This window comes from Scomber scombrus, chromosome 6, assembly GCF_963691925.1.
Source record: "Scomber scombrus chromosome 6, fScoSco1.1, whole genome shotgun sequence".
NCBI classification, from domain to species: Eukaryota; Metazoa; Chordata; class Actinopteri; order Scombriformes; family Scombridae; genus Scomber; species Scomber scombrus.
In genome coordinates this window covers 17776076-17920254 of record NC_084975.1, presented here as the reverse complement: position 1 = coordinate 17920254, position 144179 = coordinate 17776076, and the positions used below count along the sequence as shown (strand labels likewise).

The 144179-nt window shown below is 38.6% G+C and overlaps 6 protein-coding genes across 7 annotated transcripts; 3 read left to right on the top strand and 3 right to left on the bottom strand.

Moving 5' to 3' along the window:
• Nucleotides 1–14260: 14260 nt before the first annotated feature.
• si:dkeyp-59c12.1 (Ras-related and estrogen-regulated growth inhibitor-like protein) lies at nucleotides 14261–16459 on the bottom strand. Its single transcript, XM_062421226.1, has 4 exons — nucleotides 16360–16459; nucleotides 16226–16279; nucleotides 16068–16144; nucleotides 14261–15520 (listed from the first exon to the last, which is right to left on the bottom strand). Exons 1-4 carry the CDS (start codon nucleotides 16406–16408, stop codon nucleotides 15095–15097), a joined length of 606 nt encoding a protein of 201 aa, XP_062277210.1. The 5' UTR covers nucleotides 16409–16459; the 3' UTR covers nucleotides 14261–15094.
• Nucleotides 16460–34592: 18133 nt separating this feature from the next.
• Nucleotides 34593–69273, top strand: slco3a1a (solute carrier organic anion transporter family member 3A1a). Its single transcript, XM_062420522.1, has 10 exons — nucleotides 34593–35158; nucleotides 40671–41127; nucleotides 62168–62266; nucleotides 62356–62628; nucleotides 63415–63579; nucleotides 63670–63868; nucleotides 65351–65519; nucleotides 66111–66283; nucleotides 66417–66481; nucleotides 67335–69273. The coding sequence occupies exons 1-10, from the start codon at nucleotides 35000–35002 to the stop codon at nucleotides 67685–67687; spliced, it is 2112 nt and encodes a 703-aa protein (XP_062276506.1). The 5' UTR covers nucleotides 34593–34999; the 3' UTR covers nucleotides 67688–69273.
• A 5334-nt stretch (nucleotides 69274–74607) lies between these two features.
• st8sia2 (ST8 alpha-N-acetyl-neuraminide alpha-2,8-sialyltransferase 2) lies at nucleotides 74608–83386 on the top strand. Its single transcript, XM_062421501.1, has 6 exons — nucleotides 74608–74705; nucleotides 76314–76370; nucleotides 77198–77341; nucleotides 77425–77682; nucleotides 80254–80547; nucleotides 83095–83386. The coding sequence occupies exons 1-6, from the start codon at nucleotides 74608–74610 to the stop codon at nucleotides 83384–83386; spliced, it is 1143 nt and encodes a 380-aa protein (XP_062277485.1).
• A 2431-nt stretch (nucleotides 83387–85817) lies between these two features.
• Nucleotides 85818–92129, bottom strand: fam174b (family with sequence similarity 174 member B). The gene is made up of 3 exons (XM_062421385.1): nucleotides 90553–92129; nucleotides 89560–89691; nucleotides 85818–88674 (listed from the first exon to the last, which is right to left on the bottom strand). The coding sequence occupies exons 1-3, from the start codon at nucleotides 90828–90830 to the stop codon at nucleotides 88671–88673; spliced, it is 414 nt and encodes a 137-aa protein (XP_062277369.1). The 5' UTR covers nucleotides 90831–92129; the 3' UTR covers nucleotides 85818–88670.
• Nucleotides 92130–95929: 3800 nt separating this feature from the next.
• Nucleotides 95930–121062, top strand: chd2 (chromodomain helicase DNA binding protein 2). Of its 2 annotated transcripts, XM_062421613.1 has the most exons (42): nucleotides 95930–96270; nucleotides 97646–97704; nucleotides 97829–97897; nucleotides 100478–100532; nucleotides 102024–104012; nucleotides 107446–107683; nucleotides 108233–108319; nucleotides 108525–108586; nucleotides 109087–109203; nucleotides 109537–109719; nucleotides 109909–110048; nucleotides 110162–110387; nucleotides 110477–110577; nucleotides 110669–110710; nucleotides 110825–111003; nucleotides 111120–111244; nucleotides 111350–111566; nucleotides 111670–111759; nucleotides 111855–112045; nucleotides 112157–112345; nucleotides 112457–112619; nucleotides 112796–112948; nucleotides 113715–113786; nucleotides 114126–114275; nucleotides 114372–114520; nucleotides 114603–114699; nucleotides 114783–114875; nucleotides 115021–115191; nucleotides 115364–115533; nucleotides 115630–115671; nucleotides 115803–115942; nucleotides 116024–116162; nucleotides 116284–116434; nucleotides 116749–116871; nucleotides 116977–117096; nucleotides 117510–117650; nucleotides 117787–117903; nucleotides 118033–118211; nucleotides 118302–118401; nucleotides 118487–118679; nucleotides 118789–119026; nucleotides 119109–121062. In XM_062421613.1, exons 5-42 carry the CDS (start codon nucleotides 103951–103953, stop codon nucleotides 119389–119391), a joined length of 5433 nt encoding a protein of 1810 aa, XP_062277597.1. In that variant the 5' UTR covers nucleotides 95930–96270; nucleotides 97646–97704; nucleotides 97829–97897; nucleotides 100478–100532; nucleotides 102024–103950; the 3' UTR covers nucleotides 119392–121062. The 2 variants fall into 2 exon arrangements, with proteins under 2 accessions (XP_062277597.1, XP_062277598.1); XM_062421614.1 differs by lacking the exon at nucleotides 109087–109203 and having other exon boundaries at nucleotides 95931–96270.
• Nucleotides 121063–124704: 3642 nt separating this feature from the next.
• rgma (repulsive guidance molecule BMP co-receptor a) lies at nucleotides 124705–135329 on the bottom strand. Its single transcript, XM_062421035.1, has 4 exons — nucleotides 135316–135329; nucleotides 130833–130948; nucleotides 127760–128277; nucleotides 124705–125432 (listed from the first exon to the last, which is right to left on the bottom strand). Exons 1-4 carry the CDS (start codon nucleotides 135327–135329, stop codon nucleotides 124731–124733), a joined length of 1350 nt encoding a protein of 449 aa, XP_062277019.1. The 3' UTR covers nucleotides 124705–124730.
• Between the last annotated feature and the right edge of the window lie 8850 nt (nucleotides 135330–144179).

Genomic DNA, 144179 nt, shown 5'->3' with positions numbered 1-144179 from the left:
CTGGGATACTGATGAATAAATAGGTCACAGACATTTTATCACATTATCAACCCTGTACAGTATACCTAACAGCCATCACAGGGTCACAGTTCTCACATCTCATGTAGTATTTGTCTGACTCACCTTATTAATAGACTCATCTTATTAACAGCTTCACGGCTTCCAAGCTACAGAGCTGAACATCTGCGTAGTTGGTAGGGTTGAGCATTAGAATATGATCTTTAGAAATTCCTGGAATAGTTGTAGACCGAGGCGGACAAAAGTTCCCAACTCCTGGACTGTGGGCCAGTACAGAGAACATTTGTTACCAGGCCACAAGTAAAATATGATTCAGATAAATTTAGAGAGTATTGTAAAGCTTATGTGTGGTAATCACCTTGCACTTGACAAGGCCTTTCTTCCCTCACCAGTCTCTGTCACACTCCCAACAGCAGGGTACTGACTCTTAACAGAAGTAAGTCATCAGTATGAGAGGTAATCACTCCATCATCACATACTTCACAAGTTGACATACGCTGTATTAATTTATAACTGCAGTTAACTCACACCAGTAAAAAGCAAATACACTGAAAATGTGTGTGTTAGGAACAACTAATGAAGGGGTGCTCCTGGTAGATGTGTGTGATTGAGCAATTAACTAAAATTAGTGAACTTCTGTAAGGCAGTTTTTCATTGGTTAACCACTCTTGACTAAAGTTGTAATCCTAAATATTTAAATCCTTGTTGATTTGACATCATTTGTCTGTGGTTACTAGTGGGTGTCATGTATTGTTATGTATCAGTGATAAGTGTGTATATGAATGTGATGTCTTCACTGGAACTACAGTTAGAGTTTCGTTCATGGGGAAAGAGCAGGTGTCGGGATCATCAAAGTGGTCTCTGCTGGTTCACTGGTTAAGCTAGTGCTCTGGAAAAATGTCCTTTTTTTCAGCAGGTGTTGGTGTGTCTTCAAAAGGTTCTGCCTTCAGGTCTTTGGATCATAAAAGATGGCTGAACATTACTATGTGGTGTCACAACTTCTAACCTAACTGTCCCTCCCTCCTGTGGTTTAGGCAGGTCTCTCGCTCCATGGTCAAAATAGTGTTTTTGTTTCAACTGTGTCTTTTTCATTTGTTCTTGCACTTTCCTGTACATCTGTGGCTTTAAAAGCGGAGCAGTTGCAGGCAGTTTTGTTTTCAGTTGTCATCGAAAGTTGAGCAGGAAACAGTTTCACTTCAACCAAAGATGCATTTCTGTACTCAAGAAGAACAAGATACAGATCTCCTCAGCTCTCTTGCGCCTCCTTAATCAGGTTTTTTGAATGAAGATTTTGGAACATTGTGACACCTGCATTGTTTACACATTTTCTTTTGTTTCTTTTATTAATTGCTTTCTTGTTTGAAGTCTTCTTCTTCCCCGCCTTTGGCAGGAATGTGTATCACCTGCATTCATGTTGTCATGTTTGTGCATCCTTTTGGGGATTCACTTGTAAAAAACTGCTCCATATTGTCAATAGAGGTTAAAAAATAAATTAAAAAATAAAAACTCGACAGGGTGCCTCTAATAAAAAGGAAGTCCAGCTTGTCTTTGTCCTAATGATAAGGGTGTCAGATCCCCTGTGGGTAATTTTGGGGTGGGTTAACAAACAGTCTATTTTATTGTTGTACTTTTCACACAGGTTTGCCTTGCAATGCTCAGCCATTTTCAGTTGAATTACTGCTTGTAGCTACAAGAGCTCTTGTTTCATGTAGTGTCAGGATACACTGAGTGTTCAATCTTAAAACGAAGGGTTGTGTTTGACTTTCAAGTTTTGTTGAAGTTCAAGCAAATGACCAAGAAATTTGAACACTTCAGCTTGCAGTGCGGTGCTTCTTCAATGCATTTCAGCTACAGAGCTGTTCAACAGTGCATCCGTTTAAGTACAATTCACTGAGCCGTCAGAGAGCAGTGAAATCCATGGGAGATAACGATTCTTGCTAATGGGTTTAATAGGACATTTCCTCATTATATGCACAAACTAATGTACAGTTAAGTTTTAGCTCATGTTAGGTGACTAAAATCACTTTACGATAAGGTAACATAGTTATATGGTGTGATTAAATATTAAAAATGTCAACAAGATGTAAACCCAGACTGGCTCTGTCAAAGGAAATGTTTTTTATTCCTCTACCTCCACTCATTTACATGCAAATCCACTTTATTAAATGTAGTTGTAAAGTGCCGACACAAACCTTGCATATAAATGTAAACATTTATATTCCTGAAGTGCAGCATCCATGTTTGAATGCAGAACTCATTTTTTCCCCTATACTTACATCCCACTTGTGTATCGCTCTCAGCTTGTTCTTGTGGTGTGCAGTAATCAGTATTCTTCACCATATGTGGCACCTTGGCTCTGAACCTACTGACACTGGGGAAAAGAGTCACAACAGATTGATAAATTGGATGTGCTTTAATATGAGCCCAAAACTGAAATGTGAGAAATCAAACAAAACCTCTGGTGCCACAATCCCTCTCCACACAGACCACACCACCAACAGAAACGCAACTTAATTTCCTGATATTTAGATTAGCGAAATAATGAAGGTTTTTTTTTTCATTAAGTCTGTTGTGGTGATATTTGAGCATTTCATATTGGTTGTCAGGTAGACACACAGACAAAGAGGAGGACAGACTGAGTGCCCTCATTAAGTAGAAATGAAGTCACTTGGGATGTTTTCTTGGACACAGCTGCCCTCCGGTGGTTATTCTTAGAAATTCAATGTATGTTAGCAGTCATTCAAATTGAGTGTTTCATAACAATTCATGAAACATACTGACCTGATGAAGAAATCTGATTAAGAAATGTTACAGTATATTTAATACAGTACTTCTTACATTACAAGTTGTTGTAACAAAAGTTTTTGTTTGTTGTGTGGCTGGATTGAATCTGTCAATGTTCATGTGCTCAGTGTTTATGTACACTACTTGTTTTTAATAGACGTTTCAATACACCAACATGACATACCAGAAAATGTGTTCATAAAGTTTCACCTCGATCTACAATCTAAGGAATAAATATCCAGTGAATCATAACAGACAGACAGTACAAAACTGATACATACAAATAATATAGTAGATAATTGTGAGTTTACAACATGAGAGATATTGTATTCAAATCCCTGATAGAAAAATGTAACTTTCACATATTTTTACTTATTTCCTGCTGTTCTTATTGCTCATAAAATTATTGAAATGACCCGAAGAGCTTTTTGCACTTTTAACCCATTTGGAAAGTCATGTGGATTGAATCTTGACAATGTGCATCCATATAAATGTGAACAAAATGAGCATTATGTACGAATACTGTGGTTGCCAAAATCTGTTGCGTAACACTGAATTTGTTTTGGCTATGTCATGTCCCATCTCATTTAGCCATCATCAGATGTTTTAGCTAATGATGTAAAGTGATGATGGGAGGTCAAAATGATGGCAGACCTGCTTTTAATTTTCCTGTCCAGCAGTTCAGTGCGATCCTTGTGTTTTCCAAAATGTTTCCAGGGAACCAGGGAACCGGGGAACGAGTCTGGGCTCCTGGCTTCCAGCCCGATTCCAGAAGACTTTGGACTCTGGACAGCACTTTGTGCAGTGAAGCTTACGATCAGATGGATGTCAGTTAGTTCAAATAACTACACAAACACGAGTTACAGTGTTTTACGGATGCTTAAGCACAATTTTTGAAACTGTTAATTTGGTCATAACACTAAACACAATTCCCACAACGACACACACAGATAGCAAGAACACCTCAGATTGTTTGCAAAATGAAACACTTCATTCAAAACTATAAAATAATTTATAGAAACCCAATCTTACACACCATATTGTGCACACATGGTTCAACTGGTTAAATTCATTTTGAACCAGTTACTGCTATGTTCAATCTAAAACACTTTTAACATTTCTGCTTATCTAAGTCTAGTCTGGCCTTGATTTTTTTTTCCAGAGATATTGTTAAAAGTACATGAATATATTGACTAAACACAACACACAAGAGCTGTACTGCAATCTGATGTGTAAAATCAGTTAATACATCCATGCATTTCAAAAAGTTTGCACTGAAAATCCGATCAGGACACATTCTAAAATTTAAATAGAATAGAGTATACAAACACAAAACAATTGTTGAGGCAAAAAAAAAGTATGGATTCACAGTTTTTCTCGATTGCAAAGACACATTTCTTGAAATTATGCTCCATTTCCCAAAATCCTAAACACAAATGCATAACTGCACTCCCATCTGCACAAACTTCAAACTTTCATGTCAAAACCAATCTCTTCACTCAAAACCATATAATCTTACATCTAAACCAAACTTTGCCTACAGACATCACACAAAATCCATCAAATGCACAAACACACCACAAAACAGCCATTACACACTGGTGAGATCAATAAAAATAACACTACTGTCAAAACCTGTTACTGTAATGAATAATGGCGCTTGTGATTTTTCCCCAGAACAACTTCTTTACATGGTGCAGCAACTCAATATAAAGACACAAAATGTTCTCAAAAAAAGAAGTGACATCATCACTTACACACTATAACTAGGCCTAAAGATCCCAATGTGATAAAATTGGTTTAGATTACAAGGTTTTGAGTGAAGAGTTTGGTTTTGACATGAAAGTTTGAAGTTTGTGAAGATGAGTGTGCAGTTATGAAATGGAGCATAATTTCAACACAACTGAGAAAAACTGTAATATGGACCTTTTATAAAGACCTTTGTAAAACACCACACAATCACAATTAACGTTACAATAAGATACCAGAAGATACGCTCAGTCACTTTCTTGTGAAAATTAGACAAGACGATATCTGTCTGTTCAGTGTGAAGCTAGAGTCGGTGGCTGGTTAGCTAAGCTGGCTGTAGCTTCATATACAGTACCATACACACACTGTTGAACTGTTCCTTTAATGAATGTGCATTAAATTGCATTGTAAATAGCATTGCTTTCTTTTGTTCTCAACATAGAACACAATGCAATTCCTTATTCAATTGATAAAGCCACCATGTATATTAACTTAAAGCATTACATTTGCTATCAATTACAATAACAGGTTAAAGCATTTCATTCCGGTTTCAGAGCTGACTGCAGTACGAATCATGATGAAGGATGAATTCCTCATTTCTCCTCACACAAAGGTGACAGCTGCTCCCTAAATCTTTTGACATTGTTGATTGCATTGTGCTCATTTGCTTAGATAATTGGTTTTGGCCCGCTGATGCGCTGAATGTGATTAAATCTGCTGAGAAATTCAATGGTGAAGGGCGATACCTTAACTACACATTCAACCCCCAGTGCAGTGTAAACATGGTGTTCTCCTAGGCTAGGACCTCGGTTTGGTCACGTATCAACTCGTGTATCAAGTGTGACAATGACTTTGTGTTTAGTGCACAGCAAGAATGTACTAGGCTCGAATTATAACTCGTTTTTCTCCACATGGAGTTTGGCATATTCTTCTGTAACCTGTCATTGTTTGGGCTTCCTCCAGGTGCTTAAGTTTCCTCCCACAACCCAGAAACATGCACCATATCAAGCAATATGTTGTGATAGCATTGTAAGCCAGTGATCTGTCTAAGGTGTCTCTCTGCCTTTGACACAACAACAGAAAATGATCAGTACTGTGCAGATGCCAGTAATTTAGCTCCAGAAGGCTAAAGGATTGTTTGTCAAAGAGCTTGATGTACAAAACATCCTTCAAATGAACACACGTGAAAGCTTTATCAGCTAAAGCTTGTCCTTCATTCATCACTATTAAATATGACTACACATCACCTTGCTGTTACAGGAGCTCAACATAATATCTGACCCACCACTGGATGTCTTGCTGCGTGACCCTGGATGCAGCTCTCAGAGAAATTCTTTGGAAATGCAATCAATAGCATTCTTCACATTCAGTACACATTCCCTGCAACTCCCCTTTTCGCAGCATAATTCAGAGGATGAATATCAGACAAAAGGGCCTGTTACACAACAGTGGACCCCTGCAGAAAGGTCAGCCTGGCAGACAGCCAAAGCTGTTAAGATGTATATGCATACTGAGAGGACACGTTATGCACATGCTGTGTGAAGTATGTTGTGTGTGAAGTGGATATTTTCTAAGACAGGTTGAGTCAAGACCTTGATTAATGGTAAATTCAGCTCCAGATCTTGTAAGATGTCGACATTTCTGAGTCCATAGGCAAATAATCAGCTAATTGTATCTCAGATTCAACTGAACAATTAAAAAGAGACGTTTTGATCATTTGTATTGATAATGAATTGCAGATGGATCTTGAGCTTCCAGTGTCACTAAAAATTCAGATAAAATGTTAAATTTTTAACATGATATGAAGAGATATCATTGATAGATATCATTTTGTAAGATACAAGCTGACCTTACAAAACTCAGAGAAAGACAAAATGTGAATATCAATTAATATGAGGGTAATATCCGCTAATGATTGCATCATCAGTCAAAGTCAAAAGTCGGCTTTATTGTCAATTTCTTCACATGTCAAGGCATACAAAGGAATCGAGAAAACGTTTCTCACTATCCCACTGTGAAACAGATAAAGTGCACAGGCACAACAGATAAGACAGATATTTCCTAACACTAAAGAGTAAACATTGAAGTGCACAACAGATAAGACATTTACTAATAATATAAAAAGAAAAAGAAAAAATAGAATAGATAGACAGTAAGATAAAATAAGATTTTGGAGTCTGCTTTTGTATATGTAGGAAGTAGCAGCATAAGTTTCTGTATAGTTAAGTTGTGGTAGTGCAAAAAGGCAGTAATGGCAGTGCAAAAAAGGCAGTAATAGCAGCAAAAAGTTCTGTAAGATGTATAGAACTGATCAGAAATGTGGCATTGTTTTTCATGTTCACTGTTAGAGCAGTTTGTGTTGCCTTTGTCAGAGTTTAAAAATGTTTGAATCAATATTTGATGACAGTAATTGTTTGCTTATGTTGCCAAATCACTGTCAATCTAATCTAGTCAAACTACACCTACACAGTCCTGATGAAGCAGATTAGCTTCCATGGTAAAATACTAATTTAAGATGTTTTTAGAGGTGCAACGAATAGTCGATTAATTCATTAGCCAAATCAACAGAAATTTATTCAGCAACTATTTTGATAATCGAATAATCATTTGTCGTTTCCAAAAGAAATTGTGCTTTTATACATAAATAACATTTATAGGTTTTAGCCTCTGAAATGTGCTTATTTAATGCTCTTCTTTTTCATAGGTGATACTAAATTTAATGAACTGTGAACCGATATAACAGATATGTTGACTATTTACTGACATTTTATATGAAAAAATAATTGATTAATCAAAAAAATGATCGGCATATTAATTGATAATGAAAAAAATCATTAGTTGCAGCCTTATATCTTTATTCCAACTTTAATTGTTTCCAAAAATATTAATCATAAATCATAAATATTGAAGTCATAAATATTGAATGATATACAGACATACGTCTGGGGCTTTAAAGTTTCACCAATGTTATTGTCATCAATCATAAGATGGTATTTAGTGTTGAACAGGTGGAACTGGATAAATCTCGTTAATGTGAGTTTCAGTGATGAATTGCTGTTTTCAACCATAACAATGACTAAGTACATTTTTGTGATGCCACAATAAAAAACTAAAATATAATATTATATAGTAATATTATTATTATTTCAGATTGGAGAGGTAAAGTAACGGTGTCAATTATCTTTCATGTGATCCTCTGTATAAAACCACATCTAACGTGCTGTGGCAGTTATGGGGGGCGCACCCAGTCAACTTCCCATCACCCATGGTGTGATGAGTCACTCATCCTCATGTCTGATTTAATCTGCTGGCTCACGTGCGAAAAATCTGTCTCACTTCCCCTCCACGTGAACCGCTCATGTGGAGTGAAATGTTTTCCCAATCCAATCACCAATTTTATATTAGATCAAAACATTATCAGCTCTGCCCTCAAGACACAACTAGGTTCAATCAGGTTATTAAAAGCTCAAATGAGCACAAATTATCTCCTCATCTGCAGGATCATATTGGTTATGATACATTTAAATGCTGAACCCAAAAATAGCTTATTTCACAATGTAATTGTCTTTAGTTGGAATAATATTGTACATTTTAATTCTACTCAATCATCATATTAGTTGGAAAACCTTTTTATTAAACTCATTATGAACTAGATGGGCACTAAAAGCAACATGTAAAGCCACTCTTAGTGACATTTTGAAATCAGTCAGATGGAAAAACTACACATGCAAGAAAAATGTGGCATGAGTATGCAAAAGGCATTTATGTTCAACAGGTTTTTTGGCTTCCATGTACTATAGGTATTATGCAAAAGCACAAAAAAGCTCCAGTGAGATAAGCTATTAAATCCTAACGTGAAAAAGAACCAAGTGATACTGAACTTTGAACTTTCACTACTTCCACTGCTGGCGGGTGAATCATGGTTACTATGTGCACACACCGGGACATTATGTGGAAAGCTGTTGAGCTGTGGAGCACTGCGGGGGGTCTTTAATTCTTTGCAGGGGAGCTTTGGAAAGGCAAAAGGGCATACGCAAAGGATAGCTGGCATTTTTGAACAGTTAACACATTTCTTATTAAATCTGTTCAACGAAAAGGTTCATTGAGCACTGCAGTTTGTTTTGTTTGTTTTTTTATACAGTGCACACATTCCAGACCCCCCGTGTAAATCCTTTATTAGGAAACTGAAAGTCATTGTCAGGTTGAAAAAACCTTTAATGCCACAAGGTAAGCGTTGAGGTGTGAGCTTGGCTCAGTTGTAGTAGGTGCCATTAAGTTTTTGCTGTTTGCTGTATGACAAAATACTGAGTTTCCTTTTTCTACAACAGTGAGTGGAAAATAAGAGTGTAGCTGAGCTCTGTGAGGCCACTCTCATGCACAGCTGTGAGCTAAATGCTAAAATCATCTCACAATGAAATTTTAGTATGCTGATGTTTAGCTGGTATAATGTTCACAATGTAAACCATCTTTACTTTAACCTGCATGCTCATATTGGCTCATTAGCACTCAACCAAAAGTGCAGCTGAGGCTGATAGGTTTGTCATTATTTTGGCAGGTATTTGCTCATAAACCAAAGTATTGAACAAATTAATATTTTAATTATGGGATCACTAAGTGATTACAGTTAATCCTGAGTGGGATATGAATGAGTGTATTAAATTTCATTACAATCCATCCAGTTGTTGTTGAGACATTAACCTTAAAACCACAAAAGTGAACATCATGGTGACATTGAATGTCTGTACTAAATGTGTACCAGTAAATCAAGTGGATCAATCAATCAATCAATCAATCAATCAATCAATCAATCAATCAATCAATCAATCAATCAATCAATCAATCTATCTATCTATCTATCTATCTATCTATCTATCTATCTATCTATCTATCTATCTATCTATCTATCTATCTATCTATCTATCTATCTATCTATCTATCTTTATTTGTATAGCGCCAAATCACAACAAAGTCATCTCAAGGCACTTTACACATAGAGCAGGTTCTAAACCGTACTCTTCAGGTTTCAGTAGTGACACTGGATGAAAAGTCACTAGTCATTATGATTCATTCACAGATTGGACCAAAGTAGTGGACTGAACAACACTGATATCCCTAGAGTCATGCTGCTAAAAATGATTATGCCATTGACTATTTCCATAAAACCTGTAGGTAACATTGGCAGTAATTACAAAACCAAGCAATAAACCAAGCTAATCTGCGGTAACTGATTAGTCTGTTAACTTTGGCCTCTAAAACCTGCCATCATATTTACTGAACACAGAGAGAGACCACTATGCTATAGGGTGAGAGACCTATATCAGAAATAGCCATGGGCAGGTAAAGCTAAAGCTAAATTTACAGGTGTATTTTTTTAAAAACCATCAGTTTGTCTTTCCACATATATACAAAAGGAGCTAAATCAAATGATCAAATCAAGTCCTGCTAAAAAAGAAATTGGCTAAGTGTAACACTGTAGCATTACTGCTATATTAGCTTCTGACTCCAGTGGAAATTGCACTATTTTGAGGCTACCTTTAAATCATATCATATCCCATTCAACCAATTACATTGTTAAGTCATTTATTATAGCTGTATCTAGATACAAAGCAATAGTACAATCAGTTGATGAACACACGTAACACTGATTTTATTTGACCCCCATGAACTATCATTCATTAAAATACTGTTTACTTTAGCATACATTTTTAGCATGCACTGTGTCGTGACCATATGGCTGCTGTTTTATTGGAAAATTAAGAAGGACAGATGAACTGGAGTGCCACAATGCAAATGTCCAGACTTTCTTTAAATGGTCTTAGCAATTTTCCATGTACGTCTAACACTATCATACAGAATAGTTTATGTGCAGCACAGCAGTTTGAGTTTGATAAACTCACTGTTAGTTTCACCTGCTCTGTTTTATATCTGTATTTACAAGGTTTCTCTCAGACCTCTCGCTGACCTCCTAACCCATATATCCTGCATAAGCTGCTTACCCAGTAATGAAATAAGATGCTGCTTGTATTTAATAAGGTAACAGAAAATTGCATTGTGTTACTGCATTGATCAGTTATGTCTCTTGAAAACGTGCAGCCAGGCAGACAAGAGACAGCACTCATTGGAGGACTAAAAGCTGACCTGAAGCTATTGCTGCAGTACCTTCTCTGCAGACCTTCTTCTTTATGAGATATATATGTGTTGGACTGTAATGGCTATTTCTGTTGCTAGGAATTCATTTTCACATGTTTTTATTTATATTCAGATGTCTCTCAAGTTAAGTCAGTTGCTCAATCGGAGACTCCAGAAACATTTTCATGCTGTTTATATGACAGAAACACATGGAGATTGGTTGCACAGTTTACTTTCATGTAGGTTTAGTGTCATTGAAGCCACAACAGAGACACCCTGATTACCTACAGGCAGAGCTGGCACTTAAATCTCCACAACAAAATAACCAGCTGCCTTTTGATGATGCCATTATAGAAGCTCCGCTCAGAAACTTAAGAAAACATTTCCAGACTGTGTTAAAACAAATGGACTAATTAAAATGCCCAAACTATCAATGAAGACTGCTGGTGATCTCACAGATATATCTGGATTTGTTTTAAGGCCTCTTCTTTTTTCACTTTTCCATGTGTGTTGTGCTTTCTTGTCTACATACCTCACTCCTCTACAGAGAGAGCTGTGAGTTTGACTCGGAGCCCTCAGACAGGGTCCAGTGGTTAAGTTACTATTTGACAAAGTCTGAAATGTCAAGAGTCACAACTTTTGAGCGATAATGCCATACACACAGCATGGAACAGGAACAGCATCACAGTGACTGCCACATATTTTACTAAGTGAATGATTAATGATACCACATACAAAGTAGCTGGCAGGTCACAAGTATTTAAAAATCAGTCAAAACTTGACCTACTTTGTCCAGCAGTGATCACCAAAGATGAGAGTTGAAGGTGTAAAAACAATTTCCTGTAGTGACAAAATGCTATTTTTGTTGCAGCATGCTGATGCCAGGTTCAAACTCTGGTGTGACAATGGCACAGGGTAACCAGAGCAATGTAATGATATGAGGACTGGTTTCATGCTCTGGAGTTGCAAATATTGTTTCTGACCAAAGTGTCTATTTTTTTCTAACGAATAATAGAGGACAGTGTGCTGTGACATGAGGTGGTTTCAGGAACAAAAAACTAAAATAGTAGAGTTCAATCCAGTGATCTGGACAGCCTCTAAATTCTGACCCAATAAAGCATCCTCAGTCTGTTATAACAGGGTGTTTGTAATTGAACTGGGTTAAGCTTAGGGTTAGGCAACTGTGCTCTTATTTGCTTTTGCAGAGATATCTACTCTACAGAGATATCTACTCTACATCAAGTATAGAATGCTACTTACCGCACTCCTCTTTTTTCTTTTGTTTGCAATTACATTCAGCTCTCAAGGCCAGTCCTCCTCCATCACATCCACTTCATAAGACTGGACATTCCATGAGAGGCACAAGTGGCCTAGTTTCCAGAATCTGTTGTGTGGCATTAGACGCTTTATGGAGAGTCAATTTCCCAGATCTGGACTATTTGATGAACATTTGATTTGGCATAAAGTCTGTTCTAACAATTAATAGCCTCCACAAACCCTGATCACCAGCAAATCCATAATAATGTTATTCATAGTGTATTTAACTCCCAGAAAGCTTAGTATAATGAAAATGACCACTGATTCAACTTGCACTTTGTGTTCCTCTAAGGCGACAAGGATTTATCTACATATGTTTTTGGATTGTCTTCCAGTAGCCAGATTTTGGGGAATGACTGCATCGTCTTTCCAGGATTTTTGAGAATACTGTTCCCTACTCGCCCTTTGTATTTTTGTTATAGGATTTATCTAGCTTGAACTTTACACTGCCCAAAAAAAAAGCCCATCCAGCTGGGCTGACAGCAGTGAAAAACACTGGTGGCTTCCCGCTGGAAACCTCCCCGTACTCTTTCTCTTCATGAATTGAAGCATGAATTTGAACATATTTATATATAGAGCATATCTGGAGCTCTCAACTGCCCATACACATGGGGCCAAAAATCAATGACAGAACTGTGGAGTTCAATTTATGAAAAAAACCGAAAACACACACTCAACAATACACTCATGTCGGGATGGGTGGCCTGGATCCTGGGTGGGTGGGTGGGAGGGGAGCCGTGACAGGGAGGGTCTTGTTTCACTTTCTTTATTATTCTCATGTTGTTTACCCTTATCTTCTTTTCGGTGTCTGTTTTTTTTTTTTTGATGCTATATTGCTGTTTCTGATCATTAATATCAAAATCAATAAAAATTTGATTGCAAAACAAAAGTATAGAAAGCCAAATATCATTGCATTTAGTCTTCATTTCCTCATAGTCGTCATTTTCCTCATTCAGTGGATTGAAAAGCGGAAATTATGCTCCTCTTCTGAGGAATTAAGGGGAAAAAAAGTTTTTATCTCAAGATGAGAGATCTGGTTTGCATGTCTGAAGTACATGCATATATTTTTCTGTTGTAATGTTGTTTCTGTACTGTAAGCATCACTGTGGAAATACAATGACAGATAGTTTCAGCTCCAGTCAAGCTGAAGGCAGTTCTTGCAGGTGAAGCATCTTTGTCTGGCTGCTGTTTAGTCGGGCTACTGTTGTGAGGCGACCCCGAGGGGTCAGACACTGTGACAAGGACCTGCAGGGGCCAGACTGCCCCAGTCTTACTTTGTTAACCTGTGACTTGTTCCTGTCAGATTCCTCATACACAAGAACAGAAAAGGCGGGCCTGGCACCAGCTTACCTGCCATTTGGCCTCCCAAGCTGCAGCCTTAATGGACACAATGGACATCTTCCTGACACCAAACCAAAAAGGGTAGAGGAATGACATTTCTCTCCCTTAATGTTGGGGGTCAGGCCAAGTTTACTGGAGCATGCCATCAGCAAATTAGAGGATTTCTTTCATGGGAAATGGTCTCCTAGTTGCAGACTGGAATTCACAGAAAAGAGGATGTTTTAGTGTTGTTAAATATCTAAGGACACTCACAGAAAAGTGACAGTATTTGCATTCCAGCTCATGTTTTACAGGCAACATCTACTTTGTATACATTTATCATGTATGTATTTTAATTCTTTGAGCTTACTTTGTATATATAAATGAAATACACTAAATCTCATTCTGATTGCTGAGCAAATGTTCAGATATTAAAAAATAAATAAATAAATAAAAATGTAATAGCGTATTTAACGTGATAAAGAATGGAGTTTTTATTATTATTTTCTACCTGGTCTCTGATCTTGGACTAAACATCCAAAAAAAAGTTAAATCCAGCATGGGCTATTGTTAATCATCAGAGTTTAAATTAGGAAAGACAGGCTGAGGATGCAGATCCACTGGAAGTTTTCTGGCTGAGCCTCAGCAGGAGGATTTTCTCCCTGCTTGTGTCCACCAGAGACACAAAAACCATCACTCAGTCTAAAAATACTTCCACTAATAAGGAAGCTACTTGACCACTACACAAAATGTTTTTTAAGAGATATTACAAGGTCTTATGGCGTTAAGACTTTATTATGAGGTCTGAACATTGCAGTTTGAGATTAATATGTGATGTTAATGTGACCACTGATGTACAGCAGAATGATAATTAGTCAGGAGCCTTAATGATCTGAAACTCTCCCTTTTACGTGACTCCGTATGAAGGAGTCAGGAGCAAGAATCACATCAAACATTTTACCTTTACAATCAACACAACTAAAAAGCACTGATTTATACACATTTGATACTATATTTGAATCCTTGTCAACACACAAAAAAATATTTGGACAAAAACAGTGCATGACACATAATCAATAGATCAAACAAAAGTTCATAAATATAGACAGTAACAAGTTTACTCTCTGACAGGTCCCTTTACAGTGTTTAGACTTGAATAAATACAAATATGAATGTTTGACTTTCAAGGCATATTTGTCTTTTATTTTTAATTCAATTCAATAAAATCAGTCACAGGTTAATTATAATCAATGGCAGCAGGATTGAGCAGGATAATGTTGAATGAACTTTTGCCCATATTTCAATAATGTACCTTGTGGTTTGAAGAGCTTTTTTTCCAGTCTTGACACTTTATTATCTTTGGCGTATGCATCATACATAAAGGCACATTTCATTTGTGCCTAGCATGTCTTTCAATCCGAGGCCACAGCTGGTAAAACAGCAACTCATTTAACATGTCAAATGTCTGTAAAACGACTATTTAATGTGTTTTCATGAGTCAAAGGTAGCTTGCTTGAAGTGCAGCTATCATCTTGACACATCTGTAACCTCTTTGACACTGTTCTGTCGTTGTGTCTACTGAAGCTTAATGGCTTTAGATCTTCTCTGAAGTCTTTTCCACACTTTTTTCTGAAAAGCAGCTCCCATCTCTGCAGTGTCAGTGCCTCTGCAGTGGGAACGACTTCATATCTTTGGCACCACGACATGTGACTTCAGTAGAATACACATCTCTTATGTAGATTCAAAGTTAACTCCTTCCTCTTTTGTCATTGTCTTTCTAAAAAGAGTCTGTCCTTTTTCTGGCAAATACTGCAGACATGCTTTTCACTATCCCCTTGAACCCCAGAGGCCTCTTCGTGGTCACCTTAGCATCCTTCATCCTGCCCACCAGCCCGTGAAACACCATGAGCCCGCTGTGGTAGTTCTCGGCTGCTGACACCTCGTAGAAGTGACAGTCCGTGTTGAGAGCAAGGAGGCGGCCCTCCTCGCTCAGCACTGTCCGCCTGTGGTGCAAGTCCCTCTTGTTACCCACAATCACTATGGGTGCTTTGTCTGCGTTCAGGAAGTCTCTGGTGGACTTGATTATCTGAATAAGCCTGCTGACGGTGTTGAAACTGGCCCTGTCACAGATGCTGTAGACGAGAACGTAGCCGTCGGCCCACTGGACCTTCTTCTCCAAGTGTGACGTCTCCACAGACGAATCCTGCAAAATTAAACATTTCGGTTTATCTGCGGCAACAGTCAGAAGTGGAAAGTAACTATATGTACATTTACTCAAGTATCCATTTTATGGACACTTATTTTTACGACATTACATTAATGTAATAAATGTTATTAGTTAGTTTGCAGATTCAAGATTTTATATTCACAACTGTGATCATCTTCTACAATATGATACATAATTACAAATCAAAGTAAGCAGCAGTACAGTAAGTAGTTTAAAAAAACACTGCTACTTTTAACTGTGTTTTAAGTATCAATCATTTAAAAAGTATATATATATATATTAAAATGTAGGCCACATAAACACATGAACATAACATAATAAAATAGTATGAAAGGCACCATTCTGCATAATTTTACTGTTGATATTTTTAGTACATTTTGCTGATAATACATCTTAAACTTAGCTTATATAAAGTTGTGTGGTGCAGAATGTCAGACAGTATTTTTCAGTATGTCAGCAGAAGAAGAAAACTGCAGTATCAAGTCACTGTTAGTAACTGTCAGATAGTTATTCATGTCCTTACCTCAGAACAAGGTGAATCCCAAATATTAACAGTGATTTCCCTCCCATCTACCATAAAACTGTGACTGAAGATGGACTCTGCAAGACAAAAAAGTCATGAAAGTTGGATGAAGTTATAAAAAAGGCTGCTTTAAATCGAAGTGAAACAGGCACACTTACCAATATCTCCATACTCTCCAATGAATCTGCGAGTTAAGAGGCGCACAGTAAGCGCTGAAAAATAGAAAAGCAATTTTTAAAACACAGTGTGAAACACACATATATGACTGAATGTCTGCTTTATAGAGTTTTACCTGATTTTCCGACACTCTCTGTCCCCATTACAACAATGTTGGCATCCATTTTCAGTGAAACAGCTGTGTCGAGGCTCTCAGCTCCATGTGAGGCGGAGGAGGCTGCTGCTGTGGCGGCTGCCGGCTGAGAGGCGCCTGTTAAAGGGCAGCCCGGAGTGAGGGCGGGGTTAACAAATCATCCACGGAAACAACAACAACATCAGAAGCAGCAGCAATAACTTAATGAAGTCTTCCTCACGTGCTGTGGTGCAAACATCTGTAGGTTTGTGGCAGCCAAAAATAGAAAAAAACAACCCCCACCACCTTATAAAGTCAAACTTATTGTTTTTAATGTCATATGACATCATCATGGTATTATATAAATTATTATAAAGGACTAGCTTTCTCAGATTATTTTTTTCCTTCATACAGGGACTCGAAATGTGTTTTTTCACTCTTTTGTGTAATTATTGCTGTTGGCCAGGACAGTTTAGTATTGTATATTGTATATTGTATATTGTACGTTGTATATTGCATATTATATATTGTATATTGTGGAGAAATTGTAATCTTCATTATAGAGTCATAATCAAGAAGTTTGTTGCATTGGTAGAAATAATAAAAATGGGGACGTTGTACGTGTATTTACTGTTGTAAAGCAATATCATCATCACCAAACATTATTTACATAGCACGGTGGCAGTCGGTGAATTAAAATATTTGTCAGTCAAATTGGAAGTGTCAGCAGGTCTCGTTTGTGTTTTAAAGGGCCACTTCACTATTTTACACATGAGGATCCGTTCACTCAACATTTATAGGTAGCACTACTCATGCTTTATAAAGAAATAGGCATACGTCATCGGGGATGATCTTAGCTTTTGTTTTCTAACAGAAAGCCTGCTTTACAAAGTGAATAATGGGAATTGTAGGATTGAATGTTTTCGGACTATGACCTTTACTATGGTCTAGAAGTCAGAATGCCTCTAGTGCATTTCAGTCTTTCACAGGTATTGCAACTTCATGGAAGTGCAGCACTAAGTCTGTGGAGTCCCCTTTTAACTGGTGTTGAGGATACGTCTTTTGTTCACATCCCAGATTTATTCTGTTTAAAGAATTAAATGAGTATTGCACATAGTCTTTTCTATCAACGTCATATCCATGTCTTACATTGAGTGAAGCCTTTTCTTCTTGCTGCTGTGATGTTAATATCAGCCACAAGGGGGGAGTAGATTTCAGTAAATGTTTCCCACACTTTGTTTTGCTTCCTTGAGCCAGAAAAGGCAGATAAGATAGACTGACACCGATTGGCTAAATAAAAATCGTCTGTCAAATAATTGGCTGTTTGTAGGGCCAAACATTAACACCGCCTCTCAATGTGTGTGTGTGTGTGTGTGTGTGTGTGTGTGTGTGTGTGTGTGTGTGTGTGTGTGTGTGTGTGTGTGTGTGTGTGTGTGTGTGTGTGTGTGTGTGAAATTTATCTTTATCTTACCCAGCTCTATTTACTCCTTGGTGGGCTACAATTTCCTGCTTAATCTGATTTTTCCCAGTAACCTTGTTTCTTGTTTGCATGTAAGCATGCTGTAGTGCTGGAAAAGGCTAATGATACTGTGTATGAATCACACAAGAAGATCCAATCATTTAACCAGGTGTGACACAATTTGATTAAAACATGTTTTTTAAATGTACTTTTGATTTCTTGTTTTTGTCAAAGTCTTGTTGTAGTAAGATCAGCAACTGCACCACTTTTTTAAGCTGCAACAGTGAAACCAGATCACAGAACCCCCCCATATCATCTCTGATATAACTTCCTCTCTTATCTCTTGTAAATAAGATTATTTTGAGGCTGAGAGCTCTAAGAAGATATACAAATATGTTAGCTGTTTCTATCGTACATATGATGGTATTGCGTGCATAAATATTGCACATGGAATATTACATTTTAGGCAAAACTCAGCTCCCACTTATACTTCCTTTTAAAATTCATCCTCAGAGGTATTGTTTGAGAACAATGCAAACATCACAATGTTTAGCGCACCACAGGATAAATATGTTCATTACTTATTTAACATGTATATATGTTAGAAATGCCTGTGTTTGCAGTAATTGTGGCCTTTATGCTTGTTTAGTTAATGAATTAACGGTAATCCACATGGAAAATTGTGATTTCTTTATAACAGTGAAACCAATGTAACGTAAAAAGTGCTTCACGTGGTCTTTAAATGTCTCTATTTATCATTATGAGAGGTGTTGCATTGACTCATTAAAGATAGGAGATTAATAAGACTATAATGTATGGGAATACATTCATGAGAAGCATGAACCAATGGGTTATATAAACAAATGCATCATAAATAATATCATGTTCATGTTCATGCCGTTTTAACTGTAACTGTACACAACCCCAAAATTAAAACCTCATTAATTATTGTCTGTTCACAAATTAGAGTGTAAATGTTTTTTAGCAAGTCCTGACTCTTTAATTTGAATGAACCACTTCAAATTCAGACTTTCCCAGGCTTTCAGTCCATGACCTTCATCATCATGACACTTGTGTGTTAAATTCATCACCGATACCAGAGGCACATTCATTTTCCTGGCCAGAGAAGGTGCCCAATTCATGGACGAAAAAAGGAAAAACCTGCATTTTAAAAAACTGAAGAAACATATCAAATGCAGATTCTTCTGTGTGCCAGGGCTCACTGAATGGTTTGGTGAGTATGAAAATGATGTGATAAAAATGCAAAGGCCTTTAAAATCACCAGATCGCAGAAGATTTTGGACCAGCTTGTAAAACAACACTCTCCACCACCATCTCCATAAAATCAAATGATATAATATAAAGTTTAATCTTCAAAATATTCAGAGATGTCTGTGATTGTCTCTGATGCAGTATGTGCTTTTGTTATGTCTATCTATGTTTGTTTTTCTTTCTACCTGCTGTACTCAGGTCTTGCTTGCAAAATAGATCTTGATGTCAGTGAGATTACCTGATTAAATAAAGGTTGTCTAAATAACTGAGGGAATATCTTGTGTATAAATGGTGTTCCAGACTTGGCAAAGAGCACTAAAGCTGTTCTGGAGGCTTATGGTGGCCTGACGCCATACTAAGACACTTTGTATTGTGTTTTTCCTTTTTTTGTCACCAATCTGTATATGACAGTGGTGAGAAATACTTTGTCTGTTCCAAGGCAAAAAATTAAGGAGGAAATAATAAAGTAACAAATCAATATGCCACCAAACAGGGAAACTAATTCATTTAGGTTTTCTTACAGTGTTTCCAGAAGGAAAAGACACGTCATATATTTTCAATCAAACTGTGAATGCTTTGTGTCCCAACTGCTGCTTTTCTCTGCTATGAATTTTCTTTAAGTAAAAAGTTCAAACAAGTGTGATGAAGGTGCTCTTTGGTAAGAAACAGAAGTTCAAAACAGAAGAACGCCCCTGAAGCTCTCTTCTGGCAAAAACTTTAGAAGCATTTATTCAAATAGCTATTTCATGGTGAAATTCTTGAAAACTTAGACAATATGTTTCATGTTGAAAGCTGGGTTAAAGCATTCTTCAGGGTGTTGCCTTCAGCACACCGTTTCACCTTTTGTAGATACAGCATGACTGTAAACACCTGAACAGAAGCCAACAAACTCATAGGTGAAATATGCAAAGTATGACCACTAGATGGCTCTACAAAATATATAGATGGAAGAAAAGGATAATAGTACAGACAATAAGAACAAACAATAACAAATAATTAACAATATATACCCAATTATATCAGCATAATCATCTACATACATCAGAACAACTACAAAAAAGGACTGAAATAAATGTATTCATTTAGTCCTGCATATGTGTATTCATACTATATTTATTGCATACTGTGGCCTGCATTTGGTTTTATAAAAAATGTCCTCTCTGCAACAATAATTTCAGTATGATCACCACCCTGAATGTTCCTTTTGATGGTTTTTAGGCCTTCAACCATAAAGCTGCCTGGATTACTGTTATGCACATTTTAAAAGTGATGAGCCATAGGATAATCCACATTTTCTGATAACATACTAATGTCCATATTGTTATTGTTTTTTGTGTTGTTTTGTTTCTTTTTCTTTGAACCAAGACACCTATTTCCCCAAACAACCAAACCTTTCATGTTCCATAATTCATTCCTTCAGGGTTTTTTTTTTAAAGAGACATATATTTGGGGGTTTACTCATTTCAAAAGCAGAAGGTAACACTAAATGTATCAAGGTTAATACCAAACATATTTATTACTACATTAGAATCAAAAATTTCCAGAAGAAATTAGAGGAATAAAGACATGAAGCTATCCAACATTAAGTGGTACTGTCGTTATATATTTCCTCTACAAGGTCTTTTCATCCAAAGCTGTTTCACAAGAAGCTGCTTCCACTGTGTGTACTTATGCAAATAAATCTTCTTATGGACTTAACTTACACTCACTTATGTGTGCGATAATTCCACTTTTCCCTGTTTCAGGGGTGGGATAAGAAAACTATCCTCTCGATAAAAGACGTTGGATGGCAGGCCTTATTTAAATTTACACTCGATTTGCAATTCCATTTGAAATGTGCCACTTTAAATAGAGGGATAAAAACTGAACCAAGTGAAACAGTTTGCATGATGCTCGGCTTGTCAGAGATATGTACACATTAAATTTAAATTCATGTCCAGCTCATTTAAAAACTATTATGCAACATAAGTGTGGGGTTAAAAGATGTTGGCAAGGAAGGCTTATCCACATTCCACATGTTCAAAGTCTACAATGCTACAGACTGTGAGACGTTTTATACCTGTGAAATATTTTTCACCTCATTGAGAGGTTAGGCATAGCTGAAGTCCTCCTTATACACTGTATTGTACATCATAGTTTCCTGTCTACAGTATGATGAATTAATTTGAATGTGGCTGCATGTATTTACGCTTGTATTTACAGACATGCATCTGTGCAGTTTCTTGTCTTCACAAATGATTATTTCCTCCCTACAAGTCCCTGTTCATAGACACTAGTCCACACATATGTAAGATAAGGAGGTATACTCCATGAGAACTGTTTGTTGAACAGCTTCTGAAATCTTGAAACCCACTTCATGTCATGATTGACCAGCTGTGGTGGAGGTGAGAAAATAACCAGGGCTTTCATTTCTCTCTTTAGGTCTCTTTTATCGTTTATTAAACAATGAATTCTGGCACTTTTCATGAATACAACTGAATGCAACACAATCAATGCCTTGCAGGAGAGACAGTCTGAAAATGTGCACCGGGGCACAAAATTAGCACCAGCCACGAGCCAAATGATGATAAAATATGCAAGTGGCTGGCTCACCAGAAGAAAAAGAAAACAATGGTAATATATTCAATGAAAATGTAAACATTCACTAGACATTTGGCTGATGGACAAAAAAGTAGATTTTTTACACCCTGATGTGCACTCTTATATTAAAATAATATCTCATGTTCTCTCTCTGTATGACAACTGGCTGACAACAGCTACAGTCTTTTTATCTTTTCAACATGTTTAAACATGGTTGGACAAAAAACACAGAGCAAAGTAGTTGCCAGCATAACCTGGCTCTTAATGCTCAGTGCTTAATACTATTAAAGCAGTATTCATTTTTGCAGCTTCAGGGTAGCAGAACAAGCTTTAAACACAACACTGATGTATTAAAACCTTTTAAGATGATATATATAGTTGCCTAAATAAACATTCAGCAGACGCAGACCAGCATTAGCATTAATGTAGAGTTATGTTGAGAATGTAGATATTATATTCACTTGCTCTGTTTTGGTCACAACCGACTCCTGATAAAAATGTTCTGGCTCTTCAGCTTCTTAATGCTCCACTATGTTTACCATCAAGCTGCTTAGTTTGTCTCTCTGTCATTTGGTGCTGGACAGGTAGTTTTCAGTTGGTTATCGTAGTTTTTTTGTGCTTAAAACTGCAGCCTGCTGCAGCCAAATATGATCTCAATAAGAGCAGTGAGCGGAATAAAAACAGTATTGTTGCAGACCATAAAGCTAAAATAAAGATGCTGGGTCAGGTGATAATTCCCGGTTGGTTTATCACTCGTTTTGCATTATACACATTGATAATAACATAAATATTGACCAGTGTTGCTTTAAAGATGTGCAGTATTAGAACAGCAATACTAGACTGAAAGAACATTTTAGCCTGCCTTTTTTACAGTGAGCTTTGAAGTGAGATTGTTTATGTCACCAAAAGATGCAGAGGAGATTAGGTATCTATACTTAGAGAGATCAAGCATTTCACACCGAAGCAAAAAGATCATTTTCTTCATGACTGCTGATATCAGTTGGTTGCAGCTGATAAAACTGAAGGCATCCATCATCAGCAGCCACTTATCCACCGAAGCTCTCATTAGACAGCTGTGATACAGGACTGGAGAGGAGGGAAGACTAGGCCATTAGCATGTCATTTCCTAGACAGGAAGGAAGCTTTCAGACTAGCTCCATCAGAATTACCGGATGAGGAAAACAGATCAGTGTGCACCACCTTTTATATACAGAGACTGAAATAATTTCTTTTAAATCCAGCATGAATAAGGAGGAAATAATAAAATAATAAAAATAGTCCTAAATATTACTAACTTTTAGTACTTTACTAAGTTTCCTTGTTAAGTTATTAAACAACTATAACCCTTTTTCTGCCTTCTGATTATAAATATAACACTTTTGAGTTGTTGTTAAATTTTGTCCCCTATATCATACTGTATGAAAATTAGATTTATCAGCACACACAGTACTGACACTTTGCCATCGTCCTCCATGAGAAAAACATCTTTTCCAAGCTGCCGTCCCACTGCGGCTGATTCTTTAAGTGACCATATGTTCACATGTTGCTTTTAGTTTGGTTGCATTTGATGTGAAGAGCGATTGTGTGCTTACTGAGAAAAGTGCTGCCTGAATATTTCATGGTATAAATATGGTAAGTGGTTTTGGTCCCTGAAGGCTTTTTCAGAATTTCCCATAATGTCCTCTCCATCGCTCCCATGTTTCCTCTCCGTCTTTGCCCCCAAGCAGGTTGGAGAGTCACAGACTTTTCCTCACCTAAGCTACTTTTATTATAAATATAGAGAGAAAAGTGTGACATTCACTATTTAAACAGTGTTGTGTCTAAAAGCATGAAAGATTATAACGCTGATCATTTTTTGGGGGAAACGAGAAGTGGATCTTTTGCATCTTGGAGTTGATCATCTTCTTCTGGATCCAGACAGGAAACAAATGGATGCCTTAAACATTTCAGAGACAATTAATTTTTTTTATATCTTCAAATTTTGTTTGGATTTAAAACATCAGCAGTACAAACTGAGGGGACATTTAAGGAGCAACAACATCAGGGAAAATATCTTTTTAATTTTACTTTAGAAAAAACTACTAGACAATATTAATCAGTGTATCGGTATGAATATTTTCTCTTGCACACGCAGCAGTGGCTTCCTGTTTGTTTGCATACATTTGCTGTATGTAAATGGATTCCAGAAAGACTGAGGCAACAATACAAGTTCAAACATGTCAAACAAGACTGATATCATAAAGACAATTTCACTATTGTTGCCTCTGTTTTGAGCCAGAATTGCAAAAAAATATTATTAATAATTTCTAGTGAAGTCTGCCTAAAGTGCTTAAAATAAAATAAAAAACTGTGGTACTTAACTAATGAGATCTTCAGGTGATTATTAGAAAAAATGTTGCAAAGACAACATCAAAAGGCAGAAGTTTGTCATAAAATTATGAGAATGAGCTACACTGAGACTATGAATACCACTGAAGCCAGAAAAAGTCACATGAATATCTTGTGCTGCGCTGAGCAAAATTTGCAAGTGAATTATCTCTTCAGTTGCATGAAATCATCTTAACTCTGGACAGCCTCCAGTGACAGAGAGCCTTTTGGATGTGGTGCCCAATTAGTCAGCTTTTCAACGTGAATTATCAGCCCACCACATGCCAAACACTGACAATCAAAATGTCAGCGACTAAAATATCTTTCTTGCAAAAGAGAACTATGAAATCTGCTTAGTGAAAGGATGAAGCTTTCAAAACTGCTTTGCTGTTACAATGGACTATTTCACGCTTTAAGCGCACACTGCAGAGGTAGTGCTGGTTTGAGGCAGGCAAATCCCAACATGTGCATAACCCCACCCAGCGAAAACAAAGGTTTGCTTTAACTTCCCCTTTGAGTCCAGAGTGGCGACCTTTGATTTGTGAGTCTATCCTGCAAAGTTGCTAGTTGTAGCTGAGCAACAGCAAGAAGGCTTTAATTAGAGGGATTATATGCTTGTGGTAAATCATATTTCAAAAAAGGTCACATGACAAAACGTATACTTCTTGCAGTAAAAGCTATTTACCCTTCTTAAACTGCTGGTGGGGAGAGCTTTGTTTTCTTTGTTTCTGCTGCAGTTGTTTTGTACCATTTCATTCAAGAATGGGAAACTTTAAACAGAAAAGAAAACTTATGGAGATGTCCTCTAATCAGTTGCATCATGTTGCATCAGTATGTACAGTATAACCAGAAAAAGGACAGAAAAAAGTGTCACATGCAAATGTGTTGATTCTACACACAGCCAAATGTACAGTAGGTGCCACTCAAATGAGATATTATGATGAATGCAAACAGAATATTACTTTTTACATTAATTAAAGGATAGCGGTTGTGATGTGTTATTATGACAAGTCTTTGGTTTTTGACAGGAATCAAAGCTCTGATTGATACATTTACCAGGCCATTATAACATCTTGTATGAGCTTATTGCAGCTGTATTGGTATCAGCATATGTTGGAGGATAGGTAACAAAATAGTGCAGTACAAACATTCCTGTGCAATGTTTGTAGTGTCTTGATGAAGGTCTGAGGAGCAAAACATACACGACATGAGTGAATTCATTTCAAGTAATAGTTGTTAAGTAACATTGTGGATAATTTCTTTGTTCTTTTACAGTATTATTATTATTATTAGTAGTAGTAGTAGTAGTATTAGTATTAGTATTAGTATTGTTACCAATAGTTTATCCACTGGGAAGCACTAAAAAAGTTTATTTTTCTACTGTAATATTTGTTATTTGACTCTTTTTTTTTTTAAACTCTCAAATATCAAAAGTATAGTAACACCAACCCATAACAAGGCAACTGCCAGTTAACAAAAGTAGAGCTAGTAAAAACATAGCATTACTTTCTTTCAACAATATTAAAAACATGCTGACAGTGCACAAAGGTCTCCAAAGGGCAGATTAAATGAGTTTGGGCTCCATTGCAGCACACTGTAGTGAGAAGTGATCCAAAGGGATGTGTCTGATTCTTAAGATTAAATAAGGTTCATTCTTAAACTTCTTAAAATTAAATACACACTCAGTAATAATGCTTGTGGCGTGCTGTTTAACTACCTCTGAACTTTCGTGTTCAGATCTGGCTGCTAAACATGAGTCAACAAAATCCCAGTGCGGTCACTTCAGGTTCTACATATCAACGACATCACAACACCTCGACTTTCTCGCTTTGGGAACAAGACCATAATGTTTGCATATTGTTTTGACAGAGAATGGAGCATGGTTAGAAAAAAACAAACTGTGACTAGTCGAAGTTTGAATGAAACGTCCTTTCAATGGGTCCCTTAGGCTAGCCATTCTCTCTTGCTATTGTTTCCATCTCACCCAACTTGAAACCCAAAACTTTTTATGTGCGTTTTTTTTTCTCCCATGCTCTACTGGTCCACTGTGTTTCTTTGCTATCTCTTTGTGTAAGCCATCCAACTCGTCTGTCTGGTTTCAGCAGCCTTTTTTGCATTTCTTTCTCTGCATGAATGCAATCAAGTTACACCTCAAACTTTCTTTGCCATTCCCATGAAGCAATTAATATGGTCTCATGGAAATGTCAACAAATATGCTCTTGTACTTTTGAGGATGCCACCTAATCTGAGTGGAGTAACTTTTCCATGAAGCTTAGGTTTTTGCAACATCACATGATCCAGGAAAGATCTTTTGGATCAAAGCTGAGTGAACAACAGGCTCTTCATCTCCATGAGGCGTCTGGAAATAAGCAAACATTTCCCATGGCTTGATTTACCCTAGGGAGGAAAGTAGACCATGTTGCTTTATACGTGCTATGTTTGAAACCCTCTCCCCAGCAGCGCAGACAATATCGCTCTATTTTAAAACAGCACGCTGCCCTCTCTATTGATATTGGAGTAAAAATAGACAGCCACAGCATGAAATGGTTTAAAATGTAGAACAGACAGCAGCACTCTATATTTAGATGGGACACAATCACAAAAAGTGCCTTGTGACATTTTATAAACTCCCCAATCAAGCTGCAAATGCCATTTGACTGTCCTTACAATAATACAGTATTTATGTGCCCCGAAGATCTCTGCTGATGTCCGAGAAGAATACTGAGTTTGTCGGTTCTGGTCAGTCTATGTTACTGAAAGCAAATGGAGTATGACATTAGATATTGGTAGGCAAATGTGCACTGTTTGATTCTGACCCTTCAATTACTCTTTCTCTTGTCAGTGTTGTAGGAAATGAGGACTGAAAACTCTGATGTCTTACTGAGAGAATGATCAGTAATTGTTTAAAAGTCTGTAAAGTGCAACAATATGATCCAGTTGAAAGTAAATCAAACAAAACCCACAAAACACAGATGGCTCTTAATTACATGGCTCCATTCCAGTAGATGATAGCTTAACACTGTGTCTTTGTTGTTTTGCTTGGCACATTATGAAACCGGCAAAACCAACTGCTTAACTCACACTGTTATGAATGCGGACGAGTTACCTGAGGGAGACTTGACACTGCATGAAATATGTCGGGGGCTTTCCACTGACAATTTCTTGCAGTATATGTTGTGAGTTTTAGTGAGTACCGTCTTCTGCAGAGGCTGCTCCCTCAAGGTGAAATTCCAGCTGAGCAGTGCTGCATAGCTGGGTGATGGTGGAGCACCTAAAGCCAGACTGGCTAAACATGCAGTGGGACTTGTTGAAAACTGGTTTCAGTCAGAAACTGTTCAACATTGAGCCTTTTATTTGTGTTTTTGGCTAAACAAAAACAAGGGGTAAACTCGGTCAGTATAGTTATAAATGTTGTTTTCAGGTTACTGAACCATGACTGCAGCACTGAAGATATGAAACATTTAGTTAGGAAAAGGACAAGGTAAATTCCAGGATTAAAGGAACTGTTTGACAGTGTGGGATATGCATTTTCTCGCTTTGTTAGCGAGAGTTAGATGAGTAGGTTTGTACAAATACCTTCATATTTTTGTACATTAATATTTTTTCTTTATGTTAATACCTTAAAGTGCAATGCCAGATAAGTGCATGCTAGATGCCGGCTATAAATGACTCCCATTCAAGAAGCTTCAACTTCTATCTAGAAATACTCAGTCAGTATTTTCTTCAAACAATCATTGTGGGCTTTATTGCTAAATTAAGGCCCTCTAAAAAAGTTTATAAAAATTATTAAATGAATCATCTCATTAATAAGATTTGAAGACAGTAATTTTGATGTCTGTGGGTGTTGATTGCCAGCTGTGGTTGACAGTTGGCTCACCTGGACTATTGTTGCAATATTTGGGTAAGTGTAATGTTATTATGTGATGATGTTGTTGCATTAGCACAATTTAGCTAAAGTAGCAAATGTTAGCCCAAGTGTGCACAGCTTGGTGTTCCCAGTAAGCTAGCACTCCCTTCAGTTCCAGGTAACAAAGCGTGTTTCCAGAGTATGAAAGGCAACATCCTGCTCTCCTTATTTGGAAGCTGAGATTCCGGGCTTCTAACCTGCTCCAATGCAAACCAATGGATAATGTCACACCGCGCTATGTCAATCTTGATATGCAGTATGTGGCAGTGGTTCAACGTTTTTCACTTCTAGGACCCCTAAACTGACACAAATTAGACCACAGATGCCAATTTGAAAAGATTTTGTCCCAGGGTCCCCCATCTGATCAGATTTTTGCTTTTAGATGTTTTATTACTACAGAAACTGTATGAAACCCATTACCAAAATAGTCATGATTCCCCTTTTTTTTCTGGGGAGTCCCTGGATCCCTCTTAAAGCGATGGTTCAGCGTAATTTCGACCTAGCGTCATATGCACCATTACGTCTATCTGACCACCACCATCAAACTTCTTCAGTAGTACAAATAGGGTCTTTACTCATAAATCGATGCATTGGAAAGTTTGTAAGTACACCAGGAGTTTATTAAAAGAAAACACTTACCTGATGGCTTTTACTCTGCTGCTACTCCTAAAGCTGTAAACATCGTCGAAATCACTGAAATCCCGTGTGGTCGCGCGAGATCCCCGCACAGCACATCTAGAGATCTGTGCGGGGATCAGTGATCACGCAAGATTTCAACGATGTTTACAGCTTTAGCAGTAGTTTGATAACAATCCAGGCATTATTAGTGAGGTAATTTACGAGATACACTGGTGGGTCCGTTAGCACCTGTACTAAGCCATTCGGCTGATGGCTCTAACTCCACCAGTTTGCGACAAAATGAAAAAAAAAAAAAGCGAAGCGGGTGGTTAGATAGACGTCATGGTGCATATAAAAATTACGCCGAACCATCGCTTTAAGGTCTCCGGGCCAACTTTGAAAACCACTGATCCATTGTGAAGAGCTGAAGCCAGGAGGCAGTTAGATTAGCACAAATACCAGAAGCAAGGGGGGAAACAGCTTGTATGACTCTATCCAAACTTCAACAATACAGCTACTAGCATGTGTAGAGGTAACCAAAAATCTATAAATTATTTGTTTAATCCGTACACAAATTGTGTGTGAAAAAAGTGTGAAAACGACATGTTGAAGTTTTTCCTGGCAACTTCAAAGTGACAACAAAACTCCAGGAAGTCATTGTGCCTACTCCTGCCAAGAAAAATGTGTTTATGCTTTTGCTGTGATTAAACAAGCCTATTGTAACGTGTACATGTATAGCTGTAACGCTAAGAGTAGCATTGCTATAATAGCTATATGTTTATGTTAATACAAACACGGATGCATTCAGCTCCTCGTCATCTTGAAGGAACCTGGTTCCTATAAAATTCATAAGACTTAAAGTAAGTGGATTACAATGATTACACCAGAACCAGAATGAACACCAGGCAGTAACTTCATGAAGTAGCAGTTACCCAGAATGACCTTTTGTATTTTTTATAGTAAGTCACACATCTTATTTTTAATTAGGGTCTGTTGGTAAGTTCTCAATACAAGTAGAAAGTCCCTCTGCACAGTGCCTACTGCCCACATCCTCCCGGACCTGTTTCCATGACAACCACTGTGGCGTAAGACCAGGGCTGAAGATTTTTGGATGGATGCTGAGATCTTATGACAGATTAAATGAATACTGTGAAATGACTGCACAAGTCTACAGTATGAGGCCAGTCTTTTCTGCAGAGGCATCCTCAGTGACTGAATCAGCACTGCAGAGAGCCCCAGATGTTTTCCATGTTTGAATTTGTGTTTGATGTTTCAGTGGCGGCACACAGAGACAAAAACCAAGCCTGACAGCTTCAGGTAACAGACAGACAGGGAGAGACTTTAGGTGAAAGCCCCATGCGGGACCAAAAAGGCAGTGAACCATGAAAAAGCAGTTTTTGAACTGCAACAGTGTAAGAAAAATCCTGTTCATAAAAGAAAAGCCACACAGAAAAGATTAGATTTGTCTGAATCTCCACAGTTTCAATATGTTTTGTTCTATTGCTACAAACTTAACAAATATGTGAAAAATACTCGACATATACAGGACCCCAACATGTTAAACACTAATAAGTAAATTCATGTTAGTGAGGGCTTGGAGGTGACTGAAACTCTGTCAGGAAAACCTACCTGAAATTTGATTTGAATGCAATAAATCAAGTTCTTTCATTAATATCATATATCAATATATTGAAAGACTGGACATTTGTGTGATTTTCAGGGCTTTACGCTCACTGAAAGTACATGTTCTAGTTTATATTGTGTACAAGGTTACATCCTCACAGATGTTCCCTTGTATATTTTTGTGAAAGTGATGTTTTGGCATCAGATCTATGCTAATACAGGTGGAATCAGAGGTCTGTATGATGCCAATATACAGAATTTTCTGATCTAATGGTATTTGAACACAAACACAAACAACTTCCACTGATATACTCCATGATGGGTTTTCTACATGTGAAAAAGAAAGAAAAGTAAAATTAGATGTAAATGTGGAAGGCAAATGCATAGAGGGTATGATGAATATGTACAAAAAGTAATGTTTTTAAGTTTAACTTTTCTTTGGTTTGGTAAACATTGTAAAATAACAGGTAATGCAGCCATTTCTTTCTCAAAAGTTAAAACAGGAATAGTTACTGTACTGCTTTGAATTGTTTGTACTACTCCTCTGACTTCTCCCATTTCCCAGCATCTCCCAGCAGACAGGCAGGGCTTCTTTTCCACAGTCCACCCTTTTCCAAATCCTATAAATAGCAGCTGTTTCAGAGGGCAGAACAATACTCCGCAGGCTTTCCTATTCATACATTCCTGGCACCGGTCTGGGACGTCTCCCCGCCCATTACTACCTGACTCATGTCCCTGCACATTCACTGTATATAAACAGTGCTCCACACACACTTATGATCACACACACACACACACAAACACAGTAGCAAACAGTTTGACAGACACACACTTTTCTGCGTCATTTTTTAATCCTACTATTTTTAACTCAGAGACTGATCTGAATCAGACAGAGCTCAGAGCATTTTATCCCAATGGGAAGTTAATTTCCATGAGTGTTTTTTTCCATTAAATATGAGTTCATGGCACAAACACACATGTAGCAAACAATAGCTTTTATATTTATCTTAACACATTCAGAACATGATCTGAACAGCTGCAGTCATTAGTGACAGACAGTTATCAGACAGAAACAGACCATTTTAAAAAAAGACATCTGTCCCCTTTTCTCTGCTGCACTTATATTGTGACAGAGACAGAAAGTGAGAAAAATGAATTATTATAAAAAATATAAATAAATGTTCCTAAGTGGTCACTCGCAGTATTGCAGTGGAAAATCCCCCTGTGGCCTGATAAGCATTTCCCCATAGACCACCATAGAAAAAGGTCAGTAAAACTGTTGACCAGACCCCTCAAACTGCACACAGGTTCAATTATGACTCTTGCTACTTGCGTCATATATAAATCCAAGTAAAGCTCCTCAGGCCTCAAAACTCCTTTAAATGAAAGTCTGGGAAAGAAAAATCATAGTTTGGTTGAACGTGACTTTACTTAAGTCCACACAACCTGTGATGAAGGCTCAGATGTAGACACTGCTTCATTTTAAAGGGTTACAATCCAAAAAGGTTGGGACGCAGTGAGTTAAAATCAGTACACAAATCATTACTAAACACACACACAAGTATCTGTTGCAGCTGTGTAAGTTACAGGATCTGTAAACCACAAATCTTTGGTTGGTTTCAGACAATGATTTTGAAAGTAACATGTGGCCCAAACAGCTCTTCTTTATATTTACATTTCTCATAATGCTGTCCATTTAGGTTTCAATATTTACATACTTTTCTTAGTTTTTGCACTTCGGCACTGAGTGGGATTTCAACACTGTCACACACAGTTTGTTTGATACCAAACATGTCAGCTTGACAGTCTACAGTTTGATTTTCCCAGCAGGCTGAACCAACAGCACAACATGCAGAAGTGTAGGAAGACTTTTTGTGTGGGAGTGGGCGAGAGTGAGGGAGCGTCAACGATTGATGATTATTTTGCATGGGACAGCCGCCAAAACGCAGTCACAGACACACAGTCGTCATGCATTCATCATTTATGGTTTTCATTGTGAATCAGTTCATCTTTTGAACTCTGCCTCTGTTTTAGGGAAGTGCGACAGATTCAGTTTCAGGTTGTCTGGGTTTACTATAAAGGAGGATGAGTGTGTCAAATGGACCAATGGCATGTTGATTTTTATTCAAAACATGGTCACAAGTTCAAAGGTTAAATCCATGATTGACTCTATTGACACAAAAGTTTATTCTATCCTTTGTTTATAAGAATTAAAAACGTACGTTAGTAATGTATTCTGATGGTTTTTTGGTTCCCACCAACAACTGATATAAAAGAGAGAAAAGAGGCAAATTATCACATTGGAGGAGCTGAAAAAAGAGAAATGTTCAGTGTTTTTGGATGAAACATTACTTTTTAACAATCAATTAGCAGTCGTTGTTTATTTTTTCTGTTGATCGACTAATTGATTATTGAATTGCTTGTTTAAACTCTGATAACATTAATAGCATACAAACCACTCGCTTGACCTTGAGGTCTTTTGACCAGTGTGTAAATATTGTGCTCTGTTCAAAATCATATTTCACAGTCCACTGGTTACCAGCTCATCTGGTTGACCTTTACTCGGCTTATTGCTGCTGCTGCTGCTACAAAACTATGCAAACTACTGTAACACAAACAGCTGCGCAGCAAACCCTCACAGCCTTTACACATTTGTTTATTATCCTGTTTAGTTCGTTCCACCCCATCATCATCAAATTATGTGGTTACGTTGCATCATAGGTATTTCAATACCTCCTCCCAGACATGCTGACAACATAATCCAGTAATAAATGTTGGAAAATACTATGGAAACATCACAGCTCATAACGTTATCCTTACTTGAGCATTGTTAAACAGGAAGAGCTGCATCTATTTTGATAACAGATTAATGCCAAAACAAATTGTGACACATTTTTTCTTGCTGTATATTCAAAGTAAATGTAATAACTATAGGTTTTGGACTTTTGGTTAGACTAAAAAATGGTAGACCAATTGATTATTAATTGATAATGAAAATACTAATAAGTGGAAGCTTTAGTTAAAGTACTCTTTAACTGTATTTCAGGAAGTGTTAGAAGTTAACTGAACCATCATGTGTATGGATGACTGAGAAAATAATCAGCAGAATGATTAATCAATCTACTGAAGCAAAAAATCAATCAATCGTTCATATACACTTGGATGTCTGAGCATCACTATGAAGAAGGATGTGTGTGCAGTTTGACACTACAAGGCTGTTTTCACAGTCATCTGCTGAAAGTGGAAAATTTCTCTGAGCTCATTGGAAAAGCTTTTAAGGGGCGAGGCTATGAGTATGACATCACAACTAGCCAATCCTGTTAGAATATTCAATTTACACAAGTGTAAGTCACAAACAGATATATTAATACATGTCTGGAGAGGATCTTGGTTTACTGGTTCTGGCTTTAAAAATGTGAATATATTTCTGGTTCTGTTTTGTTTTGGGGTTTTTTTGTCACATATGACAGTAAAATTTATATTTCTGAGGTTGGTACTAATGTTTGGACAAAATAAGACATTTTTAAACATCATCATGGGCTATTGGAACATGTGATGAGCATTATTCTGTATTTGCTGACATTTTATGAACCAAAAGTTTAAACCTGAAGGGTCGAATTTTTACATGAACACACAGTGCTGATTAAGTGCAACACCACCAGATGAATCTCTCTGTATTTCACAGTACAGAGTTTTTAATCTGGTGTCAGGTTTAACATTCCCATGCTGGCCAGATGAATCCATATTGCTCATGTTTCATGGACAGAGCTGTGACCAACTTCCGGTTAGCTCTCTGTTAACTTGAATGGGGATAAATACTTGAAATACTGTGGGTCTTCTAGACTTTACAAATGTTATCAGAATGAATGGATCAAATTCTGATAGTGACACAAATCATTTTGTTGGGGTTGTGTAGCGTTCAAAGCAATTTATCCACCATTTTGCTGCTGCAACAGAGTAGACTGTGGCGGAGCCTATGATTTAAGCGTGTCAATGTTTTTGTTATTAATCTCACTGCCAGAAGGGGGAGACAAGAATCATGCACTCCAGCTTTAAACGATTAATTCATTTGATTAATATAATTTGAATTATTTGATTATGAAAATAATCTTAAAAGCCCTTAATAGACAATCCATGTACATTTATAGTGGGAAAATTATAGATCAGAAAATATTAGCAAGTCACCCCCCGAGAGAGAGAGAGAGAGATAGAGAGAGAGCCCCACAGCCCCACAGCCCCACAGGACTGCTGTAGTGATTTTTGGAAGTTGAGCAGACTGGCTGAGATGCTGCACAGCGCCTCTAGGGCCAGAGGAGCAGAGCAGAGAGAGGTGGGAGAGCAGCGCCAGAGAGCAGTCATTGTGCGTGAGGGACCATGACAGTCCGGATCAGCAAGAGTTAGGAGAGAAGATGAAGCCTGTGAGCGAAGTATTCACCTTCAGCCTCAACCCTCAAACCAACCCGCGACGGAAACATGCAATTTGACGCAGATTTGCTCGCCCGTGCTTCACTCGTGCCTTTCCAAACACCTTCAGGGAGTTCACACGTTTCTGCGCGTCGACGAGGAGCCAATGTTTAAGTGCAGACGACCCGGCAGTGGCTCCGCGGAGTTTGGATGTGTGTGTTTCGTAGCGTGTCAGATGTTAGAAGCCAAAAAATAATTGAATCGGGAAAAACAGCGACAAGGACCACCGCGGATGTAGTTTTCAGTGGGAAAGCTAAACGCTGTACCTGCCGGTGACTTCCTGCGGTCTTCCTCCTGTGTGTTTCGGAGCTTTTTTTCTTCTTCTCGCGGCGCCGTAGTTCAAGTGAGAGAGGATGCAGGTGAAGAAGACACGGGGCTCGGACCGGAGCAGCGGGGACATGCTGGAAGGAGACGGCCTCCGTAAAAACTCCTCATGCTTCTCAAATATAAAGGTGTTCTTGATAGCAGAATGCGCCCTCATGTTGGCACAGGGCACCGTCGGAGCTTACCTGGTGAGTGTAACGCAACCAGAGTCCATGCATGTGGGCTCACACAACCTGCACAACACCCAGATACTGTAGGTCATATTCACACTTGTGTTAACCGGTTCTTGGCTTTACATGTGGGGGTTTCGGCTGCTCTGCACGCCTTGGAATAAACAACGTGTAGCAGAGCAAACACATGAGATAGAAACCGGTCTTCTGTACCGTCACCTGCAGGACAGATTTCATGCTGCTAAACTGCTCCTTCTGTCAGTATTTACCAGTAGTTTAATAAATATCCTGCCGCACGTTTGCCATATGTCTAATTTATTTCACAATTACAAGACAGATTGAGCCCATTTTCAATCAATCATGCATCTGTTTGACCTTAAAGCTCAAGTTTGAATAGTGGTGGCACCAATAATAACACTCTTAAAATGTTTAGGGAGGCAGCAGTTGACTGTTTTTACCCAAAATGTCATTCAAGGTCAAGGTATCCCTTCCAAACCCTTCCCTCCTATTTCCTATTTCCCGTTTGACTCATTCTTTCACTTTTACTATGACTGCTGCTGATAAATCAGATGAGAGATGGTTAAGATTCTCAACATGTCTTCTCTACTGATAAAATCCACAAACGTACATTTTAATGAAGCTGTTGCAGTGAAAACACAGATAAAAAAGACTGAAAGCATGTAGGGACTTTTCTTAAGATTTTGAGGAACAAAACTGCCTGAAGTGCTCCAAAATATTCCTCAAAAGCATCCCAGAGGAGCTCCAGAGCCCGGGGGCAACCGCTGTGAACTTGTAGTTTCAACATTAGCAATGTTTATTCTCCGGGAATCACATTGTTTCTTCTAAGCTCAGTTGCAATTAATAGACTAAACTCAAAATGCCTTGGCCATATTTGGAGTGGAACATGTTATCTTCTCTGTTAGCGGACCTGCTGAGCATCAAGCATCCTGCAGTTTAGAGCAGTCAGTCACTGTATGATGATGATTTCCTATCATAAAGACCTTCTTCCTCTTTATTATTTATTTAGGGTATAAAAAAGCCATTATTGCAATTGTTCTGCTTTTCTTTTAAATGGCACATTAGTTTTGAACACCTGTTCAAACACAGTCAGTCAGTTTGAATAATAAACCTGGAGCTTCAGGTGATGTTCGGGATCATTTGCTTCGACAAACACATGAAGCTCTTTGTTCTCTTGTTCGTCAACACAGCAGAGGTAATTTACTGGAAGCTTAATTTACATTGCCAGGACATCAGGTACCTCCTTCCATGAAAATCTGGTGAACTGGTGTCGACCTACATGAGCCACTGTGGTGTCTCTGATTGGATGATGGGACTTAAGAGTGCTTGCTGGAAGTGGAGGGACAAAACTCAACTATCATGGCTCTCTTTCCTTTCTGTGAGCTGATTACAGTCCAAGACACTTAGCAACATGCTGGGCGTCCTGATTTAGCTGCGTGAACACGTCAAATACCACAGGAGTACACATTTTAGTTTATCATTGTTTCCTGTTTTAGTTTTCTTCCCCTTTGTTCTCATGAATTTATTTTGCCGTTTTTAAAGTCTTTGTATCTCCTTTTATGGTCGCTTGAGTGAATTAATGGCCTCTTTTTGATTTACATTTCTAATGTACATGTTAAGTCAATTAACTATTCTGTTCAGCAATTGTTGAAATGCTATAACAGAGATACATTTTTCATCTTAGCTGCAGAAATCATAACGAGAGACCAGTCATATCCTTTGTTAACATTAAAGATATAATTGTATAGTTATATAGCTATTTAGATAAAAAGTAGATTCTAGGGCTAAAATGATTAATAGATGGATTGACAGCAACTATTTAGATATTTCACATAAAAGGTCAAACACTCCCTGGCTCCAGCTTCTCACATGAAAAGATTTGCTGCTGTTTTTGTAGTAAAGTTGAGTTTTGTACTAATTGTTGCATGAAACAGGGAATTTGAAGATGCCACCTATGGCTCTGAGAAAGTTTACCAGGTATTTTCCACTGGTTTATAGATTAAATGGTCAGTGATGAAATTCATGGTGAGTTGCTGCACCAGTTGGGTAAGAACAAACCTGAAATACTTGAAGTTCATTTCACTGATCCATCATGTGTGGGCAGATCATTTGAAAAGGTCATCCAAGTTCTACACACCTTATACTTGTTGTTCAAGCTGCCTTGTTTAATCTCGTTAAAAATTACAAGAACAAGCATTTTTAGCAATCATGAATATTTTGGGGAGCTGATTTTTGAAATGATGTGCCAAAAGAGGCTGAACACTCCAGCATCTTGTCACCAGTGGTGCCTGACGCCTACATCTCAGCAGTTAATTCCAGCTGATTGTAATTGTAGGAGATAATGCTATGTATTAAACCCTGGTGTGTCTCTTTGCAACTTGTGCAGGCCCTCACGGTCTAAGCTCCATTGGTTGTAGTAACACCTCCCTGATTAGAACCAAATCCAATACTTCAGAGCTCGAGCTGCAAATTGTGGCTAACACCTGAACCTGAACCGCGTTCGTTTCAGTTGAGCAATCCTGTCTTATTCCGGTCGGGTGCACTGAATCAGCCGAATGTTTGAAGCCCAAACCGAACATCACTGTCATTTTTAAACTATGTTAAATCAAAGTATTAACAGTCATGTTGAAATAGTATTCATTTAGTCTTTTTTTTATTCATTTGTTTATGCTGAGATGTCAAATAATTCAGTTTTATTTCAGGTTTATGTAAACATAAGTCAAAAAATATAACACCTGGGTTATTTATTATTACCCTGAGTCCTTCCTCGTTAAGTAGTGCAGAGGTGTAGCCATTAACAGAGTACCTGACGTCAGGTACCTCTGACAAAGTGGTAAATGTTTACAAATCCAAAGTCAGAAGGTTGGTTTTATGGCTCAATAAATAGAAAATGTATTCAAAATCATCTCTACTGTATGTTAGGCACATTCACTCACGCATGAACTAAAAAAGATGAAAATGTGCAAACTATGCTCATTAACTCATAAAATAAGGATTAATGGTTTTAATGAGTAAGAGATATGTTGTATGGCCTTGGCTAACACTGTAGTCGTTGCTTCTCTTAGAAAGCAATAAAAACAACAAATTGTAATAACACAAAAATGTCTTATTCAGAGCAGTTAAAATAGCTTTTAGTTAACCTTCAGTCCACCTTCAGTTGGTTACATCTCATGAAACAGTAATGGAAATGCAAATGATTCTAAGTAGCCAAGGCTTCGGTTATAAACAGCCGCTGTGCCTTCACAAATAACCTTTTACCGTTTCAGCACTTTTCATGTCAGTCCTAAACCTTAATGTGCTGAAGTGAATGTCAGCGTTGAGCAGCTTTCTCTGCCTGCTGATAATACAGCCTCTGTCAATGCGACCTGGGGAAAAAAAAGTCTGCATTTTTTTCTGTGGAAGTTGGGATTCTTTGTGCTCCCGTAAGACTCGTCTGTCTGTGAGGTAATGGGATGTCACACAACTGGATGAGGTTTGTTTTGTTGCCATGCAACAGATTGAACATTTACACAGTTTGGGCTGCTATGCGTACAAAACGTGGCTCTGACCGCTGACCGATATGCAATCCACTCGTTTTTTCCTATGTAATTTATTCTGGTTTTAATGCTCCTGGAATTCTGCCTGTCTTAAGTCAGAACATGTTGAACCTGGAGATGAGAGCTTAACTCATCCAGAGTGTTTCCACTGCTGAACTGAAAGCTGTCAGTCACATCATTCGCTTGGGCCTTCTGTAATGGAATGGGATCTGATTGGATTGGCTTTGCTTTCTGCGTGGCACACTGTCCAGCTAAAGCTATAATGTCAACAGGTTGTTTGGGCTCGGCGGCAATTCTAAGAACCAGATGAGACGATGTTTGTGATCAGATCCCGACCGGGTGGGGCAAGCCAGCCATAAACGCAGCCTTTCCGGTGTATTCGCATTAGTGAGAAAGTCCTGCTCAAGGGGCAGAAATGTCATGACTCATTCTAAACTTTTCCATCCACTCCGCTTCAGTCGAGGACTCCGGCACAGACCGCTCCCAACAATCATCCTCCCTATGCTTTGATCTGTAGTGAAGGAGCCGCTGCAGTGGTGTTCACAGCAGCTGCAGCAACGACCTGCTGTCACTTCTGCTTCCTAAAAGTCACATGAGACAATGTTTTTTAAAAGTCTGACGACAAAATAAACGGGCTGAACAATGTTTGTTTTAGTCAACAGTGACACCTGCTCACCAGCTTGCCTACATTTGGTCTCAAAGGGGACAAAGTAAAGATAATGCACATAATGAGGGGTTAATAAGTGTTGGGATAGGATTTTAAAATTATATTTTCATACCTGGCATCGTAGGGACTGAAAGGTTACCTGTGTGTGTGTGTGTGTGTGTGTATGTGTGTAATGTTATAGAATAAAGTAAAAGCAAAAGTACATTTCAGATTTAGCAGCAGTTGCCGTATAAATAACATATTTGGAGACATCCTGGATAAACGGAACACACAGTGTGAACTGTCGCTGAGGTCAAATATAGGTGATTCATGCTGAATGCAACTGACAGTAGAAACCACTAAAAGAGTGTTGGTGTGCTCAGTACGTGATCTTTGACATGTATTTGCAAAATACTGAGTTTACAGGGTTTTATCTTTCAGCAGTAGCTCTTTTGTCTCAACTGCTCCAATCAGAAGTAATCATGTACATTAAATTGCCATAATTTAGCATTTGACGGATTAAAGAAATGTTCCAACAGTAAAACCACAAGTTGATTCATCCTGTGGTTAAGTCACTTTTGGAAACATTTCAGAAAAGGATGTTTGTGTTGAGTCTTTAACGGAGCCAGTGGGGAGTGGAAAATTGCAATGCCCTTTCAAAGACAGTTTGGGTCAGATCTTAAAATAGCTTGATAACTATATAAATGTGAGACTGTGGTTCACATGGCACAGAGAGATCATTCCCACAAGCGAACACGCCCATGCTTCACTTTACAGCACGTTCTTGATGCTGCGTATAATAAAGGTTTTACATTGAAATACTGTAATTAGCTGAACTTCATTGTGTGAAAATAAATCACTGACCTCTGAATTGCTGCATCACAACAAACAAGCCTGAACAGGGCTTAAACAACCATTTACTGCGTTTGCTTCAGCTGGAAGCTTCTGGTAGGCTCCAACACTTCTGTGGATGACAGCTGCTAAAATAGAGAGAAGGTTGTGGAAGTAAATGTTGCTGTGCCCAACTAATCAAAAACAGAGGCCTGTTGGCAGGGAGGAGCCACAGTGTGGAACATCTGAACAGCTTGTTATGCAGGATATTCCAATGGAAAGACACTGTTTAAAATGGCGTGACTGATGATGAAAACATGCATGACTAAAAGAATCAAATGTAGAAAAATGCTTATGATGCGTTGACGGGGAATCTTCCCTTTGAGTTGTTGACACTGGATTCCCACATCCTAGGTTTTGTATTTGTGCTACATATTTGGGTTTTCCACCGTGATTCCTATGACCCTGGTTTGATTTTGTCTCCTGCTGTTGTTTTCAGGTGAGTGTGCTGACAACCCTGGAGCGGCGGTTCAACCTGCAAAGTGCTGACGTAGGGGTGATAGCCAGCAGCTTTGAGATAGGCAACCTGGCGCTGATTCTCTTTGTCAGCTACTTTGGGGCCAAAGCACATCGGCCACGTCTGATTGGCTGCGGGGGTATCGTCATGGCGCTTGGCGCCCTTCTCTCAGCTCTCCCTGAGTTTCTAACAAATCAGTATGAAATAGGGGAAATGTGGAGGACTGATGTGGGTCGGGATGTGTGCTCCAACACCAGCAGCTGGGAAGCCCAGAATGCAGAGGACAAAGTTTGCGCCAACAAGGCCAACACCAACATGATGTACCTGCTGCTGATCGGAGCCCAGGTCCTGCTGGGGATCGGAGCCACGCCAGTGCAGCCTCTGGGGGTGTCCTACATCGATGATCATGTGAAGAAGAAAGACTCTTCACTCTATATAGGTGAGCAAGGTTTATAATGTTGAACAAACGAAAACATTTTAAAATGCAATTATCCCCTGTTGGAACAAAAAGATTGCCAAAGGCCATTGCTGGAGGCTGAATGCAGTGTCTGTTTAAGATAAGCAGTGTTAAAGGAAAAAGATGATTATCACACTGGATATTTAAAATCCATTTGTTGCAGCGCACTGATTTCCTAAGGCAACTAAAACTGGAATTGCAGAAACTCAACCACGAGGTGGAATATTTGCATAATTTGAGTCAACACAGTATGTATTTACCTTCTGCTGCACACCAGCTCCACATACTCTAAGCACAGACCTGTCCATGTAAGTTGCCAGGTGAGCAGATCTCGAAGCTTTTTAATCTCCATTAGGCAGATTTCAGTGGCGTGGAGGAGGGTTAAATGTCTCTGCTTCCCTCACTCCTCTCTCAAAAGCAAGATGCTGCTGATGTGGCTCTTCAAGGTTTAAAGGTGCATTCAAAGTGCTTTCTGCGCAAAATTCTGAATACACATTGGCTGTTTAGGGATATGTATTTGCTATGATGTGTATTTTTTCTACTTTGGTGTGTAGAAGCGTAAAATGCTGTGGATGCTATGCCGTAGCTTTTTCTGCGAATCAGTATCATATAATTCAGATTTTACAGTGAGCACTACCCAGTGAATACGTGACTTGTAAAATTAGTTTTCTGTTTTAAATTAGATGGCAATAGGCGCAAAGTTACCTCAGCCACAAATCCATATAATAGTGAGTTTCCTTGTTTTGACTGGGACCTGCCTGTAATTTGTTGTCCAAGCTGCCACATCAGCCTTTGATGGAGTAGATGAGATATGTCTGCATAGTGTGAGCTGTTTGTTATCAGCATGGAGCAGAGACAATGACTGCCTGAATGGAAGATGAGTTCAGGCTGGCACACACCCTTTACTGAAACATTCGCACAGCAGCGAGCTGTGTGGCTGCCTTTTGTCACTCAAATACAGATGTGACCTGCGAACAAAGGCAGCTGTATGCTCTGTAATCTCCAGCCTAAAGCTGATTTTCTTAATTGCCATTCGTCGTGTTTATTTGTTCTGAACATGAGCTGTTATACAAAAAAAAGCACCTCAGGCTTTGTGTGAAACAATAAAGACCCTGAAAAAGTACCTTTTAAAAAGGCTTTGACATCTTGGCACCAACACAGTGGCTTGTTCGCAGTTTACGGTGGGAAGTGGACCGGGAGTGATTGAAGTTTGGCAGGCGTTTGGCTCTGTCCTCCTCTGATAAGCTTCAAGGAGAGTTGGAGGAAAAACAAGCGGTGAGCAGCAAGGAACAATGTGGTATTGAGTTGTGCTCAGCTGATCGTCCTAATCCTTCCGCTGCAGGCATGTCATGTGCCACCAGCTGCATGAATGGAGTAGATTGTCTGAAATTCTGTGAGATTTCCTTTCACATACTGATAATGCATTTGGATTATTCATCAGTTTACATGAACAAATTCACATTGTTGGAGCAGTGACGCAAAGTTGTGTTTTTGAAACACTTTTCGTTTGCAAATATTTGCTTATATTCTGTAGTTTTTGCATATTTTCTGTAAGCTCAGTATTTGCTTTAGTCTCTTCTTCAATTTTGTTTATTCATGACAAAGAAAACTGTGAATAAATCCCATATTATCATGTGGACATCATAAGAATACCTGATTTAGCTCAAATGTAGCTTTGTTATGGGATTCTCAAGCCATGAAAGCAAAAATGTTGTTTTGACTTTGCAGAGGTGTTTGGCATGGAATTTAGGAGTGGTTTGAAAAAGCAGAGAGGAAAACACCTGTAGAATCTGAAACAGCTGCAGACAGATGTGTAACATCTGACATGTAAAATAAAACTTCCCCTGCTACCATTGTGCTCTGTAACACTCTCACACTGCCAGATTACAAGTGTGTATCTACTGTACGTGCTGTTTGGCATGTACACTCTTTCACAGCTTAGAGTGTTGAGGCTTTTTCACACACTGAGAGACGGGAGACAGGGTTTGGAGCAAAGCACACACTTCACTGTAATTCTGTGATGTAATTCTTTGATTATATAATATGACATAATTTCAGCTTCATCACAAGGTGGAAAACATCATGATTAGCCCTGTTTAATGACACATGACACCAAGTGTGATTCAAGCTACTTTTTTTCCACCAACCATTAAAACTGTTGCTCACTGCTGTTGTCAAAGCACATTTTCACCCCAGTGGTGTGTTATTGTTAAAATTAGAGTCTGAGCTAAATAGCCAGGTGAAAAGACTTAAACAGAGGCAGGTCGCGCCTTGTCAAAGACTGGCGGTGCAGGCAGAGCAGAGCAGGGAGGCCTGGAGAAGAGCCATAATTACAGAGTGAGGCAGGAATGCCAACCAGCCAGCCATGAGGTGGGTCTGAGTGGGCCGGGACGCACATGCATACCACATAGGCCTGTGAAAAACAACTCCTCCAGAGGCTCCGACCGCCTGCGTTTACTATGCATACTGCAGCAGACATGGCTTACTTCTGTTTAAACAACAGTAAAACACACTCAAGCAAAGTCTGCAGTGACTCTGCCTCCCGAGACGTTTTTGGCTGCTGTTTGCTGTCATTGTCGAGATTTTTTGTTGGGGGCGGGGGCTTGTATTGTTAAGTGCTACAAGTTCTTCTTAAAAGGAAGTACTTCTCAAGGAACCGGCTTGAATGCCTCTGCCATCAGCCTGTAAAAGAAAAACGCCGCATGTATTTGGGATCATGTTGTTTGGGTTTCTTTCCCTGAGTCTGGATGTAGGCACTCGTCTCTGGCCAAAGGAAATAAATATGATTGGACAGATTGCGTCAACAGGATCTCCATTCCCACTGCTCTATGACCTTTCACTATCCACTGCTAATTCGGGCTCTTCCCACAGGACCCCCAATTGCAAAAATATACTATACAGGACACACAGAGAGGGCTTTAGAGCTAACGTCATGTTGTACAGCACAGACTCCACCCAGCTGCCTCTGCAGGTTTCCAGAAGCTTTTAAACAGCCTGGGATTTCTTCATTAAACTATAATGTACAGTGTGTAGTGCCTGGCGTATTCACATGTAAGGGGACTAAAAAGGATGACTTTAATTAATTCATCAATGTCATAATTTTTATGTAAAATCCCAAAGATATGGACATGTGGACATCGCTTGTTGCATAATAACTATAAGATATGTATGATCAGATTTAAAAGTGCTGATGGAGAAGAAACTTGAAGTTCAATTTCTCAAAAGTGCTTCTTCAGCTGGCAGAAGTCTTTCTGAAGCTGTTGTAAAAGGTGTAGGGTCCAACTGAAATTAACTCCCTGAATTACATTTCTTGTGCTCACTTTTGAGGAAAAAGTCTTAATGCTGCATTTGGGACGTCCTACTTGAGAAGGTATCATGGAACAGCTCTTGCAGTCGGAGTGCCGACTGGGAAATGCCCACAGAGGTTTGAATGGTGTTAAGTGAATAGTGAATACATAATGAATGACTATCAGAAATGTGATGATTGTGGTATTTGGTGGGCTATTATTATTCTGAATACATTGACATAAAATATTATGTGTGACAACCTTATCAATTGTTTATCCTCCTCTGTTGCATTAATGTTACCAACTGGCTCTGCTGACGTCACGGATATACACTGCCAGCCAGTTTCTCACAGTCAGCCATGTTAAGTGTTTGCATTTGACGCCTTGAGAAGTGTAACGCTCCAACTTGCATGGAAAGCGGTTGTTGTTTGCTAACATTTGTTTATTAGCAGTAAACACAGAGTACAGTTGTGGCTGATGGGAATGTCACAAGTTTTGCAGGTATTTGGTCATAAACCAAAGTCCAAGATCTGCTGGTGGCACTAGAATAAAAGTCAAGGTGTCAACAAAGTCATCAGGATTCTTCTTGTTGGCTTCATGAATGTTTGAAAAGTTCTGATGCTAGTCCATCAAATAGATGTTTTAGATATTTCAGTCTGGACGAAGTGGTTTACTGACCAACCCACATGACCAGAGCCATGCAACCTAACACCCACAACCTGAAATTTACATTATATATTTATTGGTTTCATGATAGCGCCCCCTGTCTGTGCTTTTGGCATGCAGCTGATTGTCCGCCTTCAGTAAACATCTTTGCTTATTAAATTAGTTTGTTTTCTGTCTCCTGGCTGACGGGTAAACAACAGCCATTTACACAAAGAGCACTGGCTTTAAAAAAACAACCCTAGTGTCTCCTCCTCATATAAAAACAGGCGTCATCTTGTTTGCATGCTGTCTAATTTGTTATTGTTTGAATAGCTTAAAGACATACCTGCTAATGGCAAGATTGGTCCATTTTTCAGATCATCTTAGAGGCCTGAAGACTGAAGTAGCATCACTTATACATATACACGGATATCTCTTCATTTTATTAATGAATAAATATTAAAAGTGCATCATAGAATCACATTGACATGATTTTTGATAGCAATAAGGGATTACTAAATGTGATTTGTGTTGCGTTTATGGCTCCATGCACCACTGACGGACACCAGTCAGAGCATCCATCAGAGAATGAAGTGCCTTTGAGTTTTGCTGATGAACACAAGCCTGCTGTAGCATGCTCTCTTTCTCTTTCTTTCTCTTGCTTGCTCATACATAGAGCCAAACTACCAAACTAGGAATGACAAACTGGCGACCAGCTGTGGAGAAACACAAAGGTCCTTTTTTTCCCGCTCTGCCCTGAGACAAGATAACTGCCTCTACCTGGAGAGTAAAAGTCTAAAAAATGTGCCTTTTCTATCTGTGTATTTTGTTGCCAACCATTGGTTTGTATTTCATTTCCAGACCTCAGCACTGTCTTTATCCACAGCTACTGTGTATTTCTTCAAATCTACAGATTCTAGCAATTTTCTAATGACATATTTCACCACTTTGTGTTCACTTCAGCTCTGCATGGATACATTTAGCTTCAGGTTTGTTAGGAAAACCGGTGGCAGTAGTTGCAGTGACAAAGGTCTCAGAGGGATCCTCGAGAGACTTGTCAACATTCCTGCTAAAATGCTCTGACTCCAAACAGTTGCTGCAGTAGGGTGTTTATATAAGCTACTTAAATTCGGCGTACGTTAATGTCATCTTGAAGGATTAGATTCTAAATGGGTTTTTCCGTCCCTGCCATAAGCTGCATGCTGAGTTTGCCTAGCAACACCAGTTTGTTTTATCTCAAGATGATAAACGGCGTTGCAGTAAATGTTCATCAGGCAGCTGCTGCTCCTCTGCACTGCTGTGATGAACTATGTGGGTTTGTCTTACCACCATGTGTGGCAGGAGGCTCAGCAGTCTGCTGTACTACGTGCTAAATGACCCAGAATCGCTTACATTACCCTGCAGGCCCGACACCGTGGCTGCACCCTGCTCAGTTACCTCAGGCTGGCCCTGGAGGGTAGCGAGGGCAGTGAACATGAGATTATCCAACTGGTCAACAACATGCTGCTGCTGCCTCAAAGCTAATCAGCAATTATCCCCAAATACTCTGACTATCACATCATGTAAAGCAGTCAGAAAGGAACTGAGCCAACATAAGCAGAGCGAATGTTTAGCATTTCACAGTGCTCCCTCTTTGGTGTAAATGGGAAGTCATAGAGATTGATTAGTGACTACCCCAAATGATAGTTTCATTAAGTTTGAGCAGAGGGAGTTATTTGATTTTTTTTAGTCTGCTGTCCTTCTTTGAATCTAATAAGGTCATTTCTCAATCAACACAGTACTAGCTGTTTGGAGATTGACAAGAGCTGACTGATGAGTGGTTGTTTATGTGTGGATATGATATGACTTGGATAGGCGAGTGTGCAAATCTAAGATAGTGTGAAATGGACTCAGATGGGTGTGGACTTAAGGTTGATTTTAACACCCTCAGATTTCTGCTGTCATGTCACACTATGTAATAGCCTCGTTAGGACTCGTCATCTGAAGTGAATCACCTCGCTGTCAATCTGCTGCTTTTGTGGGATAGTATAGTAGCAGCGCTGTAATGACACCACTCCATGTTTTGATGTGGAGTGTCTACAGTCTGTCCAGTGCTGTTTGTTGGATATCTGGATGGTCGGATTGTACATAAACACTTGATAGTTTCACTAAATCTCCATTTATTAATTATTTTGTTTTTGACCTCTTACATACCAGATAGACCTTTCCAAATTATTTTCTTAAATGTTTTCTGAAGTAAAGATACAGTAGATAAAGCACTTTGTTTTATAGGATTATATCTTAACATATAAAGGATCTTTTCAGTTCTGACCTCCCCAAGAAAAACAGTTTCAGCTAATACACTAGAGCATATTTTTACGTTTAAGTGACAATTATGGAATTATGACCTCTATGATTATGTTTTTGGGAGCAAATGAGGAGTTCGGGTTTGATGGAGTACCAACAAAATGTCGGACTTTAACTTGGAAAACCTTTGTTCATTTCCGTTTTCCTACCAACAGGGAACATTGGTTTCTTGTAACAATGACCGAACATTAACCAAGTGGTTATTATAATAACCATAATGTCAAAGGTCTTAAAGTAACCAAAGGTTAGGTAAACTTAACCAAGTAGTTTTTGTGCCTTAACCAAAGTGGTGTCAGATCAGAAAACTGTTTATTTTTTAAACAGTGGTTTGTAACCGTTTTGGAGGGAATAAAGAAAAAGATGTCGCCCTGTGGAAAGTGGCATCCTGTCAGAAAACATCTGTGTTCTTTGAGAGTTGATGGACAAGCGACCTGTTTTGTTTTTGTCTTTCATATGGATTTGAACAGTGTTTGTCAGCCCAACACAAATGTTTTATGATGGATCCTTGTTGCTGTGGTGTGGAGATGATTCAGCCTTGGTGGTTTTAGCAATGACAATGATGAATCTCATTTATATATGACACTTTCTTACAGTTACTGTGTTTAAAAGCAGTCACAGCAAAAAGAAAAAATAAGATAACTGCAAAACAAGATAAGATAAAGGTAAATTATACTCTAGGAAAAGCTTTCCTCATACCTGATCCTACTATGCAGTTAAATGTGACAAACATCAATTGGTGCTGAAACGATAAATCAATCAGCTGACAACAATTAATTTTTCTATGAAGCAAAAATGTGGTTTTATTTAGCTGGTTCCAGTTTTCCAAATGTGAGAATTGACTGCTTTTCTCTGTTTTAGATTTGATTAGGTTCAGCTTTAGTGTCATTGCAGAGTACTGAAACAATGAAATGCAGTTAAGCATCTAACCGAGAAATGCAAAAGAAGCAGTAAAGTGCAGTGTATAATACATAAATGGAATATACAGGAACGGTATGAATATGCTAAATACAGTATGAACAGAATGAACGGAGTGATATGAATATGCTTAAATGTATTCATTGTGAATGCTAGTATTATCAGCTGGAGGTATAATAAGAATATGATGTTGACACTATAGATCAGATATAAACGCTGTAGACAATAGTATAAATATGAATGTGCTACAAAACATATAACCAGTATAAACAGTGGTGTGATATTAATTAATATAAATAAACTTTAGGTCGGTTATAAGCAATATAAATATGAACAATCTATGGGTCTGATATAAGCGGTACAGACAGCTGTATAAATATAAATAATATGTTGTATATCATTGTAAATCAATGGCCGGACAATACTAGAAATCAACTTGTTGATGGGCTCTTTTCACTATTTTAGGATATTTTATGTACCAAAAGATGAATCAAATTAATAAAAACAGTAATGAACAAATTCATTAATTATGATAACTCATTAGTTAATATGGGACATTTGTTCCAGATACTTTATTTATTCATATAATTACATTTTGTACAAATTGCTAAGCTATAGACGGTGTTACACATGTAGAAATGAATGAATGAAATGAATAATTCCCTCTGTGTCTGTTGCTGTCAAACTGAGGTGAAACCTGTAACAGCACCCTCCACTATTACTGTTTTAATAAACGAAGTTACACAGCTGGATGTTCACTGGTAAACACAGCAGAGTGAAACCTGTTAAAAACACAGCAGACTGTTGCTCACAAGGAGCCGGGAGCAGCTTTAAACATGCTGCTTCCTGTGAATTTGACCCTTGCACTGATGAACCTTTCATTCCTCAGCTGGGCCATCCAGGGAAATGAGAAAGTGTGAATTTGAAAGCCAGTAAAGCGCTGGATAACAGATGTGTTTATGAGACCCTCCGGCCTTCTCAGCAGCTCTAGCAGAACTGCATGCTGAAGCTTTGGGCTATTGCCATTAGCATGTTTTTTTCCCCCAAGTGCCTGAACTGTGCTCCATGTAGCATCCCGCTGCAGCATGGCCAGTATTTTGGCCTAAACATGCTCGTGTCACCTTCCCTCTCCGTCATGAATCCCTGCGACCTCAGTAAACCTCCACCACCACACAGCCGTCTCAAGGCAATCTAGGTCAGGCTCTGTCACTGCTGATTAAAAAGGGGATTTTTTTCGTCATCCATTGGGGGAGGAGCGTGGAGATAAGAGGTGGGAGGAGACAGATCATAAACACAGCAGCATCAGGAAGCTGTTGCCACAGAAACGGCTGGTTGTTAGGCTGTTTTTTACTATTGGATTGAGATGCTCAGTCCTGCCTCTGCTCCTGCTGTGGAGGATGCAGCTGTCACTCCACTCGGCCCGATCTTCAAACCATACACACAGGTCAAACATACAGAGGCTGCTGGATAGCTCAGGTCTTAGACTCACCGCACTCTTAACTGCTCATTTTTCAGAATTCAAGCAGCTGACCTTGAAAAAGGACTTTGCTCAGGAAATACAGATTCGCGCTGCGCTTGTGGCTTTGCCACAAATCCGGAGCCTCATTCATTGAGTGGTGTGTGCAAGTGGTTGCTCCATGGGCTCCTAGGATTACTCAGAAGCATGTTCAGCACTTAATCCCCATATCACTGATGGCAGAGAGTGAGGGATAACAGTGCCTAATTAAATGGACTCTGATCAATAGGTGGGCAGTTACTATAATTGACTGTTTTATTCTGCAGTCTATTTTTATGTATTTACTCAGTGGACAAACAAGTGAGTCGATCTGGCTTCACTCTGATCCCATCATGTTATGCTTCATTTAATAACAGATGAGTCAGAGGTTTTACCTGCTACATTGTACATGTAGAAATATTATGCTGTTCAAACATTTTTAAATAGTTTTTTTCACGTGTGGAGAGTTTAGTCTGAGGTTGGGTTTACGTTTATCTAGTTCCTAGATTCACTTTCACTCTTCCTCAGGTTAGGTGTTCAGCAGGCCTTTCCTTTTGAGCTGACCTTTGACCTTTGCCATAAACTGGAATCAAATCAACTGCAGCGGATTGATATCAATATCAAAATCATGCTGCTGTTGATGTGTTTTCTGCAAGCTGCTTTGACTTGTATAGCAAACAAACTGAGGGTAAAGTGCACCTCTAAAAGCTATCTCAGCTATGAGTTGAGGTGCTAAATGTGGTCCTCTTCATTCTTGATTATCTCTGCTAATAAAACCTGTCTTGTAAGCCACATGAACCTGCACACATTAATTCAATTGTTTGCATTGTGTGTCTTGCTGGCTTGGCTGTCAATCAAACGTGCACCAGGCCTCACACCCAGAGGCTTGAAAGCTAAAGCAGCATTTTAATGCTAATGCTACGTTTTATGCATAAGTCAATGAGATAAAGAGCTGGACGCAATACTTGAAGCAAGTGGTTATTTAAAAAAGGCCTGAAAAACATAAGAAGGCTGCACCTCTTATCTTAACATGTCAAACTTGTGTTGCTGTTTTTATTTTTAGGTGGTAACAGCAGGTTGTGGATAGTAAGTAGAGACTAATAGTCAACATTGCACTGACATAACAAATCAGTCAAACGGTGATAGTAGATCTCTACTCTATGATTAGTTTCCCAGATGTGGAAGGTGACCCCAAACACTTTTGATAGATTTTATAGGATTCAAATTTTGAATATTTGATTTGGAACAAAATTGATTGCCAGAAATATCCTCTGGATCTGTACTTCTTAGACAACTTTTTACTTCCTGAAACGGCTCCCACATCTGGTCTGCCTCATTGATTCTCCTCTTCCTCAGGATGCAGCACAATTACTGCTCCATTATAATTGGAGGCAGACATGGTGCTGTACAATCGGCTGTATATTGAATGCCTGCCTCTCACATGTTCCTGTAGAAAAGGGAGAAACAGGCTGTTGGCATCTCTGTCTTGATAATTAGGCCAAGCCACCTGCTGAAGAAGCTGTTACCAGCTGCTGTCAAAGAGTCCCAAACCTCTCTGTGCTTCTCGTCAATAGAGCGGCTGTGGCTCTCCAGTGGAGAGACGTACAGTAAGTGCTCTGGTCTTGTGCCCTTTCTCCTCCGTGCCTCCATCCTACCACCCCAACTACCCAACAATGGAATACTGTGTGTGGCTTCGTCTCGGCCCCAAGCAAACATCTGAAGCAGGATTACAAACAGATCACTGTAGCAGGCAGAACGACAGGGCTTTGCTCTGTTATATTAACTCCTACCCACCGTCTGTCTGTCCTTCTCTCTCTCTTTCTCTTTCTGTCTCCCACTGACCCGGTGCTCGCAGAGTTGGCAGCCTGGCCGAGTCTTCTGAGCTTCCAACATCACATCAATGCCATGTTTGAAAACGTGCCCAGTCTTTTTATGTAATCTTATGGCACAGAACGACCATCATTATTATTGTAACAGCAGCTGACGCTTGCATTACTGTAATTCTTTTTTTTTAAACGCTTGCAATGCACAGAGAAGACCGGGCAGTTGCAGGAACAGTAAATTAAACGCCGGCCATTATGATTAGGTGTGCAGTATGCAGTCTGGTTACTAACAATGGAGATCATCACTTTAATTAGGAGTGTGGATTTAAAGCCAAAAGACATGACATAAAAATGAGTGGACTTCAGCTCGAGCCAACCAATACTGACGCCATTTAGGTTAATGAGGGCTTTTACTGCTTCCTGGAATAGTTGGAGTGTGATGACACAAGGTTAATTGGACTCAAAGATTATGTTACAGCATGTCAGGTTAAAGTAGCCTAATGCCATAGACCTACAAGCTGATCACAGGCTGATGGAGCACAACACAAATACACACTACTGTTCATTACTACAGTACGAATTATCTGTCAAGAAAAACAACAAAATACATTGACATGTGACAACAAGGCATTAAACAAAAATTCCCTTTACATTTCTTCTCAGGACTGTTGATGCGCACAGATTGACACGTGTTTGATTGACAGCTCCTCTACTCTCCTGTTAGCTCCATTGCAGCTTTTAGATTGAGATAAACACACCACTGTTATTACATGAAGTCTGGTAGTATCATGTGCTAACCTCCGTAGTTCAGCCTACCTTAAACATAATCATCCAAATGAACTGAAAACACCTGTGTGAGTGTGTGCATGATGTGTAACAATAACCATGCCTTTTGATCGTGAATTAACAATTATTTTTTTGTCAATAAAATGTTAGATAATAGCAAAACATACATTTTGCAGCTTCTTAAAGCACAAAGTTATGTCTTAAATCTAAATAGTTTTGTTTGTATAAAAGCCAACATTCAAAGATTTTGAGTTTACTGTCATGAATGACACAGAAACAGCAACCGTTTAATATTTAATATTTTTGCTTAATAAATGGCAAAAACAATTATTAAGGTATCCAAATATTTGGCAACTAATTTTCGACAGATAGATTAATCGATTAATTGACTAATTATTGCAGCTCTAGTTTTAAAATTCCCTTTGACAATGTTGATGACCTAAAACACAGCACAGGCCAAATATCTAGTTTTTTAGCAGTCTAAATTTTATGTGGAAAACATCCTCATTGCTAATTTCTATCTTTTGGGTTCTTGTGGACTCTTGAGCTCTTCATGAAGTACAGCAGATGTAGTTTGAGCTCAGATAGTCGTGACAAGACATTTTACATGTTGTTGTTTTTATATTTTCAAAATGTATTTACATGTCAAGATGCTTTTTAAATAAATCACTCCTGTTTTTAAGTTAATTTATTTCACTTAAGCCTTTTAGTTGACTTGACTTGACCTTTTCTCTGTATTTATTATCTAATATTCATCCATGAGGAGACACACAGAGGATATGAACAGAGTGTGTTCTTTCCCCAAAGTTTAATATGATGGCTTCACTCTGTCTTATATAATGTAAGAGGGCAGGATGTGGATTTTTTTTTTTTTAAAGATTAAAATAGAATTTATTTCCATGACAGGACTTCACTGTTAGAGCTCTGCCATATACCTCACTCGGTAAAACCTTTTTCTTCTCCCTGTCCCGCTGTAGTGTGTCTTACTTAAGTGATTTTTCTCTTTATTGTCATCCAAAGAGTCATGGGATGTGGCAGCTTGGTTGTCGCAGCCCCTGAATTATAAAACAGGACAGAGATCTGTTGGGCACAGCAGATCCTCACTCACTCTTAGACATATAAAAGTTGGAATATAGGGAGCAAATATATAAAATGTGACGTTTTACTGTTATTATTAAACAAATGTATGTGGTTTTATTTCAGTGTGTTTGGATGTATTGAAGTTTGTTAGGTTTTTCCAATAATAAAACATATTACATTTTTAAGATTGTGGCATTCATACAGACTATACATGTACACACACACACACACACACACACACACACGTGTGTGTGTGTGTGTATGTGTGTGTAAAATAAGTAATAGTAAGTAATAATTGTATGCAAGCTCTGCATTAAATATTAGTTTAAGTTCAGAGGCTGCATGTACAGCAGGTTCAGTAAAAGTCACCTGATTGTCCTCTTGCTTTAAAATATCCTGCTATCAGCCATTTACACTCATATCAGCTCTTTGTTAAATAGACCTCTGATATGAAGAACTAAAGCCTTCAGTGAGGCCCAACGTTGACCTCCCATTTCAGGCCGCGACCTCTCGGAGGCTTAGATTGAGCCAGATCTTGGCTTAACGTGACAGGGTGTCGAGGGGAGGAAGAGAGCTGCTGAGAAGACCGGACGAAGCTCTGCAGTAACCCTACTGCTTATCCTCGAGGTTCAAAATGCTAATAGTTTTAAACATGTCCTTAAGCTGCACTTTTTATATTGGGGCCATATGGCATCAGTGAAACTGTTTTCTGCACCGGTTGCGAGTTGAAGTTAACTAGATGAGAAGAAGTCTTTTTGATTTGTAATAACAGCAAAAAGAAAAAAGGTGTGCAGGGAGCTGGTTTCAAATATGAGATGTTTTGACGTAAGCAGAAGTTAAAGCAGGATGATCCTGATGTAATGGCATTTGTATGTCATGTGTGTTGAGAGCCTACTTTAAGCTTTGGCATGTTATTTAGGTCATGGCTGTGTAGAGTCAACAGGGTTACTATAGGGTACAGCTGACTAACACTCCACCTCTGCTTTCATTCATTTCATGTATTCATTTAGAGCAGCAACAGTTTATAAGTTTATCAATAAGTCAATCCAGTGATAATTAACGGCATATATTTTGGTTTAGTCATACTTTCAAGCAAAAATGCCTGAATTTCTGTTTCTCAGAAGTGATGATTCGATGTCTTTCTTTGTCTTATATAATTTTAAAACTAAAGATCTTTGGAGTTTTCAACTGTTTGTTCAATAAAATAAGCAATTTAAATGTGTTACCTTGAGCTATGGGAAACTATCACAGGCATTTTTCACTGTTTTCTGACATTTTATAAATAAAATTGCAACTTCTGTGATTATTTTAATCATCAATTAATCTGCTGATTATTTTCTTTACCGGTTGGTTAATCATTTGGTCTGTAGAAAGTCAGAGCATAGCGAAAAATGTCTTGTCTTGTATTGTCTGACCAATTGTCCAAGACCCAAAAATAACCCAAAAGATGTAAAATTATGTATTGATTTCTGAAAAGTTACCCATTAAATATCTGTTGATTGACTAATTGATTAATCAACTAATTGACATTTTACTAAAACAGATTAATCAATAATCTGCAAATCCAATACTGAAAAAAAAGTGGCAGTTTATCATAATTAATAAAAATTACAGTTATACTTTTATTTGTGAGGTCTTTCTATAGAATAAGACTTCCTGCCTTCAGTATGAATAAGGTTTGTTTTGACAGCTGACGTTGACGTTGATACTAAAAGCCACTCAAGTGGGCCAAGGCTTCACTTCCTGGGGTGAAAGCTGCTGTCTAATGCTGTTAGCACTTACTTATGGATCACTTAAAATTTGGTAGCCATTAATCTACTCTGAACCTCAACAAAATAGACTTGACCTTAGAGGGGACTTTTGTGTGACTTTTACCTGTTTGTTATAAATCCTGTCTGCATGAGGGGAGCTGCGTTTACATAACAGCTATCTGCATAAACCCATGTCATACTCCGATCATGTCCGACACTTAATGTTTTTAAAAGTTTTCTCATTTGATCTCAGTAAGGAGATTTATTCGTCTAAATTGGCAAATTTTCCCTCAGCAAGTTTTTGTTGTTCACATGTTCAAGTCTGGGATGTCAGACAACTGTGACAAAGCCACTGAGCATTAGTGTCTGCAGGATTAGAGTGTTAGTACTATCAGTCAGAAGATGGAGGAGGCAGCGGTGCTTCAGATAGATATTCTTTGAGAAATGTAAGAGAGGAACTTTGTCAGTTCCCCTCAGAGTGCCTGAAGACAAATGACTTTGAGATTGTGATCAGTTGTGACAGCAAAAAAAAGTACAAAAAAAAGATACGGAAAAGGTGGATGACCAGATAAAATCCTCCGTGTTTGGCACAGAGTCCTGGAGTATTTTCATTTTCATTTCACTTCATTGTGGTCTAAATATATTTTCTTTTATTTTAGTAAAGTTTTTAGAATTTGTATTGATAAGTGATCAGAGCCGATAACATCATGCAGCTTCAGTAGCAGATGTGCAAGGGAGTAATCAGGGAAGGACCAGAGGTTATGTCATCATAGCACACTTGCACACTTTCTTACTCATAAATGATATAAGACCTGATGTCTAAATGCACTTTCTCATGAAGTGGTATGTTACAAAATATGGGAAATGGGCGTATGCAACTGACACACAATGACGCTTTTACATAGTTAAAATGTCCCTTTCAGTATTGATCTGATTCAACAAAGATACAGATCAACATGGGGAAACATTTTATTTTTTATGTTGGAAATTAAAAATGTAATTAAACTTAATATATAATTCCATAATATGGAATTTTATTTTATTCTTGATTAAAATTATGCTTGCTGTTGCCAGATTATGCAGCTTTTACATGTAATGTACTTTTATAGCACTTTTAATGTACAAGTTATAAGCGAATCCTGTGAGATACTTTAGGCCCAACTGCAGTCGCCACTCTACTCTCATGACATACTGCGGTCGCTGCAAATATATATATCTAACTCTCCCCATGGCAGCGTATTTAAATCGTCAGTGCTCACACTTTTGCTGCATACCTGCTGTCACACCGCTCACCCACAGCTTTGCTTTTTGCTAATGTTGCTTCTCATATAGCCCTTCAAAAGCCTGCATCCACCCTAGCATCCACCTGTCGGCTCTGACTTTACCTTCCTGTAATGGCGAAGATAGTATCGTGGCTCTCGACTGAGCTCTGTGTTTCCTTGTTTGGAGCGACAAGGTCAGAGCCTGGACAAACATTAATGCTGTACATTTACATAGTAATCTTTCTTCTGTCAGTTGGCTGTCTGTACTTAAAGTACTTGTGTCCACTCCTACAACAACACAGCATTGCCTGGTAAGTTGACAACCACCAAACACACTGAAAAAAAAACTTGTAGGAAATGACATAAGTCATAAGATAGTTTTAAATAGCCAGCGCACCATACATATCCCTCTCTGGCTTGTCAAGTTCACACTCTTTGAAATGCGATGATAATTATCAGTCGTGTTACATTTGGGTGCAGAACAAACATGTGCCTGGCTTGCAGACAATAGCAGGTAGTTTGTTTTTTTTTTTTTAGCTAACTAGCTTTCTTTGACAAACCAGAAAGCAGTTTGGAGTTCTTGTGCATAGGTGAAAAGGGCTGCATACTGTTTCTGTGTAGTTTGATGAGAGCAAAGGAAGCATGTTGCCAGGAAGCAGAGAGTTGGTTGTTAGGTGTGGTGCTGTGACTTTTCTCAGTTAAGGTGCTCTCCTAATTGTCTGAATCTTTTGTATAACTGTCAGAGTGAGTTATCGTGCTATCTTACTTCAGTGGATATGCAGGAAGTGGTCTGTGCTCAGTCTGACATCTCTGGGCTGTTTGAATGCTTCTCCTGAGTTTTCTCAATCCTAAAAAAATGCCTTCGCACTTCAACAAAGAGGATGTTATGATCTGATGTACGGCAGAGGAAGAAGACAGGGCTTTTGTTTGAAAGATCATTTTTTACAGCCCCTATTAAAATGGCTTTGAATCTTTGTGTGCCTGTTCTATGCAGCTCCTCTGTCCCCAGACTCTTTCTTCCAGTTCTCAATTGACCTTTTGACATAAACTCATGTTTAGGCCCCTGAGCTCTCAGCTTTATCTTTAGTAATCATTTAGCTCACTCTCAGTTTCAGTCTAGCCCCTCGTGAAAGTGGCCCAAGCTGTTGTATGGCCTCCCAGTTTCCAGTGTCCCTCTGCTCTTATTTAGCTCAGGGGATTACAGAGCCAACTTGAGCAGGATTAATGCAAGAGGAGAAGGAATTCCCTTTGTACGGTGAGAGCAGGAAATGAACTGGGGACAGTGCAGGCGCAATGCATCTGACATTTCAATTACCATGAGCTTTTCTTTTTAACCTCACCCTGTATTGGCTTATAATCTCAACCCCTTTGGCTGGGATAGTTTGAAGGAACTAAACTCTTGGATTTGGGATTATATAAATGCCCATTAGCTTTGTGGAGGCCCTTGAATCTATATCTCGACCTCTTTTTGGGTTTGACCTTGCTCCACATTAATCTGAGGTGTTTGTGGTGGGTGCTGCCCAGCCCGTCACAGTTGTATTTGCACAATGTTTTAGCTCATACACTGTCACACATTGATGTGGAAACACTGTGAGAAGTGTAAAAATACACAGGATTAGACGTCAAGGACCTTTCATTTTTGCTCAACGGCAACTGTTGCATGTGAAATTCTGATTCCAATCAAATTGTGGCCTACGTGCTCTTTGAAGGGGAAGTGTGCGCATTTAGTTGAAGTCAAATGCAGCAGGTCGGATATGGACTGCATCTGTGTGTTAATTAATATCCGGAAAAGACAAGCCTCATGGACAGTAGCTTTCCCAGCCTTTTCTATTGGTCTCTAAACAAATTAGAGGGAGACAAAAACACTAGAGTCGAGCTTTGTTATTGAATTACGTCTGACATGCTCCCCTGAGAGTATAATTCACAGGATACTAAAAGGCTTGGGCAAACTACAACATGAACAAATTAGTTTGTTTTGTACTTATCTCATAACGGGACTGCTGGAGGGGAAAAGGGATTTAGAGGCAGTTTGGAAAAGTAGTGTGTTACAAAGATTACCCGCGGCTATGGTCGTGTATTGTCCTTCATGGAGATTTAATGTGCTTAGGTATTCTTTTTTTCCCCTGCTTAATCCTGTCATCAAAAACATTCCCATTCCAGCTTGTACAGGCACAGTTGTCTTTTTTATCTTTTGACCTGAGAGCAACTAAGGGTCTCCAGTCACAGTCAGAGTCAGTTATTTGAAATGAGATTAGGCCAGAAGAATAACCACAGCATAGAGGTGGATGGGGAATACAAGTTTGTAACAAAAATTAACCAAGCTTGTCAGTATTGCCCGGGGGAATCCTTCACATGAAGCAGATCAACTCTAATTTATGATCACATGCTCTTTATCTCTCAACTCTAACTTCATATTTCACTGACAAACAAGAGAGTCGTATCTTTTTTGAAATTATTATGTATTCTATTTTATTGTATTTCTAAGGGACCGTTTACAGTAATAAACAATGTGATGTATTGTACAAAGTAGGGCTGGGCAATATAACAATATTATATTGATATCGTGATATAAGACTAGATATCGTCTTAGATTCTTGATATTGTGATATGACATAAGTGTTGTTTTTTCCTGGTTTTAAAGGCTGAGTTATAGTAAACTGATGTAATTTTCTGAACTTGGCAAACTGTTCTAGCTGTTTTATTATGTGCCTGTCCCCACTTTGTCATTACATCCACATCACTCTCAAAAATCTCATTGTGTAATTATTTATATAGTCATCCCTACAATATTGCTACAATATTGATATTTTGTCAAAATTATTTGTCCTTATCGCCCAGCACTAGTATCAACGTTAGCTTAAAGTTAAAGTTTCATCAAAGCGACTGATCTTCTCATCTAACTTTTGGCAAGAAAGCGTATCCTCCTAAATGTTGGATTCCTTTAAGCATAATTGAACGTGTTAAGGTAGAAAATTTGTGTTATTTAAGATTTGGGCTTTTGAAATGTTTCCATATTGCAGCTTGCCAAGAGGTAAAAAAAGAGAGTTTTTATCTCGAGCGTCTCGCGTTAAGTAGATTAGGCTCTGGTTTGCGGAGGGAGAAAAGTGTGGATGAAGCAATCCAGAAGCAAATGAAGCAAACTTAATACTTTGCTTATGTTTTGACTACAAGACCCAGTTCATATTTATGCCAGTTTAATGCCATTGTGAGAGACTCAACTTGCTGCATGCTTTTCCTCTGCACAGGCTTTGACCTCAAGACTGAAAAGAAAAAGAAAACTATCAGAAATATTTATATTCATCTTTCATGAGGAGATTATCACCAACCTCGAAATCGCACTCCCTCGTTTCTTGTGCAGGAGCAGCAGATTGATAAGGACGCATGGTCCCTCATAGATTAGTGATCTTTTTCACATGCGAGTCTCAATCTGTGCACAATGTTATCATCAAGGAGGCAGCGTTTCTTAAAGCGGCTGGGGGTAGGCACAGATCTCTATGGAAACATTTATCCTCTCAGTGGTCGTGGACTCGCGGGCTAGCTGAACCGTCATCGTCCTGGAAGGTGATTTCACTAACTGAATTTCCTCTTCGAGGTTTCCTGTGGTGAAAGCAATTGCGGTGTTGTTGCTATGAGAAGACAACACTCAGTTTCTAAGGAAACACTCGAAACAGAGAGTGCACCGGCCTCATTTGCAACACCACAGGCAAATTTGCTAGTCACACAGCGACTGCAGCCCTCCTTCATGAAAGTGCTGTTAAACTCCACAGTTTCATTGGTATCTGCTAAACACTCCCTGATGTGCCACAGCCTAACTCTTTCCTGTATGTCTGCATGTGTTTGTGGAATGAATCCCCCTTTTTGTATGGGTTAAAGATGGTGAGGCGCTGCTTTTTGAGCTCAATTCTTTTTAAACTTTGAGTTTAGTACTCAAAGCAGCTAGTCTAGCAGTACTAGACTGTCAGCAGAAGAAATTAGCATTAGCCTTTTATCTGCCTTATTTTCATATTATAAAAGCTCCACACTTACCAAAAGGAAGAGATATAAAACCTGCTATGTTCTGGCTGTTCATGGACACACATCTGTGTCTTTGTCAATTTCCTTGTGGGTCTGACTGTCTACCGCAAGTTTCATGTGTATGTCAGTGAAAAAAAAAAGCATGAAAGCCTTTCTGTTTCACTCCTCAGGCTAAAAGACTGTGTTTACCACATTTTAGGTACAGAGCTGCACCTAATGAATCTGTTAGTAATTTCCTTTACGTGAAGAGTAGAAAATGATGTGAATGAGGCCACAGTTTGGTAAAGGTTTTGACTCCCTTCCTATGTGGGTGGTCAAGGCAGGAAGCAGACCATGAATTTACTCTCAGCACTTGCAGATACACAGCTTAGTCACAGTTTCCACGCTTGTTCATTAAGTAGCTGCTCCTGGTATTCAAACAACATCTTTCAGGCTTACTGGTGATGCCGAGCTGATAGCAGCGATGTTTGGGCCAACCTGCAGCCAGTAAAGGAGATGTTACTAATGCTGCAGTGCCGGAAGAGGAAGTGGAATAGTGGAGATAATTTCAATTTTGTTGTAATGGTAATTTTTGGAGCTAGCATTGCTGTTTTTATGAGAAGCAGCAGTCAAACTTAAAACAAGATCTGGTTTGTTGCTGTGTGCCAGATACACTCTAACAGTTCATACTCAGTCTGGTAATGCCACAGATCATAGCACACAAAGTCAGGGAGAAATTTGTCTCCCAAATTGAGCTTTGAGTCTTCATTATCTGCCTTCAGTCTGAGTCACTGCGCCAGACTCTCACCCTGCTGACAGCGCTCTAATGAGGATTTTGGATCGAGCTCCACATTTATGTCCAGCTGCCCGCTAGAGCAGGTTTGGGACGAAACAACTGGTTCCATTGTCGCATGTCACCCACATTGTGTGTGTTCAGTGTGTTGCCGTTAATTCACTGACATTGTTTCATGCTACACTGGAATTTAGAATAAATTAGAATAAAACTATATTGTCCTACCAATGCAGGAGATTTATCTTTGTCTCAACACAATAAACACAAACATAACACAACACCCATCGCAAATCTTTGGCAATACAGCAATTTATGTGCAAACGTTGATTCAGTTTAGTCCCAGAAATCTCCCATTTTAGTGTTATTTGTTCATTAAATTGATTGCACCTGGTACAAAAGATGACGTATATATCTTTTTGTTTACTGAAGTTGTTCTCTGGCGCCATCCAGAAGTTATTGTTTCAAAAATCAAAGTGAAGGTGATTAACAATAGCTTTCCTGTATACAGCAGTATTATATTTGAGCAGTGTTTCAGGAAGCACATTTTTTTTTGTGGTAGAATTTCTTTGTTGAGCTTTGGACAAGAGACATTGTTCTTCATTTGTTATATAAGAAGTTCTGTCTTCAAATGTTTCACTACTGCAACAGTACTTCTTGTGTCAGATAAGTCCATGTGGAAGGGCACGTACACAATAAATAACTAAAGCATTTTTTCATTTTAGTTGACACCGTATCTACTTGTTTTTGGGCTACTTTTGTCAGTATAATTGTCAATGTTTCCAAAAGTGAATGAAACAACTCTAAACTTAATGTCAAAGTCAATGTTTATTCGTTATTTTTGTGCAGGAATCCTTTTTTCTACGCTGGTGTTCGGGCCCGCCTGTGGTTTCATCCTCGGCTCCCTCTGCACTAAGTTTTATGTGGATGCTGTCTTCATCGACACGAGTGAGTTTAATATATCTCCAGTGCTGCATTGTCGTTTGTGCTTCTATGTGCATGTTGGTTATTGACTTCTGCTGTGCCTCTCTCCGCAGGTAAGCTCAACATCACTCCAGAAGACCCGCGATGGATCGGGGCCTGGTGGGCAGGCTTCCTCCTGTGTGGTGCCTTACTCTTTTGTTCAGCTGTCTTGATGTTTGGCTTCCCTCAGTCCCTGCCGAACAAGGAGAGAGACGAGGCGGCAGACAGTGAGCATGCTATGCTTCCTCCTTCTATGACTCCAGACTATGAGACTCCAAAGCCCAGCAATGGGGTTGTTCACAACCACGAGCCTGCCAACAGCCCCACCTGCTGTCAGCAACTCAGGGGTGAGCATGCAGGATCCATTAACACTGCACTGTTTCCATGCATTGAAAACGACCTTTCTGTGCATGTAAAAACATTTACAAATAGTGTATATATTTATTAATACTGCATTTTTTTTTCAATTCTTGTCAATCATGTATAACTACACTGTTGGAAAGTAACTTATACATTTACTCAAGGACTGTACTTCCTTTACATGCTCCTTTACTTTACTTTACGTTTTTCCATTATATGCAGTTTAATACTTTTACACCGAGTCTGTTTTGAACAGATGTTGCACACATTTTGAAGTAATTTATGTATTATTCAAGTTTTATTTTTGTTCTATTTTTGGGGGGGTGCTTGACAATTTTAATCAAATGAGATCAGAACGGGTACCAGAGACATAAAAGTATGGTTGGCCCATGACACTGCAACAACAACAACAACAACAACAACAACAAAAACCCAAATAGATAAAACACTATCAAATTAAGAGAATGTCTTCATCAAGTAAATACAAATACACTGCATGTTGCACAGAGGTTGTTACTAAGTTACTAAACAAAGTTCCCACAGAACACAAGAAACTGATAGTCATAGGTGTGGCTAATACACCATGACTTAACATGATTATGCAAAATGAATTGCTGCATCATACAAGCACAATGTTAAAACTGATGTTTAAAAAAAGTTGTTTGTGTTGCATACATATTGTCAAAATGTTTTTCTTTATTGGCAACACAGGAAACTAACCTGCATGCAAAGATAATAACGGTTGTCCTCCCTTATTCCTTTTTGTCTACCAGTGATCCCCAAGGTGACCAAGCACCTCTTGTCAAACCCAGTGTTCACCTGTATCATTCTGGCAGCCTGTATGGAGATTGCTGTGGTGGCTGGCTTTGCAGCCTTCCTGGGGAAGTACCTTGAGCAGCAGTTCAATCTCACCACCACCTCAGCAAACCAGTTGTTAGGTCTGTATTCAGAGCAAACATACATATGCATGCTCACACACATTTGTAAAACCACAATGATAAAACTTTTTTGTCATCTTTCTTGTTAAGGTATGACAGCCATTCCATGTGCATGTCTGGGGATCTTCATGGGTGGTTTGCTTGTGAAGAAGCTGAATCTGTCAGCACTGGGAGCCATTCGCATGGCCATGCTGGTCAACCTGATCTCCACTACCTGCTACATATCCTTCCTGTTCCTGGGCTGTGACACGGGTCCCGTCGCAGGAGTGACAGTCACATACCCCAACAGGTAACAGAAATCTGAAGTTATGGCCGACAGTTAGGTAGGTTAGTAAGTAATCCGATTTTCAGGTCAAGCTTTGAGTGACAGAGGCGGTTTCTGCAACAACTGACCAATCAAGCCCAACAACTGCAGATCAGGAACAAGTGTCACTGGCATAAAATGCAATTGTTCATCTGCAGGAAGAAAACTGGCTCATTTCACAGTTCAAAAAGCAACATGATTGACCAAAGAAAGATTATAAGCAATAAACTACAAATAATGTGTAATCATATTAATGTATACTCCTGATGGTTTAGTCTTCCCTAGGCTGTGACACTGGTATAAGAAATATATTCCTAATGTAATTAAAATTCATGTTTAACATTACAGCAGTGAAAAGTAACATTACTGCCAAGGTTATAGCACTTTATTGGAGGTGAACTGTAGAGTCTAAATGTGTAAATAAAAATTCATATAACTGATTGTCATTGGGCCACAGTGGGCTTTCTTTTTATTCAAACAACTCTGTGTCATCTTTATCAAGTCTTTAAAAAGATTTTTTATTCATAAAGTGGCCTCATGTTCCTCAGGGTTACACAGACTGAATACAAATGCAGCAGACTTCACTAAATCTCTCCCCAAACCTGTGAAACATTCACTCTCATGTTGATCAACAGGTCAACTAGCTACAGCTTCCTTTTCGAAATGCTGTTTTAAACACAGACATAAAATCACATGTTAAGTTTGATCAATTATGTTGGATCACAATCTCATACTCACACTTATTTTGTCACTATGTGTTCATTCATGGAGTTATATATAATTAACTTAACACACAAAAAAATCATTAAAAAGGACACCTGTACTGTATATACTATCCATCAATTACTATAGTGTACAAGCACTACATAGTATGGCATAATGTCATGTCAGGTCTAGGGTCCCTTACCTGTAGATCATTTCATTAGTGGCCTTCCAGTGGAAAAACTTGAAAAGCAGGAAGAGGAATTAGGAGGTTTTTGTGGATCCAGTTTAATAATATTTAATTATTGGTGCTAGAGAAAGAAAGTCAGATCTACTTGAGTCCAACGTATACGTTATCTGTAGAAAGCAGGGGAAAAAAAGATACAACAGACTGTTTCGAGATTTAATACTCAGCCCTTTAGTTGCCCTTATGTCTTGCTACTTGAATGTGAATGCAGTCCTTTTGTACATCCTACAGCCACTTTAATTTTTCCAGACATCTGATTTTGTGAGCAGCCGAATGGCCTTTACTAGTTTTTGGTTTTATAGCCTGTGCTCGACCTGCACCAGAGCAGGTTAGTTGTGCAATGTAGTTTCCATGGAGATGTACCCTGGTTAAAATTGAGAAAGAGACCTGTAGTATCATCTGATAACAGGCTGTATTTCTACAAGAGAGTGTGTTTTCAGTTTTGTGCATTGCAGTTGCAGATGTAGTGATGGTTACAGCGGGGATGCATGTTCATGTTCCTCTGTGTCTGTGTTCAGGACGCTGGCAGTGGGCAAGAAACCAGAAGCTCAGTGCATCAGTCAGTGCAACTGCTTCATCTCCTCCATCAGCCCCGTGTGCGGCTCTAACGGTGTCACCTACCTGTCTGCCTGCTTCGCCGGCTGCACCAGATCAGGGAAAACAAAGACCTCATCCGGCCTCACTCAGGTCTTCACCTTACGATTGTCTCGTGATTGTGATCAATAATTGCAATCTCACATAAGAACATTTAATGACAATGAAAAGGATTGTTTTCTACTATAGTGCACCACAGAGAAACTACCACATGAATGACAGATGATACAAACTTTTTCTTTAAAACTTTAAAAGTGTTCTATATACTGTGTTTTTGAAAGTCTTCCTAGTTTAAAGTTTAAAAAAAAATATATATATATATATATATATTTGAGAGTTCTGTCATCAGCTATCACACACAGGGAATCAAATGTTACTGTGGTAGTTTCAAGATCAGATACCAACTGCTGATTAATGTCTTTTATATTCAAATCACATGCAGAGAGAATTGCTCTCAGCTCAGTAGCATAACATATCACTATTACTGCTAGTTGTCTCACTGCTGCAGTTGTAGCAGCAAATGTAATTTTTAAAGTGTAAATTACTTAGTTTGGCTTTTCCCTCCTCACATTTGTCCAAATATGAAAATAGCAATGACCAGATTTAATGGGGTTTTTTTCTCCTAGAATTAGAATTACTTTTTGTTTAAATGGTTCTTGGGTTCTCATCCTTTTCTGTCCACAGAACCTGACGGGTTGCTCTTGTGTATCTGCTGAGAGTGAATTTGCCACAGCGGTTCCGGGAAAATGTCCAACTCCGGGCTGCCAGGAGTCTTTCCTCATCTTCCTGTGTGTGATCTGCGCCTGCAGCCTCGTGGGAGCCATGGCTCAGACTCCCTCGGTTATCATACTAATCCGGTATGTTTGTGGATATAGATACATGAGTGCGGAGTCTTGTAAGAAAAATGTTTGAATTTTATTGGTGGGTTCCTGCACAGAATTAATTTGAGAAATAAAACATACTAATTGAATCTCTCTTCTTCTCTTGAAGGACCGTGAGCCCTGAACTGAAATCATACGCACTTGGAGTGTTGTTTCTTCTGCTCAGACTCCTCGGTAAGAGCTGCTTTTGAGCTTTTATCAGATTTGAAGTAATTATTGGATATTCTGCTGCTGCAGTTGTTTCAAAACAACACTGCATGATGTTTGCTTTTGCTCTTGAATTTCAAGTTGCTTTTGTTAAGAATCTTATGCAAATTGAAGGATATGGCTGGTGATACTCTGTATCGTTTTTGTTGTCAACAAATCTCTTGAAAAGACTAAAACCAACAATTAATTGATTTTTCTAACTAGTATCGTCGGCATAATCTGATAAGTGATGTCAGCTGTGTGCCAGAGACCTCCATTGTTTTCTAAAAACTATTAAAATCAATGAGCAAACATGTACCTTCATCAAGGTGAACTTGGGCACATGAGTTGTTTATTTTGAATCATACTCATGAGAGCACCGAATGTGTATTTATTCAAACCTAAAAATAGTCTCTCAAATACACTTATTCTTATTTGAGTAGCATCTTCTAAAAACTATAGTTCCCAGCTACTATAGTAAATTACAGTCTACATATTATGACCCATTATTAACATTCAGTAGGAAGAAATGAGCAGGGACCACAGACAGGGTGAAGAAGTCAGAAATTATTTACTAATACACAAACTGATTTTGTTTTTTTATGGGATTTGTTGACAACAATAAAATATAGAATAACATCAGCTTTTTCCTTTTTAAAAGTATGCTGTAGCAAGACTGTGTTCAGTTCTAGTTACATGTTTTATCACTCTAACAGAAAAAGTAGAATATAAAAAGTTTACTGATGATGTGCCATTGACCCACAATGCTCATAAAGTAGGTTTTCTTATTTTTAAAGTCATTTTTGTGCAAACAGGCTCACTCAGTGTTTCTGTTTGACAGGATTCATCCCCCCTCCTTTGATCTTCGGTGCTGCGATCGACTCTACATGCCTTTTCTGGAGTTCGGACTGCGGCGATAAAGGGGCTTGCCTGCTGTACAACAATACAGTTTACAGGCATCTGTACGTGAGCCTGGCCATCATTCTCAAAGGCATCGCCTTCCTTCTCTACGCCACCACATGGTATTGCTTACACAGGAACTACAAGAAGTACATCAAAAGTCACGAGTGCCACATGACACCAAGAGAGTTTTACCCCTCTCTCACAGATGGCCCCAAGAAAGTGGACAGGACGAAGTTTATATATAGCCTAGATGAACATGAGTTTTGTGAAAACATGGAGTCAGTTTTATAGTTCGTAAACCAAGAAATGGACAATATGGAACGTCCATATTCTGTCAAAGGAACATTTTATGATTTTATTCTTCTTTTTTCAAGAGGTTAAAATAAAATGTTTTTTGATAAAGATGACCTATTTAACGGCCCATTCAGGTCACAGGAGCCCCTTGCTCTGCACTCCACGTCCTCGATAAACTTTTGAAAGGGTCCATTTTAGTCGTACCAGCGAGGTATCGTCCAATGTTGCCGGTGAATTCCTGTGATGATTTGGTGGTAGACAACTACAGCAGGCTACTGTCAGGCTCAGTCCTAGTTGATTATTAGTGGGCGGACATGATGCTACAAGTATAGTTGCCATATTATATTTAGGTTTGTCATGATTCCAGTGACGTGTGTGTTTAAAAAATGACGGTTTCCTTTCAGTCAGTGCACCATGTGTTCTGTCTGTCACTCTTTCTAAAGTGAGATTTTTATGAATTTAAAAAAAAGTTTGGGTGGTTCATTTATTCATATTTAAAAGTTGCCAAGTGTTTACAAACTAATAATTGCATTTTATTACAGTGATGCAAGACCGGTTTCTTCACCCTGACTGGGTTATTTTAGTGGCCTATTAGATGTTAAACTGTCGGAAAATCGAGTCTATTAACTTAAAAATAAGACAGTGTTGTCATGTCATCATCCACTGTTCAGTTCATGTTCTCTTGCTGGATCATAGGCACTGTTTTTGATACTGTGTAGACTAGACTGTGAAGTCTTGTCTCATAGGTGCACATGTGCAATTCATGTCTGATACATCATCTTTATTGCTAGTTCTGTGTCAGACGGCAGGTTTGTTTTTCAATATAGCGGTTTGTGTCATTTCCATGTTTGTTTTTACATCTGCAGAGTTTATTCAGTCTAATATGTCTTAATAAGGGATTATTCAAAAAAGATTGTTTAATTATATTTTCTTTTGACTTTTGCACCTAGTGGAAGAGTGAGGAAAAAAATAAAGAGTAAGGATATTTTTATGTGTTTTGACATTCAAGTAAAAGAGATTAGGAGTAATATATTTGTTTCATTAGGCCCAGAATTTTTTAATAGATTTTATTTGAAAGGACGGTATAAATTATATCATATCTAATTGTCTGAGATGTGTGTGTGTGTGTGTGTGTGTGTGTGTGTGTGTGTGTGTGTGTGTGTGTGTGTGTGTGTGTGTGTGTGTGTGTGTGTGTGTGTGTGTGTGTGTGTGTGTGTGTGTGTGTGTGTGTGTGTGTGTGTGTGTGTGTGTGTGTGTGTGTGTGTGTGTGTGTGTTCATAGCAATGAAAGTAGTATGTTGCAGAAAAGAAACACAATCCGTGTCTTCAAACTAGGCCTGTAATATCTCGAACAAACATTACAGAAATGCAGCAGGAGGATGTGTGTGTGTGTGCAAAGTCAAACAAAAGTGAACAACACACTGTATTTATTCCTGGACACCTATTTGAAGAACTCTTCTAACGTGACTCGGCACATACGAACGGTTACTCTACTGATCTCTCTGCAGTTAGTTTTCACATTGTCCCTTTTCTTACACTTTTTGTATGGCAACATATCATTTATTTTACTCTGGCAATAAATTATTTTTCAGAAAAGAAATGGAATGTGAGTGTTTTTGCCTTCTTCTCAGAGACTTTGTCATGTAAAGGTGCTGCCATGTCCAGGTTTTCACATTATATGCAAGCATAATTCAAATCAATTTCATGTTGAACACACTGTATGTTCCATATGTGAAATATATTAAATGCTCTATTTACTCTATTTAATAATATATATCTACCTGGGATGTGAATAATTCATTTTACATACACATGACATTAAATCGCATTATGTTCAATATAATACTACATTTAACCTTTAAACAATGTTGTCAAACTGTTGAACACCATAATGGTAAAACCTTGAAATTTCCAGCTGTCAGTTTCTACTCGTATCTCATTGTACATTTTCAATATTGTAGTAAATGCTCAGTCAGTAATATGTGAAGTATTGACGTGAGAGATTAATGGACTACACGAGCACAAAGATTTCTCATATGCACAGCAGATTCAAAGCTTTTAGTTGGGTTTTAGATGTCAACGGTCGCTCACTAATCATAAATACAATAGAGCCGCTGAGGATTAAAATCAGATACTACATACTACATAATGATTTAATGACCAGTACATAATCTTAAGAAGAATGTATGCAAACATTTGTCAGCAAGAAAAGCTTAAGAATAATTCTGTAGCACTGATTTGGATTTTCATGTGTTTTCAGACTTATACTTCCATCCATCCATCCATTTTTTTGTACCACTTATCCTCTGTAGCAGCTGGAGACAATCTCAGCTGACATTGGGTGATAGGTGGGGTACATCCTAGACAGACTGTCAGTCAATCGCAGGTCTAACACATACAGTAGTATAGAGACAGACCTACAGGCAATTCAGAGTCACCAATTAACCTAACCTCGAACCCACGCAGGCATGAGGAGAACATGCAAACTCTTCACAGAAGGGCCCCAGCCTGCTGGTGGGAACCTAGAACCTTCTTGCTGTGAGGCAACAGTGCTATGTGCAGTCCCAGACCTATACTTTTACCTAGACTTTTGAAAATCCGAGCTGCACAGCATTTGCAAAATAAATCAGGATGTTTATTGATATACTGTATATGGGTATATATTGAAACGGCTCAAATTCTCTAAGATTAAACACAGCTGAGGGATGAAACTGAATTCTCATCCAAATGTGTTTTGGACTGGAGGTTATATCAGCATCATAAACAGGGTCCTCTAAAAACTGGAAGAGGATAACTGATTTATTTCCATTCACTACCTGTGACAAATACTTAAAGTTCAAGGTTTGACTCAATTTAAGCGAGCAGCATGAAATAAAATGTGGCATGTCCTCATAGTAAACAACTACATTCCCAAAATATTTGAAAAGGTCACCTGCCAGATCTCTGCAAAGAAGCTCCCACACCTGTGGCACAATTAATGGCTGGTGTGAGTCTGTGACAGCAGAAGAGTTTGATTCAGTGTGTGGAGGCAGCTTTTCAAGACTGAGCAGAGAACCACAACTGTCCCTCAGCAGTTCTCAACAACTGAGCCAAAATACACAGAAACGTACATTTATCAAGGCACTGTTTCCTGTGTAGTCTGCTGAGTGCGAGGGAATTACTTAATGAATTATGAATGCAGCTCAAATAAATAGTTGAAACAATAAATTATAACTTTATTCAAACATTTAAGGTTTTGGCTCATATACTGAAGCAGCCACAGAAACAGCCTCTCATGGAAACATGTCATGATACTCTCATTCCTAAGCTTTTGGAAATGGAAATGTGATGTGCTTTGACAAAATCAGAGAGTATCTGTGTGTGTATGTGTGCAAGTGTTTGATCTTTGTCAGGTGGTCGTAAAGTCTATTAATGGCACAATGACACTTCAACAAGACAACAAAAGAAGGCTGGTGGTTGACAGGAGTTACAGTATCAGCAGCGTCTGTCCTCTGTCAACAATACTCTGACACATTCCTCGCTGCTGACGCTTGTTACATCAAACACACACAAAATGCAACTGCAAGTCTCCAGAATAGCCTCCTTGGTGAAAGTTGAACACGAGAAAAAGCCACCAACCTCGAAACAGAAGCTGCTGCTGCAGGCGAGAGTTTTCTTCTTTAATCAAGAGGCTTCAATTAGCCTAATGGGTGCTTTAGTTAGAAGAGCTGTTACACAACAACTCTTAACAGGGAAAATTAAGCAATGAATCCTCAGTGGAGAGCTTTGACTTATGTGTTTCTCGGTGTTGTTGGTGCACTGTGTGTATTTCAGTGACTATTCATTTACTGGAGTGAGTGGTGTTCAGCCTGCTGACATTTATATTTTCACACTTGGACGGCTTTTTTCCCAACAATAAAGTCACAGACTGGGGCAGATGAATGTGTCAAATCACACATTAAAGAGCAGAATGTACAGTTTGAATGATGCAGCTTTATAAGCAGGGTAAATAAGAACGCGTGTGTCATTATGTGCACTCTCAAGGCTCCAGCTGCACTTTTCACTTGATGCAAATTAGTCCTTTATATGAAATACAATTGTGCAGATAATGTATGCATGAAATTTGAAAACAGACTGAGAAAACACTGTATATTTGCTTCGACCAACTTATGCTCAATTTGCAGTTTAACACTTACTAACCTTGTGTGAACCATGCAGTTAACTATCAAGTATGTCTTAGTCATCATCAGAAAATGAATATGAATAAATTATGATACAATATGAAATGTGCTAAACGGTCTTGCTGGATGCTAAAATTATGAATACATGTAGAATGTAATCTGTATTGTGACAATAATTAATCATTTGTAGGTATTTTCTTAACTTTTAGTTATAGGGCTAATTCCGGGTTTATTAAATTATTAATATAATACATTCATTAAACTGATAGCTTCCAGTGTTTTTGTAGCTGTTATAAATTAAAATGGTAAAATACATTTTGACTGTTTTAACTACATTGTTATTGTGCATTTACTCAGCATTCAATCACTATTAATTAGTGAACTGTAATGTAAGTTGATCCCAGCGTTATTCTGATGGAGGTGCGGCAAATATTTTAGCAGGAAACAGCAAGAAAAGAGCAAACGTGTTCAGGTGAGTTTTTTTAAGGATGAAGATAAAAAATACTAGAGACAGCAGAGCTGGTGGTATACAAAGATGTATGAGCTGATGCTTTTCGTTCAAGATCAGCAGTCAGCAGTCCTGTCGTTTTATATATGAGAACAACTCACACAAAAGAAGTGAGAAATGAAAAGTTCAAAATCATTTTTGAATGCATAGCATTGCAACATTTATCACTTTGTGAAAATAACTTGCATAAAAATGATACATTTATTTCAGCTTTTCCTTAAACTACTGAAGTTAACCAAAACACCTAAAGTGACCACTGAATATCTCATCAGAGCTCCTGCAGAATGATTTAAGTGGTTTGTAGCTGCAGGATCACTCTGCTTATGTCCAAAATACATATGCAGAGTGATCCTGGTGGTTCTCAAAGTAGGGCCTGGAGACACCCAGGGTTCCTTGAGGAGGTTCCAGCAGGCCCCTAAGAAAAAGGTGAATCATTTATTTTCATTATAATTCCATCTATAAGTAACACATTGGCAGAATGTATAACTATTTTGGTCATGGGTACACTTTCTGTAATAAAACATCTAAAAACAAAACTCTTATCAGGTGGTGGACCCCGGGACAAAAACTTATCAAATAGGGTCTGTGGTCTAATTTGTGTCAAAGGGGTCCTTGATATGGTACAGTTTAAGAACCTCTGGTATAGGGACACATGTGACCAGCACCAATGGAAGAATTATTCTGATCCTTTACTTAAATATCAGTAATGTAAAAGTATTCCATTACAAATAGAGTTATGTCATTCAAAACCTGCTTCAGTGAAGGTACAGATGTATCATGCAGCTGACCGAGGAGGAGCTAATTTTAACTACTTAACATACAGTTAGATATTTTAGTCTGGTGGTTTACAGCATGGAGATCAGGCCCCCTCTAAGACATCTGAAACTTGACATATAGGGCTACTAGAAGGACACAGGACGCCTATGTCGTGAATTTTCAAGACAGTCTTAAAACAACAGTCAGGAGCCCATATGAACACTGAAACAGATTTTGCTCACTGTAATCATTCCTCCTATTAACACTGGCCATTCAGAGATCCTGATTCCTAATGTGGTTTCATTGTAAGTGATGACGGCCAAAACTCATAGTGAGCAAAAATGTATTTGGCTTTGGTCGTCTGAATTAGTAAAATCAGGATTTATTCCAACCTTAAAGTCTTTTTAGAACATTTTGTTAGGATCCCTCCTCCACAGCTCAACAGGGAAACACATAGATGGAATTTTACATTAAAAAGACTGCTGAAGCGCCATGTTAGCTTCAAATGAACTTTGAAATCCACTTTTCACAAAAAGAGGACTGTGGATTTTGTCCCCCTATCACTTACACTGACAGCACAATATGAAGAGATTTTTTCACGGCCAGTATGAGCAGGATTAGCCTACATCGAGCAAAATCTGTTTCAATGACCATTCAGTTGACTGACAAATTTGGGGGGGAAAAGTGAACCTGTCCTTTAATGTAACATATAATATAAAGGGCTGCTGCCAAAGAAATGTAGTAAAAGAGTAAAGAGCATCTTGTAAAGCAGCATAAGATACTCAAATATAAGTGCAATTCATGTACTTAGTTCATTTCCACCACTGGTGACCTGAGCTATAAAAAGATATCCTCATTAACTCGCAGTATGTGTCGGGAAGCTGATCTACTGGGGCTCACTTACTGTGTTTGGTGGCCCCATGAAGCTTTGACCCTATTTTTGCAAAGTAGGCAATCAGTCCACTTATCCCCATTTGTTCAAGCTGCACTCTGCTGCCTAGATATTAGATCACTTGGTGCAAACCTGCTTCATACACCTGTCTGGTTGTCTCTGCGCTGCAGTCTTACACCTCCTCCACCTCCTCCTCTTCCTCCTCCTCCTCATTGAGCTAACACCTGGAGAGTGCTGAGATCAAACCGGCTGGGGTGAAGATGAAGATGGAGAGAGAGAGTTGGCAGCTGCGCCTTTAAGGCTGCATGTGGTCTACAGCTTGATGCTCCCATGGCAGGCTGTGGAGGTGCACGCTTTCAAAGTTTGACTGGGGAATAGAGGTAGAAACGGCGGCGGCGTCTCTCCGTCGGGAAACAGACACAAGGCAATCATCTGAGAGGGGAGAAAAGGGAAAAAAGGACCGCAGCTCGCATGGGAGTGTCCGGCGATAAGAACAAAGGGACAGATGACTGAGCGGATTTATAAATGGAAAACAGAAGAAGGTTAATGTAACAGCTAAAAGAAGGGACTCCCGGCCGGCTGCAGCAGCCTCCCCCTCAACCATGCTGCCTGTCTCCCGCACGCTGTTGTTCGGCTTCGTAACGCTGCTGGTTGTGGTTTTGATCATTGATGATATTGCAGAAGTGGAAGAAGAAACTGCGTAAGTAGCCCACCGTCATTTATCCATTCAGAGTGCGTGTGTGTGTGTGTGTGTGCGTGCGTGTAATCCATTGTTTTCTTGGTTATTTCCCTCTCAAAGGATTTAATCTGTTAAATGGGAGGGAGAGAAATAAAATCAGTTTATTTTGGATTGAGTTGGAGTTTGGAGTTGAATGTTAAGTGTGTGTGGTTTGTTTTTACATTTGTAACACTTGGGTGCAGCAGGAGCAGCTGTTCCGTCAGCAGCCAGCCTGCCTGGGTCTCCAAGGATTAGGCTATTTGTCTTGCAGCAGCCTGCATGCGGGATAGGATACATTTCCACTACAAGAGAGAGAGTGTGTGTATGTGTTTCTCTCTCTCTCTCTCTCTCTCTCTCTCTCTCTCTCTCTCTCTCTCTCTCTCTCTCTCTCTCTCTCTCTCTCTCTCTCTCTCTCTCTCTCTCTCTCTCTCTCTCTCTCTCTCTCTCTGTGTGAGTGAGAGAGAGAGAGAGAGAGAGAGAGTGAAAGAAAGATAGAGAAGGGGGACCAACAGATTGGAAATAAAAGCTTTCCTCTTTTTGTTCCCGTCTAATTTTCACACTTTGAATTGTTGAACAGTCTAGCAGAAATATTGCACACACACAGGGAGTCAGAGAGAGAGAGAGAGAGAGAGAGAGACAGAGAAACAGAGAGCGAGAGAGACATGCTCCACTTGCATTTGACCTGCAATTTTCAGCATCAAAAATACTTAAATCAGATATAAAAAAACAAACCAGATTGGTTTGACTGTGCAACATCCATTTCCTCCTATTACTATCATCACAGCGAAAAGGATGGTGTACCACCTGAATAGTAAAAATTCACTTTTTTTTCTCCCTCCTCCGCTCAGGGAAGCTTTTTTGGACTCTCACATTTCCCTTTCAGCAAGAACATTTTGTTTTGAATGCAATTACCCGGCTGTGGCTCACGTCGTAATGAGGTCATATTGGTTGTGATTTTGCTGTGAAAGAAGAAACCAGAACCAATTCCACTACTGCATAAACTCAGCTTAATTCAATTACAACAATTATATTTAAAGCTGCCACCAGCATGAATCCACATGTGAGAGGATCCCACCTTTCTATCTGTCTGTCAGAGCACTTATCTCTCTTTCATTTTCTCACTTGTTCTGCATTAGACGGCAGCTGGCTGCTTGTCACAATTTTATCAGACATGATCAAGGTCATGATTACAAAATAGATTTAAAAATCTGAATACACATACGTTGTGTTTACTTTAAAGGAATCTTGGCTGGCGTATTAATGCCTCAGTGGTAAGATTGCTCAATTCTCTGTGAAACGAGAACCTCCTTTCAATATAATGGGGCTCCATTAAGGCCACATTTCCCCTCATTACATCAGCAAGTGGGTCCACAGTGTATTGCTCTAAAAATACCTTGATGTGTGTCTTTCACCTTCATTCTATCTTAAAAGGACATACAGTATGTCTGGTGATGAATACAGTAGATGGATTATTGCCTTGATATGATTACAGGAAATGTTTCCAGCATCTGTTCATTATCTTTCAGGAATCTGTGCAGCAGATTGTGATTCATTATTCCATCTGAATCTCTTTTTTTTTTTTTTTTCCAGAAACACTGGACATTCAAAGAAGATGAACGCGCACCAGCTCATCCCAAAACCACGCAGGTCGGAAATCCAATCATCTCAACACACACCCTTATATTACTCTTTCTATAGATGTATGTATGCATCTGCATCTACGCTGTGGACCACCAGTGGCAATCTATTTGGCACTTCCGTATAATTTTCAGTTGGTGATTTTATTTCTGTGCAGGCCTTGAAAACACAGTGAGTCATTCACAGTGAGAGTCTCATTACTGAAACAGTAGGAAGGCAGCTGCTCTACCCGTCAATATGCTGGTATCCATCCATGTGACAAGGAGAACATCTGCCGTCAGAGTAAAGCAGACTTAAATTTAAAACGGTTTAACTGGATTTCAGATAAGGTCGCTTTATTGCATTTCAACTATTGTAAGCTTCATTCAAGTCAAATCAAGTCAGGGAAGGTCATTTTTGAGTTGTGGAAGAAGTATCCTTCATCAGATCTTTTAGCAATATCTCTATGTAAAAATATTCCATCACAAGTAAAGGTCCTGCACTCAAATTTGTTTTTAATTTAAAGTAAAAGTAATATCATATCAGCAAAACATGTATCAGAAGTACTCATTATGCAGGAAATGACCTCTGAGAGAGAGATAGTACAGATGCATTCATGTGAAAATAGCATTAACTGTTGAAGTTGGTTAACGTGAAACTAACTTTACCTGTTTTATATATTAGTATATTCATCTATAGCATAAACTAGTAGTATCTGTGCAACACAACACCCTTTAATCTTATACGCTGGATTCGGTTAAGAAAGAAAAGCTTAAAAATGGAAAAAACAGAGAAATTACCACAATACACAAAGCTTGTGTCTAAATATCTATTCTAATATGTCTATTCTCATTTAGAAAGGCTGCAGCACACGTGGATCCGACTGCTTCGACAAGATTGGGTAAAAATGTAATAAATCATCATGATCCGAGCTACAATAACACTGCCAAGCTCACATCAAACAGCTGGACCTTCAACAAGACCCTCTCCAACCTCATCAGGTAGGATCATGGCTTCCCACTGTTATCTCTGCCCGATTATATACTTGACTAAGCAGAGATAATTTGCTTTTTTCATATTGCAGAAAGAATATTCTGAGATTCCTCGATCCAGAGAGAGATATCTCTATTCTGAAGGGCACGCTGAAACAGGGGGATATCATCCACTATGTTTTCGACCGTCACAGCACCACAAACATCTCAGAAAATCTCTATCGTCTTTTGCCATCTGTATCCCCGATGAAGAACCAGCATCACAGGCGCTGTGCCATTGTGGGAAACTCGGGGATCCTGTTGAACAGCAGCTGCGGAGCCGAAATTGACTCACATGACTTCGTTATCAGGTACTACTGTTTTTCCACAGAACAGCATAAATGATTTCCGGGTTGGAAGTCTCTACTTGAAATAAATCATAAAACCTGCAAGCTAAAATGGAACGTAATTGAAATGGATTAACAAATTAGTTTCAGTTTTGGGTTTATCTCACTTTATTGAGAATATAATTCACATTGGAATGATAATCACTTTTTCCAGTTTAATTCTGGTTTAGAGTTGGTGCTCACACAGCTGAAAATATATTAATTGCACATCTGAAAAGGCTGTCAAAGCTTTTTAATGATTTAAGGTTGGAACGAACTGCCAGACTGAGAGCAATTAAATGCATGGTTATACATGAAATTGACATTTTGAAGAGCTTTTTTCCCCGCATCCAGCAAAAACACATTGTGCTTTTCAGACAAACACCGGCGCTCTCAAGGGTCCTGCTCTCATTTACCGTAGATTTTTGTTTGTGAAGACATAAGCCAGCTCTGTCTAGTGTTTGGGTGTAAGCAAAGCAGTTGCTTAGTGGGTTATTCATCACTGTTCATACCTGTCATTGGAGCAAGATAAATCTGTTGCTGGTGATAATGCAATGTAATGAGGAATGCAAAAAAAGGCACAATCTAACATTCGATATCTGCAGAGGTACCCATAGTGAGAAACATCCTCTCATTGATCAATTACTTTAATGTTGTGGTGTAAATGAAACAGGAAGTAAGCATCCATGGCAGCACCTCATTGAGCTGACTGATCAATAGCTGAGTCGGCCTCCTCATACTGTCCCTTTTTTGTTCTGAAATTGATTCTGTTGTCTTTCTGTCTTGTCTTTCTCTAAATGCTTCGATGTTATGCTGATGAGTAGAGGTCATGATTTCTCGACTCCAGCAGCATGATAATAAGTCCGGGGCACGGCGGTAATGGTTGGCTGAAGGCAGACAAAAGGGAACATGGCATTTTGAGAAGCTGAGGAATTTGCTGTGGCATTCACATATCAGATGGGTAGATAATGTCTGAGCTAAATATAGACCTCTGCCCTGCAGCTGGTTCACAAAAAGTAGGCGTACAATGTTTGGGGCTTTTAGTTACAGGTTATTTACACTCTGTATTATAATAAATATATGGGGTACTAAAGGAGTTTATTGGAACTTTCTACATTTTTTTCTGATAAACTAAAGAATTAAGTGTCCTCATGAGTTGAGGAAATCAGAACAAACCAATTATAAACCCACTGGATTAACCACAAGCATTGTCCCAGAAAAGTTGATTACTCAGAGGTCACAGGTTAAAATTAATAAATATGCAATCATGCTTTTCTGCCGGATTTCCCTCCTGGTAGAAAGTTCTCCAAGACAAATGCTTTCACTAGCTTAAGGACACACACAAGTCATTAATATAAGGGAAACAAAGAGTGTGTCAGACTCAAGAACAGCTTCAGTATTCTGTGACATAGATTCTCCAAGTGTGGAGCTCTACTGGAGTGTGTTGCTGCCACTATTACAAGAAAAACTGTCCAAAAATGAGAAACTTTTCTCCGTTTACCACAATCCTTTTCATGTTATTATGAGATCCTTTTCACATTATAATAAGATAGTTTCATGTTATAATGACATACTTTAGACATACTTTTCTCATTAGCAAAGTTTTCTTTTAATAACAACATACCTTACTTACATACTTAATATTGTTTAAAGTTGGTAAGTTATAGCAAAAAACTTCCATATGTTGTTAAAACGAGAAAAAGATCCAGTCAGCACCTACATAGACGATACTGTAACCTACATCAGCTGGAAAAAGTGAAAATTATTCTTCCGAAAGAGAGATGAACATTGTTGCTAAAATCCAAAGATACAACTTCCTTTGGTGTTTTTATGATGATAATAAAGCATTTCCATTACTTAAAAAATCTCCCACGGGTCCTCAAATAGGTTGTAGTCCATAGCATATGATTCAATCATTTTCATACTCATCCGATCATTTAGTGATCCCTCATTCTCTGTAGGAAGCATCTGATTTTTGTTGTTCTGTTTCTCTGCCAATTCATTCAGGTTTTAATTAACTAACTTTCAAGTCAAATAGAAATGTGGGAAAGCTTGGAGAGGTAGTTATTCAACTCCACCAGACTAACTTATATTTGTAGGATTTATACCACTTTAAACTTGAATGAAACACCTGTTGGTGTGGCCTTGACTTCAGTTACTTATTTATTTAATGTCTCAAACTGGCCTAGAAGTAGTGATGATTTTATTTGTAAATCACAAATCATTTCTTGTCAACTTAAGCTAAAACAATATAATAATAATTCTAGTTAACTGTGTGGATGAGTGTAGTGTGTGATTCGTGCAAACAAACAACACAAACGCTTAACTGTACTGCCTGGTGGAGGCCTGGGAGGAAAAGGAGAGGGGTATTGGAAATAGGCTGAGGCCCAGTTTCCTCAGATGTAGTCACTTTCCTGATGTCCTCTTCAGTTCTGCCTACTGGCTCCTGAACTAAGATGCCAAACCAACCACACAAGCAAAAAGCAGAGAGGAGGGACGTCACAATGGTTGAACAAAAATTTGAATGACATGTAACCTGTTCTTGTTTGTTTTAAGGTGTAACCTGGCACCAGTGGAGGAATACTCTCGGGACGTGGGGTGGAGGACCAACTTGGTGACCATGAACCCTTCAGTGGTGCAGCGGGCCTTCCAGGACCTCGTCAGCGAGGAGTGGAAGGAGCGCTTCTTGCAGCGGCTTCAGAGCCTCAGCGGTAGTGTGCTTTGGATCCCGGCCTTCATGGCAAAGGGAGGAGAGGAGCGTGTGGAGTGGGCCCTTCGTCTCATCCTGCTGCACACTGTGGACGTACGCACCGCCTTCCCCTCGCTGCGCCTGCTCCACGCCGTCAGAGGGTAAGATGCAGCTGCCGCTCCCTGTGTGCTGCGTTTCATAGGAATACCTGTGAGCAGCATAATCGAGGGGCTGGCAAACTCTAATCTGCTGCTCAGGTGGCTATTTTTAAACAAAGTATTAAAGCTGATCAACAGGAGCATTCAGTATGTCTCCCTCCGCTCAGCGCATTCACACCTCTGCACCTGCTTTTCTTGCTGAGCGTTAGATAAGAAGATTGATATCACAGTCATGTTTGTGTGTATGGAGCTGGAGATGATTAGCTTCACAAAAAGACTGGAAGCAGGAGGGACCTAACTGGCCTGACTGCATCTAAAGTTAAAACATATCCCCAACAACACCTCTTCAATCTGAAACTCACTAATTAACACATTATATATTTACAGAAACATTAATGTAGAAGCATTAATGTGTAGGAGTTGCGTGCTTTTACTATTTCTTGGCAAACAATAGCTCCCCCGCAGGCTTGTCACTGTGACGTTGCCATGCAACCAGCAAAGACACAGCACACAAGTATTAACAACTGACAAACTGTTGTTCTTGGTATTGATCTTCTCATCTACTGTTATTCTCCATTTCCCATAATGTCAATCTATTCCCTTAATTGGTGCCTATATGTTCTTTAGTCCAAGAATCCCACCACTTTGAGCAAGTGTTGTTCATTAATGTTGACACTAAACTGCAGTCAGTTTATAAATGAACTCCTTTCCAAGGAAAAAAGGTGAATTTATGAAGAGAATCAATTAGCCGTGTGCTTAAATTGTGTGTAAATAATTTATTGCTGTTATGTTGTTTCTACTGTGAGCAGGCCTGTGCAGAGGCTCAGGAACAGTACAGATAATGAGAAGTGCTGTTAAACGGGGCTATGTTTTGTTAATCCTCATTATTTGAGTTGATTTATTTTAGTGTTGGTCAAGGATTCTTTTTGAGAAATGCATTTTGCATATCTGTCACACAGCCTCCACTGCCTTCAGGCTTTTATAAAAATCACTCCCTGCATTTATTTATTTATTTATTTATTTATTTTGCTCTCTCTCTTTCATCACAACCGGACTCGGCTCTGGATCTTTCCTTCCTCGTTAAAAGCCTAACAACCACCGCTGGTCAGTGACCAAATTATGCCATTTTGCACGCCCCAACTAACACTCTGTATTGTGAAGGGGAAGAACTGGGCCATGATTTTTGTTGCCTGTATGACTAGTGTTTTACAAGAGAAAAGCTTGGAGGTTAAACACACGCCTTTGTCATTTTCCCAGTGAGGCTGAACTTTAAATCAAAAGTTGGCAATCGTGCAATACAGGACAACTAAACGCTGCATCCGATCATTTCATTGGTAATTAGACCCTCTTCTCTGGTTGTTAGAATTCTCATAACGTGCTGTTTGGTTGTAACTGTAAAACTGTGCACAGTTTGCCCTTCATGCTACAGGCTTTAAATAGTACAACCTCTGCATCTCAATATGACCTTCCATACTAACCACAGAGAGCGTGGAGTCAGAGGAATTGATAGCCTCGAGGCTGGAAAAATGGGTTTGTGACTGGAAAGGAAAATGAAGTTGGGGCATGAGAATTCCAGACCATCTGCCCCCTGGAGTTGTTCCTGAGGGCAACATTTGGCATGTCACTGCAGTAGGAGATGATTGAACAATTCAAATATTAGTGAGCAGCCTCATAGCTGTGTGCTGTTTTACTTGCTGTAAAAGAAGATAAGTGCTTATAAAACACTCAGAAAAAAGAAAAATCAATCTGAACATTTTTATTCAGCCTTCAAGACTTATTTTTCTTGAGAAATGTACTCTGCTCTGTCACTATGGTGAGATAAATGTGTTCTTTCAAAGTGCAGTTTCTATCATTTCAGGGTGTCTCTGCCTTCAGAGATACATACAGATAGAATTATGATGCACTGATATAAAAAATGGTATATTTGGTAGATTTTTTTTTCCGGTTATTTGAATTGGAAATGTGTGCAATAACCTTTCACCGTCTTAAGCCTGCAAGTACTGAATGTTGTTGATCAATTTGTTGGTTGTGTTTTTGATTCATTATTTATTCCATAAATTGTCAGAAACTATAGACAAAAAAATGGCTTATGTTTGCTTATTTTATCCAATTAACATGTAGAAAATGGAAAAAAGCAACACATTTAGCATTTGAGAAACTGCAACCAGAGAATGCTTGATAAATAACTAAAATTATCAAATTGATTGACTTATCAATTAATATAGAAAATTCATACGTTTTCTATATTAATTGAACAGCATTTTCAAAAATACTATTATTTTTGATGAAATGACTCCTGATGATCCCCTGAACAAATACAAGAAAGGAAACGGTCATTTATTGATCATCTGTGAGCAGATTTTGAAAGACCAGTTTGTTGGTTTACAAAAGAAAAATATTCACGAAGCTCAGTTTTTTAAATCTATATATATCTGGCTGAATATAAGTGTGGGATAACTAGATAAAAACACTTAAGTTCTTGAGCATCATCATCTTTTGCTGTGTATTTAGTGTTATTGAGTGCAGCTAACCACATTTCCTTGTCAACAGGTATTGGCTGACCAACAATGTCCACATCAAGCGTCCGACCACAGGGCTCCTCATGTACACCATGGCTACTCGCTTCTGTGAAGAGATCCATCTGTACGGCTTCTGGCCTTTTCCACTCGGCCCACAGGGCAAACCAGTCAAATACCACTACTACGATACTCTAAAATACGAGTACACCTCCAGCTCCAGTCCTCACACCATGCCTTTGGAGTTCAGGACCCTGAGCACATTGCACAGACAGGGGGCGCTCCGGCTCCACACTGGGACCTGTGATGTAGAGAGGAGACCATAGAAGGAGCCCCAAAACAAATAATGAATGGAAGACCTCCATGGAAACCTCTTTCTTAACTTAAAAGACTCTTTACAAACAACTGTCTTGGTAGCATACTTTTATGAAACTTGAATTAACTTATTTTCAGTAACTAGGATGAACTTTTTCTATTTCAAGCTGTTTTAGAGACTTGTTACCGCTCTGTTTTACCATTTTAATGAGATTTCTATGGCAACCTTTAAAATAACGAGACCCTTCTTTGATTAGCTCCCATCTGCTGGTGTCACCGACAGTTTATAGTGATCCTCTCATGTCCATCTGTTGCCCCTTATTAAAGCAGCCAATTTTAATTTCCCTCTCATGTAGGTTTCCAGGAAGGTTATACGTTATGAATTAAGGATATTTGTTTTTCCAGACTTGGTCAAGAGACATTATAAATTCATATTCCCAGTTTATGATATAACTAAGGGGGTGCTGTAACTAACACAGCATATTAATGGCATGAAGAGTTGTTGAATTAATCGCTGCTGTGAGTCACTAGTTGGGCCACAAGATGGAAGCACTTAAAAACCAGGGAGACTGATGATGAAAGAAAAATGCTGGTCGACTCTTCAAACATATGTTAGTTTAATATGATGAACCCCTTTGATTCTGATCTTTTTAAAGAGTGGATATGATATTCCCCTTGTAATAACCTAACAAATTTTACAGCAAGATACAAAATGTTATGCTTTTTTCAGATAGCCTAAATGATGATCACATTTAAAAAGTCCCAGTCAACCAGAACCTCCACACGATATTGGTCAGTTACTTTGAGGAGCCAAACGAAGGACTGGAAGCATGTAGAATTATACTCAAGTCCTGTGAGGATAAAGGAGGACTGTAGCAGCTGTTCACATAAGCCTGTTTACACAGACTCAGCCGACGGTTAACTCACTTTGTAAACTTTTTTCAAAGAGCACCAGCCCTGTCTCTGCACTGGAAATGCTAGTTAAGTTAGACTGTAGTTGTATAGTGGTAGTAAGAAGCGTTTTGCTTGTTTTTTAATGAATGTATTGGCAACACTTCTTACAAATACTGTAAGAAATAAGCCCGATAATGTGCTTTACATGCAGTTGCATTTCATTCCAATAGCACTGAGAAGGGGAAAACTTGCCTTTATTCATTTGGGATGATAAATTAATTATACTTGTATAGGGTGTTTGGGTTTGTATTCAACCAATAGATACTGTAGGTTAATAAAGTCTTTTGTGGATTTGAATGAAGCTGCCAATATTTAGTGCCTATAATCAATACATTTAACCAATTCAAATTGGTCATTCCCATGCCCAGAAATACAATTCTTCAGGGTTTATCCAGATTCATGACAGGATGTAAAAACACAGAAAACAGAATTACATGATTGTATTAATTGCGTTGCTAGCTTGACGTTAGTACTTGCTTACTTCAGAAACACAGACATCAAAATACACTTAAAAGACTGAACAGAATGTGCAAAAAATACATTTCATTGCAGGTAATGTTTTGCTTGTTTTTGTGTAGTAGTAATCAGATATGGCACTCCTTTGTAATAGAGGTAAACACCCAGTTTTTTACTTAAAAGCAAATTTCTAAATGATTCATCAAACCAATATATTAGTTCAGTGCTGGTTTTGCTTTGTATACTTCTGGCACAACCTTATTAGAAGTCTCAAACTTCACTTTTTGAGTTTATAGGTTGTCTTTTCTTAGGTTGTCTTTTCATAGGTTGTCTTTTCTTGAATTAGGGCTCTTTGCCAAATGCTTTGGGTATTTTTCTGCAAGAAAATGCCTCCGTTAATAAAAAAGTATTTTGAAATATTTAGAGGACACTGCAGCTAAACAAGAAGTCTCTTATGCGCTTCCAGCCATGTGATTTGTCTGTAAGTGTTGTTTTGACTGGATGCGCCTGTTGATTTACATGTTGGCCTTATTACGCTGCCAATTAAGTTAAGAATAGACATGAAAGTTGTACTGAAGACGTCAGCAGTCTGAAGTAATGAATGGGCTTTTTTTTGTGTAAGCTCTTGTGAGCTTGGCAAAAATAGAAACATTCTGTGACAAACACAATTAAGTTAATTAACCCAGAATGTGGAATTTGCCACAGTTAAAAAAACTTGCTACTGACGTGTAGTTAAAGCTGTGAGACTGTGGAGATTGTACTGTATAGTTTTGTCTTACCTTTACTCAAGTATGCTTTATGTTAACATCTGTTTATTGTCCAAATCCCAGCAAAGAAATGTGAACTTTTGCATGTTTGTCTTGTTTTGAAGTGTACCATTTGAGTATTCAAATTTTGGGGCTTTTTAAAAATGCAGTATGACTCAAGGACACTGGAATTGTGCAGTTGTGACACAGCGAATGTATTTTTCTGCGGCAGGAAATACACAAGAGTTCAGAGTGGGAAAAAAATAACACGTGAAGCCTCTCCCTTAAAACAATTTATACTTCAAAGGAAGCAGTTTTATTTCAGTAGTGTTTCAAAGACATGGAAACTGAGGAAACATCTGTGGGTACACGCAACATCTCTGTATCACAAACCAAGCAGAGACTTGTTTTCAATAAACTTCCAAAACAATTGGAACATTTGACTTTTTTGATTTAAATGTGGCATCAGGGAAATTAGCTTGACTCTTCAAATAGCTACCACAATGACTTTGATTCATTTTACAAGAGGAACTAGATGTAACAGATGGTTCAGTTCAAATAAATGTCCAGAATTAGAGTCATTAGATGAACAGGGTTTTTCCACAATTTCACAGACAACTAAATATAAAATAAGAGACCAAGATGCAAGAGAAAAACTGTACAAGGATGACACACTTGCCTGAGACCAACTTAGCAGAAGCATAAAAAGGATCTGCAGTTTTCTGCACGTACAGTGAAAGACTAAACTCAAAAAGGACACAATACTGTAATAAACAGTAATCATATAGACTATTCATATCATGGAAAACACACTGAATACCAGAATTACGATACATGATATCAAAAATATGGTTGGAAAGTTTGATTCACATATGATTCAATGTATTATTCAAAAACCTGGTCATTCACACACACTCCCGAACTCCTGCTTGTATATTAAGCAGTGACAGTAAAAACATCCAGTCTTCTACAAAATATCAACAACATTGTTTGAAATACAGGGAAATATACTATTATCCTGGAAATACAATGCTGAATAGGTTGCACAAGATTGGCCAGTGCAGTTTATTTTCTTTTTTCTTGTCACTACAGATGGAGGTCAGTGAGAAACAGCCTGCACCTGCAGGCTATGGTCCACTATCAAATAACAGTTTGGATTAAAACAGAAGGTCACCTACAACACCCACACTCACATTTGCTGCAGAAACCTAATCTAGCTGGACTCTTTGCTGTTAATATAATGTAATCACATTTAAGGTGCAGGCAGAGACTAGAAAGGTTTGTGAACTCCTTTTTCTCTTGCTTACATTTACTTTGAATCAGAGTGATGGTTGATTATTGTGTATCTTTGTATCTGAATTGAATATGTAGCCATGACTAGTACCAACTTAGCTTATCTTAACAGCAAATCTGGCTCTTTCTGAAGGTAAGAACATCTGTTACGTTCCAGATTATGTCTTGGCTGGGAGGACACATGATTGATTCCAGGAGGTCACTTTTCTTAGAAAGAACCTGGCACATGAACCCCATTGTCATTTTTACGAATTAAGCAAACAATATATATTGTGTTGATTAATTATCTTTATAAATGATGCTACGTTGATTTTAGAATCTTTGGACACTGACCAGGCTAGCTGTATTCACCTGTTCTCAGCCTCTATTCTAAACTAAGCGAACTATCTCTTGGCTCCAGGTTCATATAAAACTGACATACATGAGAATTACATAGATCTTCTCATTTAACTCTTGGCAAAAGTTTATTCCACAAAATGCCAACCTTTTCCTTTAATGCTCATCTAATGGGCCAAATAAATTGACTTTCTCAGGATCAGAAAAATATTATCATCAACAGTCAATGCTAGTGTCTTTAAAAAGTGTAAAAGCCAATGTTGCCTTTGCTGAAGGAAACAGGGCTATAGTTTGTTATTACTTCAGGAAAAACACATGCTGACCTTCTCAAGTTAGACATTACAAATGTCAGTAAGCCATTAAGAGAGACTTGACGTAATACTGAACTAGCTGTTCACCCACTACCTAACTTTACGGATAATTTCAGTTGGTGATTAGATATTGTAGTAATTACGTATTGTTTGCATTTAGAAGATAAGACACTGGGTGCATGTACATTTTAAGTAACTACAGTACCAGTCAAATAATTTGACTCACTTTCTGATTCAAGAGAAAAGGAAGGTGTGCCAAATTTTATGATTGAATACTGAACATCACTGCAGCTTTTAAAACTTTTGTTGATACTGTCTTAAATTAAGCTGTCAAACCAAAAGCACGCCTAAACAACAGGTTACAGCTTTCACATTCGTAGCAAATGGATGTATCCCATAAATACCTCATGACAATATTATTTGAGCTTGTAATCAAATCTTTAAACTACAGCTGAGATAGCAGCAAAATAGGAACGTCTCAAACACCACACACAGTAAAAAAATATACGCTTACTCCATACATAAGGACAAAAAGCCTTAGACAGTATATATGCACAATAAAGTGGTTAGTAGTTAGAGATAACATTTGGTATGAAAGTTAAGTTTAAAAATAGCAATTACTGTAATTCACCAGATAACTATTCTTCATAGTGTGCAAATTGTTTATCTGAATATTCTTTGCACGAGAACGCTTTATGCATCAATCAATGGCTTTTAGTGACCACCGAATATTTATTTAAAGAATATATATCACTCAGATGGGATTAACCCTGTATTATAATATGTGTAGATCATAGCTTGGAACATATAAACTCCTCAGCCCGCAGACTGTATACTGTAGCTCAAGTTTAACAATAAAATATACAGTAAAGTAAAAGATAAAATATTATTATAATGTAGTGGTTTGTTATGGAGATGATTAAACTCCAAGCTGCCAACAGCCTGTTTACTGAATGACTTTTAAGGGAAAGTCACGACTTGAAGCATCCTGGTCTTTAACATTAGAAAGAGGTGAGCCACATGATAAAAGCATCAGTAAAGCAGCGAAAAATGATATCAATGCGGCTCCTTCATTTAAACACAGATAAAAAGCCATGCACACGCAGTTGGTAAGACTTGGTAACACAAAAAAAGTAGAAGAAACTTGAGTTGTTCCAGGGAAAACAGGAGTTACCAAATATTGTTGTCCATGCTGGGATTCACCTGCAAAAAAGTGAAAACTCTGTTACTTTACAACGTTTGACCTGTGGTTACTCTCCACATGGTGAGGAGGAAATCTGTGCGCCCGCAGAGTCCTGTCTGACTTGGAAGTCAAGAATGTCAGGTAAACAGGACGTCATATCTTCCTTTGAGGAAGTGGTTGTGCGTTAAAGAACAATTGAAAGGACGGAAGGGTGAAACCTTGTGTCAACATCAGATTTGAACTAAAACAGTGTTTCTTTAAAATAGTGTTTTTTTCAAGAAAAGCAAGCATTTCAAAGACTTAATTCCTTGTATGTCCGAGTGTTTTTCTTCAGATCTTATGTGCTTTAAATGAAGTTATAACTACCCACTAAAAACAGTTAAAGATGGCGGCTGCGTTAGTGGCACAGGACAATAAACTCTGGTGCCACTTTGCAAAGTTTTCATAGTCAAAACAGACTAACAAGCTGCCTAACATAGGCAAATCACGGTTCAAACGTTTTCTGGCTTACAGTGTTGTCTTGAGATAAGCAGAGTCGTGGAGCAAGAAGTGAAAAGGTAACATGAGTAAAACCAGGAAACTTACAGGTAAAAATTAATGGGACAGTAAAAATAACCACAACAATGATATTGAATTAATCTGTTTGTTTTGGTTTGTTTGATAGAGCCAAACCCATATGAGTAAGCACCCGAATATTTCCATAGGGACAAATACAGATAAGTGCAATGTAAGGCTGTGCTATAGTGTGTGGATATGGTGGCCTTATCACACATTACTGTAGTCGATATCTCCACTGCCATCCAGACAGCATCCACATAGGGAATCAAATGCCTAATGTGTCTCTGTTATGTGAAGAACATTCTCTGTGTGGGCGGTTAAAAAACGAAAATAAATGAAGAACAAACCTGTATTTGACATCGAACAGAGTTGAGTCGTCCTCGTCTTCATTCTCCTCATTAAGAGGGGCCATCTCCACACGCTCTGCAGGTGTCGTGATAATGTCATATTTCCGTGTTTTCCTGATTCGTCGGCCAGATCTGTGGGAAAGAAAACAGCACCAAACATGAGGCATGCTCTAGAAATAAAATCACATCATTTAGGCTGACTGGACAACCCACAACTAGCTGTAACCTATTTTAGTTTTGCCAGATGGAGAGGATTAAGTTAGAAAATGTTGACATCTCTTACAAACATATAATAGTCAGCACAACTTGGGCGATAAATTCAATTCAATTGGAATAACTGACTTCTTTATTAACTAAAATGCCAAACAATCTACATCTTCTCTAAAGTGAAGATTTGTTGTTTTAAATCATAGTAAAGCAATTTGAAGACAGCACACTGAGCTCTGGGAACTCGTGAAGGGAATTTTTCATTAGTCTCCCTATTTTAGACTAGATGATTAATCAATTTATAAAAATAAAAAAAAACACCAACAGATGAATTGATAGTGAAAAGGATAGTTGTCTGCAGCCCTGACATGACAACATATCTAATTAAACTCTATAACGATGAATGAAATCATTATGGTAGTGATTATAAGTGAAACACAACATGTCACACTACATATTCACAGATTATATTCTGATGGATTATAACAGGAGTGTCACAAGCCAAAAAAGATTAAAACTAACCCCTTTACAGCACTATCATGTTAGGCTACTGCTTACTCAACTACCTCCACACTGGAGCAGCATTAATAGGCCCAGACCTTTCCTCTTGGCTCCCACCATCACATGGAGCCTAACACAACCACATGCTCCTAATTGATTCATTTACCAGGAACACTACAAAGAGCAACATTTAAATAGCGATCACAATATGACTGCATCATTGTCAGGCTGGCTATTATAGACTCCTTAGCCGTCTATGAGCAACATTTGCATCAACCTGCCTACCTGATCACTTTGATGACCAGGCATGTGATGAGAGCAGCTGTTAGCACGCAGATGAAAATGACAATGTTTTTCAGAGTTGGGAGATGCGTCATTATAGATGAAATCCGGGATCCCACGGCGGCATCAGTGACATTATTGGTCAATTGATCTCCGCTGATGATGGACGATGATGTTGAATTTAACTGCATCGCGGGTGAGGAAAGAGTTTTTGGCACGCCGCTGACCTCCCAAAGTGCCAATGCAATAATAAAAGTTAAAGCTAGATTGTACGTCACCATGGTGATGAAATAAGAAAGAAAAATAAAAGCAGGATGTGTAGTAGTTTCTCCAAACAAGCTGAAATGCGACGACAGCTGTCACATTATAGAGGATCGGCTTATCAATGTCAGACTTTGCTGTTTACACAATAAAGAAAATATGAGCTGCAAATATCCATCTCTACTCGTCCAGGCTTTTCCTAAAGATGGACTTTTTTGTCGTGACTTGCATCTGTGTCCAAAACGTGTTTTCCTCGGGGTGAGTTCTGGCAATTCCTTCCTGATTGTATTAGGTTGACTCCGTGTTGAGATGAGGATTATCCGCCTCCGGAGGAGCTCTGCGGGCTGGCCCTCTGTTCCTGATGCTGAACAGGAGCGCTGTTATGTGGGTTGGTGCCGCCTTCAGGTCAACCTCGTATTTCCCAACTCCTACAGACCTGGGGCCATCAATTTAAGCTCGGTGGCGTCATTCAGCGGAAAGAAATGACAAACAAAACATTTTTAGTGTTTGATGGCGCCTTTAAGGGAAAGGCCCACACGAATAGGACAAATAATTATTCAGTTTTTCATAATAGCTGTGGTGGGTTTACAGTCAGGGCTGTAGTCAGGATTTCCGAATATGCAAGTCTGCAGTCCCCAATCCCCAAACACAACTCCACCCTCATAACATTTTGACTAGGCACCAAAAAAGCCTGTAAATTTGTATTATTATTTTAAATGCTTTTAACATTTTATTACAGTTTAGTTCCACAGGCTGGTGCTGAAAGAAATAACCAGCCTGAACGTGTTAAAATCGGTTTAATATTCAAGTCAAACAGAGGGAACTTTTCTTCTTTGTGAGTAATGAATCATGAGGAAATCAATGAGCATATTGAACCTATCTGAACCAGTTTTAGCAGGTGGATTCTCATGGCTGCCCCCAGGATGTCACTGTTCTCTGCCGGCCTGTAAAAATAATCAAGTCTTTTATACCTTCTGCTATTAATTTCCTCAATGCCTCATAGGTCATTTCCCCTTCTATTTATATTCTTCTTATTTTATTTATTTTAAGCATATTTTTTTTGTGATAAACAGTGTTTTTCCATGTCTCCCATTATATAGGCTATGTTGATGGTTGGCAAGCTGCTGCTTGCAATTGCAGCAAGTAGCATTGAATTAGGCTGAATCAAATTTAATTTAGTTTATCTTTGGCTGTTCTGTTTTTAATTTGTTTTATTTCTTGTAAATTGTCTTGCCATGCATAACACACCTAGATGTACCCTCTCCACACTGCTAGGGATACACACTGGTGAAGAGAGACTGAGCTCCTTTATCATATTTGAATTATGAATTTGGTGTATATATGCTATATATATGTGTATATATGGTGTGCAAAGGTTTTAGATGCTTATCCATAATGCAAATACCATCAGGGAGGTGTCTGATCAGTCCCAAAATATATTCTTCAGCATGACAGCAAACCCAAACATACAGTCAGAGCCCTGATCTCAACATCATGAAGTCAGTCTGGGATTACATGAAGAGACAGAAACAACTGACAAGCTTAATCCACATATAAACTGTAGCAACATCTCCAAGATGCAGGAACAACCTACCTGCCAAAAACGGTGTGCAGGTGTACCATGGAGACCTGCTGCTGTTTTAAATGCAATGTGTGGTCAAAGCAAATATTAGGTTAGGTTTCTTCTGTTTACTGAACTTTGTATTAAACTGCTTGATATATTAAACCAATAATAGCATTATTTTTGAAAGAGTCCTCACTCGGTGACTCTAAAAATATAAAAGTTAACTTTGAAAACACTTCATGTGCAACATCTGTGTAATTGTAGAACGTAAACTCCTCCTCAGGTTATTATAATTCCTGCATTATCAGAAACAATACCAAGGACCATAGCTTTTTAAATTAACCTTGTATTGGATCTCTTGCCTATGATTGCTTTACTCCTTTTCCTGAAGAGACACAAGTGCAGATGTGTTGACATCCTATATAAAAACAAAATTGTGTAATGAAAAATTCTTGTCATTGTGTTAAAGTGTATGTGTTTGTTAACGTGCAATTATAGCCAAAAACTAACAGTCCATTCTACAGTATATTGCCTTTACTATCAAATTTTGAGATCAAGGGTTATACATTTCCGAGAGCATCTGAAGGCATCATTTCTCTGTTTACCCATGGGCCATAGCAGACACAATTTTCTGAGGGCAGCAGACTCCGGGGTCATGACCGCGGATTCCAGGGAAAAATCTTGACCAGACGAGATGATGATAAGCAGTCAACTGATCAGTGACGCTGATAATCATTCAGCAGATCTGAAGGCATGAAGCAAAGACATAATCAATGTCTTTTTCTCTCTCTCTCACTGAGTCACACAGACAGACACAATTTATGATTTATCCCCATTATTTTTTTCCACTATACTCTGGAATTCACTACAAACTGCATAGTTCTGTTAAATAAGTAGACCAACGTTTAGATTTATTCAACTCTTACCATAAATAATCTCTATGATGGCCAGTGGCTAGGAGGACTTGCATTTTAAACTACTTCAGCAACGCATCATACCCAACTATTAGTATAAACCTGTCATCTGAAAACAAGGACAGAAGACAGCCTGTTTAGCTTTGGTCCAGTTGGTCTTGTTTCTGTAATGTGTGCACCCACTACTATGTGTTTGACTTCTACTGTGCTGCTCTATGTGAGATCCACAAGATGGCAGCACAAAATAACTATGAAGCCTGCATTTTTCTATAAAGGGTAGGTTGAAATTTAAACAGAGACTGGTTTCAGTAGGCATTGAGGACCTGTAGCATTATGCAGTTGACAAAACATTATAATGGTATTTCTTTACATGAGCTTTTTAGTAAGGAACATGCACTAATGCACACAGAATCATATACATACACACTGCAAAGGGCCTGTACACAAGCTCTATCTTGATTTTGCATGCAGATTAATTTCTGATGGGGGGGATTTTGACTGTGAAGCTTAGTCGCCACAAGGGAAGATACAAATCTTTATCTAAAAGGGAATTGTGAGATTGTGAGAGGATGGCCTAAACTTAGCAGAGAAACAGCTTTAATTGTGACAACACTGATCCCGAAGAACATGTTAACTATAGCATTGTCATAAAACAGTCTTGTTTCTGATTTACAGACTCAGGTTGCCTATAGAAATCACATGAGCTAAAGCCAGTCTTTACCATGGTACAATGGTTAATTACTAATTCAAGTGAGAATTAACTGAACTCACAAACACCAGCTTCTAATTCCACTCACTTGGCTCCACCTGGCTTTCAAAAGCTGTTTGTTAAACATGACCACACCAATTTACAGAAGCTTTTTTCTTGCGGGTTGAACTGCAAACATAAGAACCCAGCCTACCTGTTAATATTTCAAGGCTTATTTGCAGTGACATTCGGTTGATGTTTTATCTGACATACAACACCCATGTTGGCAGGCCCGGCTGTGGTTTGTGCTGTTTTTACAACATATAAGGCACACCCTTCTGCAACAGTGCTGTGCCCTTTTCTTTTTACAAAACATTTCCGCCTTCCCGTTCTGACAAAGGAATGTTTCATGTTAATCCTTAGCTTGCAGGTTAGTGAGTTCATAGTATGTGGGGCCACTGTTGTAAAAATGAAGCCCTTACATAAACTCTTTCTGCTAACTTATAACTGAAGTCGGCACTTTAATAAAATAGCTGTTACATTAAAGACACATTTGTTGTTTACAGGGACTAAAGTAATTGTGTCAAGCACAATGAATTAATTATCCATATCAGTTGAAAAGGCATTTACCTATTTTTCTTTTTATTCTTTTTTGGAGCGCCAGTAGCAGTTATTTGCTTGACATGATTGCCAACCTGCTTCATGTAATTAAAAATTGAATTAGAGTCACTGAAAGAATGTTGTTCTAAAAAACCAAAAAAAAAACAAAAACAAAACACAAACAAATTCAATTTTCAATAGCAACAATCAGATGACTTGCAAACTAACTGATACAGTCCAAAGTCCAAAGGAACAAGTTTAATTTTGTGGAACGTATTCCTACGTAAACGATTTGGCGTTTAAGTGCTTCCCTGTTTAAACCAATCTAACCAGTCAGTCAATATAAGGCTATGTTCAGTTCACTTGTAATGTCTGGATTTGTTATGCACTTACAGGGGACTCTTGTTGCTAGGCTGAGGATCTTTTTAAAGAAATCTTCCCCTGCAGAGAGCATGCGCAGACCTGTTGAACATATCATTGGCCAGTGATGGGGGTGGAGTGCATACCAGAGACTCCACGGACTATCTAACAAAGACTGCGATGACTGAACAGCCAAAGTTTGCCAAGTTTGGTTGTTCTTCTGATTTTGTTTGTTCAAACTTTTTTTCCCGGTCAAAACAAATAATTTGATTAAATCAATCATGTTGTCATATTGCCACAAGCAGGTGGACTTCTCTCAAGCATTGACACTTGATTCATGTTCAGTAACAGTTTTTATAATAGGCCTTACTCTTAAAGCAGCTTTTCAATCCCACTTACACTAGAAATATAAGTACAAATTAACTTTTAGTTGAAAATAAGTACATTCAAAACAGATGTTCCTTAAGTGTGGTGCATGTATTTCTCCAAAAAGACTCCAGAGAGTGGGGCATTGTCTCAATTACTCCTTCATCATAAATGGTGGTTATCAGAAAGCCTACATCTATATCAAGAAGTCTGAACTATGTTGCACAAAAAACAGGGAATAAACATGTTATTGCTGGTGTATTATCATTTCTGTATCACATTCACCCTTACAAGACCCTCAGAGTAACAGGGTCATGGGAGGCCTGTGTTATTTCACACCAAATATTCAAAAATATAGTCTATATGGTCTGTTGTAAAAAGGGAAGCATGGAAGTACACACACTGGTGCAAAGAGTAATTGTATTTTTCAAGCCTATCTTCACACATTTACAGTAACATTGTGCCACTATGCCACATTTGTCTTCATAAAATTATCTTTAAAAATATAAAGGTTGTTTCTGTATGAGTGAGTGGTAAAAACTGTTTAGCTTGATTTGACTGATTTACTGCTAAGTGTCATGTGTGGCCGTGTGTTAGTAGCAATAAGCGCCATATAATTATTTTGGTTGTTTAGAAAAATGTTTCCAACTTTATTGCTATGTGTTTTGACTGAGTAAATGGGAGTTTAAGCGGGTTTCAGATTGCTAACTATTGCTAGCTTGACGAGGCTGGAGAGGAAGTGGAGTTTGGCTTACGTTGAGAGGAAAGTGGGCAGAGCCGCTGAAGAATATCAGCTCAGGGAGAGGCAGAGAGGAGGACACGCACAGCAGAGGAGCAAGGCGTCGAGGACGGAGAGGAGAAAGAGCGGAACGATGCGGCCGAAACACCCAGCAAATCGACGAAAAACGCCAAAAAATACGCCACCAACCGCGGCAGATGACGGGGGATAGCCACGGCCTTGGACATGGGTAAGAACTTAAGAGCAATCATACATTAATAGCTGTAAAATACAAACTAGTGGTGGACGGCAATATGGTGGAAAGAACGACAGTCAGACGCAGTGTTGTAAAAATGGCCATGGCGTGTTGTTAGCGAACAATAAAGAAAACCTTCTAGAGAGTGTACATTGCTCAAAATATTGTTTTAGAAGATTGAATTTGCATGTTTGCTCAACCCTGTATCGAGTTAACTTCGTTCACATTTGGACAAGCACATTTGTGCTCGACCTGTTTGGAGTTATTTCAACCTACGCATTTAAAATTTGCTTTGTCCTTGAAAGGGCAAATGCCCTTGTCTGAATTTGGTTGACAAAAACCACAAAAATAAGCGAATGTTTCGTTTTTTTTAAATGCTGTATTGAGACTGAGTGACAACAACATAACAAGCGTCAGTGTAATTTTGTTAATTTTCACTATATTCGTTTTTTAAGGGTTTCCTCGAATTGCAAATTGAATAAATATCTAAAAATTCGACACATTTCACACAGTATTCTACCACAGAGTGTACCAATGTAGTCTCTAACAAGATTTAAGTAAGCGTTTGATGTTTAATACTTATTATTCAATAATTGATTAAATAAATTGTGGGAAGTTATAAAAATGCCCCAAAATATGTTAATTAGTCACAATACTTCCAATGTAGACATTACACATGAGCTACACTTGATTTGTTTGTCAAAAAATGATCTATATGTTAAAAAAAAACTTAGGTATACTTCGAAATACAAAATAGGGTGTTGGCTTTTAACCCTTTGAGGTACTGAATGGAGAAGTAATTTAAATATTTACATCAGTTTTGCTTTTCCATCTTACATTAAACCTGCAAGACATGTAAAGGAGATTTTTTTCTGCCAGAATGCATGAACATAAGTATGTGAATTTGAAGAAACACAAAGTACTGTATTAAAACTATGTAAAAAAAAAAAAAAAAAATCATCTTAATATCACTGTCTCCTGGATGAGGTATGGATTTATCCACTTGTGAAAACAAATACTACCCATATGAAAAAAAGACGATATACAATCTTTTCTAAAGTATATTTGAATCTTTAACTATATATTGATAAATCCAAAGGATTAGTACCACACTGCACAATACACAATGCCCTCACTGAGCTATTCCCAATAGGATATTAATGTTAAGGACTTTTTTTGAGCCACCAAGATTAGCAAATACATAACATTTTCCCGTCAAAATATGCACCCATTTCTTTATGATTTTCTTAATATGTTAATTACATTTGACGCATAAAAAAACATTTAAAAGAAAAACAAACAGTTTAGGTAAGTCTGATTTTGTTTAGTTTGACTACAAATGTTAATAATCACGTTTTGTATTCTACAGGGATTCCCTTGATGTTTTACACTAAAGAAGAAAGGAGATCATCTGATCCGAGCAAAATGGTATGTTATTTTTAACCCGTCCAGGCTGCAGTAGCGTCTTTGTATTTACTGCCATATACACGTAGCCAGTAGGGTGTGCTGTTGTCACATTTCCTCTCTGAGCATCAATTTTCCTGTTTTAAAGGGTTGCCATTAAGCCAACATGGAGTCGTGAATTGAAGGATTTGGGCGACGTGCACTGCAAAGTCGATTTGTAAGTATTATTTTAAAAATAGATTAAATACCTTTGGAAGATTCCTTGCATGTAATATGTGCATTGAACTCTTCAAATCTGTCAAATCATAGTTTGAACTAAGCATACAAATTGAATAAAAAGAATGGGCAACATGCATATTCCCGCTTTTACTTTAAACTGTTCTGCCCCTTAGTGATGCAGTGACAATGTAAACGTCCATTACGAATAATAGCAAAGTGATTAATTACGTAAAGTCGGACTGGCATTTCATGATGAATTTTCAATCATTTCCTTGACTTAATTTTGTGGTCAGTTGTAAATTAAATTCATGTGAAATTCAGATTATTTAAACCCTTAAGTGGTTTTAAATTTAAACAACCTAGCATACTGCTGAAATGTGATTTATTTATTTATTTTTAAATCTTGAGACAACCCGTCGTTGTCTTCATCGATTGATTGCTTGCAGCGCCGTCTTTTCTTGCGTATTTAGTGCGATTAATATTTAATTTCATCCTTAACGCAAGTAATCAATTCATAAGATTCCTTAATACAACTGTAATAAACATAAGGTCAACAAAAATCAAATGAGTCAGATCTGTCTTATGTTCGTGTTGGACATCTGACTAGCTAGCTAGCCCACAATACACAGTCTTAGTGATTATTCTTCTAAACGTAACCCTGCCCCATTTAAGAAAATCACATAGTGACAGTTATCACATTACATTCACATCAGCTTTAAAACAATGAATAAGACAATAAATGAATTTAGTGTGTGTGAGAACCCAAAGGACGCGTTAGATTTTGCTTTATTTTCCATATTCAGTAAAGAAACTGACCAAGTTGTTGTATAGGAAGTAGCACATCACCTTCCAACTTAATATACCCCTGCCTGAAGTTGGTGTATCATGTGATGTGATTGGTTGCGTTTCGTAATCAAATATTTCGGATTGCTTTACCATTTCACTGCTTACTTGAGTGTTACATCTCCACTTTAGAGTTGTACTCAAAATAAGGAGTTGAACTAAATCTCGTAATCTCAGCTGGCATGGATAATGTTAAACATGACTCTGATTCACGCTGTGTATATCCTTAGCACATAATGCGTCATAAATCTGTCAGTAGTTTAAAAATATGTTTAAATACTGTATGCTAATCTGGTCATACAGCACTCAACAAATGCAAATTGTGGTATGTAGATGGCATGACAACAGTCTTGTTGATTATTTACTCATGCCACTACTTTAGATTTCTAACACCCAAAAACAACAAATCTCTTGAGAACCCCCAAATGTCAGCGAATAAACGTGAATAATATGATCACTCTCTGCCTTTATTGGCAGCTGTGCTATTATTTGCTGTCAAAAATGCGTTTGCAGTAAATATTAGAAAAGCCTTTTTTAAATTCAGAGATGCACTAATGTGGAATGTTTGGAACAATAACGGTTAACCTATTTGTGATCAATATGTATAGCTAATAATGTAGCCATTTTGCATCTCCAAAGCATTTACACTACTTCACAGTTCATGTGTCATAAGAGAAAATCAATTTTTTTATAATGTATAAAAGCATTGTATATTTTCCATAGGCACTACTCAACTAAATCAATCTGAACACAGAAAAGCTTTTTTCTTTGGTTTCCCTCTTCAAATGTACTTTGTACAAAGAGCCTACAGTGAGAAATCCCCTCAAAAGAACCTAAAGGCAGAATCCTACAGTTAGCAATATAAAATTATTTTTAATTTAATTTGGCTATATGACAACTCTGAGATGTAGTTGTTCCCCAAGAAATACACCACACCCCAGTGTGAAACGTACACAGTGACGTGTGTTTTAGTTGCATCTGCACATCAGAACTACATCTGAAGTCTATTTTCCAAAACCCCTCAGAGTCGTTGAGGTTGTAATAAGACATGTAATCAATTAAAATACCTTGTCAAATTCCCATCAGTGAAACAATAATAACCATCAATTGCTTTATTTGGCTTTTCATACCTAGTAAATCCCTGTAGAATGCATTTAACTACAGAATGTTGAATTAATCAGCAGAACCGTTATATTCTGCTGTTATGTTCTAACAATATGTTGTTAGTAGCTGTGATTGGGAATATTGCTGTAATTAAGTAAAATATGACAAGGTGCATGTTACTCAGGCTTTTATAACTCTATTACAAATGGGGAAAAATAGGTTCCAAATAGAAAAAAAACAACAACAAAACTTGGAAACCTTTTCTAGTCTCAAAATATTTAATGATGCAAACATGAGAGCTAGACTTAGGCTTAACATAATTTTGTCAAACAATTTCCAGCTTTATCAGTGAATAGCATATGTATAGACATTTTTATTAATCAAAAGGTATTACTCTGCATGTCAGAGAAAATTGTGTGTCTTGTGTTAATAAATCATCACATTCAAATGGTTTCATAGCTGAAAAAAGTAGTTCATCATATTAATCATCATACTCTGCTGCAGTTTACCTTTTAAAACAGAAGAAGGGTCAAACATGTTAATGCCAGCCACTTGTTTTCAATGTCTGAGTGTATCTGATCTGTATCTTACTATATGATATCATTCATTGTTCTCCTTATCTCTCCCACAGCAGAGACATGGACTGGTGTGAAGGCTTCGAATTTTGAAAAAAAGAAGACAGCTCTGTAAGTTTTTTTTCTCCATGTTTGACCAGATTATTTAATCAAAATGTGATGAGTTGTAAATGTAACTTTTCAAAAGCTCAGTGTTCAATTGAACTCATTTAGATTTCCAAAGAGGTTGAGCCCTCCTCACTTCTATTTTAAGCAGACCGCCCACATTTACATTGATGCTATTCACTTTTAAGTTTTTAAGGCTAGCAAAAGACAGATGTTAGCAGGTAGAAAACATAAACAGAAGCGCTGTTAAAAGGGCAAGTTTGTTAATGTAACTAGATGGTAGTGCATGTGCAAGAATTTTCACATTGTGTACATGCTCACTATTTAGAAAATAAGATGTATTTACTGTGACGTTAGGTGGACATTGGCAGTATTGCCTCAACATAGCCACACTTCTTCAAGAAGTATTCTCAATTCTTTCAGTTTTTGGCCTTAAAGTTGAAAACATGATAAAACACTACCAATACCATGCAAATGTTTTATTTTATTTCACTGTGGTATTTTAACACTTCAAGAGCTATGAGGGACTTTTCTGAATTTTACCAGTGGGTGTATGAACATTTGCATTGTTTGAAGGGTTGCTTTAGAGTTTTTGGATGCTATTGTGTTTTCCATCTGTTGATCAGTCGTGCCTTGGCTTTGGTACCTGATAATGTTTTTGTCAAACCAGGAAATGTATCTTAATTGACATTTAAGCAGTGTTTGCTCATATTTCAGTGTTTTGATGTTTTGACCATCATTAGTTTAAACGTCCTCGTTGTTGCGTAATGAAGTTTTACACATATCACATGACATGACTTAGACTTAGGCAAACTCCTAACTTGTCATACCCCTGGTGGACAGTCATTGAATTTTTTGTTGTGAGTTATTGGAGCATTTATTAACATCTTACAGACTTCATTTTGCTGATAATTTCGAACCAACCAAACAGCATAGCAATTAATTGGTCTACAAACATTTGACAAAACTTACATTGCTAGTATAGCTTTTTGCTTTCCTGGCTCCTAATGCGAACAATTCCTGTGTGGGAGCTTCTGTCAAATCTATTTATATCATTTGATTACTAAAAAGTTGTGTCTCACTGGAATTTTTACAAGTTAAAATTTGGCTGTACGAGAGTATTTCAACAGCTTTGATCCTAAAAGGAAGAAGTTATGAAGCATGATTGTAGACTTGTCCAAATCTGTAGCTTGTGTTCTACATGTCAGGTCGATATGCTGGATTCTAGGTACAATTTATGGGAATAGTGGATTTCTTAACATTTTAATACTTTTTTAAAACAAGTGTATTCTTATAAATGCTCATATTTCAGAATGGCACATGCACTTTCGCAGTGCTAGCTAACGCAACGGAAAGCTAGCTACGTATGTAACTTATTATCTGTATTAATTGTAGTGCAGTTTAGCATGCCTTCTTTAACTGCTGGACAGTGAATCATTACTCATTTCAGTTGCACTGTGGGCTTACAACTTTTCCTTCTTTTTTTATCCTATCAAGACCCCATTCAACTGGATATTGCTGAAGTGGAGACAGCGTTGTTTAACGTGAAGATGGCAAGTGATTTGGCGGTTAGCCAAACTTTGACAAGATGAAACCTTTTTTCTGACTGGATTTTCACTTTTTGGATTTTTACTTTTTACGACAACATGGACACTGGAACACCGTTGCTGGCTGTGTAGTGGACTCGTTAAAAAAATTACACTGTTGTTTTTGGGAAAGAAAATCAGCCTTTGTACATTTGATATTCAAATGTTGTTTTTAAATAAAGTGTATGTCCTCGTATTTTTTTCTTGACTTTGTTTCATTAGCTGTGAACATGGAAATTACAAATGGATACTTGCGCAATGTTTTGTTAACGTTGAAGTCTTCTGAGCTCGGCAGTTGGTTTTAATATTAGTTAATCTATTCAACAAATTAGTTTCGTTAGCAATGATTTTCTCTCACTTATCATCACGATTTGCCAGTATAATTTAAAAGCCAGTGTCAATGCTTAAACTCCGAACTTGGTTGACGAGTCTGCTAAAGTAATGCTTTCATATTCCAGTTTCCTGTAAATGAAATTAGCCCCTCGATTGACAAGATAAAAGGAAAAATAATTGATAAATCTGCACCCTTTTTGCTCCTATTATTCCTACTAAATCCTGTCTCCGTCAATTAAAAACAGTTGACAACACTTATTTGGGAAGACGGCATTACAAATAGTAAAAATGGGATTTGGTGTGAACAGAAATGGTTTCCAAGGGCTCTCTAAAATGGCTCCTGGTTGTCCTTCTTCCTGTCTGAGCAGGAAGTGATGCAATTGCTGCAAAAAATTATATTCTTTTACAGCCTCTCTGTAATTCTTCTTACCTAAATGAAGTAAGAAGAAAGGTGTCACTTTGAAGGCTTATTTTATACAGGCTGAAAACATGTGAGTTTATATAAAAGCAAAATTTAAACATAATAAAAGGGGAGGGACTTAAACATCACCTGAGTGTGGGGTAAATGGAAATAACGTCAATCAAAGGCAAAGCTTTCAGAGCTAGGAAGGAGCTCTAGATGGCGGCTGAGCCTTAGGAAGGGTGCCATGGGCTTTCGTCAGACCGTTTTTCTTGCCTGATTTTCGGCCGAAACCGCTTCTTTTTGCTCATAAGTTATGGCTCTAGTCATACGATCGGTGTTTTAACGGGAATTTAAGCGTTTCGTGTGTTTTTTGGACTGTTTATTCGAGTCGTTGGAGCCGTCTGTGCTGGGGGAGTGCTTGTCGTTGTTTTCCATACTGGGCTCTGGCAGCCATGGCGCGCCTCCATTTTTAGTGTGCTGCTCGCCTCTGTCGCTCTGAGTCTGTGACAGTACATGAAGACAGAGAAGGCCTACAACATTTTTTTTTAAAACAAGACTCCCTTATTTTGTAAATTATTACTTAAGTTATTATTTTTAGTTTGCCTTTTTTTTTTTTTTTTTACCCGAGTCGGATAGTTATTTAAACTCTGATACAGCGAATCTAATAGTCGGTTTATAGGCTACCACCTTTCTCCACATTGAATTGGTATGTTTACATTGTGTAGTGCCTAAATTACTGATTTTCTCACGCTTAAATCTTATTTTTCCAAACCTTCATCTGATGACGCAGTTACAATTAATTGCATGCGGCTTGATCCGTGGACTATATTGAAAGACATACGTTGAATATTTCACTAACTGTAACAGCACCTGTCATTTGCTGTTTGCTGTAATTTTAAATAAGCGATAAATAATGAGCCTCAAATTTCTCGATTTATTGGCTTTTTCTCTTCTCGTGTCGCACCGCCTGGGATTGAACTGCCACCTGAGCAAAGGCAATCTTGTGGGACTTGTATGATAGTTCATGCTTCCTCCAACTTTTTGACAGTAAATACCTGGACAAAAGATCATCCTATCCAAAAAGATTTTTCAGGATACTACGATGATGAAGACTAAAAGTAAAAAACAAGAGGATGAAGGCTCGGCCCAAAGCAATGCATCAAGGTATGATCCGAATACTTCTTTTTACCCTTTTCATATCTGGTTTGATTGTTTACCTTGTCAAGCATGGTTGATCACCTGTGTATACATTGGCGACGTGGTTTTGATGAAGTGCACCACTGTCATGAATGACCTTGCTATTGTTTAATAGCCACACCCTGATTTTTCCTACCATTTCTTACACTCAATACCGAGGTTTCAGGCCTCTGTTAAGACATCATTGTCCACAAGATGTATGTGTTAGACCCAAGGAAAACTTATTTGTCCTGTATTATATTGCAGATGTTTTGCCACAAACGTCTCCTATCGCTATAATGAAATGTGACCTTGTCTTACTAGTTGGTACTGCATTGCACCATTTTTATCAACGTTGTTGTTTGGTTTTTATTTATTTCAAAACAATGTATTGCTTTGGTGTTCCATATGGTCTGAAACATTTCCACTATTTTGTATGAGTTATATGTAACATACTGTGCAGTATGTTTAAGCTTAAATATATTTGCCTGTAGCTACAGTTTTTATTTTCTGCCTACTTTAAAACAATCTGAATCTTTACTTAAAGTTTTGACCAAGTTATACAATTTTAAGAAATTCAAGTTTTGTCATGCATAGTTATTTCTGCTATTAGAAGCCTTACTTCTTAATAATGTTAATGACTTCTACGTTATTTTGTCTTATTTTAGATACATGGAAAAACCTAAAACAACTTCACTCAACATTGGTTGTGAAGTTATGTCAGTGTCTACATGATCATGTTACACATTTTTAACCTATAGCTTTCTATATTTGTTTCCAGGGGAGGGTTATTTTTACTTTTGGTTCTATGGGTCTTATGTGAGTGTACAGTTTCAATACAAACATTTGTCTTCTGAAACATGCTGATTGTTTATAAATATAATTACATAATTATTTCTTTCACTTACCAAGCAAGATATTTTATCCATTGATGGGACCCAATCACATACATTTATATGTGACTTTAAAGTATCATTTAGTTTAAAAGGCACTTCTTGTCTTTATTAATATGAAGCCATGTGAAGATTAATGTGTAAATTGTGTGTCTGACACTTGTGAATGTTACAGCAAAACAATGTTATTTTCTTTTTAAATCTGGGTATTTTATATTATTGCATTTCTTGTCAAGTAGATCATATTGAAAGGCCTGTCACTTTTAATATGGTGACTTATTTTATTTTATTTTTTATTTTTTTTACAGAATTGTCTCTTTATTATAAAGATGGTGAATATTTACATATGTGTATTTATCCTCCACAGGTATCTTAATCTTATGAAAAGGAGTGGAAACATCGTTCTATTTTGATCAATAAAGATGTTTTGAAAAACTAATATCAAATCATTTGCATGTTGTCAGGAATACTGAAACTACACAAAGAGACTAGCCATTATTTAATAAAATAGATGTTGGTTTGTATTTACTATATCAATACTTAGATTTGCTGCCTGACCTCAATAGACTGTTGTGGTTTTAGCTAAAGACACAAGTTTGGATGTTAAAAGCAGGTCATAACCCTTAAAGCATTGTACTGAGTGTACACTGCAGCAGGTTACATCACACTTGTAGTTTTTGGTGTGTGTGATCTTGTGGCAGCCATTTTAGTGTTTGAGCTGGAAGTGAAATATCCCCTCTTCTTGACATTAGGCCAACTTTGTCACTTTGACCAATGAACATTGTGAGCATGCAGAGCTGCAAGCCAGTAACAGAAAATCTGGTGACTCTGTGTAACATAATGTCTCACTGAAGCAGTGTGTATACATGTTCTCCTGAGTCTCAAAATGGCCCTTGCTTTGCCTGCCCAGCTTTGCTCACTTATCTGTATTTAAAAGTCTGCTACATGGAGGAGGAACAGGAAGAGTTTAGACACTGGAAAGCCTGAATGCTGTGCTCCTATAGGCTACATTTCCACCTAGCAACACATCACCCAATAGTAATTTGAGATTGTGTCGTTGTCCCGCCCACTTCTGACCTCACTTAAAGCGGAAGGAGCCATGCACTTCCGAGTTTGGTTATTGAAGGAGCACAAGGGACAGACTGTGCTTTCTGTTAACAGTTGTATCATTATTGTACCATCACTTACAATGAAATTATTATTAAAAATTATAAAAATGATTTCATTCAGGAGCCCTTTCAGTATTATTTGTGTATTAGAGACTATAGAAATGGTTATTCGTAACACATTTAGCATTATAAATATAAATCTTTTCACACTTTAAAAAACACCCACTATAGACATTAAAAACAAGGCTGTTTGCAAATCTTAACCTTTTTGAAAGGCATAAACACACTTATATTATATTGTTTTTTATCCATGAGGCTTTGATTGCAGGGATTGTTTTTTGAATGGGTTACAGTGCCCCCATGTGTCCAAGGTATGAGGTACTGCTGGCACAGAAAGCAGACAAGACAGGTCAACATGCCAAGCAAGATATTTTATCCCTTTTTCACCCTCAGTTTAAAGTGAGTTTAATTGTGTTTATATACAGACATACATTTTAAAATTCATTACAGTACATACAATGTAATTCTCAAGGGCTTTTGAAACGTGAAGCTTCTTGTTTGCTGTGACACTAAGCCGTATGACATTTGTCTGAATAAATTACATGAATTGCCGGTGGAGGTCATGACATCAAATGGGAAGAAGCCACGGGATGATTTTGAAAGGATAAATAACATTTCTGTTTCAAAAAATTGTATCAGGAATTTATGCACATTGCAAATGTATATAATTGTACATTATTTACACAGATTGTTTATTGTATATAGTATTTGATTTCATTTTATGTTATTTATTTTTATCACTTTGATCCTTATGCGGCTACTGTTGTGTAACTTTTGAATTTCTTCTTAGCGGGATCAATAAAGATGCCATACCTTACTGTACCTTAATATTTATCCTTTCTTTAGCAATTCTTTTTCACCTTTTCATGCCTCAATAAATCCTCCAAATGAAACGATCTGACAAGAAATCAAAATTTTGTTAAGAAATGGCAATAAACATTGCTTAATTTTAATTGACATGCCTAAGTGGGAGTAATGACACTTTAAATGTTTTTTCCTAGAATAAATTAGTTATTGTAGTATTTTCTGATTATATTACTGTTATACTGCCTTGTGAAATTTCAGTTAGGTCAGTTTTAAGTTGCTATTGCAGCTGTATGAGGGAGGGGATGAATGCTTTACAATTACTGTAAGAGGATTTGTGTGCCTTTAGAAAGAATGAGATAATTATAAGACTTATGCCATCACACTCTTCCTGTTCCCTAGTGAAAGTCAATTTTAAGACATTTTCCAATTGTTGCCTTCATTGCCTGAACTCGCATCTCACAGTGTTGTTGCTGAGTGTACAGAAATACTGAAGCAGTAGTTCAGCGAATGCACTGCAACGTGGAAAGAATGAACATGTTCTTGTTCCTGTAGCAATTCAGCCTCAGAAGAATCCAACCGCTCAGCATCGGAGTCGGGGAGTCAGTCAGAGAGCGAGCACGGCAGCGAGAGGAGGAGGAGATCCCACAACTCCGAGTCACACAGCTCCTCAGAGTCAGAGAGTCATTCAGAGTCAGAGAGCGAGTCTGCAGAGTCCAAATCACAGCAGACGGCAGCAGAGGTCAAAGACAAGCCAGTTAGAAAGAAGGAACGTCTGGCAGATGTGAAGAAGGTAAAGGCCACTGAATTTTTAGAGAGGCAGCTAGATTGTTTGTGGTGACGTACTATTTCTGAAGCAGATTTAAGGTTCCTGTCCTCTTATAATGAGGGCTTAATTGACTTTGTGTAATCGGACTCTAAACCTGATTATGAAGCCTTAACTTGCGGTTCACTAAGTAGTTGCTTCCTTAGTTATGCAAGGTTTACTTAAGCCACTCTCAACTGTTTTTGTGTGTAACTGTCCTAATTCCTTACTACACACTGATGCTCATCAGGTTTTAAGTATGTAGCATTAATAATAATTTAAAAAAAAAAAGAAGGTATACATACTCCACTGTAAAAATAAAATAATCTTTCTCAGTGGGAAATGTATTTAGCAGTGGCATTTTCAAAGTTACAGTTTGATTGAAGTCAGTTGGCATATATACTGTATACATTACTGTTAGTACAGCACTGTAAAGTACATTATTATTGTGTAGTATTAACTTGTGTTAATAATGTTATTTGTGTAGTGTTGCAGAAAGTCAGTGGTTATCTGACAGCAGATGTCCTCTGATTACAGATGTGGGAAGAACATCCAGATGTGTATGGAGTCAGGAGGTCAAATCGCAGCAGACAAGAGCCGGCTCGCTTAAACATAGGAGCTGAGGTATGCAGATAAATAACAAAAGTTTAAATTAAATAGCTTGAACAAGAGGAGTAAAACAATACAGACACATGGTATATGGTAATGGTTTAAAATACAAGCAATTGCTGCCATCTAGTGGACATTATGTAGAAGTGTCATAGTCACCTTTCACACAGGGAAGGAGCTGCTCCTGAAATGTGTGTGTGCTGTGCCACTGTATTTACAGGGCAGCAGTGACTCTGAGGGTGAAAGTCCCAAGAGGAAAACATCACGTTCTAAAAAGAAAGAGTAAGTATTAAGGTTGCAATCATTCGGGTGATTCAATTACTATTTTATTGTTTTCATAAATAAATACATTTCATGTATAATTTGACCGTACAGCACCGTATTTAAAAAAAACTTTTTGAATGATGCCATGTTGAGACACTGAACTCCTCTGTTAGCAAGACTTTTTTGTTATTGAAGATGTGACCCATACAATACTTCGTCAGAGTTCATGTCCGTTTGTGTCATTGTGCTGCCAGTCTGTAATCATATTGTGATTCTTATCATTTATGCTTATTTGTAAATGGGTATCTGTTTGCTCCAAATTGGCTATGGGCTCAGTTAGTTTCAGCCAGCCAGGTGATTTTATGCATTTACATCAAATTTGATCGGTCAGATCGGCGGCTTATCCCTGATCAAATTGGGTTGTGTTGAACACCCTATGGCCAGTACTGTGGAAAAAAATGGTGAAAATAGCAGTGATGGGCCTTGAGGGTGAACTTGTGGCATTTCTTTGTTGTAAGAAATATCTGGAAAGATGATGACTCAAATGATGAAGAGGAGGAGGAGGAGGATTCCGACAGTGCAGACAGTGAGCAGGAAGAGAAAAAAGTTAGATCCAGACGACTTCCTGCTAGAAGGTAAGAGAGAAGCGAGGCCTGGCCATCAGACAGCTACCCACTGGTCATCTCCAATTCATTCCATATTGTGTGATCAGTTGTTTAAGTGCATATTTATCCTTTTCTTTGGTTTTAAGTTTAATATCTGAATGCGGCAGCCAGATGTTGTACAGTCTGAAATTTGAAATTCAATCTAATAATAAAACATGATACAAATATAATTTTTTAATCCTAAAAAACACAGCTGGCCGTCAGCTGCAGTCAGGTGATTGGGTTTGTGAAAATGAACCAGGAGTTTATTCCATTATCGTTAAGCAGTCTGCCTGTTTCTTGGCTTAACTTAATGTTTTACAGACCTCAGACCAAATCATCAACAAGCAAAAAGCAACTGTCTCAAAAAGGAAGGAAGTCCAGGAAACAAGAGTCGTCCGCTGAGGATGATGATGATGATGAGGACAACGATGATGATGAGGATGAGGATGAGGAAGACACTCCAAAGAGACAGACGCGAAGAAGGGGTGCAACAAAAGTCAAAAGGTGCCTTTCTGAACCCAAAGTGTTTTTTTTCTTCCTTGATATTTTGATGCATTTTTGGTACTTTTACCTCACAGTTATGACTGAAACCTTGTTGTTTAATTACTTATTTGGTATTTTAAACTGACAAGTCCCACTGTAAGATGTTTCACATACTTATTTCTTATCTGTTTCTTTTCTGTTGTGTTACAGTTATAAAGAAGACCAACATGACTTTGAAACAGACTCTGACGACCTGATTGAAATGACGGGTGACGCATGTGACGAGCAGCAGGACGATGACAGCGAGACCATAGAGAAAGTGATGGACGCTAGGATAGGCAAAAAAGGAGGTGATGCATTTTAATTTGTCTCTCACCATAGAGAATAATAAACCTTTTATCACGGTTAGTAATGAAATGTATGCAGTCTAAAATATGTTTTACTAATTGTTTCGCTGTTCTAGCCACGGGGGCGTCCACAACTGTCTATGCTATGGAGGAAAATGGGGACCCATGTGAAGGCTTCGACCCCGAGAATGATGAGGGGGAAGCTCATTATCTGATCAAGTGGAAGGGCTGGTCTTACATCCACATCACATGGGAGAGCATGGACTCTCTGACACAGCAAAAGGTCAAGGGACTAAAGAAGCTGGACAACTTCAAAAAGAAAAACGATGAGCTCAATTCATGGTGAAAATCCTTACTTTTAGAGCAAACATTCAATTGAAACGGTATGTCTTTTCAAGAATTGTCAGAGTTCATTGTGGTTGTGTTTGTAGGTTGAGGAGGGCGTCCCCTGAGGATGTTGAATTTCATAACTGCCAACAGGAGCTCCATGCTGACTTGAATAAACAGTTCCAGTTTGTGGAGCGTATCATTGGTAAGAGTGTTTATACTAACGCTGCAGATTTCAGATTAATATGTGCAACAGATTATTTAATTTATCCTGAAATGAATTCTATCATCAACAGCAACAAAAACAGGAAAGACACCAGGATCCTCTGACTTCCCCTGTAAGTCCTGTTTCTAAATGTTCACATTACTGGAACATCCTGCTTTTAATGGTGCTGTTGGCTTGTATATTTTACACAACAATCAAGAGATGTGTCTGTCTTTAAAACTTGCAGCACATAGTCACAAGACATCGTCCTCCAATGAGCCTGAATATCTATGCAAGTGGATGGGCTTACCTTATTCAGAGTGCAGCTGGGAAGATGGAGCGTTGGTTTCAAAGAAGTTTCAGCACTGTATAGATCACTTCACAAACCGAAACTCCAGCAAAACCGTCCCCTCTAAAGACTGCAAGGTAATCAGAATGAACTCACATGCTCACATCTCCAGTTTATTATCTTAAATTGAAATTAAACAAGATTCTATTTGTGGTTTATAATTAAAGACATTTGTGTCGTACTGTGATCTCAGGTGTTAAAGCAAAGGCCAAGATTTGTTCCACTGAAAAAACAACCATCATATATTGGAGATGAGACTCTACAGCTGAGAGATTATCAGCTGGATGGGTTGAACTGGTTGGCTCACTCGTGGTGCAGGTACGGTGTAAATAAGTATATTACTTTGTGTGGTTTTGGTCATCTCATTTAAAAATAACTGTAAGAAAGGTTCAGCAATCATTTTGTCCTCTTCCTTCTCCTCAGGTGCAATAGTGTTATCCTCGCCGATGAGATGGGACTGGGAAAGACCATCCAGACCATCTCCTTCTTGTCTTACCTGTTCCAACAGCATCAGCTCTATGGACCTTTCATACTGGTGGTGCCTCTTTCCACACTCACCTCTTGGCAGAGGGAGTTTGAAACCTGGGCGCCAAACATGAATGTAGTGGTCTACCTCGGTGATGTCATGAGCAGGAAGTCGGTAAGTTTAATAAGTTTGTTTGGATTTTTTTGGTACATTGATGACCTGAGGGTATCTCAAGAGTTGGTTAGATAAACTTCCACACTGTTTCTGTGTTGAATAGATCCGTGACTATGAGTGGGTGAACCATCAAACAAAAAGAATCCGTTTCAATGCGCTATTAACCACTTATGAAATTCTACTTAAAGACAAGGTAGGTGCAGTGGTCTGTTTTCATATTTTTACCACACAATATTTATGTGCCTGAGGAGAATCAATCACTTACAACGTCTTAATGTTTTACTCCAGGGGGTGCTTGGGAACATCAACTGGGCATTCCTGGGTGTGGATGAGGCTCACAGGTTGAAGAATGACGACTCCCTGCTGTATAAAACATTAATGGAGTTCAGGTCTAACCACAGACTCCTCATTACTGGCACTCCTCTGCAGAACTCCCTCAAAGAGCTCTGGTCACTGTTGCACTTCCTCATGCCTGACAAGTGCGTGCTGATTTAGATCTTTAATGTAATACTGAAAAAAAGCAGTGGAAATGTCAGTTTGAATTCCAAGGAGGGATGAGTGACATTTGTTATCTCTGTTGTGCTCACCAGGTTTGTCTGCTGGGAGGATTTTGAAGATCAGCATGGGAAAGGAACAGATAATGGTTATCAGAGTCTTCACAAAGTCCTTGAGCCGTTCCTTCTCCGACGTGTCAAGAAAGATGTGGAAAAATCTCTGCCTGCCAAGGTGGAGCAGATCCTCCGCGTAGACATGTCTGCACAACAGAAACAATTTTACAAGTATGACATTACTTCTGTCCTTTGTAACCTTTATATTGTACCTGTCTATTAAATATACAGTAGCTGCATTTTTTCTCTCCATTAACTTAATTTGTTCCCGAATATTTCCAGGTGGATTTTAACAAGGAATTACAGAGCTCTTTCCAAAGGCACCCGAGGCAGCTCTGCTGGCTTCCTGAACATTGTTATGGAGCTTAAAAAGTGCTGCAATCATAGTTTCCTCATTAAACAGCCTGAGGATGTAGAAGCTGAAACAGCACAGGAACACCTGCAGGTACATCTCCACATGAACCCTCTTTAGCTTCCAGCATCACCTCAGGATAATCTGCTCTACAACAGATATGAGTTTACTTAACATAGAAGAAAACACTACAGTCACAACAGTGGGCTCAGTCCTAAATGAATTTTTCCTGAATTTCAGTGTTCACACTGTATCTTTATATGTCATAGAATCTAGTTAGGGGCAGTGGGAAGCTGGTGCTTCTGGACAAACTGCTAACCAGGCTGAGAGAAAGAGGCAACAGAGTCCTTATCTTCTCCCAGATGGTCAGGATGTTGGACATTCTGGCTGAATACCTCGCCAAGAGACGCTATCCATTCCAGGTAAGATTTGCACAATTTTGGGCTGAATTTAGTTTTCACTCAGGACTCGCATGCAAAACATATTGTCAGTGCGACATTTGGTTCCGCTGTTTTTGGCTTATAGTCATTCGAGCAATGCTACGGTTTGCATCAGCGTCTTAAAATCTGTTCCACCTGATACAAGATTATGGTTGTTTGGGAGTAAATACCTCTGTGAGATGTGCACAATTTCCTGCTTGGGTTACTTTATTATAGATCTAAAGGGCACATTTGTGAGGCATTTCTGCAAAAAGGAGGTACATGATGGAAATTTAAATGAGAAATGCGTTTAGAGCACCCTTTTCATGCTCCCACTGGGCTCCACTATCAATTTTCTGTAAAATTGAAGCAGCTGTATGAACAGTGTTTCCAGAAACTGAGTTTAGACTGACAGTTTAGTATTGGTGTTTATGATGAAGGGAGATTTTGGAGTTGTCGGGGGAGGGGGGGAGGGGGATCGGGCTGAGGATCGGATGTCAGTGTTGTTGAACACATACTCCACCAGACTGAGAGTTCATGTTGTTATTTATATCAACAAGCTATTTTCTGCTGAAGGCCACAGGACTTCTGCAAGTCACTTAACTCGGATTGTTTTTGCTGACTTAGTCTTTGTAGACTGTTGTGATCAATCTTGAACATGCAGACTCCGCACAATGGCTTGTAAAGCAGGATGATGATTAGTATAGCAGACAGCCGGCCAGGAAATCTTCAGAGGTTAAATGTCGCTCTTTGCCTCTGTCCTCTTTAGCGGCTGGACGGTTCCATAAAGGGAGAAATCCGAAAGCAAGCACTTGACCACTTTAATGCAGAAGGCTCAGAGGTATGTATACCAAAGAACTTACACCACTGACTGATCATCACAGAGAATTAAGTCTGAAATTGTATTTTTGGGCACTAAATATTTTTTCCAACCACAGTAAGTAAAATATCTAAGTTAAAAAAAGAAATGCCAAACACACTCAAATGCACTTTTTTGATTGTTAGAATATCACAAACTCTGGGCAAAATTTCTACTTTTTAATTAACATTTATTCAAATGACTGAAGTGACTCAGTATAGGATCTCCAATTTTTTCTTGGTATACAAAATAAAAGGCATATTTGCTGTTGGTGATATTTGCTGGATGAGATCTGTATTAACAGTTTTATCTGTTTTCTAGGACTTCTGCTTTCTGTTGTCCACAAGAGCTGGAGGTTTAGGGATAAACTTGGCCTCAGCCGACACTGTAGTCATCTTTGACTCTGACTGGAACCCTCAAAATGATCTTCAGGCACAAGCCAGGGCTCACAGGATTGGCCAAAAGAAACAGGTGATCTATGATGACTTTCCCTATAAGGGCACAGCATAATTTGTAAGATTGTTGTTAAGTGAATAAAAAAACAATATCAATGCTTTCCCCTCATAGGTGAATATATATCGACTGGTCACCAAAGGAACGGTTGAGGAGGACATCATTGAGAGGGCAAAGAAGAAGATGGTTTTGGACCATCTTGTCATTCAGAGAATGGACACCACCGGTCGAACTGTGCTGGACAGCAACTCAGGAAACACAAAGTAAGAAATTTAGTAACTTGATTTTGCTGATTGATCATTGATATACTTCTGCATGTTCAGCATTGCGGCATTTGTCTTACAGTTCAAACCCGTTCAATAAAGAAGAGCTGACTGCTATCCTCAAGTTTGGTGCAGAAGAGCTCTTTAAAGAGGCAGAAGGAGAGGAGTCTGAACCACAGGTATTATAGTATCTACATTATCTTCTGTGCATTGAAAACTCTTTGTGTTACATGTTTAAACCAGAATGTCTTTGTTTCTGCAGGAGATGGACATCGATGAGATCCTGAGGTTGGCTGAAACAAGAGAAAGTGATCAGGGCTCAAGTGCCACAGACGAACTTCTGTCTCAGTTTAAGGTCACTTCAAGTTTTTTTTTCGTATTGTTTCATTGCTTTTTAGGATCTGAAGAACTACTTTCAGCCCCGGAGCTGAAAGTCAGGCATCCAGCTTTCTTTCAAACTCTGAGACTCTGCTTTGCTTTGCCTTTGCATATTGCTGCAGGTGGCTAATTTCTCCTCCATGGAAGACGGCACCCAAGAGTTTGATGAGAAGTCCGTGCGTGACTGGGATAATATCATCCCGGAGGAGACGCGACGCAAAATTGAGGAGGAAGAGAAGCAGCGGGAAATGGATATCTTCATGCTGCCCAGAAGCAGGAGCTCTAACAAGCGGGTAAGAAGAGAATTATGGACTTATTTGTCTAAATGAAATCTTGTTTTCCCATTTTCCAGCACTGATTGCTTTTGGACTCTACGTTAAAATACGACATCTGCATTAAAGCAAACTCTCAGCTATTAAATCAGACCTATTAGATTTGTAAGAGTGCAGTGCCTGTGTTTTTCAGGCTCAGGCCAACGATAGCGACAGTGACGTGGGCTCCAAGCTGAAGCACCGCTCGTCAGGCTCCGAGAGCGAGACAGACGACAGCGACGATGACAAGAAGCCAAAGAAGAGAGGTAGACCTCGAGCCCGCAAAAACAATGTGGAGGGTTTCACTGATGCAGAGATCCGCAGGTAAAGTATATCACTGTTTTTTTTCTTCTGCTTTGATTTATTGGTCTCCTTTCAGGAGCACAATTAAAAATGTATTCATAATTGTATCGTTAACAGGTTCATTAAGGCATACAAGAAATTTGGATCTCCACTTGAAAGGTAAGCACACTGGAAAATCATATCAATCAATAATTGGATTATTTGGTCAGTAATAAATGAGCAATTAAGTTGTTTTGGCTCCTTTTCTGTCACTTGTCACCACACAATAAATTGCTTTTTTCTGTGGCCAGGTTAGAAGCCATCGCCCGAGACTCTGAGCTGGTGGACAAGTCTATAGCAGACCTGAAAAGACTCGGGGAACTGATTCACACTAGCTGTGTAGCTGCAGTGCAGGAGCACGAGGAACACCTTAAAGAGAACCCAGTTGAAGGTAGGTTGGTTTTAGTTGTGTAGGCATCTTCAATTATACAGTGGTATCTCAAACTGAAAATGACGTGTGTTATTATTCCAGCCAAAGGTCCTGGGAAACGACGAGGAATTAACATCAAGATCTCAGGAGTGCAGGTCAACGCCAAGTCCATCATACAGCACGAGGAGGAGTTTGAGCCTCTGCACAAAGTGGTGCCCTCCAACCCTGCAGAGAGGGATAAGTAAGCCACCACTGCAAATTTAAGGAGAAGCACAGGCTTTGCATTGTGCTCAAGAGAAGATGTTCAGCAAAGTGCATCCATCTTGCAGATTAAATTTGACATTGTTGTTTTTTTTTAACAGGTTTAAGCTGACATGCAGGGTGAAAGTAGCCCACTTTGATACTGAATGGGAACTGCAGGACGACATTCAGCTCTTACTTGGTATCTATGAACACGGCTTTGGCAACTGGGATCTGATCAAGACAGACCCTGACCTTAAGCTGGCTGAAAAGGCAAATATCTTATTTCTACACTTAGAACTTAGTTGTACATGGTTCTTTAGTGAAGAGGAATAAAACATATATATTATCATAAGCACACACTCAACTTAAATGTATACTGTTATTGTAAGCATTTAGACTAAAGCTGAGTTTTCGCAGTATTAAGAAAACTTTGAAAACAACCTTTACAAGTCAAGATTTGGTCAAGAAGTTTTTCCAAATTGTAAATGCAGTTAGATTTCTCTAATGTTTTTACACAATAATCGGCACTTTAAAATGGTGTACCAGAATATGAATGAAGCTAACATTTATGTACCTCTGCATAGATTCTGCCAGATGACCCAAGCAAGAAGCCTCAAGCCAAACAGTTGCAGGCGAGAGCTGAGTATCTTCTGAAGCTGCTGAAAAAAGAACAAGACAGCACAGACTTGTCCAAAACAGGAGAAGAGGTATGCTGACATTAATCACTGAGTAACCCATCCACACTGTTCCTGAACTCAACCAAGAGACCCACCACCCGCATACAGTAGCTCATCCAGTCTCTTCCTCTAAAGGTCAAAGTGAGGAAGAGGAAGCCTCGGGTGAAAAAGGACAAGATTCTCAAAGATGAGCAAGGCAACGACATCTCCTCCCCCCGCCTGTCAGACAACCCGTCTGAGGAGGGTGAGGTCAAGGTCTGTATAGCAAAACCACTGAAACATGTCATAAGTAGGTGTAGACTCAATTATGCTTCTCTACTGCGGTTGACTGGCGCCTACATTTACATATGATGGTTCTTTATGTACATTATATTCAGGGCCCCGTTGTAGCTGATGTGGTCCTCCTAAAAATATGACTATAGTGTCAGTAATGTTTGATGCCAGAGAGGACAACATAGAGCAGAAGGAAAAGTAATGTGCTATCGTCTATTGTTGCGTTACTGAGAACTTTTTTCTTAGGAAAAAACATCAAAGTATAGACACGTTAGTTCAGGTAAATCAGATGTCAACAACTATAGAGTAACCTCCACGCAGAAGTATAATTCAGCTTTCGAAGAAGACTTTGTCTTTTGGTGTTTGACCCACTGTTGTATCTCATGTTTGAGCAGGATGATGGAACAGACAAGTCCCCTGCCAAGAAGAGACAAAAGAAAAAGGATAACAAAGAGAACAAAGAAAAACAGGGAACTCCTAAAAAGGAGAAGGAAGGGGACAAAGAAAAGAAAGGCGCCAAGCCCAGAAAAGAAAAGGTTTGTGACTTGTGGGGTCATGTGCTTTGCTCATACTGTTTCAAATTCACATGATGGAAAGCAGATTAGTTTTTTCACTGCACTTCTATTTGGTGTACTGAACACAATTATGATGTCTTGTGTTTTTGTCTTTAAGCCTAAAGCAGCCAAAGGGAAAAAGACTCAAGGCCCAGTTCACATTACAGCTGGGTCTGACCCCATTCCCATTGAAGGAAAGGAGGATGATGAACTAGACCAGGAGACATTCAGTATTGTGAGTTTCTTGTTCAAAGAATACATTTTCCCAGGGTCTGGTGTGAATTTGAGGACCATGGAGTCAAAAAGCAGTGCTCGTAATAATTTATATGTAATACAATAATAAGAATTTTGTGTATGTGTCTAGTGTAAGGAGCGCATGAGGCCAGTAAAAAAGGCCCTGAAGCAGCTGGATAAACCAGATGAAGGCCTGTCTGACCAGGAGCAGCTCCAGCACACACGCACATGCCTACTTAAGATTGGAGACCGAATCACAGAGTGCCTTAAAGCCTACAGCGACCCCGAACATGTCAAAACATGGCGACGGTAAGATGATTATATATGATCTTTGTTGAAGTAATAATGAAGCTAAGCTGTTAAACCCTGCTAATCATTATTTTGTGCCTTTTTTGGCAGAAACCTCTGGATTTTTGTGTCTAAGTTTACAGAGTTTGGTGCGAGGAAGCTTCACAAGCTTTACAAAATGGCACAGAAGAAACGATCACATGAGGAGGAGGCAAGTTGCTTGAGTTTCATATTTAACACCCTGGTTATCGAGTGTTGTCTCTACCAACACTGAAATTGATCTGTGACATTTCCAGAAGGAGCAGAAGAAGAAGGAGGACCCTGCAGGGAGAGGAAAACCTTTCAGACCAGAGGCCTCTGGTTCCAGTCGAGACTCCACGGGAACACAGCCATCCTCTAAATCTGCATCTCACTCGACTCAGTCGGGACCCCACGGACACCACAGAGAACCATACAATGCGTCTAATAAACGGCACTTTGGCAATGATGGTACGTGTGGAAATAAATACAATTATAAATATATTGGTAGCACTCTTAAACCTCTTTAACCAGAACAATTTTGTTATTTAATATCATCTTGTACATATTTATTTTACAGATAGGGGAGACTGGCAGAGGGACCGTAAATACAATTACCCTGGTAACAGCAACCAGTCATGGCAGGGAGACAGGCATCATCCGTATGATCGCTACAAGGATCACTATGGTGATCGACGTCCACATGGAGACTATCGCAGCTCAGGCAGTTACCGCAACAACACCTCCCCTCGAAAAAGGCCATATGATCAGTACAGCAATGACCGGGACCACAGGGGTCACCGACCCTATTACGACAGGTCAGTTGATGAAACTTGCTCATATATTTTGGTGTAGTTGTTTTGAAATATAAGGTTGTAACTTCTGTGATTGATATTTCAGGCATCCAGACCCGAAAAGAAGACGTCCTGATGAATTCCGTCCCAACTACCACCAGGGAAGAGATGGGCCTCTTCAGGACTTCAGGAGGATGCCAGAGCACAGGCCAGGTGGCCCACCAGGTCCAGAGCACTACAGCAGGCCCTTCCACCCCGACAAACCTTCCACCCTGGACCCTCGCTCCCCGCAGGCTCAGAAGTCTCCCCAGGACTCCCGCTCACCACTGGAGCGGCCTGCAGAGCTGAACGCCGCCGCAGACCCAAACTGGAACAACAGGAAAACATAAAGTCTGCCAGGGCTGGCTAAGAAACTGATCTGGGTGTTTTGTCCAGGGTCAAAGCCACATGCTGCTGATGGACAAGTCTGGACTCGCCAATCATAAGCTCACAGTTGGAAAGGGAATCAACATGCACCCTCTTTTCCAGCAAAACCAAACTATTTTGCTCTTTTCTCCCACAGTGACTGACTGTGAAAGATTTGTTCCCTGAAGAAAGAAGTTTGCTTCCTCTTGTCATCTTCATGATGGAAAAAAACTAAAACGAGCATCTTTATTTAAATGAATTGACTCGCTCAGTCAATCATGATAAGACTAAGTGGAATACTTATGGATTCTTAGTCCCATGGACTATTATCTAAGGAATATTTAGGATATATGAACTGATGACTGATCTCAATCCTAAAAGTGCCTGAAGGTTTTGGCCTTTCTGAATGCTAAATGTATGGGATTATTCCCAAAGGAACCATGACATGGACATTATGTTTTGTGTTTAGCTTTAAGTCATGCAAATGATGTCATTAGAAGATTTCAGTACAAAAGAATGTGTAATGTGTTATCATCTGCACCTTCAAAATGTTTATCTTGAACATGTAGCTGAACCGAATCATGGAGCATCACCATTTAGGTTTAAATGGTGGCACAATGCGATGCGATGGCCTAAGCCTAAATTCGAATGATTAATCAAGCCAGTAAGTTCCCTCTACATACGAAACAGAAGTTTAAAAAGGTTTTAGCAAATTCATATTCCTCATGTGTACAGATAATCATTATTTCTGTAATTGTGTAGCGATAAAATCATTGCAATCTTTGTTCACTATAACCACTTTCCTATTAGTAGGCCCAATGAAATGGAAGCTTTGTAAGCAGTATTTATTGCAACATCATGTGCAAAGGCTCATAACACTATGACTTAGAACAATCCTTTATTTTTGCCTTTCAGTATTATGATGGTTAAAAACGGTACTTCAGTGTAGATTCATTCATTGCACCCATTTTTCCTCCTATAACTACTCAATTATCTCTGAAAATACTACATGATTAAAACATTTCTTTCCTTATCTATGGTTTGGCAATATTTTTGATATTCACAGACAGTTGCGCTGTTGATGGTAGCTTGTTAGAAGGGTTGTCAGGAAATTGCTGACGACATTTGATTATGTTTATTACCTTGTGTCACTCTTCCTGTGCCAAATCTGGCCCTGCTCTGGCCCTCATTTGTTTGTTATGCCTCTCCATTTGTGCCTTATTTATGTGCGTATTATCATACTGTGTATTGGTTCATGGACAGTACTGGGGTCAAACACAAGCAGGATGTAGTATTAAACAGTCACATTTTAAGGAAATTGCTCTGAATGATTGACGTATTATTCAGTGAAAACCGGTGAAGGGACCATGTATCTTGGTAATTGTTGTGCGGTTCTGTGTTTTCCAACAGAGTTGATGATTTGAGGGAAAATATAAATATAAAGAAATCTTGTGTGTTTTTGTCCAGGGCACTTAGCCAAACCTGTTACAGTGAACAGCCAGCACCTCTTTCTTCCACATCAAGCAAGCTACAGTTCTTGTATCATATGTTCTTTAAGAAAGTCTAAATAATTTATATTTGTGACAAAACCACTCTTCATGAGAAATGTGCTGTACATATGTTTGGACATATGTAATAAACTTTGTTACACGACAGATGTGTTTGATTCCTTATGGGTGACTTGATTAAAATACATTTAATTGATCATAATTGCATCACTGTAATCTCTGTCAAGTATGACTGCTTCAAAAGCTTTCAATAGATTTTCTGGGCTGATGGGCGGAGGAAACACATGTTCAATATTTTAGAAACATGTTGATAGATGACATCACCTGGGTAACACTTAAAGTCCCCCTTATTTAGCTATATAAGCAGTTAATAAATGGTGTATAACACTATAATCTAGTTCTAATATATAGTACATTTATAATATGTAATATAATAGTGTTATTAAGGTACAGTTCTTATCAATTATAACTTCTCCACACAAGTGTTTTACTATATTGTCATTCATTATCAATTTATATACAAGCATCACTTACGCGTCTTACAGGAGGAGTTCCTAGTTGTTGATGATATATTAAACACTTGACTACTTAAAACTACATTATAGTCTGTTATAAATCACTTATTAAATGTTTATGTGTTACATATTGTTAAATAGGGAGAGGTTGGCCCCTGTGTGTTTTATTATGGAAAAAATCTAAATAATGGCTAGAAAATGCGTTTATAAATATTATATAGCATTAATTGATGGTTCTCACTTTAAATGGTTAATGCACCTTTTAACTCATTTAAGATTTTTAGGAACTAAATCCCAAATAGTTTATATTAATACTCTAAATATAACTGTAGGAGGAAAATATTTCCTCTTGCATGCTGCAATATTGCATCAAATATGAGATACAATGAATGATGGTTAATCTTAATTAATGTAATGCAGCAATGACAGGACACCTTTAGAATTCTACTATTGGTTCTTTGGTTGAGGGAGGGCGTCATGGTTAAACATCACTATATTCCTTATTTGACAACAAAAAGAAGTCTTATACTTAATTTCACTAAAAGTTGTATTCACATATTTTGCACTAAGCTTTTAAGTCCTACTTTTAATTAAAAAATGTGCCAAAAGTAAAAGATGAGGATGGCTATTCTTAACACAATTTCGTAAGAAAGTGAAGTTATATAAATGCTGGCCAAAGGATCGATATAAACATTTCCTCACGTTCATCACCACATCTTTACAGCAGGGGGCAGTCACACACTGCTAACTGTATTGATTCAACACAAAAGGTGATTTTCAAAAAATGCTCTCACAGAAGCAGCAAATAAGACAAGAGGGCATCTCATTAACAAGACATTTTCTTTTATTCAATAAATAATTTACATTATAAACAGCTGGCATGTGTCACCACATTTGCTTTACATACAAACACAGTTTGATCTTTCTGGCATTTCCCATTCAGCTATTATTATTATTCTTTTTTTTATTCTTTTTTTTTAATCCATTACAAGTCTGACACAGAATTTCAAACAAAGTAAGAGCTAAATCAAAAAGAAAACATAAAGTGCTTGAAACTCAAAAACATGAACACCCCAAAACATGTTCCTACATTCCCTTTCTAGATAAGGTGGGCTGCATTCAGGATGTTTCACTTCGGTTACAACCAAGTAAGCAAAAAGTGATGACCTTGTGTGTATACTGTTTTAAAATATTCTGTTCTGTGGTGTTCATGTTTTTGGAAAAAATCCCTTTTAAAATTGAAAAAAAGTTCACATTCACCAAAACATCTGATGTACAAAATCTGGAGTGATACATTTAAACACAACTGGTAATATACAATTTAAAAACTCAACTCACAAAACATATGTACAATCTCACATTACACATGTAGAACCATACACTGTAAAACTCACAATACAAATTACATCTATTAACACAAGATTCAACATTACAATCATTTGTTTTTTTTGTTATTGTTGTTGTCAAACTGCACCAATACATATTCCAAACAGCAGTAGTAAGGCCTGCCGAATACTTCAGTGTAGAGATAAATGACCATAAGACTGTGCAGAGTAGTAACAGTATCTACAGGGATGACTTACACATGAGCAGACACTGTAGCTGAGAGCCAAAGTTCAAATGAAAACCTCTCGTAGCAGGGGGTGTTATCATGAAACACAAGAGAAGCAAAAGTAAGCCTGCAAAACATAAACAAATGTTGCTTTTACAGTGTGTCACTGTCATTTTTCAAGAGGTTTTTTGGCCTTAAATTCACCCACAAACACAAGTTATGTACAAGTTAAGAATACCCTAATGTGAATACTTCTCTAAATAGACTGAAAGATGAAAATTCAGTTGTTAGGGAAATGTTGGCACAAAGGCTTGTTCTTTGGCAATGACTTAAGCCATGAAATCACGCCTACAGACATATGCTTATCATTTACTCACTAAGCCACAGTCTGGTCAGCACACTGGTAGTCTATAAAACGCTAAACTGACTAGAAGTGACGTCTTTACAGCTAGTATCAGTAACAGTATCTACACCACTGCTCAAATGGAGATTCAAAAATCACAAAATGCTCAAAGAGATGCTTTTCTCTGTCCTTAAAATCATAATTTGATTAGTTGACATACATTCTGTAAACGTTCTGAGTGCCTTAAACTAAATTTGTTCTTTTGCTTTCTTGTTAGCTACATTCACATTACAGACTTGAAATACAAACACTGTCTGATCAACATGTCAAGCTCCAACAATGGAGGGAACGGCTGTGTGACACTAAGAATGGAAGTACAGATGAAGAGAGATATTTTAATCAGTTCCCTTTTGGGATTTGCCTCTTGGCTGATAAAGTCCATTTGAACAGACTGCCGAGCGCCTCATCTTTTCTATTTCTGAAATTCTGGGTGCAATATAAAGACATGGGAACCATTTTTCCCCCACTAGAGGTTGTTATCTCATTTCTGGGAACGCCTGCACCCACAAACACAAAATTAACCACAGACGCTGAATTCTGCACACATATTGTACTAATGCAAACACACACACACACACACACACACACACACACACACACACACACACACACACACACACACACACACACACACACACACACACACACACACACACACACACACACACACACACACACACACACACACACACACACACACACACACACACACACACACACACAACCTAACAATATGACCCATTAATCTCCACAGCAGACAACTGGAGACGTTGCTCTGACATCCTTTTGGCTGAGTGCTTCCTCCAAAAGGCTCAGGCTTTTCCAAAGCTGGAAACTAATCAAACATAGAGCTGCTTCTGGCCTTAGGTTAACAAAAGCCCCTGTCAGGTCCTCTCGCTTCGCCACATGAGCAACAGAGAGCCTCACTGGCTTGGCACCAATGAGCAGATCAGGGGAGGGAGGATCAGCAAACTCCTCTTTCTGCAAAAGATCATCTTGTCCGGCTTCCCATAGGCATGCAGCTCCAGTGAGAATGTGGGATTTAATCCCAGGTGGATATCCTGAGCTGTGGGGTAGCTGGACTCTCTCACCGCTGCTCTCTTCAAAGACCAGTCCTCTGAACCAGCTGAACACATGTGATGATAGGTGAGAGCGCCGTGAACTCACCTTGTCATTAGACTGAAGTCAAGACATGACAATACAACAAAAATGAGACACAAGGCTGAAAAGCCACTGGTCACGTCAGACAAACCAGAGCAGAAGACTGAAGCTGATGTATGACACAAGGATGCTACTCTGTAACACTCACTGACAGATACACCATGAGGATACTGTTGTAAAGTGCCTATAGATGAACTGTGCAACACTCAATCCACAATAAGAGACTGAGGAGGTTGAGCAAGAGGAGTGAAAATAAACTTTTGCCCCTCTGTGTTGCGCTACTCATAAATGCATCATTTTCAAAGATGTGGTATCTTTTGCTGTTTGAGTGGAGCATCTTTACATCCTCGAAGGCGTAGTAGGCTGCCATGGTGAAGTTTATGTCTCCAGAGGAGAGAAGGTCAAAGACGCAGGACTGAAAATACAGATCCTCCACCGGTAGCCGCTCTTTGCACTTGGCTTTTGCAGACTGGTAGGTAAAGCCATGTGCCGAGCTGCTCCTCGTCCTGCCTGCACTCTGGGCCTCCGCTGCTCGAGCCCTGAAGTTCCTGAAGTCGATGCGTTGGTTGGCAGGACAGCCATGAAGACACAGGTACAGGTCCTGGTTATCACCTTCCTCCACAGAGTTCACAACTTCTTCCGGCATCCGTACAGCAAAGGTCAAGTAGCGGCCTACCTGCCGGATCACTATGGTTGTTCCAATGTACTTGGCCTCAATCTCCACATGCTGCCCTGAAACCTTCTCCACCACGCGCAGAGTGTTAGCCCCGTGCCGCTCCCCTCCATTCTTGGAGCCATCTGCAAATGCAGCTGGCAGTTCATCTGTCTCTGCGTGGTACATCTTCTGATCAACACATTCCTGGAAATTCTTAAAGATGATTGTCAGCTGCAGAAGGTGAGAAAAAAATAAATCTTATTAGCATTAAACATGAATGATTACATCTTTTAGTCCTCACAAATGCGAGTATGCAGCCATTAGTAGTTTTTCTAGTCACATACAGAATCCTTGTAAACTGTGGTAAATGTAAACACCAGATTAAAAGGGAAGTGCTTATGCTTCTGCATTAAGAACAAGTTTGTGCAATATGTGCCATCTACCCCACCACCCCACTTAAGTGTCACATTTCAGCACTGGCTCAACATGGGGGAGGCCAAGGTAAACGCCCTCAAAAAACACGAGTCTCGGCCATGTAAAATCAGGCCTCAGTTTGCAGACACAAAGACGATCCATTCATAGCGCTGAAAACCTGCCTGTGAACCCCAGAACTATGCTCCAGGGAGTGGCGTCGGGCCAGGACCAAGCGATATACTCTGCAGCTAATTAAGTGAGACTGGTCAGGATTCTGCAAGCTTGGTTTCATCGGGACACCAATGAGCTATTGTTGGAGCAGTGATACCAGAACAGCCTAGGGACTAGGACTGTCTGCTCACTGAGGACAGGGGACAGTCTACAGAATACACTATTAGCTTGACTATTCATCTGTTGCACCACCTCTGTCTCAATTCTTCTAACCCTCGGCTATGTTTCCCACCTACATCAATTCCATTTTCTTTCCTGGTTCATTTCTTAAGCTTTTAATGAAAACAAACAAAGCAAAAATGCTTCTATTATCCCATCATAAGAATGAAGATGGAAATAACCAGACTGTTTTATTTGGTGTACTGAGAGAGAGCATCACAGAGTGCTGCTAATGCAGATCTTTTACCAGAGGAGCCTTGTTTGCACAGGTGGCACTGGCTGCTGCTGCCTTGTTTTCCCTTTGTCCAGAATCAAGATCTTAAAAAAGCCTCTGATTTGCTTCCAAGAACAGCAATATAAAAATGTCATTACTTTAAAAGCTAAAAAACACACAAATGCTTAATAGAGTATCATTAAGAAACCTTGATTACAGACAATTACTTTCTACAAATGTGATTAAGCACAACGTCCCCTTATTCCTAACTAAGGTATATAATCATTACTGTCAAAACTTTGCCAAATCTGGACCAACTCTAAGTGAATTTGCCAACTACAACTACTACTGCGTCTTTGTTTTTGACCTCATGTTCTTTGAAAAAGCCATTTAAGGGACACGCTAACCAATGTACCATTAAACACAACAATAATGAGAAATGCACTGTTGATAAAACTTGTAAAGAAAATATCTTATAATTCAGAGAAAAATATCTGCAGTTTTGTGCTCAGGCAACATTGTGCTCAGCATGCTCGACACTCTAAGTAGGTCAAACATCAGCCTGAGCTGTCCGCTGTGGAAAGTGAAAATGGAGCCTCGTGTTAACATTTGATGCAACACTGCTGTTATCATACTAACATATAATTTATAAAGCTTATCAAGATCTTAGTGATTGTTCGGAGCTGGTCTTCTTCATCTGTTATTATGGAGCCCATCCAAACACTAACCAAAGTCTACAGTTTGAAAGAAAACCAGACCCACAGCAGCTCTCACAGTCTGACCACATGACAAAGGAGACTCACATAATACAAAAATATGAACCGCATGATGTTTTGATGCAGCGCTGATGTTTATGGACCTGATACCAACAGAAAACTTGAGTTACAACTAACAAATAACAAACCGTACAGCTAAGGCTGCAACTAAAGAGTATTTTCATCAATATCTGATTTTTTAAATATATTTTTTAAATGATATAAACGAGAAAAAAAAAGAAAATATTGAAAAATGCCATTGGTGCTATCTTAAGATTGCTTGTTTTTTCCAACTAACAGTTCAAAACCCGAACATATTCAACATTAAACAATATAAAACAAGAGAAAAGCAGGAAATCCTCACATTTGAGAAGCTATAACCAGCAAATGTTTGATGTTTTCGGTTAATGATAGCTGAAATGATAAGGGGATTAATTAATCCACAACAGCAACTGAATTTGTTAATAATGTAATTGGTAATTGGAGTAATTTTTCAAGCAAAAATGCCAAACACTAGCTAGTTCCATCTTCTCAGTTGTGAGGGTTTGCTGCTTTTCTTTGAATAACTTGAATATCTTTTTTGGAGTTTTGGACTTCTTGTCAGACAAATCAAGTAATTTGAAGATCTCACTTTGGGCTCTCGGAACATGTGATGGGCATTTTCACTATGAATATTTCTTAGGGCTAACAATTGATTGAGAAAATTATTCCCAGATAATCTGTAAAGAAAATAGTTGATAGTTGCAGCCCTTTATGCAAACAGGAAGTACAGAAAGTGTCCCCACCTTGCTTGTGGCGGTTGCCACAGAGCCCGGCACCACAGGAGTGTTGGTCACCTGGACAGACAGGTATCTATTGTGGATGAGCGGCCATGCTCCTTCCACTTTACACGTCTGGAAGTCATCACCGAAGGTTCGAAGGTGCGGGTCTCCGAAGAAGCCGCAGTGGGTGTAGTTAGGTGGTGCTGTGTTGCGCGGAATACTACGCTCATAGTGACACACTTCCGGGCCATCAGATCGTTCCTGACTGTCCGGCAGGGATGGCTTGGGTGGAGAAGGTAGCGGAGTCCGGGTGCGTGATTGAGATGTTGGCCCCTCTTTGGAGCAGTTGTGTTGGCTCATTAGATCCTCTATGCCATGCTGGGCCGAGTGGTACGCCAAGTCCCCCCTGCAGGTACGTGCAGTCCGGCGTACACAACTGTTGTACGTTCGCAGCGCTGCACAAACCTCTTCCTCCGGTCCAGAGTTTGAGGTGGAAGCCCAAAATTCGGAGTTACACTTGAGGATCTTGCACTGCAGACTCACTGTCAGGGAGGAACAAGAAACAGTTTGAACAAGAGAAGCCAACCAGAGGCAACCATGTCATTCAGAAACATGATTCGATTCATACTAGAACATGAATAGAGCTCTACATGCAATCTGATGATAGTTTATTACCCCACATTTACATAATACTCCAGTTAAAACTAAAACAAAGAGAACTTTGTCAATTAATCCTAATATTTAATGTCTAATTCCCAAATGCCAAATCAATCAAATGTTTTACTTTGCGTATTATATATTAAATGATTTACATTATAATAACAAAGCAGAGGATCATTAAATGTTGCTGCCATTGTTTCCATTATAAAGGAAATTTATATATGCTAACAACACAAAGCTTCATGTTTTTGAGCAAAACAAATTAATTAAACCTCAGGAGGAAAAGCAGGAAGCAAGTCTGGCCTTCTCTCAGGTCAACCTGGATATAAGGTAACCTCTTTGTTTATTGTAGGAAAGTGGACTTCCATTTCACACCCAGTGGCTTTTAGTTTATGTACAGTAAAAATGCCATGCGGGATCCTAATCTACACCTTCAGCGATAATAAACGTTACTTGACTGGGGATTGTTGTCCCCGCCTTTAATACCACATCCGGCAAACTCTTTACACAAACGTTCTTCAAACATCTCTCAGGATGCCCTGTTGCAACACCGTGTTTGACTAGTATTACCTTCAACTAATAAAGCATTTAACTGAATGGGCTGTGAGAAGTTTCACCCAGTGTGTCTCAAGGGGGGGGGGCATATCAATACTTTGAAGTCACACTTAGAACAATATCTCTCCTGAAAGCTTCCACCACATCTCCCTTCAATCCCCACCAACAAACTTCTCCATTTACCCCCCATTTGATAGACCGCAATAAACTAATCTTGATCTCGACTATCAGTGCATTATCACTCTGTTGTTTAACGGTAAGTGACTTAAGAGGAAAACTGATAAGGGTTTGACAAACGTGCAAGGTGAGCTGCTGCTGAATGAGGTGGCCCCACTGCAAAAAGTGACCCACTTCTATCATCCTGTTGTCAAATTACAAGGATTTAAGTTCATTTAGACACAGAAATGTGAGTTTATATAATTATAATACTTGGCTACTATAGTGCATGCAGCGTTTTATAAGAATGCAGTTGTGTTTTCTATCCTCAAGCATTTGAAAAATCTTGAAAACAGGTGCTTTGGTGTGCCTTAAAACATTTCAAAACAGCCACATTCAAAACCATCATAATCTTCACAACAAATGTGTTTCTTATAGTTTTAGTGGCAGCAATTAACAAAAACATCTCAAATTGCAGTTCTCTGCTTCTGGATAAACACATTTAAGGTAGAGATTTAAGGTAGAGGGAAAAAAACAGTAACCTTCTAGGAGCTAGTGTGAAATACTGAAGCATGCCCCATCCCCCAAACAAAACAAGGTCTGAGTGCTGCAGCAGCTCCAAGACTTAGAAGTTTGGTCTGTCTTCTCAGATAAAACAACATATTTAACAGTAACTCATAAATCTGTGCAAGCCTGTTCACTTTTAAAGCTGCTGTAATATTTTCCAAACACTCAATCTTTCCCAAATGTCTGCACTGAAACACTTTGCTTTAAATCTTTGTAATCCAGCACAGGGCTGAGTGATATGGACAAAATTAAATACATGTAGCCTATATATATATATATATATATATATATATATATAGTTTTTTTTTTTAACCAAATACCTCGATTTGTATATTGTATTAAATACATGTAGCCTATATATATATATATATATATATATATATATATATATATATATATATATATATATATATATATATATATATATATATAGTTTTTTTTTTTTAACCAAATACCTCGATTTGTATATTGTGTCAATATTGTAGAGATTACTACTGGTGTTTTCACAAAACATTCACACAATGACATTTTTGGTAAATAATCATCAGTAATGTAAATATAATGACAGTGTGGCTAAAGGTAAATAATAGAACAGCTAGATCAGTCAGGTAAGTTCAGGTTACTGTAATGCAGCCTTTACGACCAGGAAAAAACAACACTTCTGCTATATCACGACATTACAATAGCCAAAATCTAAGACGATATTTGGGCTCATATCACGATATTAATATAATTTCAATATATTGCCAAGCGCTAATGCAGTGTTACACAGTATTTGGTGACCCGTCAGATTCTGTGACCTGCAGTGTTGCAAGAAGTACTTAGATCCTTTACTTAAGTAACACAATTAAAAAATACTTAATTAAAAGTGCAAATCCTGCATTTAAAATCCTATCTAAAGTACTCTAAAGTCTCAGCATGATTTACTGAAAATTTACTATAATACTCTATAGTAGCTGGTAACACTTTTACTGAAGTAAGATTTTAAAAATAAGTCTTTTACTTGTAATAACGTATTTTTACATTGTGGTATTGATACTTTTACCTAAATAAAGTATCTGTGTAGAGTTTAGTTTTACAAACCTTAAGGTTAGTTAATGAACACCGTCACTGTGGGAAACATAACACTGATTTTTGAGGGTATAAAGTTCCTTCTTACCGGAGGGGAAGAGTGACAGAAACACAGCGAGGACTCTGCACACTTCAAGCGCCGAGGGTCTTCCTCTTTTCCCCATAACCATCCATCCAGCTCGGGGTCGCACTTCACTCCTCTCCCTGGTCAAACCGGATTAAGGAAGAAGGAGACAAGAGTTAGAGCCACCGATTCCTCGTTGGGAAAACACAGAAGGAGTCCATAAAAGAGAACTGAAGTGGGTCCCGTCCTCTCATCACTACCAGGTAATACGTTTCTCTTGTTGTTTTTTTTTATTTAGATTTAGCTCAAAGGCTGCGGCGGAGCTACATGAGCTAGCTGACACTCAGAGCGGGGTAAACTAGCTGAAAGCAGCCAGGCGATATATCTTCCTTTTAGGGAGTGTCGAGAAGGTGCAGCCTCTGAGGGCCAGCAGACACACTCAACCAATCACGGCTGCCTGTTGTGCCCTAAAAAAAACCTCCACCAGTTTCAAATTACATCTCCATGTGCACACTTCTGTTCTTCGAAGACCCACAAAGTGGTTAGTCCACAACTCCATATGAGAAAAAGTCTGACAACAGTGAGCTCAGTGTGGAGGAAAACTGGCCTCCCCTCCCTCCACACAGCAACTGTGAGGAGATAAATACGGAAGAAAGAATAGAAATCAACGTTATTCACAAAGAGCTGCTTCTCCTCTTCATATCACAACTCTCCACTCCTCTTTATCATGTTTAAAGCTTCTATAGCCTATCCATCTAAAATAACCTTATCAACAAGCTCATGCTGCGCAGTCAAACCAACACTACTTTATTTTAATGTTTGAGTTATTGTAGTTATTGTACCATTTAGCCTTTAATTGCTTTTGTTTCTTTTACCTTTTTTTTACTTCATTATTGACTGCCTATTGCTGCACTGAATTAATACATTATCTATTGTTCTATCTATCTACTCTTTCCACTATAAATTCTAGTGGAGACCCCGAAGTTTCCAAAGAGATTTTTGGAAAATGTAACATTTTTGGAACATTGGAAAATAATATTTCTATTGCATTAAATGGTGCAGCCATGAAAAACATGAGAGTCATTGTGGGGGAAATATTTGTATTCCCTTGCTCATTATCATTCACTTGTACTTTAACTCTGTTCTCCTTGATCGAGATTCAATAAATGTTCCTGCTCTCCTGACGAGCTATTCACAGCTGTCAGCATTTCCTCGACAGTCATGGCCTACATCACTCATTTTAAGAGTAGAAAAATATGATTAGGGCTGTAACTAGTAATTATTGTATTAAGTTTGACTGAATTCATTGTTTTGTCTGTTCCCAAAGCTAGTTACTCAGACTGTTTTTTGTTTTATCCAATCAACAGTCCAAAACCCAAAGATATTCAGTTTCATTCACTCATCACTTCACTTTTATATATGACACTGTCACATCGTGTAAAACAATAAATAACCTTAGAGCTACGGTACCAGTCAAAGGTTTTCTCATTCAAGTGAATGGGGAGGCTTCTATAGTGCAAATTTAAAGGTACTGCTATTTCATTTAGCCATTTTGGAAGCCAAACACTTTCGTTACCCACATTTCAGACAGTGACAGGGCCGCAGCCATAATTTCAAGCTCACAAGTCCAAAACCTCATAGCGTAACTCCACCCCACCAGGACATGCTTGACTATACACTAAAAAAACCCACATTATTCAGTCTAATTTACAATTTGCAGTCTACATTTATCTTCAGTGAATGTTATCTCCCAACATATTAGAAAGGTCTCGTGATTTTTGAGTATTGTTGCCACATTTAAAGATGTTCATTGTAAAGAATATAAGAATCAGCATTTAAAAGCCCAGCAGGTTCCTGTAGCTACGAACCTGGACGTAAATATGTAGCCTACTTTTCACTGCGGCTGTTGTTTGCATTTTGTAGTTAGTTATAGCATCTAAAGATTTATCTGAAAAAGGAACCAGTGAGCTTATAAAATATGATGCTTTGCTCTAGTTTCGACCTCCCAGTAGTGTATGAGGTACATGTTCAAAGGTTAATACATGTTTGCTAAAGTATGACTTGTAATAGAGTATTTTTTTTACATTTTAGTTCAAAGGATTTTTATATATTTCTACCAATACTCAAGAGAGGCAGGATACCACCACTTCTGATGATCTTTCAATTGAACAAATGACACATTACTGCTGTCATTTAAACTCAAATACTACCACACAGATGGAAGCGCACTCAGGTCGTGGCTGGTTGTATTTTTCCATAGAGAGGTGAATGTCTTTGTGATTGCTGTCCCTCTCATGGATGATGGATACGCTCGTGTACAATGAGGTCTGAGCCTATACATGCTTTCAACAAGGGTGGCCTTGCGCAAAACAGCTTCTTCTTCTAATATAGCAGCGTATTCACATCTGAAAATGAATGACTGCAGCTGAAAGGTATAAGCTGCTCTTTGATATATTTTGCTGAACATTTCTTGGCTTTTAGCAGCAACACTGTGGATGTGACAGCAAAAAACTGTCCTAAAAGCACTCCAGGTGCTTTGATACAGATATATTTAAGAGTAACTGATTCAGTTTCACATGTTAATGGAGTGTTGGTTAGAAAAACATCAGAGTCCTTGTTTCTGTACGTGAAATCTGAAAAATAGATGGCACAGATAGTCTGACATATTCACCTGTTGCGGTGACGATATAGACTCAGGTTCTGTATTTATATACATGTCTTTTCACAGACAATTAGACGACTAATTGGTTGTTGAACATTTGGTCAATTCAAGCAACGATTAGTCAATTTGTGGTCTTTTAATGGGAATGAGCTGACAATAATTACCTGGAAACAATAGTCACATCTCTGGTATTACTATAATATTCCCAATTAAGCTTTGGTCACAATTAAGAGCTTAGAAATGGATGACTGCAACCTCTGCAAAATGACAATAATAGTGGAGAAACTGCTGTATTAAAAAGACTTAACAAAATAAAATAAAAATAAATTCCTTATGCTGAATGAGAATAATCGACTATATGATTTATTCGAATAGATCAACAAAAAATTATACGATGGCCAATTTTATAATTAATTTGAATTCTATTGTCAAACCAAAATGTCAATCATTTACTTGTTACTGCCCCTGAAATGTGAGTTTTCACTATATTCTTCCTTTTAATACCACTGTAAAATGAACATCTTTTGTCTTTGGGCTGTTGGTCAGACAAAACAAGCAATTTGCAGACGTCACCATTGGCTCTGAGAAATTGTGACCACTATTATTTACTATTTTCTGGTATTTTTTAAAGTAAGTGATTAACTGAGAGTGAAAATAATCTTCAACTGCAGCCCAAATTTTAATCACAATCAAAATTCGACCACAATCCTCCAATCATCCAAATTAGGTTACAACCTGCTGTCACCATTAACCTTTTATAATAAAAGCATTTCCTCTGTGCCATTTTTGTATAATAATATAAGAGACTGACTGAGCAGTCTGATTGACAAGTCTGATTGTTTGATTTGGTGTTAATCGAGTCAGTTTCATAGATAGGATCATTTAGATTCACTGCATCACTGCATACTGTACTGTCTATAAAATGAGAACATATTCACAAGTGAATTTTACATGAGGCAGACCTTGTGCTTAACATGTTGTAACAGGTAAAGGTGACATGATATGACAATAAAACATCCCATAAATCCAGCAGGTATAATCCAGTCACATTTTATGGTGTGCTGCTTTAAATCTATGATATCACCTGTCAAACCTATTGTTAAATGACTCATAATAGGCACCTTTCAACATTTTGATACACCAACTATGGTATAATGCGAATAATATATTGGTGAACTGTGACAGCCCTTGCGCAGTTTTTCACTGTGTGCACCAACCTACACCCCCTCCCCCCACCCCCCGTACATGTGTATTGAAAATCACAGCGGACTCATCTTCTTTTTCCCAACAGATGGCGCTTGTTATTGGGCTCTGATATGAACCCTCAAATCATGACACAAACGCACATGGCATTATGAGGACAACTAAACCTGTCATTAAATTTGAGCTTTATGGACAGCTCTGTTAGTGATCTAATTGCAGCTGTCACCCAATTAGGATTTTTTAAAAGGTGTAAACTCTGCAGCCAATCTGCATTTGTCCTGTTTCTCTGCTCTGAATATCACCATTTATTAGATAAAAGTATCCTCAACTGTTTGGGGGAACAGATGTAATGAATGGTGACGATATGATGAATAAAACAGGGCTGCTCTCTGTATCCTCCTATATTTAACAGGAGTGAGCCAAATGAACATGATCAAATTCACAAATTCAGTTGTTCTTGCCTGACAGCAGCAAATGGATCAAGTTTTTGCAGACATACAGCTCTCCTGACTGCACAGAGGGTGTACAATAGAGACATAGTTTTAAAAAACCCAAGCAAGCAAAACCAAAAACAGCTATTCCTCCTGTGTTTAATAAACTCAGATAAGGTTGGCTTAAATTCAGAATAAGTCTCCGACAAACCTTGGCGACTGCATGGGCTCTCCGCGACTCTGGAGTCCTGCAGGAACCCGGAGGACAGCGAACAGGAGCGAGAGGAAGCAGACTCCTACCAAAAAATCTCCCCCCTTTAAAAAACCACACACGTCTTGTGTGTCACAGTAATCCGAAATCAAACGCACTCAGTGGCTTTCTGAGTGTAAAATCCGCCAATCTGCACATGATGTCCACCGACCAGCTTCCTCCGAGTCTGCTCTGCGGTGAAATGAAAAGTGCTTTTCCCTCTTAGTTGGGATTCATCTGAGCAGCCACTTCTTCTTCTCTACCCGGTGGACTCAGATCACTTCAGCCATTGCCTAACTCATTGGACTATCAGTCGATCGGAAAAGAGACATGATAGATTAAGTCCAGTAATTGCCCTCATTCGCGCGTTGAATCCAAATTGTTAGTTATGGTTCGTCGTCGGGGCTGAGGGGGGGAAGGGGGGGAAACCCTGAGGGCAAAGACTGCTGCTGCTGCTGCTGCTGCTGCTGCTGCCGTGCACGGCCCGATCCGCTGTCTGGATGTTGTGAAATGGCTAGTTAGAAAGTGTGAGAGAGACAATGATCCGCTCTGCATGACGCCGCTGGCAGCCCCAAATCTCAGCAGAAAACCCCTCTTTCCAGCTCACTTACATTAGGTACTGCAATCCTGCCAAAAACATGCCAATAATGAGTTTTATGTTATATTTATATAGAGAGCCAATATTGAGTTTTATGGTATGTGTGCGTATATATATATATAATGTGTCAAGAGAGACTAAACCTGTTATGTCAGCATTGATCAACAAAAATGAAATGTCATTTTCTTGAACGGTATTGACGTTATTTTACTTTTTGCAGGGTTTAAACTGAATTTGGATGCAATTTTCTGCATCTTTGATAACCGAGGCCAAGTTTTTACAACTCTGTAAATGCACTTTATTAATTTGTGACACTGCCAAGAAATAGTCCCACTGTTGGATCTATACCCTCACCAGATAACCTTTAGCAGCCCCTCCTCTCTGCAAATCACAGGTTGGAAAAAGACAAATCCATAATAATCAGGATTTAATGGAGGATCAGATGGACAAACACTTCGGCAGCCGGGGAAAGGGAAGAGGGGGGTTGTGGTACACTCAAAAGCAGAAAGGGCTGCATGGTGGCTGCACCTGTGTTTTAGGATCAGGCTGCATGCAGGAAAATACCACCACAACCTCCCCCAACACCACACCCCTCCTTCCTCTCATAGCCTCCACTCCTTACAACACAACCAGCTCTCTCTGCTCTAGTTTCTCTCTGATCAGGAAAAATCCATCACACCAGAGAGTGCAGAGACTTACAGCGTCTGATAGAAGCAGCAAAATGACCAGTTTAGTATTCTTACTATCTGCCAAACTGCAAATCGATGCACGTGATCCAGCAGGAACACAGTCATAGATGGAAACCTTTCTGTGATTTCACCTTCTGGCAGTGACTGGACTGAGCCATCACATTACATCATCCTATTTGTGTATCCAGCAAGAAAATGACCCCTGTAATCCACTCGTTTACTATCACAGCCCAGACCTGCCCTCTCCAGATGGCCACTGAGAGGCAGCGTATTTTACATTAATGTAACACAAGAACATGAAAGAGTGACACCCCAGTGTGAAAAGAATGTTTTTTTTTTTTTAGAGGTGCCGGATGCCGGCCCCATCTCAAACACAGCTGGTGTACACGCTGCCTTGCTGAGGTATTATGGCAAGTTAACATAACAGATCTACTTTACATATTGCTGGATTAATGCAGCGCTTTGATTCTTTTTTTCATTCCTGCTACAGTTCAGTTTCTGCTTCTTTTTACAAAACAAATCAGTGACCGTCAACCATGTGACAATTATAGGCACAAATGAAAGAAGCATTCAGTAATACCTACCCTAGGGTTTCTCTGTGCCCTTAGCAGCCTGTGATTTCGTCTATTATAAAAATCTGATAAGCTCAGACTGCCTCAGCAAATATCAGCAGAGGTAGAAACAGGAAACTAAAGAAAGAAAGCAGAAACTGAGAGAAGGATCATCTTTCAACCAATGTAAAAAACATTACAAGCTACTTGATTCTGGTAGGAATATATATTTTTTTAAAACTTTGTGTTACAGAAAGAACACATTTCCAACCTGACTTTACGCTGACTTTTCCTGAAATTCATTGCACTTAACAGAGTAATTGAAATCTTGCTTCACTATCTGGTGAGTTGGATTTTTTTTCCAATCATCAAATTCCCCTCTTTAGGATCAAAAGTTCACTGTTGTCTTCCTGTTGAAGGGCAATCATATGATTTCTGCCGCTGGTCATCAGTTTATTACAAATCCGCTTAAACACAGTTTTTATTCTCAGATTAAGCTTTGCATAGCAATCAAGATCATCTCAGGTTTGATCATCTGTCTGTAGATATTCAGGTGAATAAAAAACAAATCAATAAGAAATGGCTCAATGACTGACCATTAGGAGTGGATGACATTACGAAAGACGTGGGGGAACTAGTCAGCAACTGCAGGATCTCTGAGTCAGACATGGATTAGTAAACATCGTACACTCTTACTGACTTTCCAGTAGTCAGTTGAACTCCTGCAGCATAACAATTAGTCAGTCACAGTCAGTTGTTTCAGAGGTATCAAACTGCATTGTAAACGGATGTCTCAGAGATATCAGAAAGGGCTGTTTGAGATAAACACACATACTCATGTCAGGTGACAATATTCTGACAGATGTATGTGAACTATTTTCCTGATTTCACTCCATTTAGAAAATATGATAAAGCCTTTTTCAAATGGATCCATAAAAATTTCTTCACAAGTACAACCTGAAAAAAACAACAGAACTCATTTAGCTTGCAAGGGATGTTTCTGATGTTTGAGAAATCTCAGTTCTTTTTAATGACTCTTTGCTCTTTATAGCAATGCTGCCAAGTTAATGGCCTTTCTGTAAGATGCTGTAACTTATATGTTTGTAGTAGTGTATAGTGTGTAGTTTATAGAAATGGTTCTGCTCTGCTGACTTGAAAAGTATTGGTAATGACTATGACAAAAGCTAATGTCTGTCTGCTCCTTGAAATGAGGCTCATTGTGTTCTCCACACACCAACAGACATGACCACACAGTACGAAGTAATATTCTTTCATGTAGGAATCGTGCATATACCATGTAGCACTTCTCTCCTTTGTGTTGAAGACATCGTATGCTGAACTGGAACACATCTTGTAGACGCTGGGTGTATTAAAGATGACCGAGAAGCAATATTTAGTGTTACAAATGAACCTCTTGCTTACTTCTTCAAAAGGCTATTACATGTGAAAACTGTTAACCAGTGAGAGTGCCTTGGTATTCTTTAGAAGTACAAATAGACTAAGATGTATGTCTCATGTACATGATTGACATTTAAAAGGAGCATCCAGCAGCACTGTCTTTGGTAATAAGGTGTGAGCATGAATTCAAACAATTCTATTAAGAGGTGATATATGGGGCTCAGACACTGCGTGGAATTACTGCCACAGTCAGTAACAGTATGAATGCAGGAAGCTTGCAAATTGGCCTGTTCGTGCACACAGAAGGAATGGCCCTGAATGTGTAAACCCCAATTACAGAATCTCCTTTCTCATTTTAAGCAGAGTAGGTGAGCTTTTTTTTCTCTCTTGAAAAGCCAGACTGCAATCCATCGAGAATTATTCACACTGTTTAATTCCAGACATGGACTGAACTACACAGAGTGTGTACAGACTGCAAGACAAATAATTAGCTCTGCCGCTAAATAGAACTGATCTCAATGAGAGACACAACACATCAAGCCAAATTTAAGAGAAGAACATTAGTGAGTGATTAACTGTTTTAGACCATGAATGATCATCACAATTTTGCACCTGACAGCGCCTAAAAAAACACGCTGGTGAGCAGCCATGACTGCATTAGCATGCAAGATGCCATAAATGCATGCAAGAAAACGGAGGCTTATCTCAATAAAACAGCTGCCTTTTTAATTTCCTGCTTGTGAAATTCTGCAAAAAAAGCACATGACTATTTAAACATTCAGTTTATGAATATAAAATTAGATAAGGTTGTACTGCATGCTGTGTGGCAATCCTTTCTGTCAATTTAATTTAAAGTAATTCATCACCAATCAGTCCTAGAAATAATAAACAATTTTGGCATTAAGCCCATTTTCCCCCGTCATTGCTATAAAAACAATCATTGCATATTTAAAATTAGATTTTTACGAAAACAGTGGAAATAGATTTAACAAGGCTAACTCATTGTAAACAAAAAATTAAATTATAAAATTGCGTGGATTTTTAAACTAATAAAAATCCAAAATATATGTTCTTCTATATCGGGAAAAATATTAGGTTCCCTAACTGTTTCACTGCTGTTTTGGCAGCACTGTTCAATTTGCCTTAAATATTGTGTTTCTGTGCTACAGATCTACAACACAAAACAACTTTCTGTCTTTGAATATCTTCCCATCAGAATCTGTATCTTGTCTCCATCTAAACTCTTGTTTTCATCCTTGACCTGCTTAAATGCAGCATGATAACACGGACGAAAGCACAGAAAATGTAGACGACATCACGTCAACCTGATTCTCAGTGCAGCTATTGTGAGTAAATGCTACCAGTGTCTGGATGTCAGAAAATAAGCAGCCAGCCAATTCTTTTCCAGGATCTTTTATGTCTTGGCTTCTTCTGCTTGGTTGTTGAACTTTACTAGTGTCCTGTAGAGTTGTCCTGTATGCACAGCTGCAGGGGCTACGTCCTGCCCTTCCTTTTGTCCCATCTTGTCACAATAGCTGCAGAGAAAAGCTCAAGTTTTTGCAGATGCGAGCAAATTATCGGCAGCCCCCAAAAACACTTTGCAAGCTCTCATGTTCTGGCGATAGTGAGAAACAGGAATCAGGATGATTCTTCATGATGCACAGGAAAATCAGATGCATGCACTCTTTAACATTTATCATATGTAACAAAGAGAGAAGGAGCTAGGCCCAGCTGCATTTTGCTTGTTAGAAATAATGCAGGACTGAAATCGAATAAGACCTAACCATCTAAAATAATTTTCTAACCAGTCTACCGACTAGTAAATCTTCATCATTATTGCTTGCAAGTTTTTCACGGGTCACCTTTAGCCCCAGCTGCTTCTAGCCTTCTCTCTTTATTACTTTGACCACACACATTGTCTTTACGGTTCCCTAGCCAAGCTAGCCGCTTCTACAAATCCCACAAGACACTTAATTCACTTAATTCCTTCCAATTTACCATTATTTGTCGCAAATATGGTGATTTGTGGATATAACAGTCGTAACAATATGTGTGCAGTAAATTAGATTTCATTTGTAATATAAATTGGCAGCCTTTTCTCAGTTTGAGCCATTATCATGGGTTAGTTGCTCAATAAAAGTAACCCTAACCCAACAGCATATTGTATCCTTTGCAAGTGACGGGAAGATGAATTTGCAATTTTAAGGCCTACACAAGGATAATTTCCGTGCTGAAATATTTATAGTCTCTGTAAAATGTTGAAGGGTGGAATTCCGCGATGGTTGAAAGAACAGATTAATTTGAAAGATGCATGCTGTCTCCCCAACGGGCCAAAGAGGACGAGTTCTCATTAGATGCTTCCCAATATTTGGATATGCTTCTTCTATTGTTGTTGTAGACAGCCGGGCCACGGCACTGTATGTGATCCATGTTCATACCCATATGCAGCCTTGTAGTCTACTTCATCTTTGTAAACTGGGCTGTGGTTCATTAATGAGCTGTGGAAATGTCAACGCTTTGGGTTCAGATTAATTGAAGAGCCCGTGGACATCTAATTACAGGAAAAAGACTTACAGATATCCCCCAGCCCTCTGAGACAGTAGACCTTTCCCTCGGGCTAAATGATGCTGTTATTGATCATTATATGTAAAATGATACTGTAATTTCTCTGTCTGGGCTATAAAGCAGGTTAATTGGATCAGACCTTTAAAAAAAAACATTAGTGCTGAACAAGCTGTAAAGAAGCCTTTGCTTGAGGATTGTGCTTAATATGCAATGAGGTTAATGAACAGTGAGTTGAACGGGTGTAGAGCTCCACAGTCTGGCCCGGCCCCACGCAGCCGGGGAGGCGATGTCATCTGGTGTTTGGTCAGGTGTTTGTTGAGCAGTGGAATGATGATGGATGCTGTTGATGTTTTACTGACACCTCGCACAGCGTGGCTCTCCTGAAAAGTTGTGAAACAGGAGGAGACTCGAACCCCCCCTCCAAAAAAATCCCAATGCCTGAGCCAAAATAACATCAGTGAGTCATAGTTGCCTTCAGGCCACGCTGACTTTATCTCCTCTGTCTCAACATGTAGGCAGGTCCGCTCACCAGTAACTTTAATTAAAGCTAGAGTAGGAGTCACCACATATTTAACCTCATTGTAATTTGTCTGTATGACTGTACAGTTCAGAAATTTGAAAGAAACGCTGTCTCCTTTTCAAATCAAACTTAATTTGTGGTCCACTGTCAGTTTGACCAAATTGTGTAGAGTTATGTGCTAATATGTCAATTTGCATGACTGTTTTCACCTGACTGTAATACAGCTGAAATTATTAGCAGCTGATTTATGACCTCCTCCTCTCAAGGTGCAGTTACTGTAAGTTGCACTTTGTAAGGGAAAAGACTGAAAGTGAATGGTGAAAAGAAAAAGGGTTTCATGACTAATGACTAGGAAAAGTCTGATTCAGTCTTTATGTCTCTACTTGCCCATGTATTGTCTACATTTCCTCTCATTTATGCCAATCAAAGCAAACCAAGAAAGAAACAGACCTTTCGGCTGTTGAAAATGCAGTGATACGACAAATGACAAATTGGATAAAATAGGTTCCCTTTTATTTATAGCTATCAAGTGTCCTGACAGACACTTGGTAAAACTGTCAGGGCATGTAAATCAGCTTAACCTTTCGCTGCCAAAAGAAAGAAAGCAAAAGAATATCAGTGGAAAGTACTTCAATAATCAGTTAATTCAGTTGTTCAGAATGGTGTGATTTCATGCATCCATCAACAGAGAAGTGAATTATGTTATTGATTTTATTTTATTGTATGTTCCATCTACCTGCCCAGGGACTACGGGCGGAAAATACATCTCTCCTTGTTTTATACAAGGTTAATGTTTTATTGCACACTGTACCTGTTTAAATAAAATACAAATTACAAACATTTTAGGTATGTATTGAACAAAAAAAGCATCTAGGCTACGCTTTAACAGCCCACACTGTTCTTTACCTGTGAAACCAGAGAAATACTGCACTGACAAATTAGCTTTGAGGGCAGAAAACAGTCCAAAAAGGCATGTAGGTACAGTAACTGAGAATATCCATGACAGGAAACTGTGATATCACAGGCTTTGAACCGTTGGTTAAAGGCACACTACTTCAATAAAGCAGCACAGCCACATTAAATGGTAAACATGCCAATAGCAGACAAAAATGATTTCCAATTAAGTGGTTGTTTTTCAATATCAAAGTCCTGATCAAGGAAATAAAATTTCCCCTAAAGCCACAGTCAGCAGGTCTTTGCCACAGGAGAACCTAAAGCTTTGCTGCTGCCTCTTCTTAGTCAGCTGGTGGCACCCAGGCATCCACTTAGCACACAACTATTATGTCAAGCAGTCTGATAGCAGCTGGAGCTGCTAAATTCAGGTTTGCTGAAGGTGTAAGGAGCTGGTGAGAGTCACATTAGCACTTGGTACCTCAAAGCTACACATTCAAAGGCAAGCAAGTTGTTTTCTGTGCACTGGCTGAACAAGAATGTGGAAACAGGCTTCCTTTTAATTTCTGAATGTAATCAAATATCGCAGCCCTCTGATATTACACCATTAATACTCTCAGTGTAGGGCAGGAGATAGCGTCTTTGTGCTTTTAAGGGTAGTGAAAGTTTCCAGTTGGCACAAACCAGATGAACTAGCAGCAGTGATGTGAGACCTTAAGTTCCGGATGTGGTGACAGAGATTATACTACATTCCTGCGAAGGAGGAAAATACATGGCCTTCCCTTTCCTCTGAATATCAAACCACACCTGGATGAGCTCAAGGCCCAGTCCAAGCATAACTGGTATCCACAGCCTTAGGGCCCCTTTCACTCGGTCAATAACACTGTGGCAAAAAAAATCTGGTTTCCTCTTTTGTTTTAATGAGACTACTACATTGGCACACCAGGGGTTCATGTCGAAGAAGAAGCCTTGAACAAACACTGGATAGTGTAGCTAAGAAGTTGGTTCTTGCTCATCTTTTTTGTGACTTGTAAAGTGTCATCGTGCAACACAATGCACTGGCCAATCAAAGCTAGAGTTCTTCAATTTGGCCTCAGCTAAACCTCAAAAAGTATGAACTGCTGTGCCACATCTTAGCATTTGATGAATCTTAATCTTGACATGTGGGTTTAGATTTCTTCTTCTACTTCTAAACCTGCAGAAACACCAATGCAGTTTTTTCAATGTTTTGCTGTAGTAGTGCTGTCAATCTGAAAATCAGCACTCAAGCCATCTCCTGACTGAAATTTGTTGCGTTGCTTACAATTGCGCTGCAACTGACGGACAGGAAACCGCAGTTTTCCGCCTCATCTGCAGTGAAGAAATGGAGGGCAAGTCTTTTCATATAGTAAAATGACTCCTTTGTCTCAGGATAAAGGATGCATAGTGTTTTGGGTGACTTTTCCAGATGGCTGACACATGTTCATTTGCTTTCCAGCTGCTATCAGGCTCTTTTTCACAGTAAGGTGATCTGTGCTCATGATCCCAGTTGTATCTTTGCAGCAAATTCCAGGGTATCAGCAGTCAAACACTCAACGTCTCACAGCTAAGACCAGACTTTACCCCATTTTAAA

Coding starts and splice junctions, on each gene's coding strand:
- slco3a1a (XM_062420522.1), top strand. CDS start 35,000: ATGCAGGTGAAGAAGACACGGGGCTCGGACCGGAGCAGCGGGGACATG. Junction 63,869..65,350: donor ACAGTCACATACCCCAACAG/GTAACAGAAATC, acceptor GTCTGTGTTCAG/GACGCTGGCAGTGGGCAAGA. Junction 65,520..66,110: donor CCTCATCCGGCCTCACTCAG/GTCTTCACCTTA, acceptor TTCTGTCCACAG/AACCTGACGGGTTGCTCTTG.
- rgma (XM_062421035.1), bottom strand. Junction 128,278..130,832: donor TCTGTCACTCTTCCCCTCCG/GTAAGAAGGAAC, acceptor CCTCCCTGACAG/TGAGTCTGCAGTGCAAGATC. Junction 125,433..127,759: donor TGGCAACCGCCACAAGCAAG/GTGGGGACACTT, acceptor CACCTTCTGCAG/CTGACAATCATCTTTAAGAA.
- si:dkeyp-59c12.1 (XM_062421226.1), bottom strand. CDS start 16,408: ATGGATGCCAACATTGTTGTAATGGGGACAGAGAGTGTCGGAAAATCA. Junction 16,145..16,225: donor TGGAGAGTATGGAGATATTG/GTAAGTGTGCCT, acceptor TTTGTCTTGCAG/AGTCCATCTTCAGTCACAGT. Junction 15,521..16,067: donor GGGATTCACCTTGTTCTGAG/GTAAGGACATGA, acceptor TTAATTTTGCAG/GATTCGTCTGTGGAGACGTC.
- st8sia2 (XM_062421501.1), top strand. CDS start 74,608: ATGCTGCCTGTCTCCCGCACGCTGTTGTTCGGCTTCGTAACGCTGCTG. Junction 74,706..76,313: donor GAAGTGGAAGAAGAAACTGC/GTAAGTAGCCCA, acceptor TTTTTTTTCCAG/AAACACTGGACATTCAAAGA. Junction 80,548..83,094: donor CTGCTCCACGCCGTCAGAGG/GTAAGATGCAGC, acceptor CCTTGTCAACAG/GTATTGGCTGACCAACAATG.
- fam174b (XM_062421385.1), bottom strand. CDS start 90,830: ATGGTGACGTACAATCTAGCTTTAACTTTTATTATTGCATTGGCACTT. Junction 89,692..90,552: donor CTGGTCATCAAAGTGATCAG/GTAGGCAGGTTG, acceptor TCTTTCCCACAG/ATCTGGCCGACGAATCAGGA.
- chd2 (XM_062421613.1), top strand. CDS start 103,951: ATGATGAAGACTAAAAGTAAAAAACAAGAGGATGAAGGCTCGGCCCAA. Junction 114,876..115,020: donor AACTTCTGTCTCAGTTTAAG/GTCACTTCAAGT, acceptor ATATTGCTGCAG/GTGGCTAATTTCTCCTCCAT. Junction 118,212..118,301: donor CATGTCAAAACATGGCGACG/GTAAGATGATTA, acceptor CTTTTTTGGCAG/AAACCTCTGGATTTTTGTGT.